The 133,739-nt window shown below is 38.6% G+C and overlaps 1 protein-coding gene, 2 non-coding genes and 1 pseudogene across 3 annotated transcripts; 2 read left to right on the forward strand and 2 right to left on the reverse strand.

Moving 5' to 3' along the window:
- Window positions 1–22,662: 22,662 nt before the first annotated feature.
- LOC122277899 lies at window positions 22,663–22,770 on the reverse strand. Its single transcript, XR_006229207.1, has one exon. It is a non-coding gene; the product is annotated as a small nucleolar RNA R71 (small nucleolar RNA).
- A 4,186-nt stretch (window positions 22,771–26,956) lies between these two features.
- LOC122276989 lies at window positions 26,957–27,642 on the forward strand (the record flags this gene model as incomplete). The annotated part of the gene is made up of 2 exons (XM_043086869.1): window positions 26,957–27,568; window positions 27,634–27,642. Coding segments are annotated over 2 exons (621 nt in total), but the record flags the coding sequence as incomplete, so codon positions are not given.
- A 199-nt stretch (window positions 27,643–27,841) lies between these two features.
- Window positions 27,842–71,465, forward strand: LOC122276992 (annotated as a pseudogene).
- LOC122277880 lies at window positions 67,920–68,029 on the reverse strand. Its single transcript, XR_006229189.1, has one exon. It is a non-coding gene; the product is annotated as a small nucleolar RNA R71 (small nucleolar RNA).
- Window positions 71,466–133,739: the final 62,274 nt, after the last annotated feature.

Here is a 133,739-nt window from a genome sequence, read left to right on the forward strand (position 1 = left end):
CTGAAGATCAAGAAAAGACCACTTTTACATGTCCATTTGGTACCTTTACATATCGAAGGATGCCATTCGGACTCTGTAATGCTCCTGCTACATTTCAACGATGCATGATGAGCATATTCAGTGACATGGTAGAGCGTTTCGTTGAAATATTCATGGGTGATTTTTCTATTTTTGGTGATTCATTTGATGAATGTTTGACTCATTTGGAAAGAGTGCTGATTAGATGCAAAGAAAAGAATTTGATTTTAAACTGGGAGAAGTGTCATTTTATGGTCACTCAAGGGATTGTTCTTGGTCACATTGTTTCTTCTCAAGGTTTTGAAGTGGACAAGGCCAAAATTGAATTAATTTCTAAATTGTCCATCCCAAAGAACATCAGGGATATAAGATCTTTTCTAGGTCATGCAGGTTTCTACAGGAGGTTCATCAAAGGTTTCAGCACAATTTCTAGACCTTTGTGCAATTTATTGTCAAAGGAAAATTCTTTTGTGTGGACTGATGATTGTGAGTTAGCTTTTACAAAGCTAAAAGGTATGTTGATTTTAGCCCCAATTATACGATCACCTGATTGGAATTTACCATTTGAGATTATGTGTGATGCTACTGATTATACTGTTGGAGCTGTGTTGGGCCAACGTAAGGACAAAAAGCCTTGTGTTATTTATTATGCAAGTTGAACTTTAAATAGTGCTCAAATGAATTATTCAACAACTGAAAAAGAGCTACTTGCAGTAATCTTTGCACTTGACAAATTTCGCTCTTATTTGATTGGATCTCAAATTGTCATCTTTACTGATCATGCTGCGTTAAAGTACCTTTTAGCGGAAAAAGATGCAAAGCCCAGGTTGCTTAGATGGATCCTTTTGCTGCAAGAATTTGATCTGATAATCAAAGATAAAAAAGGAGTTGAGAATGTTGTTGCTGATCATCTGTCTAGACTTGTTCTTTCAGATTCCATAGAGACAGTTCCTATTAAAGACAAATTTCCAGATGAGCAACTTTTTGGTATATCTCAAGTGCCATGGTACGCTGACATTGCTAATTTTCTTGCTACAGGTGAAATTCCTCACATTTGGACTCGACAAGATAAGAGGAAATTTTTTGTGGAGGTAAGAAAATTCTTTTGGGATGATCCATATCTGTTCAAATATTGCCCAGATCAGATAATTAGACGATGTGTTCCCAATAACGAATTTCAAAGTGTGATATCTTTTTGTCACTCTGGGGTATGTGGTGGCCATTTTTCTGAAAAGAAAACTGCTTTTAAAATTTTGCAATGTGGTTTCTATTGGCCTACCATTTTCAAGGACTCCCATGAATTTTGTAAAACTTGTGAGCGTTGTCAAAAGTTGGGAGGTATTACCTGCCAGAGTATGATGCCAATAAATCCAATTTTGGTTGTTGAAATATTTGATTGTTGGGGCTTCGACTTCATGGGACCCTTCCCAGTTTCTTTTGGCAATCTCTACATTTTGGTAGCTGTGGATTATGTGTCCAAATGTATTGAAGCTGTTCCATGCAAAAACAAGAGGCCCCAGTGACCCATGATGCTGGAGTGATTACAGGTATGGATCTAATTTAATTTAATGTTGGATTTGATTTTTGGTGTGCTTTGGTTTCTTATTTGTTTTTGGATTTCATGGGTTAATGTGTTTGGTTCAGGGAGAGTCCATTTATATAAACTTTATGCTTGCACTTTGTTTGATTCGGGTGCTTCACAGTCGTTTGTATCTTCCACTTTCGCTAGGATGTGTAATTTGGTTACGGAACCTTTGCCAAAGTCATTGGTAGTGGCTCTACCAAATGGTGAAGTGGTATGGTGTTCCAAGGTTGCTTTGGGTTGCCCTTTAAATTTTGATGGAAGGTTTTTAGATGCTGATTTGGTTGTGTTTAAGCTGTTGGGTTTTGATATCATCCTTGGGATGGATTGGCTATACCGATATTCTGCGAGTATTAATTGCAGAAGTCGGGTAATTAGCTTTTAGCTTCCAGATGGGGATTATTTGGAATTTGCGGGGAGTAAGCTAAAAGAAAAGCCGGTAGTTATATCGACAATTCAAGCAAGAAGAGAGATTGCATGGGGAGCGGATGCCTTCTTAGTCCAGATGGTGTCCTCACCGTCTGAGAAGAAGTCTTTGGTGGACATTCCCATTGTGGAGGAATTCCCCGACGTGTTTGTGGATGACTTACCTGGGCTACCCCCTATTCGTGAAATGGAGTTTGTTATTGACTTGGAACCTGGAGCAGCCCCTGTACATAAAGCTCCTTACCGCATGGCACCGACTGAATTAAAGGAGTTGAAGACTCAGTTGCAAGAGCTGGTAGATAAGGGGTTCATTCAACCAAGTACTTCGCCGTGGGGTGCGCTCGTGTTGTTTGTTAAAAAGAAAGATGGAACCCTCCGTATGTGCATAGATTATCGGGAATTAAATAAGGTGACCATCAAAAATAAATATCCTCTCCCGCGGATCGATGATTTGTTTGATCAGCTTCAAGGAGTAGCTGTGTTCTCGAAGATTGATCTGAGGTCAGGATACTACCAATTGAGAATAAGAGACAAGGATGTGCCAAAAACTGCTTTCAGGTCGAGATATGGGCATTTTGAATTTAAGGTGATGCCGTTTGGGTTAGCCAATGCCCCTGCTGCTTTTATGGATTTAATGAATCGGGTATTTTGACCTTATTTGGATTCCTTTGTGGTAGTGTTCATTGATGATATTCTGATTTATTCCCGAGATGTTGAAGAGCATGTTTATCATCTTCATCTAGTTCTTGGGAAATTGAGAGAACACCAGTTGTATGCCAAGCTCAGCAAGTGTGAATTCTGGTTGGAGGAAGTCAGATTTATTGGGCATGTGATTTCCCGAGATGGAGTGGCTGTTGATCCTAGTAAAGTGGAAGCCATTTTGTCATGGCAGCGTCTGACTATCGTGCGCGAGATCTGGAGTTTCTTGGGACTTGCCGGATATTACCGAAGATTTATGAAGAATGCAGATTTTGTTTGGTCAGACAATTGTGAGAGAAGCTTCCAAGAACTGAAGAACAGGTTGACAACTGCACCATGGTTGGCACTTCCAGAAGTGCATAAGCCATTTGTAGTCTTCAGTGATGCGTCTAAATTTGGATTGGGTTGTGTCCTTATGCAGGAAGGACGGGTGGTTGCTTATGCATCCCATCAGCTAAAGGATCATGAGAAGAATTATCCGACGCACGACTTAGAATTGGCTACGATTGTTTTTGCTCTCAAGATTTGGCGGCACTTTTTGTATGGGGAAGCTTGCGAAGTATACACCGATCAAAAGAGCTTGAAGCACTTGTTTTCCCAGAAGAATCTGAACATAAGGCAAAGGCGATGGCTAGAGCTGATCAGTGACTACCAGTGCGAGATCAAGTATCATCCGGGGAAGGCAAATTTAATTGCTGATGCTTTGAGTCGAAAATCACACTTGGAAGATGAGGCCGAGTCGTCAGGATTGGATTCTTTGCTTTGTGGGATGAGAAGACTCCTTATTGAAAGTTCACAGCAAGTGGAGGTATTATCTTCAATTCTTAATATTCGAGTGGCTGATTTTGAGGAATTGAAAACTCTTCAAAGGAAGGATCCAAAACTGTTGGATATCAGGAAAAGAATCAGAAAATCTCGAGGGCCGTTGCATTACAGTATATATAAAGATGGAATTCTTCGGTTCCAAGATGGTAGAGTGGTCCCTAAAGATTCAGAATTCAAGGAGCGGATCATGACAGAAGCTCATGCGGCCCCTTATTCAGTTCATCCCAGCAGTATGAAGATGTACCGGGACTTGAAGAAAAATTATTGGTGGGATGGAATGAAGAAGGATATTGCCTTGTATATCGAGAAATGTCACACATGCCATCAAGTCAAGGCCTAGCATCAAAGACCTGTCGGTATGCTCCAACCCCTCCCTATTCCTGAGTGGAAGTGGGATGGCATCACGATGGATTTTGTAGTGGGCTTGCCGAGGACTCCTGGTGGGAAGAATTCTGTTTGGGTGATTGTTGACCGGTTAACAAAGAGTGCTCATTTCTTGTGTGTCAATAACACTGATTCCTTGGGTAAGTTGACATGCTTGTACATGAAAGAGATAGTGTGGTTGCACGGCATACCGAAGAGTATTGTGTTGGATCGGGACCCAAGGTTCACGTCTCAGTTTTGGAAAAGTTTGCAGGTAGCATTGGGTACTAAGTTGAAGTTCAGTACTGCATATCACCCATAGACGGACGGCCAATCAGAGTGCACCATTCAGACCCTTGAAGATATGTTGTGAGCATGTGTCATGGAATTTCAAGGGAGTTGGGAAAATCACTTGCCGCTCATAGAATTTGCATATAATAATAGCTTCCATGCGACCATTCAGATGGCTCCTTATGAACCTCTTTATGGGAGGAAGTGTAGATCGCCTTTGTGTTGGGATGAAGTTGGGGAGAGTAAGATAATTGGGCCCGAAATAATTCAGGAGATGCAAAGCCAAGTTTGGATCATTAGGGATAAAATGGCGGCAGCTCAGAGTCGTCAGAAAAGCTACGCTGATACCAGGAGGAGAGAGTTATTTTTTGAAGAAGGTGATTGGGTTTATCTCAAAGTTTCTCCCATGAGAGGAGTTAAGCGTTTTGGTAAAAAGAGGGAACTGGATCCGAGGTATGTCGGCCATTTCTAGATTTTGGAGAAGGTAGGGTCCATCGCTTATAGAGTTGCTTTGCCAGATTATTTTGGGGATATTCATGATGCCTTCCATGTATCATCCTTGCATAAGAGTTTTGGTCAACAAGAGCTGTGCTTTGTCAACCCAGAGAGTATTCAGTTGCAACCGGACCTTACTTATGAGATTGTTTCCTCATAGATCATGGATTGGAAAGAGCAACAGTTGAGGTCCAAGACGATACCTCTGGTAAAGGTGGCATGGGGGGATCCGTTAGCTCAAGATTTCTCTTGGGAGCAAGTAGCTGACATGAGGGAGTAGTACCCCTACTTGTTTGAGTAAATGACGGTACGTTTCTTAAACTTGGTCTTAGTGGAATTATGTGGCTTGTTTCAAGTTGGTGTTTGATCTCACAAATTTCAAGGACAAAATTTGTTTTTAAGGGGGGGGAGGATGTGATGACCCGTTTTTACGTGTATTTTCACTAAAGGAGTCGTGTTTAATTTAATTATTATAGTAGTTGTTTTATTTTAAATTATTGTATTTTAAATTGGTTTTTATTTTATTTGATGTGGTGTTTAATTTATTTTAGTTGTTTTATGTTTTTAAAATCGTTTTCGGCGGATCAGTTTTTGGTTTCCGGAGTAAGGATTGGACCTCAGTTCTTTTTCCCTTTTTCCTTTTTTCTTTTTTCTTTTCTTTTTCTTTCCTTTTTCCTTCTTCTTTCTTTTCTTCTTCTTCTTTTCCTTTCTTCTTCCCGCGTACGCCGATTCTCTGTTTCTCCTTCCTGCCGCCGGCCGGCGTGGTCAACATTACCCCCACCATTTGAACCCCCTCCGGTCGGTGATCACCCCCACCAATTTTCAGGACCATCCGTCCAGCCGTTAGCCGCCACGCATGGCTGGAAGTCACGGCACCAACTCTCCCTTCTCTCTGTCGCCGGTTGCTTTCTCAGCCCAGAACCATCGCTTGCCGGCGACGTGGCCAACACCACCCACCCAGTTTTTTTCCCCTCCCACTGGTGAACATCCCCACCAAGTTTCACCTCCATCCGAGCCACCATTAGCCGCCACGAGCTCCTCCAAGCCACACGATTTTTGAGCTTTTCCGGCGCCGTCGTTCCACCTCCGGCCACCACCTCTTCACAGCTTCTTCCCCAACCTCGATCTGTTGCCGAAGCAGTTCCCACGAGCTCAACTCCGTTCAGCCCATTTTTGGCCTTTCACCGCCACCCACGGCCAAAGCTCACTTCCTTTAGATTCATAAACATCTCAAGGCCCATTACCTATCAATTTCGTATCTTGGTCTGTCCCCGTTCGAAAGTGGGTAATTTATTACTCACGGCCACAGTCGTAAATGGATTTTAGGGTGCGTGTGTCTCATGAGCCCAAGCTGGGATGGGTTATTATCTCGGTGGAGCTCCTCTAGTCACTCGGGAGTGGATAATATTGAGTGACATCCCCTGGGTAGTCGCAGGGCGACGACCGGATCGCACGATACGGTAATGCTGTCGTGTCAACTCCGTGGTCCCTAGAGTGGCGGGGACTAAAGAATGGCCTGGCCAGGGACGCGCTGGGCGCGAGTACTGGGCATCACTCGTTTAAGTGTCACACGTGTAGACGTTACCTGCGGTATGGCACAAAGCCAGAGTGTGTGGATGATCCCTAGGGCAGATCATGGTGGATGCATAATTGGATTGGTTTAAATGGTTTTGGTTACGAGCCATTTTCTGGTCCATTATCTAGGATAATGGCGAGGACTGGTTTTAAAGGTTATGTTTTTGGGCCAAATGGATTTTTGGCGTGCGTGGAAAAATATAGTTTTACGGGTTATGCGCATTGCATTCTTTCATGCATGTTGTTTGCGTTTCAATATGTTTTTATCTAGTGGTGTTTGGATCTTACTTACCTGTGACACCATTTTTGGTACCGTAGATTTTGGTGTAGAGTTTGAGGAGGAGGAGGAGGCTGAGCCCGAGGATGCGGCTCTGCCGGAGTTCTGAGTGGAGTTATGCTTTGTAGTTGGTTTTAAAACTATATCTGTAGTTTGTAATATTTTATTATGTATGTTTTGAATAGCTTTGTATTAAACTAAGAGAAATTCTGGTACTTAGTTATATGACTTTGCTATCCGCTACGTATTTCTTCGTGCAAATTTGTTGCTTATACACACACTTAGCACTCGTCGTTAGGGTGGTGACCCTTGTTGTCACCATTCGGACGTCTCGATTTCTCTGTGTCCATGCTTGGGGATTTGGGGGCGTCACATGTTTAGTCATAAGAACTTGAATATGAGACAGAGAAGGTGGATTGAGACAATAAGTGATTTCCAATGCGAGATGAAGTATCACCTTGTAAAGGCTAATGTAGCGATAGATGCCCTTTGTCATAAGACTTAGGCTGGCGTATCAACGATATTGGTGGGAATGAGGAATTTGTTGATTAGGGAGTCGCCAATTGATGTTGTGTTGACAATGGTGCAAGAAATCATACCGTTAACAGAAGAGGAAATCATAGAAGGATTAAACAAGGATGAAAAGTTAGAAAAGCTTCAGCAGAGGATTTTAAGATCTAAAGGATTGCCTAGTTTTACAATTGAAAAGAAGGGAATACTATGTTACAAAGGTAGAAAGGTAGTTCCTGATGTCCCAGAATTGAAAGAAAAGATCTTGAGGGAAGCACATTGTAACCCTTACACTACTTATCCCGAAAGTACAAAGATGTATAGGGGTCTGAAAGGTCAATTCTTGTGGGAAGGAATCAAGAAGGATGTAGCGGAATTCATTGCAAAATGTTTAGTATGCTTGTAATAGCACACTAGAAATTTAATAGTGAAATTTCTATAGATTTTAGGAATCTCGTGAAAACCTCGTAAGTTTTAGTAAATCGGCTAATTGCATATGTTTTGGTTTGTCACCATAGTCAGTGTTATCACTCACTATGGTGCCAGAAGTGTGATTTTATTTATTTGAGATAGTTAGAAGTGTCAGAATATGTTATTGTCTGTGCCATTAGACTCAGTTGATTATTTAAAATTTTATTAGGCAATAATCTCATTTTCAATTTTTGAACGATACGCTTGTTTGAAAATGTAGTTTGCTTTTTTTAAGGCACTTCAAGGTAGAACGTTAGTAAACAAATTGCACCTTAAGTTTGTATAAATATTTAGGATTTTTCAATGCAAAGTTTTTTTGTACCATCCCAGAGTGAATAGTAACCTCAATAGTAACACCTAACGTAGTATTTTTAAAATCACAGTGTGGAATGTCTAAATTGGTTAGGAAAGTTTTATTTGGATACTTGGAAAGATCTTATCTACACTTGGTGAATAGTTGTGGATACATGGCACAGAGAGGACGCATGAGATGGATTGTGAAGGAATCAAGGTGTGAGATCATGCCACCTAAGAAAACCCTATTCTTTCATTTGATCAACTAAATTGAGCTAGATCAAAGAATGTTTCAACCCTAGTAAAACCTTAAATGGTTGGAATCCAATTGAAATTCGAAAAGTTTGGTTGAAACTGAAACCCTAAACGGTTTCTCCAAACCCTAAAGTTGGCCTTCAAACCCTTTTTGATCCAATTTCTAGCATTTTGTTTAATCACTTGATTAAATCACTTCCACATGCTATTAATTCACCAAATTCTTGTTATGATACCATTATCCAACCTTTTAAACCTTGAAAAATTGATTGTACCATGAAAAATTGAATTTGGGCTAGCATCCTAAACCCCATTTAAATCCTAAGTTGAAGTCCACTTGGTTGAGACCCACCAAAGCTCACAAATTTGGCTACCTTGGAAAAGCTTCTTGAAGAAGCTTCCTCCCCCACATGGTTGAGGCCCACCAAGGTCCATGAATTTGGTCACCTTGGAAAAGCTTTTTGAAGAAGCTTCCTCCCCCACATGGCAAGCCATCCACTACCCTTGGCTACACTCAATATTATCTTGATGTAAAGGAGAAATCCACCTCATCACCCTTCATACCTCATAGCTGCAGGAGGCAGTCCTTGCCCCTCACTATTCTCCACTTTATGTAACATAGTCACCTTCAATCAACGGTCATTCAAGTCCATACCTCCCCATCCAGAAGTCTAAAGTCGTGCAAGACACATTTCACTCCCTTTAATCACTTCTTCACCCCATTCTTAGAGAGAAATCCAAAAGAGCTCTCTTAGGTAGATTTCTGGGTCTTTTTACGTGAAGACTTTTGACCTTTTGTATGTATTTTCGCGTGATTACTCATTCATAGAAGTTGTTCATGTTTGAGTGTAGTCTCTGTGGATATCTTATTCGTCTTATTTCATGGTCATTTGATTGGTCAAAAGTATTTTTAACTATAGAAAGGTCATTCTAGATGTGAAACTGGAGAATATGTTATGTTTTGAAATTTTTGATCAAGCTAATGGATATATCTTGATCTGAAAATTTTATGGAGTGTTATTAGCGTGTGTTTATGAGTCATTGAGGTTTTGTTACATGAATAAAGTTTTTGATGATAGATTTTCTTAGATAGAAATTTGAAAACTGGAAGTGGAAAAATAGTTTTTATTTTGAGGAAGTTTGAATATTTTGTGGTTTGATCTTACTTTAAAGGCTTTGATATTTTTATATGATGATCGTAAGTCTCTTATTTTCATGTGAAGATATTTTGATATGAACCTACGGAATTGGAATCCTTTCAACTCACAATCAATTTGAAAACTCACCCAAGAAAGCCAAATTCAAGTCAAAGGATGAAAGAATCTACACACGTTGAGAACTTGTTTCAAGAACCTAGATTATATCAAAATCTAGACCCATTGAAATACTTGTCTCAAGAACCCAAATTACAAAGGAGGAATGCCACAAAGGTTGTAATTTACCTTTGATAAGTTCAAAAGTTTAATAAAGAATAAGAGGAGATAAAACTCAACTCACAATGAATATTCACCAAATTGTCTGACCTTCTCAAATGAGGCTACAAGTGATTTAAATAAATCCCCAAAAACCCTCAGTGAATAGTGCTAGGGGTATTGGAGCATGAAAAGTGCCGCTACAATAACTTCTAAAACTCTAGTTCAAATAATATATTAACTTTCCAAATAAGCCATTGGCCAAAATACAAGGCCTTCCCAAAAGCCCTAGTTATTAAGAAATAAGACATATGTGGGCTAAGCATCCTAAAGCCCACTTATTCTAAACTAATAATACAAATCCTTTAAACAAATTGAAAGTTTTAACAACAACAGGCCCTATCTCTAAGTCGTGTCTTCCAAAGCTTGGACCAAGTGGATCAAAACTAGTTCTCCTTCTTTTAAGCCCATCTTAAGTGTTGGGCTCTTGCTAGCTTCATCTCAATTGGATTGCACCAATCCTTGCATTGCTTCCTTGATCTTCTTAGCTCATGATCTTGTAATTCATCTTAAGACTTGGTTTGCCTTAGGGCCCATCATTCCCCCTCTCCTTAAAAGGATTCAACCTCGAATCTCCACCTCGATCAAAGGGAAAAAGATCATAAACATTGAAAGTAGCAGAAATATGGTACTTACCTAGAAGATCCACTTGATATGAATTATCATTAATCTTCTCTAGAATGTGAAAAGGTCTATCCAAGCCACTCTTGTCATCAACAAGCAAAAACATCAATGCTAAAGGAGTAAGTGGATTAAAATCATATATAATTTCAAGATGGAATAAAAAATGGTAGTATGCATGGTCCTATTATATGCAAACTCTAACAAGGGCCAACGATACTCCCGCAAACATTCATGCAACAAGTCAATGAAAGACAAATGATACTCCCACAAACGTTCATGCAACACGTCTAAAGTCTGCCTTACACCAAAATGACCACTCCAATTATATGCAAACTCAGTGAATGGCAAATAATACTCCACCAATGGTCATGCAACACTTTTAAAGTCCTCTTTACTACAAAATGACCCATCAAACCACATCCATGTCTATCACACAAAAGAAACTCACTCATAAAACTAGTAGACATACAAAGTCTATTATCTCTAAACAAGTTCCAATCTAGTTTATAGAACTTACCAAACGATGTTTTCTCACGTACTCCATACACACTAGCCAAGCCATCATCATTAACATACAAACTCTTATCATATTCAAGTCTCAATAATTTTGTATATAAAAGGATGACAAGGACATACCTTCTTGCTAAAGCATCAAACACAAAATTTTTCTTACCATGTGTGTACTTGATTATATGATGAAAGGTCTCAATAAATTGAACACACTTGGCATGCATTCTATTCAACTTACCTTGTCCCATCAAGTATATCAAGGACTCATGTTCTTCAAAGAAATGTTGGGTAGGGATTGTCACACTTGTCACAAAGCAATGTAATGCTCTATCTCTCTGATAGGTGACAATCCCCTAAGAACATCGCTAGGCAACACGACCTCATATTCCTGCAATAAAGAGATAACAACACTAGGCAAAGATTCATTAAATTCATTAGTATTAAAAGTCACCTTAGCATAAAAACTCACTTCTCTCTTTGTTTTTCTCTCACTTTTTTCACTCTCGCTTTTCTTTTCACTCTTTTTTTTTTCACTCTCTTTTTCAACATCTTTTTTTGAACTCTCGACCTCACAATTGTTTCTCAACTCACTCTTTTTTCTAATGTTTCAGCCTCACGCACATATTTTCTCTCTCTCATTTCTCTCTCTCTCTCCCCCTCCCATTGGGTCTCACAATTTCTTTCTTCCTCAATTTCACTCACACTCTTTCTTTTTCACTCAACCTCACTTTTACTTTCTCCTTTTTATTTTTATCAATCTCACTTTCTCTCTTTCTTTTTTGATCAACCTCACTTTCACCCTTTACTTTTGGCTCACTTTCATGTTTCAGCATCAGTTGATCGTCATCGACCTATGTTGGAGTTAAAGGAGCAAGTTTGATTGTTTTTCCATCCTTTTCAAAACTGTACATGTTCCTTAACCCATCATGGATCACTTTCCTATCATACTGCCACTCAACCACTACGACTTGTATGGTCTAGGGTGTTTCAAGGTAGGTAAATTTAATTTCTCAATTAAAGTGGTGCTAATCAAATTTATACAATTCCCTTCATCAATGATCATACTACATACCTTGTTGTTGATGTGGCATCTAGTATGAAAAATATTCCTTCTCTGTTGCTCCAAATTATCGATTTTAATTTGTATATTGAGAGCACGTCTGGCAACAAGAGACTCACCATACTCTTTATACTCAAACCCATTCTCAATACTACTAGGCTCACGTCTCCTCCTATCTCTTCCACCTTGCAGATTTCTAATTACCGCACCTCGTTGATCCATCCTATCCCTCACTTCCTCCAATGCCAAGTTCAACTTTTCAAACGTTTGTTGCATGGACTGCAACACAAAGTCTGAATTGTCTGCCATCCCCTTCGGTGATGTGTGAGACATCATAATGTGCTGCACAAAAAAATGTTAGTGGTAAAAACCTCACATACTCCCTTACGTGTTTACGCTCGAATAATGACACTCCACTCCTGTATCACTCTTAATTGGCTTTTTCCCGATAATGATCTCTCACTCTCTTGCCTTTTACCTCAAGAGTTTTCCCACTCAAGTTCTTTAAGAACTAATTAAACTCAATCAAGACAATACAACCTTGTTTTATTCCAATTAGTAATTAGGTCTAATAAACAAGAACAGAGAAACACGAAAGGAAAAAAATGACACAAGATTGAAGGAATTGAAACAGTGGAAAGAGTAATTATAAAACAAGATACCAACTATAATGATATATTCAACCCCCTTTGATGATAAGGCTCAATCAATTTTATTTTATTTTTTCAAATTTATTTTTTTGAATTTTTCCTTTTCTTTTCTTTTCTTTTCTATTCCTTTCTTTTCTTTGTCTCTTCCTTTTTTTTTTCCACTAATTCAATCACAAAAAATTGATTCAATTGTGAAAATCAATCAATTGAATTCAAACACACGAAATTGATAGGAATAGAAGAAAATCAATGAAATAGCACTACAAGCAATTGACAAACTTAGAGATGCAAGAAACCCTAAAAATTTCAAATCCTAGATAGTGCAAATATTGGCAGCCCTCAAACAAGGAGTTTAGCCACCCTTTGACAATGAACACAAATCCCAAATGATAGAGTAATTTGGCAGCCCTAGGAAAAATGAATTTCTGCACTTTTTTTTTGTAACCCTAGAATAATGAAGCCCTAAAATTAAATTTAAAGATGCAAGAATTAAAAGATAGAATCAGACCTAATTGGAAACCTTGGTCTAAATACTAAATGATGTGAACCTGCGGAATTGGAATCCCTTGAACCCATAATCAATTTGAAAATTCACCCAAGAAAGCCAAATTCAAGTCAAAGGATGAAAGAAACTACACTCGTTGAGAACTCATTCCAAGAACCTAGATTATATCAAAATCTAGATCCGTTGAAGAACTCGTCTTAAGAATCCAAATTACAAAAAAGGAACTCCACAAAGGTTGTGATTTACCTTTGATAAGTTCAAAAGTTCAATAAAGAACAAGAGGAGATAAAATTCAACTCATAATGAATATTCACCAAATTATTTGACCTTCTCAAATGAGGCTACCATGTGATTTTATGTTTGATGGTTGGATCTTCTTTAGGACACATTTTTAATCTATGTGATGTTTTATTTTGAAGATCTCATCTTTTTAAGCCACGAATCAAGAGATTGATCAAAGCTAGTTAAGAAAAAAGTTTCTGTTTTTGAACTGAGTGTAAAACCAAAAACTCCAATGTTATTTTGTTATTTTTTGTAACAGCCCACTAGAAATTTAATGGTGAAATTTCTATAGACTTTAGGAACCTTGTGAGAACCCTGTAAGTTTTCACGAATCGACTAATTGCATAGGTTTTAGTCTATCAGCATAGTCAGCGTTATCACTCACTACGGTGATAGAAGTGTGATTTTATTTATTTGAGGTAGTTAGAAGTGTCAAAATACATTATGGTCTGCTCCAATTGACTCGGTTATTTAGGATTTTATGATTCAATAATCTCATTTTCAATTTTCAGACAATACGCTTGTTTGAAAACACCTTTTGCTTTTTTTGAGGCATTTCGAAGTTGAATTTTGATAAACAAATTGCACAGTTAGATTTGTATGAATATTTAGGATTTTACAGTAAAAGTTTATTTTTCACCTTCCCAGAGTGAATAAACCTCAATAGTAACACCTAATGTAGTGTTTTTAAAATCACAATGTGGAATGTCCAAATTAGGTTAGAGAAGTTTTATTTGAACACTTAGTAAGATCCTATCCACACTTGGTGAATAGTATTAGACACTTGGCACAAAGAGAAATCATTAGATGGATTTGTGAAGGAAATCAATGTGTGAGATCATGCCACCTAAGCAAAACCCTATCTTTCATCTGATCAACCAAATTAAGCCAGATCAAAGAGGGTTTCAACCTTAGTGAAACCCTAAATAGTTGGAATCCAATTGAAACCTCAAAAGCTTAGTTGAAACCAAACCCTCAAGGGTTTCCCCAAACCCTAAAGTTGGCCTTCCTCTCCCCCACATGGAAGACCATCCATTGCCCTTGGCTGCACCTAATAGTGCATTGATGTGAAGTTAAAATCCACCTCATCAACCTCCATACCTCACAGCTTCTTCACGCAGTCCTTTGCCCCTCACTGTTCTCCACTTTATATGACATAGCCACCTTTTCATTCAAGCCCATATCTCCCCCCTTCAGAAATCTAAAGTTGTGCAAGACACATTTATTTCCCTTTCATCACTTCTTCACTCCATTCTTAGAGAGAAACCCAAAAGAGCTCTCTTGGGTAAATTTCTGGGTCTTTCTGCATGGAGATTTTTAGACCCATTTTAAGCATTTTTGGCCAAGCTAATGGACATATGTTGGTCCGAAAATTTTATGGAGTGTTGCTAGCATGTGTTTATGAGTGTTCATTAAGATTTTGTTGCATGACTAGAGCTTTTGATGATAGATTTTCTTCGATCTTGAAACTTGAAAATTGAAAGTGGAAAAAATAGTTTTTATTTGGAGAAAGTTTGAATATTTCATGGTTTGATCTTACTGTAAAGGCTTTGATATTTTTATATGATGATCCTAAGTCTCTTATTTTCATGTTAGGATGTTAGTTTGAAGATATTTAGTATTATTTTCAAAGATATGATTTTTCTATGCAAGAGGATTTCGGTTAGGCCTAAGATTCGATGTTTTTGGGTTAGATCCATGTTTTATTGACTTTTAGTCATGTGATTTTAATTTGGTGGTTGTATCTTCTTTAGGACACATTTTTAAACCATGTGATGTTTTAGTTTGAAGATCTCATCTTTTTAAGCCATGGATCAAGAGATTCATCAAAGTTAGTTAAGAAAAAGTTTTTGTTTTTGGACTATGTGTAAAACCAAAAACTTCAAGTGTTATTTTGTGATTTTTAGTATTTTTGTTTGATGATTGAAAGAATGGTTGATCTTAAGATAATGTTATGAATATGTTAGAAGTAAGATTTCATTTTTGGAATTTTTGGAGATGTTTTGATTTAGTGTCAAAATTTGTGATTCAAGGGTTTGCTATTTGTTAAAAAGTTTGGACCTTTTTACAAAAGTTTGGTGTTGATGATTAGCTTTTTCTAAATGGATGCTTTAAGTATGGTTTTAAACTTAGGATAGGAAGATCTTTGTTGCAAAATTTTGGTTTAAGTACGGGTTTTGAAGTTGGAAGAAATTGTAACAAAAATCAAGAGGAATGACCTATGAATGTTTCAGCCATAGTGAGTTTCCCATAGTTGTGAATTGTTTTAAATTTTTCTGAGTTGATATTTGAGTTTAGGACAAAATTTACATGAGGAATGTAAATTTTAGAAATTTTTGGAGTTAGGATGTGAAATCCTTAAGTTAGGGATAAAATGGTCATTTTTCCACATTTAGAGGGTAAACTGATAATTTTACTATAAGTTAGCTTGTCTTCATGCTTCTCATTGTTAGTGATTAAATTCTTAATTTTTAGAATCACTATTTTCAGTTTCTCATGTTTTGCGTATTATTCTCATAGAACGCGATGATTGAGGTAAGTTAGCTCTTAACTTACTATTACTTTACTATATATGTGTGATGGGTAAGGGAACTACAATTTATATATGTATGTTACCATATATGTCATGCCATGCCATGCCATGCCATGTCATTACATATTAAGCTGTTACGTATAATTTATTCTATCACAAATATTTATTTTTTACACAATCAATTTTGTCACGTATTGCTATATGTTATAAGTATGTCATGTTAAATATGCTATATGTTACATGTATTTCATATCATGTAATATTCATTGTTGCAAGTATGCCATGTTAAGTATGTTGTTTGTTACATGTTTTGTCAAGTTATGAAATGTTGTTTGTTACATGTTATGTCATGCTACAAAATGTTTCTATCTCAAGTAAGTTATGTCTTTCAAGTTATATTTAAGTTATGTTGTGTTACGTCAGGACTTCTGTCATTTTGTATTCCAGTCACATTTTGTCTCCAATACAGTTTGTGCATCTCGAGAACAACCTTTCAAGTCATGTCAAGTTAGTTATGTTTAGGATATTTGCAATGTAATAATTGTGATTGTCCTAGCATCTCCATTCGTACTTCATGCGAGGTACTTCTGGTGAAATCATTTTGATTGTCAAAATTTAGTTCAAGTTCAATTATATAGATACTCCTAGCGTAATCATTCTGACTATTTGGGTATTTCATTTAAAATACTCATGATGTAATCATTCTGATTGTCAGAGTATTACTAGGTATTCTTGGTGTAATCATTTTGATTGTCAGAGTATTACTAGGTATTCTTGGTGTAATCATTTTAATTGCTAGGGTAGGTAATTTAAAATACTCGTGTTGTAATCATTCTGTTTGTCAGAGTATTACTAGGTATTCCTAGTGTAATCATTTTGATTGCTAGGGTACGTGATTTAAAATACTCATGATGGAATTATTTTGATTGTCTGAGTATATCCGATGGAATACGTTGGGCAGAATAATTCTAGTTGTTCATTATTCCTGACGAAACCACTTGTGAAATCATTTTAATTGTCAGAATTCAGATCAAGTTCATGTTATGTTCAAGTTCACGTTCATGTTACGTTTCAAGTTCACGTTTCAATTCACATTAAGTTCATGTTTAGTTTCAGTTCAAGTTCAGTTATGTTCATGTTCATGCTAAAGTTTAGTTTATTGAATAAGATTCCAAGTTCATGTATTTCACTTTCATGTTATGTTCAAGCTCACGTTCATGCTTTGTCACGTCAAGTCAAGTCTCAGTTTCAAGCCCATGTCATGTTAAGTTTCAAGTTTTGTTCATATTTTAGTTCAAGTTATGTCAGTTTATGCCATATTATATCAAGTTATGTTATGCTTATTATTGACTTTGATTGTGCATTTATGCCTTTACTGCCATGCATGCATAATTAACCTGTGTCAGAGTTTATTGTTAACTTGTTAAGATTTGTAATCAAATTTCATTGTGGTAGCCTCAACTACCATTATCCCTGAATGGTAGGTGATATGTCAAGACCAGAGTAGGGAGTGGACACTGGCAGATTGGAGGAGATTGACTAGATGCCACAAGCGCAATGCAGAGCTTAAAGCCTCCATAGTTAAGTTTTTCGATAGTATTGTAGCATTGTTAGTTGAGTTATTCAATTTACTCGACGAACAGGCTCAATAGTGTATTTTAGTAATGTAATTATGGAGCCCAATCTCCTTTGTTTTGAGATTACAATTTTCAAAAACTCGTATTGTAATCGTGGATATTTATTTTGTTAAGTATGCATAGATTATTGCATAATGCTAAAAAATTTGGGATATTATAAGTTTGGTGTATAGTATTGCTAAAAAAAAGTTACCCACTGCTAATATTGCATAATGCTAGATGCATGTTAGGAACATTGCATCTTATATGTCATGAACATGGGTAGGTAACCTTATGTTGCATGTCCCGACGCTTTGGATGCCCGTCCGATCCCAAGCGGAATTTGGGGGCGTCACATTTTTGGTGACTTTTGTTTGATGATTTAAAGAATGGTTGATCTTAGGATGATGTTATGAATATCTTAGAAGTAAAATTTGATTTTTTGAAATTCTTGGAGATGTTTTAATTTAGGGTCAAACCTTGTGATTCAAGGGTTTGCTATTTGTTAAAAAGTTTGGGTCTTTTTACAAAAATTTTGGTGTTGATGATTAGCTTTTTCTGAATGGATGTTTTAATTATGGTTTTAAATTTAGGATATGAAGATCCTTGTTGCAAAATTTTGGTTTAATCATGAGTTTTGAACTTGGAAGAAATTGCAACAAAAATAAGAGAAATGACCTATGGATGTTTCGGCCATAGTGAGTTTTCTATAGTTGTGAATTGTTTTAAAATTTTTGGACTTGATATTTGAGTTTAGGACAAAATTTACATGAGGTATGTCAATGATAATTTTTGGAGTTAGGAAATGAAATCTTTAAGTTATGGATAAAATAGTCATTTCCCACATATAGAGGGTAAAATGGTAATTTTATTTTAAGTTGTCTCTTTTGCATGTTTCTAATTGTTAGTAATTAAATTTTTAACTTTTAGAATACTTTTTTACAATTTATCATATTTCATACTTTATTCTCATAGAATGCGACAATCGAGGTAAGTTAGCTCTTAACTTACTATCAGTTTACTGTGTATATGTGATGGGTAAGGAAACTATAGTTTATGTTCATATGTTATTATATATGTCATGTCATGCCATGTCATCACATGTTTATCTGTTATATGAATTATTCTGTCATGAAATACTTATCTATTGCACAATATATTCTGTCACATGTTGCTATCTATTGCAAGTATGTCTCATTACATATGACATCTATTACATGTATGCCTTGTCACATAATATTCACTGTTACATGTTATGCCATGTTACAAAATATTATTTGTTACATATTATGTTGTGTTATAAAATGTTGTCTGTTACATGTATGCCATATTACAACATATTATCTGTCATTTGTTATGTCATGTTTTGAATATTGTCTGTCACATGTTATGTCATGTTACGAAATATTGTCTATCACATGTTATGTCATGTTTTGAAATATTTTCTGTTACATGTAATGTCATGTTACAAAATATTGTTAGTTACATGTACGCCATGTTGTGAAAGGTTGTCTATTATGTTAATGTCTCAAAGTACATCATGTATGTCGTCTTACGTTCATGTCAAGTTACGCTACGTCAAGACTTCTGTCCTTTCAAATTCATGCCACGTACCATCTCGAATACAATTTGTGTATATTGAGAACAATCTTGTTAAGTTATTCATGTCAATCACGACCCTAAGTGGTAGGATGAGGTAATATCCTAGTGGAACTCTTTCATTCACACTAGAGTGTCTAAATAGATGTGAAATTCCCTGAGTTGATGAAGTACAGTCCACAGGTTGCGAATGGGGCCTAACTAGCTGATCATTGGAGCGCATCAGGCACTAATACCGATGGAGCCATATTTTATTTTACGTGTGCTCATAGCAATTGTGGCACAAACAATTTATGGGACCACAACAACTATGGAGCATACACTACGTGAGACACAACAATTGTTACATGTAGAATATGTGGGGCCACAACAACTATAGGGTACATATTAACGCACTCACAACTGGTGTAGATACTTGTATTGTGATGTGGTAATCAGTAGGGACACACGGCTCAAGAGGACCTGTGTAGTACCTGTATGGTCACTTTATTAATAAATAAGTATATTGACCAAGATTCTAAGTTCATGTATTTCACGTTCAAGTTATGTTTCACATTACGTTATGTTCAAGTTTACATTCATGTCAATCTTCAAGTTCACGTCCATGTTATGTTTCAAGTTCACGTCCATGTTATGTTTCAAGTTCACATCCATGTTATGATTCAAGTTCATGTCACGTCAAGCTAAGTTTCTATTTCAGTTCAAGTTATGTCAGCTCATGCCATGTTATGTCAAGTCAAGTTATGCTTATTATTTCATGTCATGTTATGTCAAGATACGTTACGCTTATTATTTCATGCCATGTTATGTCAAGCTATGTTATGCTTACTTTTGACTTGATTGTGCATTCATGCCTTTACTGCCATGCATGCATCTTTAGCTTGTGTGGGAGTTTCCTGTTAACTTGTTGAGATTTATAATCAAATCTCACCTTAGTAGTCCTAGCTAACATTCCCCCAGAATGGTAGGCGATGTGTTAGGACCAGAGCAGGGAGCAGACACTGGCAAACTGAAGGAGGTTAACTAGACACTACAGACGTGATGTGAAGCTTATAGTCTCCATAGTTAGATTTTTGGACAGTATTCTGGCATCGTTAGTCGAGTTATGTGAGTTACTCGACAAACTAGCCCAATAGTATACTTTGGTAATGTAATTATGGAGCCCGGTCTCCGTTGTTTTGAGATTACAGTCTTTTAAGACCCATACTGTAATTGTAGATGTTTATTTTTAAGTGTGCATGGATTATATTTTAACAATTTAGGATATTATAAGTTTGGTTTATAGTATTGCTAAAAAAATAAATAAATAAATTATCCGCTGTGAATATTGCATATTGTTAGATGCATGTTAAGAACATTGAATCTTGTGTGTCATGATTGGAGGGCAGGTAACCTTGTGTTGCATATCCCGACACTTCAGATGTCCGTTCTATCCCAAGCAGAATCTAGGGGCGTCACAATGCCAATTGGTGAAAACCAAACATCAACATCTAGCTGGAGAATTGCAACCATTGCCCATCCCAAAGTGCAAGTGGGAAGATGTGTCAATGGATTTCGTGGTAGGTTTTCTGAAAACGTCCTCAAGGAAGAATTCGATCCAGGTTATAATCAACAGACTTACAAAGAGAGTGCATTTTCCACCAAAGTTTGCAAAAGATGTTGGGAACACATTTGAGGTTTAGTAGTGGATATCATCCGCAGACTAATTGAGTGGAAATAACATGAAAATTGAGCATGTAAACTAAGGGTTTTGGGCTGAAAAAGTTTTAGATACGCATATTTACATGTTTATAACAAAAGCACCACAAGTTCAAAATGGGAAAATACATGTGAAATAAATGCTATCAACCATTGAACTCACATATTCACTTGACACTTGGAGAAAAAAAAGAGAAGAAAGAACCCTTGCAAGCCCTAACCCTTGCTATCTTACCTTTCAGATTTCACAACTTAAAGAACTGCGTGGAATTGGAGAGAGCAACAACCTAGAGAGAGAGATCAGCAGGAGTGTTGGAGAGGATGAGGAAGGAGAGCTTAAAAGAGAAGAAGTGGTGTGCCAGAAGGGGACATTGGGATTTTTGGCAGAGTCCAAAAATTGCTTGGAAAATTCTGCTTCCAATTTAGTGTTTTTTCTTTTATGTGGATGATGGATCAGTATTTATCTTTGATTAAAAACTTGTTTTAATACTTAATGGGGGAGTAATTTCGTCACCTAGGTCAAGGGAAACCGTTGCACATTAGGGTTTAATTTGTGGGTTTTTGGTTCCTTTTTTTGTTTTAATGTGTATTCATAAGTTTCTATTATCTTCATAGAAATCGAGACTAGGGTTTCATCTGTATCCTCTTTAGTCCATCGTTGACTCAAGACACGGTGGATGCTTAAGGGATGCAGACCCTAATCTTGAATTGCATAATGATTGATGGTTTGATATGAAATCTGTTGAGGTTATTCAGGAAATATTTATTAGTGCTTAAATCATATACATCATCCAAATGCTTTAATCTTGATTGACATTGCATTCGATGGTAAATGTGAATGCAAATCTCCATTGAAATCCCTCGGTGAAAAGGGGACCCGTAGCCTAGGTGTTTGTTAATAGTCTTTTAGAACTTTGATCTTTAGTATCGCACTTGTTTTTCTTTATCCATGCATAGAGTTAAGTTTCTTAGCTGTTTTTTTTAATATAAATTTTAGTGTGCACCTAAACCCATCTTATTCTCATTTAGGATCTTCAGAGAGGCAACAAACATTGTTTTCAAATCCCTAAGTTTTCAGATGCTTGAATTTGACTAGTGTCTTTAAGTAATTTTGTACAGCTAACATTCCACCTTCTTAATCCTTATTATTCCAAAAAAAAAAAAAACTACTACACAAAACTGGATTTGCCTTAATCCCTGAGAAATCAACCTTGGGACTCTCATTATACTCAAGTTGGACACCTTCTGCACTTGGGAGGCAATTTAAAAGATGAGCCAAGTTTTTAGCTCCGTTGCCAGGGATTAAAAGGAAAATTGCAGAGCTATCAGAAAACTGTAGAGACAATGGGGGACTAAGTGTGAACCTCTTCACACTCTGGTGATCTCTAACCCTAACTTTCTATGTTTTTCTCTTTGTTTATTGTGAATAACATTTTCTATCAAAGCTTATTGTCATTTCTTTTTTACTGCTATTACTACACACCAAAACTTGGTGTTGGTCGTGTATTGTGGTAGAGCATTTGCATGTTTGTTTGGAAAAGAGACCATTCCTCTAGATTGGTTAGAACAGAATCTGTGACAGACTCAGATTGTGAGTTACTCTCATTTGAGTCATCCTTTGAAATTTTTAGTACCATGGCAGAAGAAGAACACGAGGGGAGAAGAGTGGTAAACCAAAACAGGACTCTTAAAGACTATTTGCAACCTGTTAGGGCTAGTTCACCCTTATGCATCATTCAACCCCTGAATGCAAATAACTAACTTTAAGCTTGGTATGATTCCTTTGATACCTCATTTTCATGGGATTGGAATAAGAGAACCCGTATATGCACATCAAAGAATTTGAGGAAGTTTGCTCAACTTTTATGGATCGAACTTGTACTAAAGAAGTGATCAAACTCAAGCTATTTCCCTTTTCGTTAAAAGGCAAAGCCAAGACCTGGCTAAATTCTTTGATGCCTATATCCATATGAACATGGCAAGAGATGCAGACTGAGTTTTTAAAAAATGTTTTCCTATGCACAAAACCAATGCACTTAAGAGGCAGATCATGAATTTTTCCCAAAAAGACACTGAAACCTTTCATCAGTGCTGGAGGAGGTTCAAGGATTTACTCAATGCTTGTCCTCATCATGGGCATGAAAACTGGAGGATAATAAGCTTTTTCTACGAGGGTTTACAACCTAAGATGAGACAATTCAAGGAGACAATGTGCAATGAAGAGTTCTTTAATAAAGAAGCAAAAGAGGCTTTCGAGTACTTTGATTACCTATCTGAAAATGCCTAGTCATGGGATGTTTCAGATGCATATGATAGAACTGAACTTTAAAAATAATTGTTTTTTTTGGGGGGGGAGGGGGGGGGGGGGGAATACAACTTGAGAGAGGTGGATGATTTGCTTGTTAGAGTATCTATACATTCTAAGAAATTGGAAACCATAGATATAAACAAAGTAAATGAAGTTCATGTTGTTCAAAAAATCCCAGAAAAATGCAAAATTTGTGCAGAAATAGGGCATGTCACTAGTGACTGCCCTACAATTCTACCTTTTAAGGAGGTTCTTCTAGACCAGTCTAACTCTGTTAATTTGATTTCTAAATCTTTTTCAGGTCCATTTTCCAACACATACAATCCCCCAATTGGAGGAATCACCCAAATCTCAACTGGAGGAATGAGTAATCAGCTTATCCCCCCATTCATGCACCTGGTTGATAAAGGGTTAGAATTGCATAATTAAGTTGTTTAAATGAGTGATTTATTTTATCAAATAAGAATTGAACACTTAATTATGCAACAAATTCCAATATTGAATGTCAAATTAATTGATGCCAATATTTTTGCACATCAAAGTCTCATATTTGCCCTTGAAATACTTAAACTATAATATCAATTCATTTATATATTGTAGGGCATTTATGGAAGGAAAGAAAGAATGGGACCTATGAAAAAAAAGAGAAGTTAACTATGGTTTTATGGAATCTCATCTAATAGAGATCAAAAGCATCATTCGGACACACATGCAGTGGACTCACAATGCACATGCACACATTCGGACCATGCAGTGGACTCACACAGCACACATGCAGAAAATGCAAACATGCAACAAACCAGCACATGCAGACATGCAGCGGGCAGCACTCATACAAACACAGCACATGCAGAAAAATGCACACATGCAGAAAAGCATCACCAGGACAGCACATAACCTGGACGTTGCAGACAAACATAGCAGCAAAGACACTCACACACGCTGGACAAACTCACACATACAGCAAAAGAAAGAAGACCCTTTGGACAGCACTCACACATGCATGCACACATGTACACATCAGTAAGCATACAGCACGTTACAGCAGACCAGCCTCATTCGGACAGCACATAGCTGGACCCACAGTAGCTCACACATGCAGGACAGAAAATTTGTTCTTCTTTTTAGAGTAGATGAACGTGCAGCAACAAGATCACTCGGACAGCAGAACACTCACACATGCAGACCTTTGGACAGAAAACTCACATATGCAGCACCAGTGCAGGAGATGAGTTATTTATTTTAGCTAGCAGCAGCAGAGAAGGGGCAGTTTGTTTACTTATTTTTTTTCATTTAGAAGCTAGAGGGAGTTATTGTTTCTGGGTTTTTCCATTCGGCTAGAGTTGAGCAACTTTTTTTTTGGAAGTTTTTCTTGCTTTCCGTTTGAGTTTTTCGTTCATAGCAGTAGGTAGTCTTGAAATTTTTTTTCTTCTTCTTCTCGTTTAGAGCGGCGGCTGGTATGGATATTATCTTGCACTCTGTTTTTTTTTGTTTGGACGGACATAGCAGCAGATTTTCATAACTTTCACTTTGCTTTTCGTTTAGATGCTAGCAGTAGAGCAGTCATTATTTTTATTTTCTTTCTTCTTCGTTTAAGACAGAAGCAGCTAGTTTTGTCTTTCTTTTCACTTAGCATTTATTTTCATTGAAGACGCTGGGCGGCTGGTTTATTGTCTTTCACACATTTTTTTCATTCTTGCTTTTTGTTTTGGACGGAGGCAGCAGCATTAGTTCAATTCTTCTTTTCTTTTCGTTTAGCAAGAGTCGACTGGTCTTGTTTTTAGCTTAGTTTATTTTTATTTTGGGTATTTTTCTCTCTTAGATTTTCGCATGGTTCAATTTAGATTAATTTTTATTGCTAAAAATATCATGTGTAGCTAATTTCTAAAACTTGGGTTGTGGAATAAGACTTAATTTATTTTGGGTTCTAGTTTGATGCAATATTTTGTTGTTGAATGTTGATTTCACTAAGTTACTAGTTGAATTTAAATTGAAAATTGATGCGGCTCTTGCTCTTGTTTTGTTGTTGACGTGAGGCACAACAAAAGCTTGAAAATTATCAAGGCTTCTCTCAATTGATTGTTACTGTGTGTTCGGCTAGTAAAATAGAAAATCCCTAAGAAAAATATTGCGAAATCTTGAGCTTAACTTTTTATCTTCCGATTAGCAATGCCTTGATTGGATTGTTAATCGAGAAAATTATCTAGAATCCGAAATAAAGAGTCTCATACCCAACCCAAGTGTTCGTTAATTTGTTTTGTTTTAGAAACTCTAATTTCAACTTCGATTATCTTTTTGCATTGCATTTGAATTTTATTTTCATCACTCATACTTGATTCATTTGTTACTCACAAATCTCCTATACGCTTTGATAACCCATTGTCCCTGTGGAATACGATTCTAGATTTATCCTTGATACAACTTGACACTTCTACACTTGGAAGCACATTCGAGACTGAGTCAAGTTTTTGGCGCCGTTGCCGGGGACAACTGGTGCTTATTAGAGCATTCCTCTACTGCTGAGAGGACGTTGTGGAGCTGTGAACCTTTTCACAGCCTGGGTGACATCTAATTTTTTTTTTCCTTCTCTTTGTTTATTTTTCATGGTCTTTGATTATCTGCTCTTGTTTGTATGACTAGTTGGGCTAGAGACCATACATCTCGACTGTTTAGGACACAATCATTGACATCTTTTAGCTCTGCATCATCTTCTGCAGAATCATCATCAAACACTAATAGCATCATGGCTGAAAATGAGCATCATGATAGGGAAGTGGAAAATCCAAACAGGACTCTTAGAGAGTATCTTCAGCCTGTTAGGACTAGCACACCTTCTTGCATCATTTTGCCTATTAATGCAAATGTTTTTAATTTCAAACCTGGGATGATTCCACTGTTACCACACTTTCATGGTATGGAATCTGAAAACCCCTATTTGCATATCAAAGAGTTTGAAGAAGTGTGTTCCACATTCATGGATAGAACATGCACTGATGAAGTCATAAGATTGAAACTGTTTCCATTTTCCTTAAAAGACAAGGCTAAGACATGGTTGAATTCCTTAAGACCAAGATCCATTGGGACTTGGCAAGAAATGCAAACTGAATTTTTTAAAAAAAAATTTCCCATGCATAGAACTAATGCTTTGAAGTGACAGATCATGAATTTTGGCCAAAAGGATGTGAAAACATTTTATCATTGTTGGGAACGATTCAAAGAGCTTTTAAATGCATGTCCCCATCATGGATATGAGAATTGGAGGGTCATTAGTTTTTTTTATGAGCGGTTGCAACCAAAAATGAGACAATTTGTGGAGACCATGTGTAATGGAGCATTTTTTAACAAAGAACCTGATGAAGCTTTTGAATATTTTGATTATCTAGCTGAAAATGCACAATCATGGGATACATCTGATGTTCATGATAGGTTGAAAAGTTCAAGGACAATTTCAGGGGGTGGGAAATATAATCTGAGAGAAGTAGATGATTTGAATGCTAGGTTGGCTATGATTTCTAAGAAATTAGAAACCATAGAAATGAAGAAAGTGAATGAAGTACAAGCTGTACCTTAGATTACCTTGAGCTGTAATATTTGTGAGGGCCAAGGGCATTCAACTAATGATTGCCCGACCATTCCTGCCTTCAAAGAAGTTCTCTTGGATCAATCTAATGCTGTTAATATGGTTGCTAAATCTTTTTCAGGTACTTATTCCAACACTTACAATTCGGGATGGAGAAATCACCCTAATTTCAGTTGGAGAGGTGAACAAGCTGCTTTACCTGCACCCAACATAGCTGGTCCTTCAGAAATTGTACCCTACACTACCCCAGGAGGTCCAGGACCATCTCAATATGCCAACCACATGGTGCCAGCCCAGAAAAAGAACCTTGAAGACAATTTCCAGCAATTATCCACCAACTTCCAGTAGCTGTCCACCAATTTTCAGCAATTCATGCAAAGCCAAGCTGCTATCAATAGTCAAAATTCACAAGCCATTGCTGAGATTCGAGGGTCAGTCACAAGGTTGACTACAACCATGAGTGCTCAAGAGAAAGGGAAGTTCCCTGCACAATCTCAGCCTAATCCCCAAGGCCAAAACCACCAATTTCAAAATGTGGCAGGAGATTCAAATGTCAAGCAAGTCAAGGCTATTACAACCTTGAGAAATGGTAAGGTGATTGGCATTCCAGCTCAAGAGGTAGAAAAGAATGGTAACACTTCTAAACCTCCTTCTGAAAATGAGGCACATGATCCTTTGAAATCTGAAAGTGTCCCAAGCACTACACTTGCACCTTTTCCTCAAAGGTTAGCCCCTTTGCACAAAGATAAGCATCACGCGGAAATTCTTGAAATTTTTAAGCAAGTTAGGATTAATATACCATTGTTAGATGCTATTCAACAGATTCCTACCTATGCTAAATTTTTAAAGGATTTATGTACCGTAAAAAGAAAATTGAATGTGCAAAAGAAAGCTTTTCTTACTGAGCAGGTTAGTGCTATTATCCAAACCAACACTCCTCCCAAATACAAGGATCCAAGATCTCCTACCATAGCTTGCATGATAGGAAGCTCAAAAATAGGCCAAGCATTATTAGACTTAGGTTCAAGTGTGAACTTATTGCCTTATAATGTTTATGTTCAGCTTGGATTGGGTGAGTTGAAATCTACTTCTATCACATTGTAGTTGGCTGACAGGTCTATTAAGATTCCAAGGGGAGTTGTGGAAGATGTTTTGCTTCAAGTAGACAAATTCTACTATCCAGTAGACTTTATCGTACTCGACATGCAATTGACTAATCATTCTACTTTCCAAGCACCTGTTATCTTAGGAAGACCCTTCTTGGCTACTTCTAATGCACTCATAAATTGTAGAAGTGGAGTTTTAAAGTTGAGTTTTTGAAATATGACCTTGGAGCTAAATATTTTTAATCTTTGCAGGCAACCGCAAGAAGTTGAAGAAGTTCATGAAGTGAATTTGCTGGAAAATTTCATTGATGAAAATTCTACACATTACTTTCAACTCATTGATTCTTTAGAAGAATTTGAAGAAGATTTGAAAATATTTGATAATGTTAATGACTCATCTTTTGTTTCCTCAATAGGTCAGCAAGTTACACCACCATGGAGGCCAAAATTTGAGCAACTTCCACCATTGACATCAACCCTCAAGCCTTCGGAGGAGCAATCCCCAACTTTGGACTTCAAACCTCTTCCATTGGAGTTGAAGTATGCTTTCTTAGGACCACAAAGCACCTTCCCTGTGGTAATTTCTTCTCACTTAACTAGTGAACAAGAAGATAAATTGCTAGATGTCCTTAAGAAGCATAAAAAGTCTATTGGGTGGATAATGGCTGATATAAAATGTATAAGTCCCTTGGAGTGTACCCATAGAATTTATTTAGAAGATGATGCAAAGCCTTCGAGGGAAATGCAAAGAAGGTTGAATCCCACAATGGAGGAAGTGGTTAAAGGTGAGGTGTTGAAATTGCTTGATGTGGGTATTATTTACCCCATCTTGGATAGCAAGTGGGTAAGTCCCATTCATGTAGTTCCAAAAAAATCCGGGCTTACCATTGTTAAAAATGAACAAAATGAATCGATTCCTACGAGGATTCCTACTGGTTGGCGCATGTGTATAGATTATAGGAAGTTGAATGCCGCCACTAGGAAAGATCATTTTCCTTTGCAGTTTCTTGATCAAGTGTTAGAAAAAGTTGCTGGACATGCCTTTTATTGTTTCTTAGATGGATTCTTCGGTTACTATCAATTAGAAATAGCACCAGAGGATCAAGAAAAGACCACCTTTACTTGTCCTTTTGGTACTTTTGCTTTTAAGAGAATGCCTTTTGGTTTATGCAATGCACCAGCAACTTTTCAAAGATGCATGCTTAGCATCTTTAGTGACATGATTGAGAACACTCTAGAAGTGTTTATGGATGATTTTTCTGTATTTGGTGATTCATTTGAGAGTTGTTTAACTAATTTACAAGCTGTTTTGGCCAGGTGTGAAGAGAAGCAATTGCTACTTAATTGGGAGAAGTGCCATTTCATGGTATAACATGGCATTGTTCTGGGACATATTGTTTCATCTAGAGGACTCGAAGTAGATAGAGCAAAAATTGAGTTGATTTCTAAACTTCCTACACCTAAGTCAATAAAAGACATTAGATCTTTTCTTGGGCATGCGGGTTTTTATAGGAGATTTATCAAAGACTTTAGCTCTATTTCTAAGCCTCTATGTAAGCTATTGATGAATGATGTAAAATTTGATTGGACACCTGAGTGTCAAGAAGCTTTTTGTCGGCTTAAAACTTTGCTAACCACTGCTCCTATTCTTCAACCTCCTGATTGGTTACTTTCTTTTGAAATCATGTGTGATGCAAGTGATTTTGCTGTAGGAGCTGTTCTTGGACAGCGTAGGAACAAACTTCCCTATGTCATTTACTATGCAAGTAAAACTTTGAATTTTGCTCAAAAAAATTATTCTACTACTGAAAAAGAATTACTTGTTGTGGTATTTGCTTTAGAGAAGTTTCGTGCGTATTTTCTTGGTTCTCCTATAGTCATCTTTACTGACCATGCAGCTCTCAAGTATTTATTGACAAAGAAAGATGCAAAACCAAGGTTGATTAGATGGATACTTTTACTCCAGGAGTTCGATATTATCATCAAGGACAAGAAAGGAGTAGAGAATGTGGTAGCCGACCATCTGTCTAGGCTCACAGTTGCTGAAACTGAACAATCGATACCTGTTCTTGATTCTTTTCCTGATGAACATCTTATGTTAGTTGAAAATTTGCCTTGGTTTGTTGATATAGTAAATTTCTTGGTGATAGGACAAACACCACCTCATTGGAGCGCTCAAGATACATGAAAATTCATGCATGAGGTGAGATCGTTCTTCTATGATGATCCTTACCTTTTCAAGTATTGTTTAGATCAAATCATTAGGAAGTGTGTGCCCAATGATGAAATTTCTGGTGTCTTAAATTTTTGCCTTACGAAAGCTTGTGGTGGGCATTTTTCAGCCCACAAAACAGTGGCCAAAATTCTTCAAAGCGGATTTTATTGGCCAACCATGTTCAAGGATGCCTTTAGTTTTTGTAAAACTTGTGAATCTTGTCAGAAATTAGGAGGAATCACTAGGAGAAATATGATGCCTATGCAACCCATACTAGTGATTGAAATTTTTGATTGTTGGGGGATAGATTTTATGGGACCATTTCCTTCTTCTTATGGCTATTTATACATTTTGCTTGCTGTTGACTATGTTTCTAAGTGGGTTGAGGCAGTCCCTTGCAAATCTAATGATCATCAAGTTGTTTTAAAATTTTTGAAAGAAAACATTTTTGCTAGGTTTGGCATGCCTAAAGCCATAATCAGTGATAATGGCACCCACTTTTGTAACAAGCATTTCTTGGCCTTAATGAAGAAGTATGGTATCCATCATAAAATCTCTACTCTCTATCATCCTCAAACCAATGGACAAGCTGAACTAGCAAATAGGGAGATTAAAAACATTCTTGAAAAAACAGTTAACCCAAACAGGAAGGATTGGTCTTTGAGATTGTCTGATGCCTTGTGGGCTTATAGAACAGCCTTTAAAACCATTTTGGGCATGTCTCCATATAGACTAGTGTATGGTAAGGCTTGCCATTTGCCTGTAGAGTTGGAACATAGAGCGTATTGGGCCATTAAGCAATGCAATTTTAACATTGATAAAGCTGGTTGTGTGAGAAAATTGCAGTTGTCTGAGTTGGATGAGTTGAGGAAGGATGCCTACAACAACTCTAAGTTGTCCAAAGAAAGAATGAAGAACTTCCATGATAAACACATCCAACGTAAGACTTTTGAGCCTAATCAAAAAGTGTTATTGTACAACTCTCGGTTACACTTGTTCCCTGGTAAGTTAAGGTCTCGATGGAGTGGGCCTTATGTGGTACAAACTGTTTTTCCTCATGGTGCTATAGAGATAATGAATCCTCTCAATGGTAACATTTTTAAGGTTAATGGTCAAAGGCTCAAGCCTTTTATTTCTAACTTTGCACCTGAGGAATCTACTCTACATTTGCTTCATCCTAATTGATGGTTCTTGATCTATCCATCTCTTTTCATTGTTTTCTTTTGTTCTTCAGTTTTTATTTTTATTTTTGCTGCATTCCTTTCAAAGCTATCTAGGTACTTCCTTTTCCTCTTTCCTTCAGTTTTTCTTTGAATTTTCGGTTCTTCTTTTAGTTGTTTTGCCCCTTAACTGCTCTTTTTGTGTAAATTCTTTCGTTTCTCTTGCATCATTGAGGACAATGCTACAATCTAGTTGGGGGGTGGAAGAGAATTTATTTCTCTGTTTGCATGCCTTAGACATATTTTGGTTCATTTAAAAAAAAAAAAAAAAAAAAAAAGGAGATCTGTTGAGGTCATGGAACATGTGGAATGTAGTGCAAATGAGAGTTTATGTCAAAAGAGGGATTTATCCATTTTTATTTAGTTGTTAAACCAAGGGAAAGATGTTAAAAGTTTTGCTAAAACATACACAACACATACCCGGAAGGCCTAGAAAGACTACATTGAGTCATTGTTGGTTGATTTACACTTCAATTGTTTGATACTCTAATTTTTTTTTTTTTGATAGAAAATGCTTCACTGCATATATTCATAGGCGAAGTTACAACTGTGACTTAACAAACTGGAAAACTAGACCATAAGCCAACTAATGCATCTGCTCAGGAGCTCCCCCGTCAACAAATTTCTTTGTGACGGACATTGTCTAAAAACTTCTACACCTCCTCTTTTGACAGCAGTCAAAAGAGAAAGTTCTCTGATGAACAGAGATAAACCACCTCTCTTCCGAAGAAGAGAGGTACACCACACTCTTTCCTCCCATGGAGGAAGAGTACCAAACCTACATTCCTCCAAAAGAGGAGTAGGACAAAACCCACATTCCTTTTAAGGAGTGGGACTCTAGGCAATATTTAAAATATAAAACTAAAACACATTAAAACAAATACAGAGCAACATAACAACATTAACGGGCTGTGCATAACAGAAGGCCCAGCCCAGGCCCATGACCCGACATCCCGGGGGCCCAACCCGCTAACAACAGGGCGCCTAAGGATCGGACTAGGGTTTCTTCGCTACGTCCGCCGCCCCCTCTTCCTTCTCTGTTCCTGTGCAGCGCTGCTGCTGCCGATCACCACAAGGCACGGGAAGACCCCCGATGCCTAGATAAGCCCCTGCAAAACAGTCGGCCAGAAACAGATACATTAAACCAGCAGCCCCATCGTACTAGACCCAAAACACTCTGTTACGAGAACAGAGAATCAAGCCTCTCGCCGTCGAGCCACCCCGCCGTATCCTCGCCCCACTAGAGCCCAAGCCGTCAGCCTTGCTTCAACACGAATAGGCTAGCTTCTCACCCGTCCAAATCCTCCCATCTGTTTCGTCCGCGCCGTACGCCTCCACTGCAAAGAGCCACCTCACAGGATTGCTCACGCCTCCTCTACTAAGCGGCACCTCGCTGGGTTGGTCGGGACCCTTACCGGTGATCCTCGCACCAGGAAAGACACTGAAAATAGGGGAGAAGAGCTAACCACCACAAACGCAAGAGCCGAATGAGAAAACCAAAAACGGGCCAAAAACAGCAGACGAAAAGAAAAAACAGAAAATAGAGGATAAAAAACTAAAACTAAAACTAAAGGGAGGAGGGAGGGGGGAGGGAGGGAGGAGCCGAGGCTCCCACCTCCCTCAACGGCGAAGAAACGGTCTGTTTGCTTTTTAGAGAGGGGGCAGAGCTTCTCTCTCTAAACTTGCTTGGGTTCTGATTGTTTGATACTCTAATGAACCATATCCTTATGGCTTAGGAAGAGATCTGAAATGAATTAAATGAGAAAAGAGACAAGCCAGGGATCAAAAAAAAAAAAAAATCCTTTAGGTACACTAGTGGTAAGGGCTGACTTGTGAAAGTGTGGATAGGCGCACATTCATAGGTCCGATTCCCCCACTAGGAAATCTAAAAATATAAAAAAACAAAAATTACATTTGTGTAGTGGAAAAGGCTGCCTATCACCGGGGCCCTTACAAAAAAAAATAGGCGCCTTTCAAAGTGTAATAGCGTGAAAGCCGCCACTACAATGGTTTTGAATTAGAGTAAGACCATGTGGTTTTCTCAGATTGGTTGTTGTGATTGAAACTGTTAATGTCTCTTTGTAGTCGATCTTGGAATTCTAACCCCATTTCTAGGCACTTGAAGAAAAGCAAGCTTTGTTACATGTAATTCCCTTGGTTGATTAACTAAATTGTGTATAAATCTCTTAGTTGATACAAAATTCAGATTAATCTATCTCCAGTGTTCTTAAACTCCAAGTCTATTTCATGGCATGTGATTCTCGAACTTCTTTTGAAATTGTAGTTGGAAATCTCACATTTGCATGAATTCATTCACTTTATTTGCTAGAGTCTAGCAAAAAGCTAGTTGGGGGGGTGTGATAAAGGGTTAGAATTGCATAATTAAGTTGTTTAAATGAGTGATTTATTTTATCAAATAAGAATTGAACACTTAATTATGCAACAAATTCCAATATTGAATGTCAAATTAATTGATGCCAATATTTTTGCACATCAAAGTCTCATATTTGCCCTTGAAATACATAAACTATAATATCAATTCATTTATATATTGTAGGGCATTTATGGAAGGAAAGAAAGAATGGGACCTATGAAAAAAAAGAGAAGTTAACTATGGTTTTATGGAATCTCATCTAATAGAGATCAAAAGCATCATTCGGACACACATATGCAGTGGACTCACAATGCACATGCACACATTCGGACCATGCAGTGGACTCACACAGCACACATGCAGAAAATGCAAACATGCAACAAACCAGCACATCCAGACATGCAGCGGACAGCACTCATACAAACACAGCACATGCAGAAAAATGCACACATGTAGAAAAGCATCACCAGGACAGCACATAACCTGGACGTTGCAGACAAACACAGCAGCAAAGACACTCACACATGCTGGACAAACTCACACATACAGCAAAAGAAAGAAGACCCTTCGGACAGCACTCACACATGCATGCACACATGTACACATCAGTAAGCATACAGCACATTACAGCAGACCAGCCTCATTCGGACAGCACACAGCTGGACCCACAGCAGCTCACACATGCAGGACAACAAATTTGTTCTTCTTTTCAAAGTAGATGAACGTGCAGCAACAAGATCACTCGGACAGCAGAACACTCACACATGCAGACCTTTGGACAGCTGAAGCAGAAAGCTCACATATGCAGCACCGGTGCAGGAGATGAGTTATTTATTTTAGCTGGCAGCAGCAGAGAAGGGGAAGTTTGTTTACTTATTTTTTTTCGTTTAGAAGCTAGAGGGAGTTATTGTTTCTGGGTTTTTCCATTCAGCTAGAGTTGAGCAACTTTTTTTTGGAAGTTTTTCTTGCTTTCCGTTTGAGTTTTTCGTTCATAGCAGTAGGTAGTCTTGAAATTTTTTTTCTTCGTCTTCTCGTTTAGAGCGGCGGCTGGTATGGATATTATCTTGCACTCTGTTTTTTTTTCGTTTGGACGGACATAGCAGCAGATTTTCATAACTTTCACTTTGCTTTTCGTTTAGATGCTAGCAGTAGAGCAGTCATTATTTTTATTTTCTTTCTTCCTCGTTTAAGACAGAAGCAGCTGGTTTTGTCTTTCTTTTCACTTAGCATTTATTTTCATTGAAGACGCTGGGCGGCTGGTTTATTGTCTTTCACACATTTTTTTCATTCTTGCTTTTTGTTTTGGACGGAGGTAGCAGCATTAGTTCTATTCTTATTTTCTTTTCGTTTAGCAAGAGTCGGTTGGTCTTGTTTTTAGCTTAGTTTATTTTTATTTTGGGTATTTTTCTCTCTTAGATTTTCGCATGGTTCAATTTAGATTAATTTTTATTGCTAAAAATATCATGTGTAGCTAATTTCTAAAACTTGGGTTGTGGAATAAGACTTAATTTATTTTGGGTTCTAGTTTGATGCAATATTTTGTTGTTGAATGTTGATTTCACTAAGTTACTATTTGAATTTAAATTGAAAATTGATGCGGCTCTTGCTCTTGTTTTGTTGTTGACGTGAGGCACAACAAAAGCTTGAAAATTATCAAGGCTTCTCTCAATTGATTGTTAATGTGTGTTCGGCTAGTAAAATAGAAAATCCCTTAGAAAAATATTGCAAAATCTTGAGCTTAACTTTTTATCTTTCAATTAGCAATGCCTTGATTGGATTGTTAATCGAGAAAATTATCTAGAATCCGAAATAAAGAGAGTCTCATACCCAACCCAAGTGTTCGTTAATTTGTTTTGTTTTAGAAACTCTAATTTCAACTTTCATTATCTTTTTGCGTTGCATTTGAATTTTATTTTCATCACTCATACTTGATTCATTTGTTACTCACAAATCTCCTATACGCTTTGATAACCCATTGTCCCTGTGGAATACGATTCTGGACTTATCCTTGATACAACTTGACACTTCTACACTTGGAAGCACATTCGAGACTGAGTCACTGGTCCTTCCCAATATGCAGTCAATCCAAATTCAGAACCATGGGGACCACCTCATTATCCTAATTCAGCACCTTTTGGTTAGAGGAGGAACCTCGAGGAAACTGTCCAGCAAACGGGAACAACCTTCTAGTAGTTCATGCAAGGGAAAGCAACAATAAATACACAAAATGCTCAAACCTTTAATGACATCAGAGGGACCTTGACCAAAATCTCTAACTTGAAGCAAGTAAAAGCTATCACCACCTTGAGGAGTGGTAAAACTTTTGAAAACCCTACTCCTGAGAGCACAAGTGGTAAGGTTTCTAACCCTATACCTATTCAAACTGAGGAAACAACTCTACTAGGCTAACAATTTCTCATAAAGAAAAAAATCAAGCTGAGATCTTAAAAGTGTTCAAACAAGTAAGGATCAATATACCCTTACTAGATGCCATTCAACAAATTCCCACTCATGCCAAGTTTTTTAAGGATCTCATTTAGCAAGTCAGTGCCATAATTCAACACAACACACCTCCTAAATTTGAAGACCCTGGATCCCCTACTATTGCTTGCATCATTGGGAATTCAAAAATTAGCCATGCCTTACTAGACTTAGGATCTAGTGTCAATTTGTTGCCTTACACTATATATGAGAAACTGGGATTGGGAGAATTCAAATCAACCTCCATAAATTGCAATTAGCTAATAGGTCAATTAAAGTACCAAGGGGAGTGGTAGAGGATGTTCTGGTTTAAGTTGATAAATTCTATTATCCAGTAGATTTTGTTGCCCTTGACATGAAGCTGTCTGTTAATTTAGTTTTTCAAGCTCCTGTAATTTTGGGAAGACTATTTTTGGCTACCTCTAATGCCTTAATAAATTGTAGAAGTGGGGTTCTGAAACTAGGTTTTGGCAACATGACTTTGGAACTTAACACTTTTAATATGTGCAGACAACCTTAAGAAGTGGAGGAGCCTCAAGAAGTAAATTTGTTGGGGGGCATCTTTGCAAAATCTTTCCCTCTAATTACTGAAAATTTTGAAGAAGTTTTTGAAATACTAGAATCTGCTGACCAATCACTGCTTGTGTTTCACTTAGGACAAGCAACAACATGGATGCCCAAGGTTGAGCAGCTAGGGCCAGCACAACTAACAGAGAAGATAGACAAGGAGCAGATCCAAGCTTTGGACCTTAAGCCCCTACCCACAAAACTCAAGTATGCTTTTCTAGGACCTAATAACACTTTACCTATGGTTATATCTTCTTGTCTAACTAATAGACAAGAAGAAGAGCTCTTAAAGGTCCTTATAAAACATGAAAATGCCATAGGCTGGACCTTGGCTGACATTAAGGGCATAAACCCCCTCATTTGCACTCATAATATTTACCTGGAGGAGGATTCCAGGCCTTCTAGAGAAATGAAAAGAAGGCTCAATCCTTCAATGAAAGAAGTAGTTAAAAAGGAGGTCCTTAAACTGTTGGATGTGGGCTTTATTTACCATATCTCTGATAGCAGGTGGGTCAGCCCCATACAAGTGGTTCCAAAAAAGTCTAGGCTCGTTGTAATAAAAAATGAAGAAAATAAGTTAGTCCCCACAAAGGTAACTACAGGCTGGAGAATATGTATTGACTATAGGAAGCTTAATACTTCCATTGAAAAAGACCATTTTCCCTTGCCATTTATTGACCAAGTCTTGGAAAAGGTAGTTGGACATGCATTTTACTATTTTCTAGGTGGGTTCTCAGGCTATTATCAAATTGAAATAGCACCTGAGGACCAAGAAAAAACTACTTTCACATACCCATTTGGAACCTTTGCATTTAGAAGAATGCCTTTTGGGTTGTGTAATGCCCTAGCAACTTTTCAAAGGTGCATGCTCAGTATATTCAATGATTTAATAGAAAATGGTTTAGAAGTCTTCATGGATGATTTCTCTATTTTTGGGGGACACTTTTGAGAAATGTTTGACTAATCTGCAAGATGTTTTGGCCAGGTGTGAGGAGAAAAACTTGCTGCTCAACTGGGAAAAGTGCCATTTTATGGCTCAAGCAGGGTATAGTATTAGGACACATAGTTTCCTCAAAGGGTATTAAAGTGGATAAATAAAAAATAGACCTAATTTCTAAGCTGCCCACACCTAGAACTATGAAGGACATTAGGTCATTTTTAGGACATGCTGGATTTTATAGAAGATCTATACAAGGGTTTAGCTCCATTTCTAAACCCATGTGTAAATTGCTTATGCATGACATTGAGTTTGAGTGGACAACAGAACATCAAAAAGCATTTGACCAGCTTAAACACATACTCACTACAACCCCTATCATGTAACCCCTAGATTGGTCCCTCCCCTTTGAAATCATGTGTGATGCCAATGACTTTGCCATAGGAGCTATCTTAGGCCAGGGTAGGGATAAACTACCCTATGCAATTTACTATTCCAGTAAGACATTAACTGGGGCTCAAAAGATCTACTCCATAAGAAAAAAGAACTACTGGCCATTGTATTTGCTCTAGAGAAATTTAGAACTTATATTATAGGGTCACCTGTAGTTGTCTTTATAGACCATGCAACTTTGAAATATTTGTTTACTAAAAAAGATGCTAAGCCAAGGCTGATTAGGTGGGCACTGCTCTTGCAGGAATCTAATATCAGGATTTAAAGACACCAAGGGAATGGAGAAAGTGGTGGCTGACCACCTATCTAGATTAACTGTCACTAAACCTAATTGTTCTTTGCCAATTTTTGGTATGCTAACATTGTTAATTGAGAATACATGTGGTATGCTGACATTGCTAATTTCTTGATAACAGTGAAAACGCCTCCACAGTGGACTCCTCAGGATCTAAAAAGGTTCAAAGTGGAGGTAAAGTACTGTTTTTTTATGACGACCATTAAATGTTCAAATACTATTCTAACCAAATAATCCGTAAGTGTGTCCCTGATAATGAGATATTTTCTGTCCTATCTGCTTGTCAAAATGGGGCCTGTAAGAAAACAGTGGCTAAAATCTTACAATTTGGTTTATATTGGCCTCATTTGTTTAAAGATGCTTGCCACCTCCCTGTGGAACTTGAGCACAAAGCTTACTGAGCAGTGAAGAAATTTAACTTTGATATGGAAACTTTTGGTTCTTTGAGAAGGCTACAATTGTCTGAGTTAGAGGAGCTTGGAGGGATGCATATGAGAATTCTAAGCTAGCCAAGGAACACATGAAGGTCTTACATGATAGAAGCATCCTTAGAAAAAGTCTGTTCCCTGGAAAACTAAGATCTTGGTGGAGTGGGCCCTATTTAGTAAAATCAGTTTCTCCTCATGGTACCATAGAAATAACAAACCCTCAAAATGGTAATACTTTCAAGGTGAATGGCTAGAGATTAAAACCATTCTTAGGAATTTATGCACCAGAAATTTCATCCATCCCATTACATGAACCAATTGTCAACTAACTAAGTTACTATGCAGACTGCAAGTTTCAACACTTTTATTTAGTTTTTTTTTCTTGTTGTTTTCTTCTTCTTTCTTTCTTTTCTTTGCTCATTCTCTTTTACTGAGTTCTTTCTTACATGCTATTGGCTTCATAATCCAACCAGATTGCACTACAAGCAATACTCATTTTTCTTGTTTTACATCTTCCCAATGTTAAGTTCTGCTACCCAGGTAACATCTTTTCTTTAGTCTTCATGCACACATTGAGGACAATGCTACAATTTAGTTGGGGGGAGGGGAGAAATTATTTTTCTGTTTTGCACACCTTGCTCATATGTTGGCCTAAAATTTCCTGTTTCTAATTTTCACATGCTAAAAAATGATTTGTTGAGGTCATGAAACATGTTCGATGTAGTGAAATTAGAATTTAGATCAAAAGGGGGGACTTATCCATTTCATTTAGTTGTTAAACCAAGGGAAAGATGTTAAATTTGTTTGCTAAAATACACACAACACAAACCCGGCATGCCTAGAAAGACTACATTGGGTCATTATTTGTTGACTTACACTTTAGTGGTTTGGGACTCTAATGAACTATATCCTAATGGCTTAGAAAGAAATCTAAAGTGAATTAAATGAGAAAAGGGACAAGCTAGAGAGCAAATATGAAAAAAAAAAAAAGAAACAGAAATTTTAAAAAAATAATAATTTCATATATGATTTACATTTGTGTATTGGAAAAGTCTGTCTATTACCGGTGCCCTTACTAAATAAGAAAGTTGATGGGCCTCAAGGTGGACCGAGCCTTAGAGATCATTTGCAAATTTCAGATGCGGCAATCACAGGATCGAGAGCTAGGAAGAGCAAGGAAACAATGCAAAGATTGATGCAATCCACTTGGGACTTGTCTAGTAAGAGTCCAACATTTAAGATGAGCTTAAAGAAAACCCAGTTTCATTCATGTGATACAACAAGCTATGAAAGACATGACTTGGGCCTATTGTTATTGAAGGGCCTTGGACTTATTTTATTTCATTAAAAGAGGTTATTTTATTAGTCATAGGAATTAATCTAGAATAATTGGGCTTGGGGAATGTCTAGCCCACACATATGTCTTATTTCTTATGAACTAGGATATTTTGAAAGGCCTTGTATTTTGGCCAAGGGTTTATTTGGAAAGTTATTATTTTATTTGAACTAGGGTTTTAGAAGTTACTGTAGTGCGACACTATTTATGCTACAGTATCTGTGACACTATTCACTAGAAGTTTTGGGGATGGTTTATTTAAACCACTTGTAGCCTCATTTGAGAATGTCAAACAATATTGAATTTTCATTGCGAATTGAGTTTACTCCACTTGTTCTTAATTAAACGTTTGAACTTATCAAAGGTAAATCACAACCCTTGTGGTGTTGTGTTCCTCCTTATAATCCGGGTTCTTAAGACGAGTTCTTCAATGGGTCTAGATTTTAATATAATCTAGGTTCTTGAAACGAGTTATCAACATGTTTAGATTCTTCCATCCAATTGACTTGATTTTGGCTTTCTTGGGTGAGTTTTCAAATTGATTGTGGGTTCAAGGGATTCCAATTCCGCTGGTTCACATCATTTGGTATTCAGAGATCAGATTCCTATCAGGTCTAAATCTATCTTTTATTTATTGCATCTTTAATTTTAGGGCTTCATTGTTCTAGGGTTGCAAAAACAAAAAAAAAAACAAAAACAAAAGTACAGAAATTCATTTTTCCTAGGGCTACCAAATTACTCTATCATTTTAGTTTCGTGTTCATTATCATAGGTTGGCTAAATTCCTTGTTTTAGGGCTCCCAAAATTTGTACCATCTAGGGTTTGAAATTTCTAGGATTTCTTGCATCTCTAAGTTTGTCAATTGTTTGGAGTGCCGTTTCATTGATTCTCTTCTATTCCTGTCAATTTCGTGTGTTTGAATTCAATTGTTTGATTTCAAAATGAGAATCAAAATGAAAATACCATCTTTCCAAGGTATAACTGACCCTAAAGCTTATTTAGAGTGTGAGAAGAAGATAGAGTTGATCTTTGATTGTCATAACTATTCAGAGGAGAAGAAAGTGAAGTTGGCAGTAATTGAGTTCACTGATTATGCTATTATTTGGTGGGATCAATTAGTGACCAATAGGAGGGGGAATTATGAGAGGCCTGTCGAGACATGGGGAGAGTTGAAAGCTCTCATGAGGCAGAGATTTATACCTAGTCACAACTATAGGGACCTCTACTAGAAATTACAAAATCTTACACAGGGGTCTAGGAGTGGGAGGACTACCATAAGGAGATGGAGGTGGCTATGATACGAGCGAATGCAGAGGAGGATAGGGAGGCCACTATGGCTAGATTTTTGTGTGGTTTAAATAGGGAGATAGCCAATGTGGTTGAGTTGCAACATTATGTAGAAATAGAAGACATGGTGCACATGGCTATAAAGGTGGAGAGGCAATTAAAGAGGAAAGGGACATCAAGGTACACTTTGGTTTCTAGCACTCCTTGGAAACCAAAGTGGGAGAAAGATGATCAAGCTGTAACAAAGGCACAGACCAAACCACCTAAGGGAAACGATGAAGGAACTAGCAACAAACCCAAGGTAGCATCCCAACCTTCTAGAAATAGAGATATTAAATGCTTTAAGTATTTGCATTTAGGGCAGATTGCTTCTCAATGTCCAAACAAACGTGTGATGACTATGCGTGATAATGGGGAGTTGATGACTGCAAGTGAGGATGATAGTGAGGAGATGGAGTATAATACCCTGTAAGAGGTGAGTCCCTTATTGCCAGGATGATTTGAAAATTCACCGAAGAAAGCCAAAATCAAGCCAATGGATGGAGAATCTAGACCCGTTGAGAACTCGTTTTAAGAATCTAGATTATACTAAAATCTAGACCCTTTGAAGAACCTGTCTCAAGAACCCGAATTACAAAGGAGGAACGCCATAAAGGTTGTGATTTACCTTTATTAAGTTCAAAAATTCAGTCAAGAACAGGAGGAGTAAACTCAACTCACAATGAAAATTCAATATTGTTTGACCTTCTCAAATGAGGCTACAATTGGTTTAAATAAACCATCCCCAAAAACCCTAGTGAATACTGTTACAGGTACTATAGCGTGAACAGTGTCGTGCTACGGTAACTTCTAAAACCCTAGCTAAAATAAAATAATAACTTTCCAAATAAGCCTTTGGCCAAAATACAAAGCCTTCCCAAAAATCTTAGTTCATAAGAAATCAGACATATGTGTGGGCTAGACATCCTACAAACCCAATTATTCTAGATTAATTCGTATGACTAATAAAATAAGCTCTTTTAATGAAATAAATAAGTCCAAGGCCTTCAATAACAATAGGCCCAAGTCATGTCTTCCATAGCTTGTTGTATCACATGAATGAAACTAGGTTTTCTTTAAGCCCATCTTGAATGTTGGGCTCTTGCTAGACACATCCGAAGTGGATTGCACCAATCTTTGCATTGCTTCATTGCTCTTCCTAGCTTTTGATCCTATGATTGCCCCATCTGAAATTTGCAAAGGTTCTTCAAAAGGATTCCACCTCGAATCTCCACCTGAATCAAAGTGAAAAAGCTTAGTAACATTGAAAATAATAGAAACATGATACTTACCAAGAAGATCCACTTGATATGAATTATCATTAATTTGGAAAAGTCTATCCAAGTTACTCCTATCATCAATAAGCAAATGCATCAAATCTAAAGAAGTAAATGGATTAAAACCATAAACAACTTCAAAATGACAACATGAAGTAGTAGTATGCATAGTCCTATTATATGCAAACTCTATAAATGGCAAACAATACTCCCATGTCTTTAAATTCTTATGAAAAACAGTGCGTAAGAGCTGAGTTAAAGTTTTATTAACTACTTCAGTCTGACTGTTAGTCTGTGGATGACAAGTAATAGAAAATTAAAGCTTAGTAGCCAATTTCTCCCACAAAGCCTTCCAAAAGTAGCTAAGGAATTTAACATCCCTATCAGAAACAATACTCCTAGGCACACCATGAGGTCGCACTATCTCCCTGAAGAACAAGTCAGCTATGTTTGTGGCATCATCAGTTTTATGATATGGAATGAAATATCTCATTTTGCTAATTATATCCACAACCACAAAAATAGAATCTCTACCATTTTTTTTCCTAGGTAGCCCCCAAACAAAGTCTATAGATATGTCTACCCATGACACATGAGGAACGGGTAAGGGTGTATACAACCCATGTGGCAAAATCTTAGGTTTGGCCCTTCTACATGTAATGTGCTTGCCACAAATGAGATTAATGTCTCTTTTCATCTTAGGCCAAAAGAAATGTTCATACAACAGTTCAATGAATGGTAAATGATAATCTCACAAATGCTCAGGTGACACGTCTAAAGTTCGCCTTACACTAAAATGATCCATCAAACTACTTCCATGTGCTTCAAGCACAATCAACTCATGCTATTAGGCACACAAAGTCTATTCTTTCTAAACAAGTACCAATCTAGTTTATAGTAATTACCAAATGATGCATTCTCATATACTCCACACGCACTAGCAAGGTCATCATCATTAGCATGCAATTTCTTATCATATTCAAATCTCAATGACTTTGCATCTAAAATGAAGATAAGAACATACCTTCTTCCTAATGCATTAACCAGAAAATTTTCCTTACCATGTGTGTACTTGATTAAATGAGGAAAAGTCTCAATACATTCGTCCCACTTGTCATGCATCCCAGTCAACTTACCTTGTCCCTTCAAGTGGATCAAGGACTTATGTTTTTTAAAGAAAGGTAGGGTAGGGATTGTCACACTGGCACAAAATCAATGTAATGCTCTATCTCTCTTATAGGTGGTAATCCACTAAACACACTGCTAGGAATCACGACCTTATATCCCTGCAACAAAGAGATAACAATACTAGGCAAAGATTCATTAAATTTGTTAGTATTAAAAATTCACCTTAGCATAAAACTCACTTCTCTCTTTGTTTTTCTCTCACTTTCTTCACTCTTGCTTTTCTTTTCACTTTCCCTTTTTCTTTTCACTCTCTTTTTCCTTTTCACTCTCTTTTTCAATATCTTTTTTTGAACTTTCGGCCTCACAATTGTTTTTCAACCCATTCTCTCTTTTTCCTGAGGTTTCACTATTTCTTTCTTCCTTAATCTCACTCCCACTCTTTCTTTTTTGTTCAACCTCACTTTTACTTTCACCATTTTGATCAATCTTACTTTCTCTTTTTCTTTTTTGATCCACCTCGCTTTCACTCTTTATTCAATTTCTCAATTAAAGTAGTGCTAGCCAAATTAATACAACTCTTCCCATCAATAATCATACTACATACCTTGTTGTTGAGGTGGCATCTAGTATGAAAAATATTCTCTCTTTGCAACTCCATATCATCTACTTTAAATTGTGTATTGAGAGCATGCCTGACAACTAGAGACTCACCATACTCTTCATTCTTATCATACATATTCTCAATACTAACCTCACATTTCCTCCTATCTCTCCCACATTGTAGATTTCTAATCACTGCATCTCGTTGATCCATCCTATCCCTCACTTCCTCCAACACCAAATTTAACCTTTCAAACTTTTGTTGCATGGCCTGCAACACAAAGAATGAATTGTCTGCCACCCCCTTCAGTGTTGAGTTACTATTATGAGACATCGTAATGTGCTGCACAAATAGAATATTAGTAGTAAAACCTCACACACTCCCTTACGTGTTTATGCTCAAATAATGACACTTCACTCGTGTTTCACTCTTAATTAGATTTTTCCCGATAATGATCTCACACTCTCTTGCCTTTTACCTCAAGAGCTTTCCCACTCAAGTTCTTTAAGAACTAATTGAACTCAATCAAGACAATACAACCTTGTTTTATCCCAACTAGTAATTAGGTCCAAGAAACAAGAACAAAAGCAAACACGGAAAGAATAAAATGACACGAGCCTTAAGGATACGATACGAGGGAAAGAGTAATCACAAGACAAGATACCAACTATAATAATATGTATTCATCCCCTTTGATGATAAGGCTCAATCCAAATTTTTTTTTCTCTACTATTTTTTTTTTTTAATTTTTCTTTTCCTTTCTTTTATTTTCTCACCAATTCAATCACAAACAATTGTTTCAATTGTGAAAATCAAACAATTGAATTCAACACACAAGATAAATTTATAGGAATTTGAAGGGAATAAATGAAACCCTAAAATGATCAAGAACACGGCAGCCCTAATAAGATGAAATATTGGCCAACCTATGATCATGAACATGAAACCCAAATGATAGAGTAATTTGGCAGCCCTATGAAAAATGAATTTCTACACTTTTTTTTTTGTAACCCTAGAACAATGAAACTCTAGAATTAAATTTGAATATGCAAGAATTAAAAGATAGAATCAGAGCTGATTGAAAGCCTTGCTCTAAATGCTAAATGATGTGAACCAGCGGAATTGGAATCCCTTGAACCCACAATCAATTTGAAAACTCACACATGAAAGCCAAAATCAAGCCAATGGATGGAGAATCTAGACCCATTGAGAACTCGTTTCAAGAACCTAGATTATATTAAAATCTAGACCCATTGAAGAACCCATCTCAAGAACCCAAATTATAAAGGAGGAATGCCATAAAGGTTATGATTTACCTTTGATAAGTTCAAAAGTTCAGTCAAGAACAAGAGGAGTAAACTCAACTCACAATGAAAATTCAATGTTGTCTGACCTTCTCAAATGAGGCTACAATTGGTTTAAATAAACCATCCCCAAAAGCCCTAGTGAATGCTGCTATAGGTACTATAGCATGAACATTGTCGCACTACAGTAACTTCTAAAACCCTATTTCAAATAAAATAATAACTTTTCAAATAAGCCCTTGGCCAAAATACAAGACCTTCCGAAAAACCCTAGTTTATAAGAAATAAGACTTATGTGTGGGCTGAACATCCCCCAAGCTCAATTATTCTAGATTAATTCCTATGACCAATAAAATAAGTCATTTTGATGAAATAAATAAGTCCAAGGCCTTCAATAACAATAGGCACAAGTCATGTCTTCCATAGCTTGTTGTATTACATGAATGAAACTGAGTTTTCTTTAAGCCCAACTTGAATGTTGGGCTCTTACTAGACACATCCAAAGTGGATTGCACCAATCATTGCATTGCTTCATTTCTCTTCCTAGCTTCCGATCCTATAATTACCCCATCTGAAATTTGCAAAGGATCTCTAATGCTCGGTCCACCTTGGGGCCCATCAAAAGTAGGTGTCTTCCAAAGTGTAATAACGTAAAAGCCACCATTACAATGGTTTTGAGCTAGAGGAAAACCATGCGGTTATCTTAGATTAGCTGTTGTGATTGAAACTTTTAATGCCACCTGGTAGTCAATCTTGGAATTCTAACCCTTTTCCTATGAACTTAAAAGAAAGCAAACTTTGTTACATTTAATTCCCTTGGTTGATTTACTAAATTGTGTATAAACCTCTCAATTGATACTCAATTTTAGATTAATTTACTCCTAAGTTCTTAGGAGTTTGAGAGCTTCATGGGGTTTGAGAGCAATTTGGATCAAGAAAAAAAAAAGAAAAAAAACCACAAAAGGAAACTGCAAGAAGTCCAAATCCGAAATTTGCTAGGAGACAGTCTGGACATACTTTAGTATTTTGATTGTAACGTTTTACTCACATATCGGATTGATGCTATTCTTGATGCATTAGAAATTTATCTTAAAGGGCTATAAATTTATCTCTAATAAGGATTTTCAAATTCGAACTCTTGAAGCATGTACGTGGCTACCAAGATGAGTCCTAAAATTTAGGCGATTTTTTTTATGCGGAAATTATGAAGACATTAGGGTTTCTTTGCTACTCTATATAAGCATATCATTAGCATGAAAGAGGAGGGGAGGTGAGGTACAAGAGGCAGATTTGAAGAGAGGAGAAAATCATTTCTATGGCCACCGTTCGCTTCAGTTTTCTCTAGAGATTTTTGTTGTCCATTATATTTATGGGTAACTAAATTCTAGAGTAGGGCTAGGGATGAACCTATACATTAGATGATATTTTAAATTCTAGAGTAGGGCTAGGGATGAACTTGTACATTAGATGATATTTTTAATTTATGTATTTGATTTTTAATTACTAAAATTCTTACGTTGGTGTTTGATATTGGTGCATATGGATTAATTGGTTAATGGTTTGAGTTGGATATGGACCAAATGTGATTTTTGGCTGGATATTTGGAAAGGTTATGTTCTTGGGCCAAATGAGATTTTTGGCGTGTGTGGAAAAATATGATTTCATGGGTTTTGAGAATTGGCATCCTTTCATGCATATTGTTTGAGTTTTATATGTTTTTATCTAGTGGTGTTTAGATTTTATTTACTTGCGGCACCATTTTTGGTACCGTAGATTTTGGTGCAGAGTTAGAGGAAGAGAAGGAGGCTGAGCTCGAGGATGCGACTCCGCCGAGGTGCTGAAGTTAAAGTCTATGCTTTATAGTTAGTTTTTAAATCAATATTTGTGATTTGTAATATTTTATTATGTATATTTTGAACAGCTTTGTATTAAACAAGAAAAATTCTGGTACTTAGTTTATGGTTTTGCTTTTCGCTGCGTGTTTCTCGTACGCATTTGTTGATTATACACACACTTGGCACTCGTCGATAGGGTGGTGACCCATGATGTCATCATCCAGACATCTCTATTTCCCCGTGTCCGTGCATGGGGATTTGGGGGCATCACATATTCGAAACTATGATTTTATGTTTAGGGTCACTTTGGGGCTGATTTTTTTATAAACGATTTTCACTTTAGTTTCAAAATCATAGTGTGGAATGTCCGAATTAAGTTAGAAAAGTTTTAATTGGACACATAGAAAGACCTTAGCCACCTCACTTTTCCAAGTCTACACTCCACCTTCAGAAAATATCTTGAGTTGATTTTTGTGAATATTATTGGGTAAAAATATCTTGAGCTGATTTTTGTGGATATTATTGGATAAAAATATCTTGAGCTGATATTTGTGGATATTTTTGGGTAAGAAAGGCCAATACTCAACCCTCACTTCAGCCGTATCCTCTTCCATATATTGTGCATAAATATCTCCAACCCACTCCCCACGAAATCATCTTCTTTTACACTTTTCATTGAAAGAATACCAAATACTCTCTCGAACAGCTTTTATGTGTTCTTTTGCATGCTCATTTTGAAGTTTTTGTAAGTATTTTATCATAAAGTTTCATTCATAAAAGTTTTTGCTTTTTTAGTCTAGTTTACGTGGATAGCTTATTTGTTCTATTTGAAGATCATTTTGTCAGTCAAATATTGTTTATACTCTAGAAAGGTCATTCTAGGAGATAAACTGAAGAATATGTTATATTTTGGAGTTTTTGACCAAGCTAATGGATAGATCTTGGTACGAAATTTTTTTGGAGTATTTTTAACATGTGTATATGATTATTGGTTGAAAATTTGTTGCATGATTAAAGGTTTTGATGAAATATTTTCTTAGATCTAGAAACTTAGAAACTGGAAGAGGAAAAACAGTTTCTATTTTGAGAAAGTTTAAATCTTTGGTGGTTTAAACCTATTCCAATGGATTTGATAATTTTATTGGAGGATCCTAAGTCTCTTATATACATGTTATAATATTATTTTGAATATATTTGATGTTAGTTTCAAAGATATGAAATTTTATGCAAAGAGATATTTGGATAGGCCAAAGTGTGGATGTTTTTGGCTAAATTTATGTTTTGGTTAATTTATAACCATGTGATCTTGAATTAGAAGCTTATATATATTTTAGGACATCTTTTTAAATCATGTGATGGTTTGGTTTGAAGATCACATCTTTATAAGTCATGGATCAAAAGGTTAATTAAAACAAGTTAGAAACAAAAATCAATGGAAATAGCATATGGGAATTTCGGCCCTATGGAGTTTTAATAGTTGTGATTAGTTTTAAATTTTTCTAAATTGATATTTGAGTTTAGGATAAAATTTACATGAGGCATGTAAATTTTGGTGGCTTTTGGAGTTAGCATGCAAAATCCTTAAGTTAGGGGTAAAACGATCATTTTTCTACATGTAGAGGGTAAAATGGAAATTTTACTCTTTAAGTTAGTATTTTTCTATATTTCAAATTATTAGTGATTTGGTTCTAACTTTTAGAATCACTAATTACAATTTCTCGTGATCGCGCTTGAGCTTTTATAAGAAACGCAGAGATCGAGGTTGTAAGTTAGCTTTTAGCTTACTAGTAGTTTATTGTGTATGTATACTAAGTAAAAGAACTACAATGTACCTATGTGTGTTATCATATATGCCATGCCACGCCAAGTTATCACATATTTTTTTGTTACACAGAATTTATTCTGTCACAAATTATTCATCAGTTACACAAGATATCCTGTCACGTATTGCTATACAGTGCAAGTATATCATCATAAGTATGGTATTTGTTACATGTAAGTCATGTAACATAAAGTACAGTATTGTAAGTATACTATGTTACAAATATTGTCTGTTGCATGCCATGTCAAGTTATGAAATGTTTCTGTCCCTTGTATATCCTAGTGTAGTTAAGTTATTGTTTAGTTTATGGTGAATACACATCATGGTAACCCCATGAGATAAGAATAAGCAATTATGGTAACCCTATGATAAGAATACACCATCATGGTAACCCCATGAGATAAGCATAAGCAATCATGGTAACCCCATGATATAATACACAATCATGGTAACCCCATGACATAAGAGCAAGCAATCATGGTGATCCCATGAGATAAGAGTAAGCAATCATGGTAACCCCATGAGAAAAGAATACACAATCATGGTAACCCCATGAGATAAGAACAAGCAATCATGGTGACCCTATGAGATAAGAATAAGTTTCAGATCAAGTTCATGTTAAGTCAAGTTTCTCATCAACTACATGTTAAGTCAAGTTTCAAATCAAGTTCATGTCAAGCAAGTCAAGTTTAGTTCATGTTTCAATTTAAGTTATGTTAGTTATGCTATGTCATATGTGAAGTTATGTTATGCTTTATGTCAAGTTTTATTATGTTATGCTATGTCAGATGTGCAGTTATGTTATGTCAGATGTGAAGTTATGCTACGTCAGATGGGATTATGTCATATGTGAAGTTATGCTATACTTTATGTCAAGTTATACTTTAATTACTTATGAATTTGATTATGCATTCATGCTTTTACTATCATTCATGCATCATTAGCCTGTGTGGAGGTTTTTTGTTAACTCTCTAGTCCAATAATGGCATTGACTAAGAAGAATGCTAAGTTTGTTTGGAGTGAGGAATATGAAAGGAGCTTCCAAGAGCTAAAAATGAGGTTAACTACAACACCAGTCTTGGCTTTGCCTGAACTGCACAAGCCTTATATAGTATACAGTGATGCTTCTAAGATGGGACTAGGATGTGTTTTGATGCAAGGAGAGCAAGTAGTCTTTTATGCTTCGTGACAACTTAAGGATCACGAGTAGAATTACCCTACGCACAACTTGGAATTGGCTACTGTAGTGTTTGCATTGAAAATTTGGAGACATTACTTGTTTGGAGAGAAGTGTGAGATATATACTGATCACAAGAGTCTGAAGTATCTATTTTGTGATGACCCGTTTTTACGTGTATTTTCACTGAAAGAGTTGTTTTTAATTTAATTATTATAGTAGTTCTTTTATTTTAAATTATTTTATTTTAAATAGGTTTTTATTTTATTTGATGTGGTGTTTAATTTATTTTAGTTGTTTTATGTTTTTAAAATCGTTTTCGGCAGATCAGTTTTTGGTTTCCGGAGTGAGGACTGGACCTCAGTTCTTTTCCTTCATCTTTTCTTTTTCCCTTTTTTCCTTTTTCTTTTTTCTTTTCTTTTTCTTTCCTTTTTCCTTCTTCTTTCTTTTCTTCTTCTTCTTTTCCTTTCTTCTTCCCGCATACGCCGATTCTCTCTTTCTCCTTCCCGTCACTGACCCTTTGACCCCCCAGACCTACTGCCGCCAACCGGCTTGGTCAACACCACCCCCACCATTTGAACCCCCTCCGGCCGGTGATCACCCCCACCAATTTTCAGGGCCATTCGTCCAGCCATTAGCCGCCACGCACAGATGGAAGTCACGGCACCAGCTCTCCCTTTTCTCTCTGTCGCCAGTTGCTTTCTCAACCCAGAACCGCCGCTCACTAGCGACATGGCCGACACCACCCACCCAGTTTTCTTCCCCTCCCACCGGTGAACATCCCCACCAAGTTTCACCTCCATCTGAGCCACGGTTAGCCGCCCCGAGCTCCTCCAAGCCACAGAGTTTTTGAGCTTTTTTGGCGCCGTCATTCCACCTCCAGCCAACACCTCTTCACAACTTCTTCCCCTACCTCTTGCCAACCTAACCCTCCCATTTCCGGCCTCGATCCGTTGCCGGAGCGGCTCCCACGAGCTCAACTCCGATCATCCCATTTTTGGCCTTTCACCGCCATTTTCACCGCCACCCACGGCCAAAGCTCACTTCCTTTATCTTCATAAACATCTCAAGGTCATTCCCTATCAATTTCATGTCTTGGTTTGTCCCCGTTCGAAAGTGGGTAATTTATTACTCACGGCCACAGTGTAAAATACACTGTTATGTTGCATTTCCTCCGCCGTTTGCAACGCCACGAGCTTTCAAAACATACCGTATATCGCTGTAAGTATTTTACAAACTCTACTTTTAGATTTAAATATATTTTTCTCTTACAATAAATTATCTGTTGGTTGATTGATTCCGGACTGAGTCCGAGGAGTTCGGGGGTCGGATGGATTGTGGACGGAGTTGCTTGATTTGTTGATTTGTGATTGGTTGGTTGTTTTGTGCCTTGAGGCGTACATTACATGAAGCATACATGTGCATTTTATTTAATTGAGAAAAATCTTGTTTTATTGGCGTAAATGGATTTTCGGGTGCATGTGTCTCACGAGCCGAAGCTGGTATGGGTTATTATCTCGGTGGATCTCCTCTGGTCACTTGGGAGTGGATAATACTGAGTGACATCCCCTGGGTAGTCGCAGGGCGACGACCGGATCGCACGATACGGTAACGCTGTCGTGTCGACTCCGTAGTCCGTAGAGTGGTGAGGACTAGAGGATGGCCTGGCCAGGGATGCGCTGGGTGCGAGTACTGGGCATCACTCATTTAGGTGTCACACGCGTAGACGTTACCTGCGGTGTGGCACAGAGCCAGAGTATGTGGATGATCCCTAGGGGAGATCATGGTGCATGCATAATTGGATTGGTTTTAATGGTTTTGGTTACGAGCCATTTTCTAGGAAAATGGTGAGGTTTGGTTTGAGGCTATGTGATCCATTTTTTGGGAAAATGGTGGTTTTGATTTGGGCCATTATCTGGGATAATGGCAAGGACTGGTTTTAAAGGTTATGTTTTTGGGCCAAATGGATTTTTGGCGTGCGTGGAAAAATATGGTTTTACGGGTTATGCGCATTGCATTCTTTCATGCATGTTGTTTGAGTTTCAATATGTTTTTATCTAGTGGTGTGTGGGTCTAACTTACCTGCGGCACCATTTTTGGTACCGTAGATTTTGGTACAATGTTCGAGGAGGAGGAGGAGGCTGAGCTCGAGGATGCGGCTCCGTCGGAGTTCTGAGTAGAGTTATGCTTTGTAGTTGGTTTTAAAACTATATTTGTAATTTGTAATATTTTATTATGTATATTTTGAATAGCTTTGTATTAAACTAAGAGAAATTCTGGTACTTAGTTATATGACTTTGCTATCCGCTGCGTGTTTTTTCGTGCACATCTATTGCTTATACACACACTTGGCACTCGTAGTTAGGGTGGTGACCCATGTTGTTACCATCCGGACGTCTCGATTTTTCCGTGTCCATGTGTGGGGATTTGGGGGTGTCACATATTTAGTCATAAGAACTTGAATATGAGACAGAGAAGGTGGATCGAGACAATAAGTGATTTCCAGTGCGAGATGAAGTATCACCTTGTAAAGGCTAATGTAGCGATAGATGCCCTTAGTCATAAGACTTAGGCTGGCACATCAGTGATATTGGTGGGAATGAGGAATTTGTTGATTAGGGAGTCGCCAATCGATGTTGTGTTGACAATGGTGCAAGAAATCATACCATTAACAGAAGAGGAAATCATAGAAGGATAAAACAAGGATGAAAAGTTAGAAAAGCTTCAGCAGAGGATTTTAAGATCTGAAGGATTGCCCCGTTTTACAATTGAAAAGAAGGGAATACTATGTTACAAAGGTAGAAAGGTAGTTCCTGATGTCCCAAAATTGAAAGAAAAGATCTTGAGGGAAGCACATTGTACCCCTTACACTACTTATCCCGAAAGTACAAAGATGTATGGGGATCTGAAAGGTCAATTCTTGTGGGAAGGAATCAAGAAGGATGTAGTGGAATTCATTGCAAAATGTTTAGTATGCTTGTAATAGCACACTAGAAATTCGATAGTAGAATTTCTATAGATTTTAGGAATCTCGTGAAAACCTCGTAAGTTTTAGTGAATCGGCTAATTGCATATGTTTTGGTCTGTCACCATAATCAGTGTTATCACTCACTATGGTGTCAGAAGTGTGATTTTATTTATTTGAGGTAGTTAGAAGTGTCAGAATATGTTATGGTCTGTGCCATTAGACTCAGTTGATTATTTAAAATTTTATTACGCAATAATCTCATTTTCAATTTTTGAATGATACGCTTGTTTGAAAATGTAGTTTACTTTTTTTGAGGCACTTCAAGGTAGAATTTTAGTAAAAAAATTGCACCTTAAGTTTGTATGAATATTTAGGATGTTTGAAAGCAAAGTTTTTTTTTCATCATCCCAGAGTGAATAGTAACCTCAATAGTAACACCTAACGCAGTGTTTTTAAAATCACGGTGTGGAATGTCTAAATTGCTTAGGGAAGTTTTATTTGGATACTTGGAAAGATCTTATCCACACTTGGTGAATAGTTGTCGATACTTGGCACAGAGAGGACGCATGAGATGGATTGTGAAGGAATCAAGGTGTGAGATCATGCCACCTAAGAAAACCCTATTCTTTCATTTGATCAACTAAATTGAGCCAGATCAAAGAAGGTTTCAACCCTAGTAAAATCCTAAATGGTTGGAATCTAATTGAAACTCCAAAAGTTTGGTTGAAACCGAAACCCTAAACGGTTTCTCCAAACCCTAAAGTTGGCCTTCAAACCCTTTTTGATCCAATTTCTAGCATTTTGTTTAATCACTTGATTAAATCACTTCCACATGCTATTAATTCACCAAATTCTTGTTATGATACCATTATCCAACCTTTTAAACCTGGAAAAATTGATTGTACCATGAAAAGGAGCTCTCTTAGGTAGATTTTTGGGTCTTTTTACATGAAGACTTTTGACCTTTTGTATGTATTTTCGCATCATTACTCATTCGTAAAAGTTGTTCATGTTTGAGTGTAGTCTCTATGGGTATCTTATTCGTCTTATTTCATGGTCATTTGATTGGTCAAAAGTATTTTTAACTATGGAAAGGTCATTCTAGACGTGAAACTGGAGAGTATGTTATGTTTTGGAATTTTTGATCAAGCTAATGGATATATCTTGGTATGAAAATTTTATGGAGTGTTATTAGCGTGTGTTTATGAGTCATTGAGGTTTTGTTACATGAATAAAGTTTTTGATGATAGATTTTCTTAGATCTAGAAATTTGAAAACTGGAAGTTGAAAAATAGTTTTTATTTTGAGGAAGTTTGAATATTTTGTGGTTTGATCTTACTTTAAAGGCTTTGATATTTTTATATGATGATCATAAGTCTCTTATTTTCATGTGAAGATATTTTGATATGAACCTACGGAATTGGAATCCCTTGAACTCACAATCAATTTGAAAACTCACCCAAGAAAGCCAAATTCAAGTCAAAGGATGAAAGAATCTACACTCGTTGAGAACTTGTTTCAAGAGCCTAGATTATATCAAAATCTAGACCTGTTGAAATACTTGTCTCAAGAACCCAAATTACAAAGGAGGAATGCCACAAAGGTTGTAATTTACCTTTTATAAGTTCAAAAGTTTAATAAAGAACAAGAGGAGATAAAACTCAACTCACAATGAATATTCACCAAATTGTCTGACCTTCTCAAATGAGGCTACAAGTGATTTAAATAAATCCCCAAAAACCCTCAGTGAATAGTGCTAGGGGTATTGTAGCATGAACAGTGTTGCTACAGTAACTTCTAAAACCCTAGTTCAAATAATATAATAACTTTCCAAATAAGCCCTTGGCCAAAATACAAGGCCTTGCCAAAAGCCCTAGTTCTTAAGAAATAAGACATATGTGGGTTAAGCATCCTAAAGCCCACTTATTCTAAACTAATAATAAAAATCTTTTAAACAAATTGAAAGTTTTAACAACAACAGGCCCTATCTCTAAGTCATGTCTTCCAAAGCTTGGACCAAGTGGATCAAAATTGGTTCTCCTTCTTTTAAGCCCATCTTGAGTGTTGGGCTCTTGCTAGCTTCATCTCAATTGGATTACACCAATCCTTGCATTGCTTCCTTAATCTTCTTGGATCATGATCTTGTAATTCATCTTAAGACTTGGTCTGCCTTAGGGCCCATCATTCCGCCTCTCCTTAAAAGGATTCAACCTCGAATCTCCACCTGGATCAAAGGAAAAAAGATCATAAACATTGAAAGTAGCAGAAATATGGTACTTACCTAGAAGATCCACTTGATATGAATTATCATTAATCTTCTCTAGAATGTGAAAAGGTCTATCCAAGCCACTCTTGTCATCAACAAGCAAAAACATCAATGCTAAAGGAGTAAGTGGATTAAAATCATATATAATTTCAAGATGGAATAAAAAATGGTAGTATGCATGGTCCTATTACATGCAAACTCTAACAAGGGCAAACGATACTCCCGCAAACGTTCATCCAACAAGTCAATGAAAAACAAATGATACTCCCACAAACGTTCATGCAACACGTCTAAAGTCTGCCTTACACCAAAATGACCACTTCAATTATATGCAAACTCAGTGAATGGCAAATAATACTCCACCAATGGTCATGCAACACTTTTAAAGTCCTCTTTACTACAAAATGACCCATCAAACCACATCCATATCTATCACACACAAGAAACTTACGCATAAAACTGGTAGACATACAAAGTCTATTATTTCTAAACAAGTTCCAATCTAGTTTATAGAACTTACCAAACGATGTTTTCTCACGTACTCCATACACACTAGCCAAGCCATCATTATTAACATTCAAACTCTTATCATATTCAAGTCTCAATAATTTTGTATATAAAATGATGACAAGTACATACCTTCTTGCTAAAACATCAAATACAAAATTTTTCTTACCATGTGTGTACTTGATTACATGATGAAAGATCTCAATAAATTGAACACACTTGGCATGCATTCTATTCAACTTACCTTGTCCCATCGAGTATATCAAGGACTCATGTTCTTCAAAGAAATGTTGGGTAGGGATTGTCACACTTGTCACAAAATCAATGTAATGCTCTATGTCTCTGATAGGTGACAATCCCCTAAGAACATCGCTAGGCAACACGACCTCATATTCCTGCAATAAAGAGATAACAACACTAGAAAAAGATTCATTAAATTCATTAGTATTAAAATTCACCTTAGCATAAAAACTCACTTCTCTCTTTGTTTGTCTCTCAATTTTTTCACTCTCGCTTTTCTTTTCACTCTTTTTTTTCACTCTCTTTTTCAACATCTTTTTTTGAACTCTCGGCCTCACAATTGTTTCTCAACTCACTCTTTTTTCTAAGGGTTCAGCCTCACGCACATATTTTTTCTCTCTCTCATTTCTCTCTCTCTCTCCCCCTCCCAATGGGTCTCACTATTTCTTTCCTCAATTTCACTCACACTCTTTCTTTTTTACTCAATCTCACTTTTACTTTCTCCTTTTTATTTTTATCAAACTCATTTTCTCTCTTTCTTTTTTGATCAACCTCACTTTCACCCTTTATTTTTGTCTCACTTTCATGTTTCAGCATCAGTTGATCGTCATCGACCTATGTTGGAGTTAAAGGAGCAAGTTTGATTGTTTTTCCATCCTTTTCAAAACTGTACATGTTCCTTAACCCATCATGGATCACTTTTCTATCATACTGCCACTCAACCACTGCAACTTGTATGGTCTAGGGTGTTTCAAGGTAGGTAAATTCAATTTCTCAATTAAAGTAGTGCTAACCAAATTAATACAACTCCCTTCATCAATGATCATACTACATACCTTGTTGTTGATGTGGCATCTAGTATGAAAAATATTCCTTCTCTATTGCTCCAAATTATCTATTTTAATTTGTATATTGAGAGCACGTCTGGCAACAAGAGACTCACCATACTCTTCATACTCATACCCATTCTCAATACTACTAGGCTCACGTCTCCTCCTATCTCTTCCACCTTGCAGATTTCTAATTATTGCACCTCGTTGATCCATCCTATCCCTCACTTCCCCCAATGCCAAGTTCAACTTTGCAAACTTTTGTTGCATGGACTGCAACACAAAGTCTGAATTGTCTGCCATCGCCTTCGGTGATGTGTGAGACATCATAATGCGCTGCAGAAAAAAATGTTAGTGGTAAAAACCTCACACACTCCCTTACGTGTTTACGCTTGAATAATGACACTCCACTTCTGTATCACTCTTAATTGGCTTTTTCCCGATAATGATCTCTCACTCTCTTGCCTTTTACCTCAAGAGTTTTCCCACTCAAGTTCTTTAAGAACTAATTGAACTCAATCAAGACAATACAACCTTGTTTTATTCCAATTAGTAATTAGGTCCAATAAATTACAAGAACAGAGAAACACGAAAGGAAAAAAATGACACAAGACTGAAGGAATTGAAACAGTGGAAAGAGTAATTGTAAAACAAGATACCAACTATAATGATATATTAAACCCCCTTTGATGATAAGGCTCAATCAATTTTATTTTATTTTTTCAAATTTCTTTTTTTGAATTTTTCTTTTTCTTTTCTTTTCTTTTTCTCTTCCTTTTTTTTTTCCACTAATTCAATCACAAAAAATTGATTCAATTGTGAAAATCAACGAATTGAATTCAAACACACGAAATTGATAGGAATAGAAGAAAATCAATGAAATGGCACTACAAGCAATTGACAAACTTAGAGATGTAAGAAACCCTAGAAATTTCAAATCCTAGATAGTGTAAATTTTGGCAGCCCTCAAACAAGGAATTTAGCCACCCTTTGACAATGAACACAAATCCCAAATGATAGAGTAATTTGGCAGCTCTAGGAAAAATGAATTTCTGCACTTTTTTTTTGTAACCCTAGAATAATGAAGCCCTAAAATTAAGTTTAAAGATGCAAGAATTAAAAGATAGAATCAGACCAAATTGGAAACCTTGCTCTAAATACTGAACGATGTGAACCTACGGAATTGGAATCCCTTGAACCTACAATCAATTTGAAAACTCACCCAAGAAAGCCAAATTCAAGTCAAAGGATGAAAGAAACTACACTCGTTGAGAACTCGTTCTATGAACCTAGATTATATCAAAATCTAGATCCGTTGAAGAACTTGTCTCAAGAATCTAAATTACAAAAGAGGAACGCCACAAAGGTTGTGATTTACCTTTGATAAATTCAAAAGTTCAATAAAGAACAAGAGGAGATAAAATTCAACTCATAATGAATATTCACCAAATTATCTGACCTTTTCAAATGAGGCTACCATGTGATTTTATGTTTGATGGTTGGATCTTCTTTAGGACATATTTTTAAACCATGTGATGTTTTATTTTGAAGATCTCATCTTTTTAAGCCACGGATCAAGAGATTGATCAAAGCTAGTTGAGAAAAAAGTTTCTGTTTTTGAACTGAGTGTAAAACCAAAAACTCCAATGTAATTTTGTTATTTTTTGTAACAGCCCACTAGAAATTCAATGGTGAAATTTCTATAGACTTTAGGAACCTTGTGAGAACCCTGTAAGTTTTCACGAATCGACTAATTGCATAGGTTTTAGTCTATCAGCATAGTCAACGTTATCACTCACTACGGTGATAGAAGTGTGATTTTATTTATTTGACGTAGTTAGAAGTGTCAAAATACATTATGGTCTGCTTCAATTGACTCGGTTATTTAGGATTTTATGATTCAATAATCTCATTTTCAATTTTCAGACAATATGCCTGTTTGAAAACAACTTTTGCTTTTTTTGAGGCATTTCAAAGTTGAATTTTGATAAACAAGTTGCACAGTTAGATTTGTATGAATATTTAGGATTTTACAGTAAAAGTTTATTTTTCACCTTCCCAGAGTGAATAAACCTCAATAGTAACACCTAATGTAGTGTTTTTAAAATCACACTGTGGAATGTCCAAATTAGGTTAGAGAAGTTTTATTTGAACACTTAGTAAGATCCTAGCCACACTTGGTGAATAGTATTAGACACTTGGCACAAAGAGGAATCATTAGATGGATTTGTGAAGGAAATCAATGTGTGAGATCATGCCACCTAAGCAAAACCCTATCTTTCATCTGATCAACCAAATTAAGCCAGATCAAAGAGGGTTTCAACCCTAGTGAAACTCTAAATGGTTGGAATCCAATTGAAACCTCAAAAGCTTAGTTGAAACCAAACCCTAAAGGGTTTCCCCAAACCCTAAAGTTGGTCTTCCTCTCCCCCATATGGCAGACCATCCATTGCCCTTGGCTACACCCAATAGTGCATTGATGTGAAGTTAAAATCCACCTCATCAACCTCCATACCTCACAGCTTCTTCACGCAGTCCTTTGCCCCTCACTGTTCTCCACTTTATATGACATAGCCAACTCCTCATTGAAGCCCATATCTCCCCCCTTTAGAAATCTAAAGTTGTGCAAGACACATTTATTTCCCTTTCATCACTTCTTCACTCCATTCTTAGAGAGAAACCCAAAAGAGCTATCTCGGGTAAATTTCTGGGTCTTTCTGCATGGAGATTTTAGACCCATTTTAAGCATTTTTGGCCAAGCTAATGGACATATGTTGGTCCGAAAATTTTATGGAGTGTTGCTAGCATGTGTTTATGAGTGTTCATTAAGATTTTGTTGCATGACTAAAGCTTTTGATGATAGATTTTCTTAGATCTAGAAACTTGAAAATTGGAAGTGGAAAAAATAGTTTTTATTTGGAGAAAGTTTGAATATTTCATGGTTTGATCTTACTGTAAAGGCTTTGATATTTTTATATGATGATTCTAAGTCTCTTATTTTCATGTTAGGATGTTAGTTTGAAGATATTTAGTATTATTTTCAAAGATATGATTTTTCTATACAAGAGGATTTCGGTTAGGCCTGAGATTCGATGTTTTTGGGTTAGATCCATGTTTTATTGACTTTTAGCCATGTGATTTTAATTTGGTGGTTGTATCTTCTTTAGGACACATTTTTAAACCATGTGATGTTTTAGTTTGAAGATCTCATCTTTTTAAGCCATGGATCAAGAGATTCATCAAAGTTAGTTGAGAAAAAGTTTTTGTTTTTGGACTATATGTAAAACCAAAAACTTCAAGTGTTATTTTGTGATTTTTGGTGATTTTTGTTTGATGATTGAAAGAATGGTTGATCTTAAGATAATGTTATGAATATGTTAGAAGTAAGATTTCATTTTTGGAACTTTTGGAGATGTTTTGATTTAGTGTCAAAATTTGTGATTCAAGGGTTTGCTATTTGTTAAAAAGTTTGGACCTTTTTACAAAAAGTTTGGTGTTGATGATTAGCTTTTTCTAAATGGATGATTTAAGTATGGTTTTAAACATAGGATAGGAAGATCTTTGTTGCAAAATTTTGGTTTAAGTACGGGTTTTGAAGTTGAAAGAAATTGCAACAAAAATCAAGAGGAATGACCTATGAATGTTTCAGCCATAGTGAGTTTCCCATAGTTGTGAATTATTTTAAATTTTTCTGAGTTGATATTTGAGTTTAGGACAAAATTTACATGAGGAATGTAAATTTTAGAAATTTTTGGAGTTAGGATATGAAATCCTTAAGTTAGGGATAAAATGGTCATTTTTCCACATTTAGAGGGTAAACTGATAATTTTACTATAAGTTAGCTTGTCTTCATGCTTCTCATTGTTAGTGATTAAATTCTTAATTTTTAGAATCACTATTTTCAGTTTCTCATGTTTTGCGCATTATTCTCATAGAACACGACGATTGAGGTAAGTTAGCTCTTAACTTACTACTATTAGTCTACTATATATGTGTGATGGGTAAGAGAACTACAATTTATATATGTATGTTACTATGCCATGCCATGCCATGTCATTACATATTAAGCTGTTATGTATAATTTATTCTGTCACAAATATTTATTTTTTACACAATCTATTTTGTCATGTATTGCTATATGTTATAAGTATGTCATGTTAAATATGCTATATGTTACATGTATTTCATATCATGTAATATTCATTGTTGCAAGTATGCTATGTTAAGTATGTTGTTTGTTACATGTTTTGTCAAGTTATGAAATGTTGTTTGTTACATGTTATGTCATGCTACAAAATGTTTCTATCTCAAGTAAGTTATGTCTTTCAAGTTATATTTAAGTCATGTTGTGTTACGTCAGGACTTATGTCATTTCATATTCCAGTCACATTTTGTCTCCAATACAGTTTGTGCATCTCGAGAACAACCTTTCAAGTCATGTCAAGTTAGTTATGTTTAGGATATTTGCAATGTAATAATTGTGATTTTCCTAGCATCTCCATTCGTACTTCACGCGAGGTACTTCTGGTGAAATCATTTTGATTGTCAAAATTTAGTTCAAATTCAATTATATAGATACTCCTAGCGTAATCATTCTAACTATTAGGGTATTTCATTTAAAATACTCATGATGTAATCATTCTGATTGTCAGAGTATTACTAGGTATTCTTGGTGTAATCATGTTGATTGTCAGAGTATTACTAGGTATTCTTGCTGTAATCATTTTAATTGCTAGGTTACGTGATTTAAAATACTCGTGATGTAATCATTCTGTTTGTCAGAGTATTACTAGGTATTCCTGGTATAATCATTTTGATTGCTAGGGTACGTGATTTAGAATGCTCATGATGGAATCATTTTGATTGTCTGAGTATCTCCGATGGAATACGTTGGGCAGAATCATTCTAGTTGTTCATTATTCCTGACGAAACCACTGGTGAAATTATTTTAATTGTCAGAATTCAGATCAAGTTCATGTTATGTTCAAGTTCACGTTCATGTTACGTTTCAAGTTCACGTTTCAATTCACATTAAGTTCATGTTTAGTTTCAGTTCAAGTTCAATTATGTTCACGTTCATGCTCAAGTTTAGTTTATTGAATAAGATTCCAAGTTCATGTATTTCACTTTCATGTTATGTTCAAGCTCACGTTCATGCTTTGTCACGTCAAGTCAAGTCTCAGTTTCAAGCCCATGTCAAGTTATGTTAGTTTATGCCATATTATATCAAGTTATGTTATGCTTATTATTGACTTTGATTGTGCATTTATGCCTTTACTGCCATGCATGCATAATTAACCTGTGTCAGAGTTTATTGTTAACTCGTTAAGATTTGTAATCAAATTTCATTGTGGTAGCCTCAACTACCATTATCCCTGAATGGTAGGTGATATGTCAGGACCAGAGTAGGGAGTGGACACTGGCAGATTGGAGGAGATTGACTAGACGCCACAAGCGCAATGCAGAGCTTAAAGCCTCCATAGTTAAGTTTTTCGATAGTATTGTAGCATTGTTAGTTGAGTTATTCGATTTATTTGAGGAACAGGCTCAATAGTGTATTTTAGTAATGTAATTATGGAGCCCAATCTCCTTTGTTTTGAGATTACAATTTTCTAAAACTCGTACTGTAATCGTGGATATTTATTTTGTTAAGTATGCATAGATTATTGCATAATGCTAAAAAATTTGGGATATTATTAAGTTAGGAACATTGCATCTTATATGTCATGAACATGGGCAGGTAACCTTGTGTTGCATGTCCCGACGCTTTGGATATCCATCCGATCCCAAGCGGAATTTGGGGGCGTCACATTTTTGGTGACTTTTGTTTGATGATTTAAAGAATGGTTGATCTTAGGATGATGTTATGAATATCTTAGAAGTAAAATTTGATTTTTTGAAATTCTTGGAGATGTTTTAATTTAGGGTCAAACCTTGTGATTCAAGGGTTTGCTATTTGTTAAAAAGTTTGGGTCCTTTTACAAAAATTTTGGTGTTGATGATTAGCTTTTCTTGAATGGATGTTTTAATTATGGTTTTAAATTTAGGATATAAAGATCCTTGTTGCAAAATTTTGGTTTAATCATGAGTTTTGAACTTGGAAGAAATTGCAACAAAAATAAGAGAAATGACCTATAGATGTTTCGGCCATAGTGAGTTTTCTATAGTTGTGAATTGTTTTAAAATTTTTGGAGTTGATATTTGAGTTTAGGACAAAATTTACATGAGGTATGTAAATGATAATTTTTGGAGTTAGGAAATGAAATCTTTAAGTTATGGATAAAATAGTCATTTCTCACATATAGAGGGTAAAATGGTAATTTTACTTTAAGTTGTCTCTTTTGCATGTTTCTAATTGTTAGTAATTAAATTTTTAACTTTTAGAATACTTTTTTACAATTTATCATATTTCATACTTTATTCTCGTAGAACGCGACAATCAAGGTAAGTTAGCTCTTAACTTACTATCAGTTTACTGTGTATATGTGATGGGTAAGGAAACTATAGTTTATGTTCATATGTTTATCTGTTATATGAATTATTCTATCATGAAATACTTATCTATTGCACAATATATTCTGTCACATGTTGCTATCTATTGCAAGTATGTCTCATTACATATGACATCTATTACATGTATGCCTTGTCACATAATATTCACTGTTACATGTTATGCCATGTTACAAAATATTATTTGTTACATATTATGCTGTGTTATAAAATGTTGTCTGTTACATGTATGCCATATTACAACATATTATTTGTCATTTGTTATGTCATGTTATGAATATTGTCTGTCACATGTTATGTCATGTTACGAAATATTGTCTATCACATGTTATGTCATGTTTTGAAATATTTTCTGTTACATGTAATGTCATGTTACAAAATATTGTTAGTTACATGTATGCCATGTTGTGAAAGGTTGTCTATTATGTTAATGTCTCAAAGTACATCATGTATGTCATCTTACGTTCATGTCATGTTACGCTACGTCAAGACTTCTGTCCTTTCATATTCATGCCACGTACCATCTCGAATACAATTTGTGTATATTGAGAACAATCTTATTAAGTTATTCATGTCAATCACGACCCTAAGTGGTAGGATGAGGTAATATCCTAGTGGAACTCTTTTGTTCACGTTGGAGTGTCTAAATATATGTGAAATTCCCTGAGTTGATGAAGTATAGTCAACAGGTTGCCAATGGGGCCTAACTAGCTAATCATTGGAGCGCATCAGGCACTAACATCGATGGAGCCATATTTTATTTTACGTGTGCTCATCGCAATTGTGGCACAAACAATTTATGGGACCACAACAACTGTGGAGCATATATTACGTGAGACAAAACAATTGTTACATGTAGAATATGTGGGACCACAACAACTATGGAGTAAATATTAACGCACTCACAACTGGTGTAGATACTTGTATTGTGATGTGGTAATCGGCAGGGATACACGGCTCAAGAGGACCTGTGTAGCACCTTTATGGTCAATTTATTAATAAATAAGTTTATTGACCAAGATTCTAAGTTTATGTATTTCACGTTCAAGTTATGTTTCACGTTACGTTATGTTCAAGTTTACATTCATGTCAATCTTCAAGTTCACGTCCATGTTATGTTTCAAGTTCACATCCATGTTATGATTCAAGTTCATGTCACGTCAAGCTAAGTTTCTATTTCGATTCATGTTATGTCAGCTCATGCCATGTTATGTCAAGTCAAGTTATGCTTATTATTTCATGTCATGTTATGTCAAGATACATTACGCTTATTATTTCATGCCATGTTATGTCAAGCCATGTTATGCTTACTTTTGACTTGATTGTGCATTCATGCCTTTACTGCCATGCACACATCTTTAACTTGTGTGGGAGTTTCCTGTTAACTTACTGAGATTTATAATCAAATCTCGCCTTAGTAGTCCTAGCTAGCATTCCCCTTGAATGGTAGGCGATGTGTTAGGACCGGAGCACGAAGTAGACACTGGCAAACTAAAGGAGGTTAACTAGACACTACAGACGTGATGCGAAGCTTATTGTCTCCATAGTTAGATTTTTGGACAGTATTCTGGCAGCGTTAGTCGAGTTATGTGAGTTACTCGACAAACTAGCCCAATAGTATATTTTGGTAATGTAATTATGGAGCCCGATCTCTGTTGTTTTGAGATTACAGTCTTTTAAGACCCATATTGTAATTGTAGATGTTGATTTTTAAGTGTGCATGGATTATATTTTAACTATTTAGGATATTATAAGTTTGGTTTATAGTATTGCTAAAAAAATAAAAAAATAAATTATCCGCTGCAAATATTGCATATTGCTAGACGCATGTTAAGAACATTGAATCTTGTATGTCATGATTGGAGGGCAGGTAACCTTGTGTTGCATATCCCGACACTTCAGATGTCCATCCTATCCCAAGCAGAATCTAGTGGCATCACAATGCCAATTGGTGAAAACCAAACATCAACGTCTAGCTGGAGAATTGCAACCATTGCCCATCCCAAAGTGGAAGTGGGAAGATGTGTCAATGGATTTCGTGGTAGGTTTTCTGAAAACGTCCTCAAGGAAGAATTCGATCTAGGTTATAATCGACAGACTTACAAAGAGAGTGCATTTTCCACCAAAGTTTGCAAAAGATGTTGGGAACACATTTGAGGTTTAGTAGTGGATATCATCCACAGACTAATTGAGTGGAAATAACATGAAAATTGAGCATGTAAACTAAGGGTTTTGGGCTGAAAAAGTTTTAGATATGCGTATTTACGTGTTTATAACAAAAGCACCACAAGTTCAAAATGGGAAAATACATGTGAAATAAATGCTATCAACCACTGAACTCACATATTCACTTGACACTTGGAGAAAAAAGAGAGAAGAAAGAACCCTTGCAAGCCCTAACCCTTGCTGTCTTACCTTTCAGATTTCACACCTTAAAGAACTGCGTGGAATTGGAGAGAGCAACAACCTGGAGAGAGAGAGATTAGCAGGAGTGTTAGAGAGGATGAGGAAGAAGAGCTTAAAAGAGAAGAAGTGGTGTGCCAGAAGGGGACATTGGGATTTTTGGCAGAGTCCAAAAATTGCTTGGAAAATTCTGCTTCCAATTTAGTGTTTTTTCTTTTCTGTGGATGATGGATCAGTATTTATCTTTGATTAAAAACTTGTTTTAATACTTAATGGGGGAGTACTTTCGTAACCTAGGTCAAGGGAAACCTTTGCACATTAGGGTTTAATTTGTGGGTTTTTGGTTCCTTTTCTGTTTTAATGTGTACTCTCCATGAGTTTCTATTATCTTCCTAGAAATTGAGACTAGGGTTTCATCTGTATCCTCTTTAGTCCATCGTTGACTCAAGACACAGTGGATGCTTAAGGGATGCAGACCCTAATCTCGAATTGCATAATGATTGATGGTTTGATATGAAATCTGTTCAGGTTATTCAGGAAATATTTATTAGTGCTTAAATCATATACATCATCCAAATGCTTTAATCTTGACTGAAATTGCATTCGATGGTAAATGTGAATGCAAATCTCCATTGAAATCCCTCGGTGAAAAGGGGACCCGTAGCCTAGGTGTTTGTTAATAGTCTTTTAGAACTTTGATCTTAAGTATCGCACTTGTTTTTCTTTATCCATGCATAGAGTTCAGTTTCTTAGCTGTTTTTTCTTTTAATATAAATTTTAGTGTGCACCTAAACCCATCTTATTCTCATTTAGGATCTTCAGAGAGGCAACAAACATTGTTTTCAAATCCCTAAGTTTTCAGATGCTTGAATTTGACCAGTGTCTTTAAGTAATTTTGTACAGCTAACATTCCACCTTCTTAATCCTTATTATTCCAAAAAAAAAATTACTACACAAAACTGGATTTGCCTTAATCCCTGAGAAATCAACCTTGGGACTCTCCTTATACTCAAGTTGGACACCTTCTGCACTTGGGAGGCAATTTAAAAGATGAGCCAAGTTTTTAGCTCCATTGCTGGGGATTAAAGGAAAATTGCAGAGCTATCAGAAAACTGTAGAGACAATGGGGGACTAAGTGTGAACCTCTTCACACTCTAGTGATCTCTAACCCTAAATTTCTATGTTTTTCTCTTTGTTTATTGTGAATAACATTTTCTATCAAAGCTTATTGTCATTTTGTTTTTACTACTATTACTACACACCAAAACTTGGTGTTGGTCGTGTATTGTGGTAGAGCATTTGCATGTTTGTTTGGAAAAGAGACCATTCCTCTAGATTGGTTAGAACAGAATCTGTGACAGACTCAGATTGTGAGTTACTCTCATTTGAGTCATCCTTTGAAATTTTTAGTACCATGGCGGAAGAAGAACACGAGAGGAGAAGAGTGGTAAACCAAAACAGGACTCTTAAAGACTATTTGCAACCTGTTAGGGCTAGTTCACCCTCATGCATCATTCAACCCCTGAATGCAAATAACTTTAACTTTAAGCTTGGTATGATTCCTTTGATACCTCATTTTCATGGGATTGGAATAAGAGAACCCGTACATGCAAATCAAAGAATTTGAGGAAGTTTGTTCAACTTTTATGGATCGAACTTGTACTGAAGAAGTGATCAGACTCGTTAAAAGGCAAAGCCAAGACCTGGCTAAATTCTTTGATGCCTATATCCATAGGAACATGGCAAGAGATGCAGAATGAGTTTTTAAAAAATGTTTTCCTATGCACAAAACCAATGCACTGAAGAGGCAGATCATGAATTTTTCCCAAAAAGACACTGAAACCTTTTATCAGTGCTGGGGGAGGTTCAAGGATTTACTCAATGCTTGTCCTCATCATGGGCATGAAAACTGGAGGATAATAAGCTTTTTCTATGAGGGTTTACAACCTAAGATGAGACAATTCAAGGAGACAATGTGCAATGAAGAGTTCTTTAATAAAGAAGCAAAAGAGGCTTTCAAGTACTTTGATTACCTGTCTGAAAATGCCTAGTCATGAGATGTTTCAGATGCATATGATAGAACTGAACTTTAAAAATAATTATTTTTTTTTGGGGGAGGGGGGGGGGGGGGGAATACAACTTGAGAGAAGTGGATGATTTGCTTGTTAGAGTATCTATACTTTCTAAGAAATTGGAAACCATAGATATAAACAAAGTAAATGAAGTTCATGTTGCTCAAAAAATCCCAGAAAAATGCAAAATTTGTGCAGAAATAGGGCATGTCACTATTGACTGCCCTACAATTCTAGCTTTTAAGGAGGTACTTCTAGACCAGTCTAACTCTGTTAATTTGATTTCTAAATCTTTTTCAAGTCCATTTTCCAACACATACAATCCCCCAATTGGAGGAACCACCCAAATCTCAACTGAAGGAATGAGCAATCAGCTTATCCCCCCATTCATGCACTTGGTCCTTCCCAATATGCAGTCAATCCAAATTCAGCACCATGGGGACCACCTCATTATCCTAATTCAGAACCTTTTGGTTAGAGGAGGAACCTCGAAGAAACTGTCCAGCAAATGGGAACAACCTTCTAGTAGTTCATGCAAGGGCAAGCAACAATAAATACACAAAATGCTCAAACCTTTAATGACATCAAAGGGACCTTGACCAAAATCTCTGCAACCTTGAGCATCCAAGAGAAAGGGAAATTTCCTGCCCAACCCCAACCCAATCCTCAAGGCCAAATCCATCAAGTGTTAGAAATGGGGGAGGACTCTAACTTGAAGCAAGTAAAAGCTGTCACCACCATGAGGAGAAGTAAAACTTTTGAAAACCCTACTCCTGAGAGCACAAGTGGTAAGGTTTCTAACCCTATACCTATTCAAACTGAGGAAACAACTCTACTAGGCTAACAATTTCTCATAAAGAAAAAATCAAGCTGAGATCTTAGAAGTGTTCAAACAAGTAAGGATCAATATACCCTTACTAGATGCCATTCAACAAATTCCCACTCATGCCAAGTTCTTTAAGGATCTCATTTAGCAAGTCAGTGCCATAATTCAACACAACACACCTCCTAAATTTGAAGACCCTGGATCCCTTACTATTTCTTGCATCATTGGGAATTCAAAAATTTGCCATGCCTTACTAGACTTAGGATCTAGTGTCAATTTGTTACCTTACACTATATATGAGAAACTGGGAGTGGGAGAATTCAAATCAACCTCCATAAATTGCAATTAGCTAATAGGTCAATTAAAAAACCAAGGGGAGTGGTAGAGGATGTTCTGGTTTAAGTTGATAAATTCTATTATCTAGTAGATTTTGTTGTCCTTGACATGAAGCTGTCTGTTAATTTAGTTTTTCAAGCTCCTGTAATTTTGGGAAGACTATTTTTGGCTACCTCTAATGCCTTAATAAATTGTAGAAGTGGGGTTCTGAAACTAGGTTTTGGCAACATGACTTAGGAACTTAACACTTTTAATATGTGCAGACAACCTCAAGAAGTGGAGGAGCCTCAAGAAGTAAATTTGTTGGGGGGCATCTTTGTAGAATCTTTCCCTTTAATTACTGAAAATTTTGAAGAAGTTTTTGAAATACTAGAATCTGCTCACCAATCACTGCTTGTGTTTCACGCAGGACAAGCAACAACATGGATGCCCAAGGTTGAGCAGCTAGGCCCAGCACAACTAACAGAGAAGGTAGACAAGGAGCAGATCCAAGCTTTGGACCTTAAGCCCCTACCCACAAAACTCAAGTATGCTTTTCTAGGACCTAATAACACTTTACCTATGGTTATATCTTCTTGTTTAACTAATACACAAGAAGAAGAGCTCTTAAAGGTCCTTATAAAACATGAAAATGCCATAGGCTGGACCTTGGCTGACATTAAGGGCATAAACCCCCTCATTTGCACTCATAATATTTACCTGGAGGAGGATTCTAGGCCTTCTAGAGAAATGAAAAGAAGGCTCAATCCTTCAATGAAAGAAGTAGTTAAAAAGGAGGTCCTTAAACTGTTGGATGTGGGCTTTATTTATCTTATCTCTGATAGTAGGTGGGTCAGCCCCATACAAGTGGTTCCAAAAAAGTCTAGGCTCATTGTAATAAAAAATGAAGAAAATAAGTTAGTCCCCACAAAGATAACTACAGGCTGGAGAATGTGTATTGACTATAGGAAGCTTAATGTTTCCGCTAAAAAAGACCATTTTCCCATGCCATTTCTTGACCAAGTCTTGGAAAAGGTAGTTGGACATGCATTTTACTATTTTCTAGATGGGTTCTCAGGCTATTATCAAATTGAAATAGCACCTGAGGACCAAGAAAAAACTACTTTCACATACCCATTTGGAACCTTTGCATTTAGAAGAATGCCTTTTGGGTTGTGTAATGCCCTAGCAACTTTTTAAAGGTGCATGCTCAGTATATTCAATGATTTAATAGAAAATGGTTTAGAAGTCTTCATGGATGATTTCTCTATTTTTGGGGGACACTTTTGAGAAATGTTTGACTAATCTGCAAGATGTTTTGGCCAGGTGTGAGGAGAAAAACTTGCTGCTCAATTGGAAAAAGTGCCATTTTATGGCTCAAGCAGGGTATAGTATTAGGACACATAGTGTCCTCAAAGGGTATTAAAGTGGATAAATAAAAAATAGACCTAATTTCTAAGCTGCCCACACCTAGAACTATGAAGGACATTAGGTCATTTTTAGGACATGCTGGATTTTATAGAAGATCTATACAAGGGTTAGCTCCATTTCTAAACCCTTGTGTAAATTGCTTATGCATGACATTGAGTTTGAGTGGACAACAGAACATCAAAAAGCATTTGACCAGCTTAATCACATACTCACTACAACCCCTATCATGTAACCCCCAGACTGGTCCCTCCCCTTTGAAATCATGTGTGATGCCAATGACTTTGCCATAGGAGCTATCTTAGGCCAGGGTAGGGATAAACTACCCTATGCAATTTACTATTCCAGTAAGACATTAACTGGGGCTCGAAAGATGTACTCCACAAGAAAAAAGAACTACTGGCCATTGTATTTGCTCTAGAGAAATTTAGAACTTATATTATAGGGTCACCTGTAGTTGTCTTTATAGACCATGCAGCTTTGAAATATTTGTTTACAAAAAAAGATGCTAAGCCAAGGCTGATTAGGTGGGCATTGCTCTTGCAGGAATCTAATATCAAGATTTAAAGACACCAAGGGAATGGAGAATGTGGTGGCTAACCACCTATCTAGATTAACTGTCACTAAACTTAATTGTTCTTTGCCAATTTTTGGTATGCTGACATTGTTAATTTCTTAGTAACAGAGAAAACGCCTCCACAGTGGACTCCTCAGGGTTTAAAAAGGTTCAAAGTGGAGGTAAAGTAGTTTTTTTATGACGACCATTACATGTTCAAATACTATTCTAACCAAATAATCCGTAAGTGTGTCCCTGATAATGAGATATTTTCTGTCCTATCTGCTTGTCAAAATGGGGCCTGTAAGAAAATAGTGGCTAAAATCTTACAATTTGGTTTATATTGGCCTCATTTGTTTAAAGATGCTTGCCACCTCCTTGTGGAACTTGAGCACAAAGCTTACTGAGCAGTGAAGAAATTTAACTTTGATATGGAAAATTTTGGTTCTTTGAGAAGGCTACAATTGTTTGAGTTAGAGGAGCTTGGAGGGATGCATACGAGAATTCTAAGCTAGCCAAGGAACACACGAAGGTCTTACATGATAGAAGCATCCTTAGAAAAAGTCTGTTCCCTGGAAAACTAAGATCTCGGTGGAGTGGGCCGTATTTAGTAAAATCTGTTTCTCCTCATGGTACCATAGAAATAACAAACCCTCAAAATGGTAATAGTTTCAAGGTGAATGGCTAGAGATTAAAACCATTCTTAGGAATTTATGCACCAGAAATTTCATCCATCCCATTACATGAACCAATTGTCAACTGACTAAGTTCCTATGTAGACTGCAAGTTTCACCACTTTTATTTAGTTTTTTTGTTTCTTGTTGTTTTCTTCTTCTTTCTTTCTTTTCTTTGCTCATTGTCTTTTACTGAGTTCTTTCTTACATGCTATTGGCTTCATAATCCAACCAGATTGCACTGCAAGCAATACTCATTTTTCTTGTTTTACATCTTCCCAATGTTAAGTTCTGCTGCCCAGGTAACATCTTTTCTTTAGTCATCATGCACACATTGAGGACAATGCTACAATTTAGTTGGGGGGAGGGGAGAAATTATTTTTCTGTTTTGCACACCTTGCTCATATGTTGGCCTAAAATTTCCTGTTTCTAATTTTCACATGCTAAAAGATGATTTGTTGAGGTCATGAAACATGTTCGATGTAGTGAAATCAGAATTTAGATCAAAAGGGGGACTTATCCATTTCATTTAGTTGTTAAACCAAGGGAAAGATGTTAAATGTTTTTGCTAAAATACACACAACACAAACCTGGCATGCCTAGAAAGACTACATTGGGTCATTGTTTGTTGACTTACACTTTAGTGGTTTAGGACTCTAATGAACTATATCCTAATGGCTTAGAAAGAAATCTAAAGTGAATTAAATGAGAAAAGGGACAAGCTAGGAATCAAATATGGAAAAAAAAAAAAAACAGAAATTTTAAAAAAACAATAATTTCATAAATGATTTACATTTGTGTATTGGAAAAGGCAGTCTATTACCGGTGCCCTTACTAAATAAGAAAGTTGATGTGCCTCAAGGTGGACCGAGTCTTAGAGATCCTTTGCAAATTTCAGATGGGGCAATCACAGGATCGAGAGCTAGGAAGAGCAAGGAAGCAATGGAAAGATTGGTGCAATCCACTTGGGACTTGTCTAGCAAGAGTCCAACATTCAAGATGGGCTTAAAGAAAACCCAATTTCATTCATGTGATACAACAAGCTATGGAAGACATGACTTGGGCCTATTGTTATTGAAGGACCTTAGACTTATTTATTTCATTAAAAGGGGTTATTTTATTAGTCATAGGAATTAATCTAGAATAATTGGGCTTGGGGAATGTCCAGCCCACACATATGTCTTATTTCTTATGAACTAGGATATTTTGAAAGGCCTTGTATTTTGGCCAAGGGCTTATTTGGAAAGTTATTATTTTATTTGAAAGAGGGTTTTAGAAGTTACTATAGTGCAGCACTATTTATGCTACAGTACCTACGACACTATTCACTAGAATTTTTGGGGATGGTTTATTTAAACCACTTGTAGCCTCATTTGAGAATGTCAAACAATATTGAATTTTCATTACGAGTTGAGTTTACTCCTCTTGTTCTTAATTAAACGTTTGAACTTATCAAAAGTAATTCACAACCTTCGTGGTGTTGTGTTCCTCCTTGTAATCCGGGTTCTTGAGACAAGTTCTTCAACGGGTCTAGATTTTAATATAATCTAGGTTCTTGAAATGAGTTATCAACATGTTTAGATTCTTCCATCCAATTGACTTGATTTTGGCTTTCTTGGGTGAGTTTTCAAATTGATTGTGGGTTCAAGGGATTCCAATTCCACGGGTTCACATCATTTGGTATTCAGAGCTCAGATTCCTATCAGGTCTAAATCTATCTTTTATTTATTGCATCTTTAATTCTAGGGCTTCACTGTTCTAGGGTTGCAAAAAACAAAAAAAAAAACAAAAGTACAGAAATTCGTTTTTCCTAGGGCTACCAAATTACTCTATCATTTTAGTTTCGTGTTCATCATCATAGGGTGGCTAAATTCCTTGTTTTAGGGCTCCCAAAATTTGCACTATCTAGGGTTTGAAATTTCTAGGATTTCTTGCATCTCTGAGTTTGTCAATTGTTTGGAGTGCCGTTTCATTGATCCTGTTCTATTCCTATCAATTTCGTGTGTTTGAATTCAATTGTTTGATTTTCACCATTGAATATTGCTATTTGTGATTGAATTGGTGAGAAAAGAAAAGAAAATAAAAGAAAGCAAAAGAAAAAAAAAATCCAAATTTTTATTTTATTTTATTGAGCCTTATCATCAAAGGGGCTGCATGCATCATTATAGTAGGTATCTTGTCTTATAGTTACCATTCCATTCCTATAATTCTCTTGATTCTCTTGTTGTTTTATTCCTTCCGTGTTTCTCTTCTTCTTGTTTCTTGGACCTAATTACTAGTTGGGATAAAACAAGGTTGTATTGTCTTGATTGAGTTCAATTAGTTCTTAAAGAACTTGAGTGGGAAAACAGTTAAGGTAAAAGGCAAGAGAGTGTGAGATCATTATTGAGAAAAAAAAGTCAATTAAGAGTGAAACAAGAGTGGAGTGTCATTATTCAAGTGTAAACACGTAAGGGAGCATGTGAGGTCTTTTCTACTAACATTTTTTTTGTGCAGCGTATATGATGTTTCATAAAAGTGACTCATCACCAAAGGGGATGGCAAATAACTCCTTTATGTTGCAAGCCATGCAACAACAGTTTGAGCGGTTGAACATGATGTTGGGGGGAGCAAGGGATAAGATGGATCAACAAGATGAAGTAATTAGAAATTTGCATGGTGGGAGTGATAGGAGGAGACATGTACCTAGAAGAGAACATGAGTATGAAGATGAAGGAGATGGTGAGGATGAGGAAGACCTAACGTTTGAAGTTGGGATGGGTAGGCATAGAGGAGTTAGGTGTGAAAGAGGATTTGGGGGAAACCCATGGGGTCGTGATGGAGTAGATAGGGACCATGAAAGCATCAAAATGAAAATACCATATTTCCAAGGTATAACTGACCCTGAAGCTTATTTAGAGTGTGAGAAGAAGATAGAGTTGATATTTGATTGTCATAACTATTCAGAGGAGAAGAAAATGAAGTTGGCAGTAATTGAGTTCACTGATTATGCTATTATTTGGTGGGATCAATTAGTGACCAATAGGAGGGGGAATTATGAGAGGCCTGTCGAGACATGGGGAGAGTTGAAAGCTCTCATGAGGCAGAGATTTGTACCTAGTCACAACTATAGGGACCTCTACTAGAAATTACAAAATCTTACACAGGGGTCTAGGAGTGGGAGGACTACCATAAAAAGATGGAGGTGGCTATGATACGAGTGAATGTAGAAGAGGATAGGGAGGCCACTATGGCTAGATTTTTGTGTGGTTTGAATAGGGTGATAGCCAATGTGGTTGAGTTGCAACATGACACGTTCGGAAATGTGTACTTCCAAGTGCAGAAGCGTCAAGTTGTATCAAGGATAAGTCCAGGATCGTATTCCACAGGGACAATGGGTTATCAGAGCATATATGAAGTATTTGGGTAACAGTTGTCACTATTTTGAAAGATGAAAATAAAATGTGATTTTTGATTTTTGGTAACAAGATGTTGATTATAAGTGATGAAAATAAAATTCAAAACAACGCAACAAGATAATCGAAATTGAAATTGGGAAAACAAACAAATTAACGAAAACTTGGGTTGGGTTTGAGACTCTCTTTATTTCGGATTCTAGATAATTTTCTCGATTAACAATCCAGTCAAGGCATTGATAAACGGAAGATAAAAAGATTAAGCTCAAGTTTTTGTTGCAATATTTTCCTAAGGGATTTTCTATTTTACTAGCCGAACACACATTAACAAACAATCGAGAGAAGCCTTGATAATTTTCAAGCTTTTGATGTGCCTTACGTCAACAACAAAACAAGAGCAAGAGCTTCAATCTATTGTTTTTGAATCCTAAACAAATCACGTTCCGTTCAAGCTTTTGCTGTGCCTTACGTCAACAACAAAACAAGAGCAAGAGCCGTAATCTATTTTTAATTTAAATCCGACTAGTAATATAGTGAAATCATCAATCAATCACAAAATATTGCAACGATCTAGAATCTAAAATAAATTAAATCTCATTCCACAACCCAAGGAAAATGCGTAAAAGTTGAAATTGGAAAAACAATAGAACAAATACTCGGGATGCAATTTTCGCTCATTTCTAATTTGAAATTGGCTTTACCTCGAAGGTGCTCGACAGATTTTATATCAAGTGTAAAAATGCAAGAAAGCTATCAAAATCTTGTTACAAGTTCAAGCATCAATCGTGCCTTCACGTCTACGACTGATCAAGTTCAAGCACATAGAATTTTAATCCTTCCCAAATGTAAAATGAAATATAATCTATCAAGTTAATCATTTTAAAGTTCCATAATCTTGAAGAAAATCCAACCCCAAACAGTTATGAGCTACTCATTGAATCCCAAGCTAAAAATTAATTACACATGATGCTTCTAGCGATAAAAATAAAACGAAGAGCAAACAGAAAATAGAACGAAAATCAACCATGAAAAATAAAGTGAATAAATAGCCGAATAATAAAAACTGAAACGTAAATTGCAGAAATTAGAATAAAGAGTAAGCATGAAAAATAAAGCGAATAAATAGCCGAATAATAAAAACTGAAACGTAAATTGCAGAAAATAGAATAAAGAGTAAGCATGAAAAATAAAGCGAATAAATAGCCGAACAAAAATAAAGATACTTTCTGAAACGAAAATGAAATAAAAATAAAACTGTTGCAATTAAACCACACAATAACATAAAACGAAAGAAAATAAAATAAAACTTAAACACTCTAAACTTAAACACTCTAAGAAAATAAAATTCAAAACCAAACACTCTAAGCTTAAACAAATAAAAGAAAACAAATGAAAGAAAAATAAAAAAACTAAACTACACTACTCTACAAAAGGAAAAAAAAAATAAAAACAAAAACTTCAAACTAAAACTTGCTGCCCGGTTCTCCCCTTCTCCTTCCTTTTATAGTCATGCTTATGTGCAAGTTGCTGAGTGAATGAAGTGTGTTTGCTGTGATGCATGTGCTTGTGTTTCTTGAGTGATGATTGCTGCTGTGTTGTAAAGCTGAGTGACTTGAATTGCCGAGTGATGATTGCTGTGTTGAGTGATCTGATTTGCTGCCATGTGCTCTTCAACTCATTTGTGCCTCCGTATGAAAGCAAGGCAAGCCCCCACTCGGTCTCCACTTCATTCCACCAACCTTTGAACTATTTTTTTTCTTTTCTTTTCTGTTTTATTTTCTTCCGTAAGCTCCCACTCTCACTATATTCATGCATTCAGCCGAACCGACCCCACTCTCTCATCGACCCACTCTCTCAATTCTTTTTTTTCTTTCTATTCTAATCAATCAGTCGGTGCCTTCGTCTAGCAATATATATAAATATGCACGTACAGCTGCCTCTTTAAGCACAATAAAATCCAGCTACACGGCTCAAATTCCAATTTAATTTCTTCCACGAGTTGAACGGAAAAGAAATGCTGCTGCTCGTGTCCCCTGCTGTTACGATTACCATCCATTTTCTTTAATTATGAGCCGTAATCATCAGCACATATCACTTACTCCACTCACTCATTTCTCCCTCTCTACCACTTTCCGTATAGTGCTTCTCCCACTTGCCTCTCCACTAGCATCGCACTCCTTTTTCTATTCTATTGACTGGAAACTTGGCCCCACAGCTCACTCATTACAGCTAACACTCATTATGCTGCTCAATGTAATCAATAGCATCCTGTCGGCAGCATTTACACTTCTCCACACACTTCTCTTATTCAATTTCTCTATCTCTTTCAATTTCAGATATCTTTCCGTCCTTTCCGGCTATAGTCTTCTCCAAAGTCTCAACAACCGAAGCCTTCTTTGCAACTTCTTCCCTCAACCCATTCATCGTTGCTTCAAGCTGAGAAACCTCAATGACAATCTCATAATTCCTCTGCTCCATCTATTTGATGCGGAGTAAACTCTAGCTCAAAATCAACATCATTATCTTCATCTTCATCATCAAAATTTTCGTTCTCTTGATTTGGCTGATCATCACCATCTCCACCATGTAGAACAGAAGCAAGAAATTGTCAACAGTTCCAATTGGATTTATTTGAACTGAAAATAAAAATAACACTCAAAAAAAATAAATTAAAAGAAAAATAGATTATCACAAATAAACTATATATGTGAGGAAATATTGTCCCATTAAATTATAGTTATAAAATTAAGCATAAACTCATGCTTTTAATCAATTTAAATCATAACTCGTATTTATGCTTATTAACTATTTTTCCATCTAAAACCAATAATAATGTCATGATGAATTTAAAAAACATTGGTTTTAAATAGCTAAAATATGCAATATTCTAGCTCAATCACAACATTATGTAGAAATAGAAGACATCGTGCACATGACTATGAAGGTGGAGAGGCAATTAAAGACGAAAGGGACATCAAGGTACACTTTGGTTTCTAGCACTCCTTGGAAACCAAAGTGGGAGAAAGATGATCGAGCTGTAACAAAGGCAAAGACCAAACCACCTAAGGGAAACGATGAAGGAACTAGCAACAAACCCAAGGTAGCATCCCAACCTTTTAGAAATAGAGATATTAAATGCTTTAAGTATTTGCGTTTAGGGCAGATTGCTTCTCAATGTCCAAACAAACGTGTGATGACTATGCGTGACAATGGGGAGTTGATGACTGCAAGTGGGGATGATAGTGAGGAGATGCCCAAGTTGGAGGATGCTAGTGATGATGATGGAGTATAATACCCTGTAAGAGGTGAGGTGAGTCCCTTATTGTCAGGCATGCTCTCAACACACAAATTAAGATGGATGATGCAGAGCAATAGAGGGAGAACGTTTTCCATACTAGATGCCACATCAATAGCAAGGTATGTAGTATGATCATTGATGAGGGGAGTTGTACTAATGTTGCTAGCACTACTTTAGTTGAGAAATTGAATTTACCTACCTTGAAACACTCTCGACCATATAAGTTGTAGTGGTTGAATGATTGTGGGGAGGTTAGGGTGGATAGACAAGTGTTAGTTACTTTTTCCATTGGAAAGTATCAGGATGAAGTGCTTTGTGATGTTGTGCCTATGCATGCTGGCCATATTTTGTTGGGGAGGCCGTGGCAGTATAATAGGAGAGTGATACATGATGGATTAAAAAACATGTACAACTTGTAAAGGAGGGCAAAACAATAAAGCTTGCTCCTTTAACTCCAAGACAGGTTTATGAGGGCTAATTGAAATTGAAAAGTGAGGTTGCTTAAAAAAGAAAGAGTGAAAATGAGAGTGATCAAAAAAGAAAGAGTGAAAAATAAATTGAGCAAAAAAACAAAAAAAAAGAGAGAGAGAGAGAGAGAGAGTGAAAAAGAGATTGAGAAAAATAGAAAGAGTGAGAGTGAAAATGAGCACAAAAAAAATAAAAAATAAAAAGAGTGAAAAAGAAAGAGAGTCTGCGGAGAGAAAATGAAAGACAAAAGTGAGTTTCTATGCAAGAGAGAAGGAGGTTAAAAGGGCTTTCTTAGTAGATTGTCCTATGAATTTTGTTGTCTATAAAGAGTCTTATCTTAATATTGATGAAACTAACCAGTCTCTTCCTAGTTCGGTTGTTTCTTTGTTGCAGGAGTTCGAGAATGTATTCCTAGAGGAGATACCAAATGAGTTGCCACCCATTAGAGGCATTGAGCATCGGATTGATTTTGTGCCTGGAGTAAGGGGTATGTGAGGGAGAGCATGAGCTCATGTGCAATGCCAGTGCTACTAGTGCCAAAGAAGGATGGGATGTGGAGAATGTGCGTTGATTTCAGGGTGCTCAACAATATTACGGTAAAGTATCATCATCACATTCCTAGATTAGATGATATGCTCGATGAATTACATGGCCCATGTATTTTCAGTAAAATTGATTTTAAAAGTGGGTACTATCAAATTAGAATGAAAGAGGGTGATGAATGGAAAGCTGCTTTTAAGACTAAGTATGGGCTTTATGAATTGTTGGTTATGACATTTGGACTTACAAATGCACCTAGTACTTTCATGAGATTAATGAACCATGTCCTACGTGTGTTCATAGGCAAGTTTGTGGTTGTGTACTTTGATGATATCCTAGTGTACAGGAAGGACTTAAATGAACATATTGAGCATTTGAGATATGTGTTTGATGTGTTGAGATGTGAAAAGTTATATGCTAATTTCAAGAAATGTACCTTTTGCATGGAGAAAGTTGTTTTTCTTGGTTATGTTGTTAGTACAAAAGGTATTGAAGTGGATGAAGAGAAAGTCAAGGCCATCAAGGAGTGGCTAACGCCAAAGATGATCACTAAGAAGCTTTCATGGTTTAGCTAGCTTTTATCGACGTTTTGTTAAAGACTTTAGCACCATTGCTGCACCACTCACTGAAGTCATTAAAAAGAATATTGGGTTTCATTGAGGGGCTAATCAAGAGAATGCTTTTGCCACTACTAAAGAAAGGTTGTGCTTTGCACCCATGTTAGCATTACCTGATTTTAACAAAACTTTTGAGATTGAATGTGATGCCTCAGGAATAGGGTTTGGAGCCGCTTTGATGCAGGTTAGGCGGCCCATCGCCTTCTTCAGTGAGAAGCTAAGTGGGGCATCCCTGAAGTACCCTACTTATGAAAAAGAGCTTTTTGCTCTTGTTCATGCATTAGAGACTTGGCAGCACTACCTGTGGCCTAGGGAATTTGTGATTCACATGGATCATGAATCATTGAAGCATCTCAAGGGTAGGTAAGTTGAATAAAAGATATGCTAGATGGATGGAGTACATTGAGACCTTTTCCTATGTCACCCATTACAAGCAAGGTAAGGATAACATTGTTGTTGACACTTTATCCTGGAGGTATGTATTTCTTACTTCTATGAGTGCTAAAATGTTTTGGGTTTGAATATGTGAAAGACATGTATGCCGATAACGCTGACTTTTCTGATGTGTATATGGCATGTGATAAGGCGGCATTTGGTAAGTTTTACAAGCATGATAGTTATTTGTTTAAAGAAAACAAACTGTGTGTGCCTAGTTGTTCTATGTGTGAGTTATTGGTGTGTGAGGCACATGGTGGGGGATTAATGGGACACTTTGGTGTTAAGAAAACCTTAGACATATTGCATGAACATTTCTTTTGGCCTAAGATGAAAAGCAACATTATTGAATTTTAATTGTGAGTTGAGTTTACTCCTTTTGTTCTTGATTGAATTTTTGAACTTATCAAAGGTAAATCACAACCTTTGTGGCATTCCTCCGTAATTTGGATTCTTGAGACGGGTTCTTCAACGAGTCTAGATTTTAATATAATCTAGGTTTTTAAAATGAGTTCTCAGCGGGTTTAGATTCTCCATCCATAGACTTGAGTTTAGCTTTCTTGGGTTTGTTTTTCCAATATTGTTGTTGGGTCTCAAAGCGAGTCGATTAGGGTTCACATCATTTGGTATCAGAGTAATTTGACAGCCATAGGAAAAAAAAATTTCTACACTTTTTTATTTATTATTATTACTATATTTTTGCAATCCAAGAACAATGAAACCCTAGAATTAAATTTGAATATGCAAGAATTAAAAGATAGAATCAGATCTAATTGGAAACCTTCCTCTAAATACTAAATAATGTGAATCCGCGGAATTGGAATCCCTTGAACCCACAATCAATTTGAAAATTCACCCAAGAAAGCCAAAATCAAGCCAATGGATGGAGAATCTAGACCCGTTGAGAACTCGTTTCAAGAATCTAGATTATACTAAAATCTAGACCCTTTGAAGAACCCGTCTCAAGAACCCGAATTACAAAGGAGGAACGCCATAAAGGTTGTGATTTACCTTTGTTAAGTTTAAAAATTGAGTCAAGAATAGGAGGAGTAAACTCAACTCACAATGAAAATTCAATATTGTTTGACCTTCTCAAATGAGGCTACAATTGGTTTAAATAAACCATCCCCAAAAATCCTAGTGAATAGTGCTACAGGTACTGTAGCGTGAACAGTGTCGTGCTACGGTAACTTCTAAAACCCTAGCTCAAATAAAATAATAACTTTCCAAATAAGCACTTGGCCAAAATACAAGGCCTTCCCAAAAATCCTAGTTCATAAGAAATCAGACATACGTGTGGGCTAGACATCCCCCAAACCCAATTATTCTAGATTAATTCTTATGACTAATAAAATAAGCCCTTTTAATGAAATAAATAAGTCCAAGGCCTTCAATAACAATAGGCCCAAGTCATGTCTTCCATAGCTTGTTGTATCACATGAATGAAACTAGGTTTTCTTTAAGCCCATCTTGAATGTTGGGCTCTTGCTAGACACATCCGAAGTGGATTGCACCAATCTTTGCATTACTTCATTGCTCTTCCTAGCTCTTGATCCTATGATTGCCCCATCTGAAATTTGCAAAGGTTCTTCAAAAGGATTCCACCTCGAATCTCCACCTGAATCAAAGTGAAAAAGCTTAGTAACATTGAAAATAATAGAAACATGATACTTACCAAGAAGATCCACTTGATATGAATTATCATTAATTTGGAAAAGTCTATCCAAGTTACTCCTGTCATCAATAAGCAAAAGCATCAAATCTAAAGGAGTAAATGGATTAAAACCATAAACAACTTCAAAATGACAACATGAAGTAGTAGTATGCATAGTCCTATTGTGACGCCCCCAAATCCCCACGCATGGACACGGGAAAATCGAGACGTCCGGATGATGACAACACAAGTCACCACCCTATCGACGAGTGACAAGTGTGTGTAAAAGCAACAAATGTGCAAAAGAAAACGCAGTGGATAAAGAAAGTCATATAGCTAAGCACCAGAATTTTTCTTGTTTAAATATAAAGCTGTTCAAACATACAAAATAAAATATTACATAATACAAATATTGTTTTAAAACCAACTACAAAGCATAGACTTTAACTCAGCACTCCGGCAGAGCCGCATCCTCGGGCTCAGCCTCCTCCTCTTCCTCGAACTCTGCACCAAAATTTACGGTACCAAAAATGGTGCCGCAGGTAAGTAAAATCCAAACACTACTAGATAAAAAATATATAAAACTCAAACAATATGCATGAAAGGATGCCAATGCACAAAACCCATAAAACCATATTTTTCCACGCACGCCAAAAATCCCATTTGGCCCAAGAACATAACCTTTCCAAAGACCATGCCAAAAGTCACATTTGACCCATATCCAACTCAAACCATTAATCAATTAATCCGTATGCACCATGACCTCCCCTAGGGGTCATCCGCACACCCTGGCTCCTGTGCCACACTGCAGGTAACGACCACGCGTGTGACACCTAAACGAGCGATGCCCAGTTCTGTGCCCCGCACGTTCGTAACCAAGCATCCTCTAGCCCTTGCCAGCAAAGGGCCACGAAGTCGGTGCGTAGAGTGATGCCCAGTTCCACGCCTGGCGCGTTCGTAGCCAAGCATCCCCTAGCCCCCGCTCCCGTCGTCTCCCAGCGACAACTCAGGGAACGTCACTCAGTATATTACGCTCCTGAGTGACCAGAGGAGCTCCACCAAGATAATAACCCATCCCGGCTTGGGCTCGTGAAACACACGCACCCGAAAACCATTTACGCCAACAAAACATGATTTTCTCACTCAAAATAAAATGCACATGTATGCAATATGTAAAACATGCCTCATGGCACAAATAACCAAGCAATCACAAACAACCAAAACCAAGCACTCCGTCCTCAATCCATCCAACCCCCGAACTCCTCGGACTTAGTCCGGAATCAGCCAACCAACAACAAATATTTATTGTATGAGCAAAATATATTTAAATCTAAAAGTAGAGTTTGGAAAATACTTACAGCGCTATATGATATTTTTCGAAAGCTTGCGGCGTTGCAAACGACGGAAGAAAAGCAACGTAACAGTGTAATTTACACTGTGGTCATGGGTAATAAATTACCCACTTTCGAACGGGGACAAACCAAAGCTCAGGATTGATAGGAAATGGCCTAGGGATGTTTATGAAGCTAAGGAAAGTGGAGTTTGGCTGTGGGTGGTGGCGAAAATGGCGATAGGAGGCCAAAATACCCAAATCGGAGTGTTAGCTCGTGGGGACTGTTCCGGCGACAGGTTGAGGCCGAAAATGGGTGGGTTAGGATGGCAAGGAGTCGGTGATAAAGTGATGAAGAGGTGGTGGCCGGAGGTGGAGCGGCAGCGGCAAATCGGGGCTAAAACCGTGCGGCTTGATGGTGACTTTCCAGCTAAACGGCGGCACGGTTGGGGATGAAAGTTGGTGGGGTGGTTCACCGGAGGGAGGGGAAGAGATTGGTGGTGGTGGTGTGGCTCACGGCATCGGCGAGCGGCAGGTCTGGGTGGCTGGATGAACGGGCGAGAGAGAGGAGAGAGAGAGAATTCGCACGGGGGGTCGACGCATGGGAAGAAAGGGAGAGAAAAAGAAAGAAAAAGAAAAAAAAGAAAAAGAAAGAAAAGAGAAAAAGAGAAAAGGGAAAAGAGAAAAGAAAAGATAGGGAAAAGAAATGAGGTACAGTCCTCACTTTGGAACCAAAACTTATCCGCCGAAAACGATTTTAAAAACCGTAAAACGACTAAATAAATTAAACACAACATCAAATAAATGAAAACCAATTTTAGAACACAATAATTTAAAATAAATAAACCAATATATTAATTAAATTAAAAGCAACCCTTCAGTGAAAATACACGTAAAAGCGGGTCATCACATCCTCCACCCTTAAAAACAAATTTCGTCCTTGAAATTTGCAAGATCAAACACTAACTTAAAACAAGCCACATAATTCCACATAAAACCACTTGTGACCAAGATTAAGAAACGTACTGTCATTACTCAAACAAGTAGGGGTACTGCTCCCTCATGTCCGCTACTCGCTCCCAAGAGAAATCTTGAGCCAACGGATCTCCCAATGCCACCTTTACCAGAGGTATCGTCTTGGACCTCAACTGTTGCTCTTTCCAATCCATGATCTGCGACGGAACAACCTCATAAGTAAGGTCCAGTTGCAACTGAATACTCTCTGGGTCAACAAAGCGCGGCTCTTATTGTCGAAAGCTCTTCTTCAAGGATGATACGTGGAAAACATCATGAATATCCCCAAAATATTTTGGCAAAGTAACTCTATAGGCGACGGACCCTACCTTCTCCAAAATCTGAAAAGGGCCGACATACCTCGGATCCAGTTTCCTCTTCTTACCAAAATGCTTAACTCCTTTCATGGGAGAGACTTTGAGATAAACCCAATCACCTTCTTCAAAAGATAACTCTCTCCTCCTGGTATCAGCGTAGCTTTTCTGGCGACTCTGAGCTGCCACCATTTTATCCCTGATGATCCGAACTTGACTTTGCATCTCTTGAATTATTTCAGGTCCCATTATCTTACTCTCCCCGACTTCATCCCAACACAAAGGCGATCTGCACTTCCTCCCATAAAGAGCTTCATAAGGAGCCATCTGAATGGTCGCATGAAAGCTGTTATTATACGCAAACTCTATGAGCGGCAAGTGCTTTTCCCAACTCCCTTGAAATTCCATGACACATGACCGCAACATATCTTCAAGGGTCTGAATGGTGCGCTCTGATTGGCCGTCTGTCTGTGGGTGATATGTTGTACTGAACTTCAACTTAGTACCCAATGCCGCCTGCAAACTCTTCCAGAACTGAGATGTGAACCTTGGGTCTCGATTTGACACTATACTCTTCGGTATGCTGTGCAACCGTACTATCTCCTTGACGTACAAGCGGGTCAACTTACCCAAGGAATCGGTGTTATTAACAGGCAAGAAATGAGCACTCTTCGTTAACTGGTCAACAATCACCTAAACAAAATTTTTCCCACTAGGCATCCTCGGCAAGCCCACTACAAAGTCCATCGTGATGTCATCCCACTTCCACTCAGGAATAGGGAGGGGTTGGAGCATACCTGCGGGTCTTTGATGCTCGGCCTTGACTTGACGGCATGTGTGGCATTTCTCAACATACAAGGCAATATCCCTCTTCATTCCATCCCACCAAAAAATTTTCTTCAAGTCCCGGTACATCTTCGTACTGTCGGGATGAACTGAATAAGGGGCCACATGAGTTTCTGCCATGATCTGCTCCTTGAATTCTGAATCTTTGGGGACCACCCTACGATCTCGAAACCAAAGAATCCCATCTTTATCCATACTATAGTACAACGGCCTGCGAGATTTTCTGACTCTTTTTCTGATATCCAACAGCTTCGGATCCTTCCTCTGAAGAGTCTTCAATTCCTCAAAATCAGTTACCCAAATATCAAGAACTGAAGATAAAATCTCTTCTTACTGTGAACTTTCAATAAGGAGCCTTCTCATCCCACAAAGCAAAGAATCCAATTCTGATGGCTCGGCTTCATCTTCCAAGTGCGATTTTCGGCTCAAAGCATCAGTAACTATATTTGCCGTCCCCGGATGATACTTGATCTTGCACTGGTAATCACTGATTAACTCCAGCCATCGCCTTTGTCTCATGCTCAGATTCTTCTAGGAAAACAAGTGCTTCAAGCTCTTGTGATCGGTGTATACTTCGTAAGCTTCCCCATACAAAAAGTGCTGCCAGATCTTAAGAGCAAAAACAATCATAACCAATTCCAATCGTGCGTCGGATAATTCTTCTCATGGTCCTTTAGCTGACGGGATGCATAAGCAACAACCCGTCCTTCCTGCATAAGGACATATCCCAATCCAAATTTAGACGCATCGCTGAAGACTACGAATGGCTTATGCGGTTCTGGGAGCACTAACATTGGTGAAGTCGTCAATCTGTTTTTCAATTCTTGGAAGCTTCTCTCACACTTATCTGACCAAACAAATTCTGCATTCTTTCTAGTCAACGTTGTGAAAGGTCCGGATAGGCGAGCAAATCCCTCCACAAATCTTCGGTCATATTCGGCAAGTCCCAAGAAACTCTGAATCTTGCACATGGTAGTCGGACGCTGCCATGACAAAATGGCTTCCACCTTACTAGGATCAACAGCCACTCCGTCTCGGGAAATCACATGCCCAAGAAATCTGACTTCCTCCAACCATAATTCACATTTGCTGAGCTTGGCATACAACTGGTGTTCTCTCAATTTCCCAAGAACTAGACGAAGATGATACACATGCTCTTCAACATCTCGGGAATAAATTAGAATATCATCAATGAATACTACCACAAAGGTATCCAAGTAAGACCTAAATACCCGATTCATTAAATCCATGAAAGCAGCAGGGGCATTGGCTAATCCAAACGGCATCACCTTGAATTCATAATGCCCATATCTCGACCTGAAAGCAGTTTTGGGCACATCCTTGTCTCTGATCCTCAACTGGTAGTATCTCGACCTCAAATCAATCTTCGAGAACACAGTTGCTCCTTGAAGTTGATCCAATAAATCATCGATCCGTGGGAGAGGATATTTATTTTTGATGGTCACCTTATTTAATTCCCGATAATCAATGCACATATGGAGGGTTCCATTTTTCTTTTTAACAAACAGAACTGGCGCACCCCACGGCGAAGTACTTGGTAGAATGAACCCCTTATCTACCAGCTCTTGCAATTGAGTCTTCAACTCTTTTAATTCAGCCGATGCCATGCGGTAAGGAGTTTTATGTACAGGAGCCGCTCCAGGTTCCAAGTCTATAACAAACTCCATTTCACGAACAGGGGGTAGTCCAGGCAAGTCATCCACAAACACATCAGGGAATTCTTCCACAACTGGAATGTCTACCAAAGATTTCTTCTCAAACAGCGTGGCCACCATCTGGACTAAGAATGCATCCGCTCCCCATGTAATCTCTCTTTTTGCTTGAATTGCCGATATAATTACCGGATTTTCTTTTAGCTTACTCCCCGCAAATTCCAGACAATCACCATCTGGAAGCTGAAAGCTAATTACCCGACTTCTGCAATTAATACTCGCAGAATATTGGTATGGCCAATCCATCCCGAGAATGATATCAAAACCCAACAGCTTGAACACCACCAAATCAGCATCCAAGAACCTTCCATCAAAATTTAATGGGCATCTCAAAGCAACCTTAGAACGCCACACCATTTCACCATTGGTACCAATGACTTCGGCAAAGGTTCCGTGACCAAATTACACATTCGAGCAAACGTGGAAGATACAAATAACTGTGATGCACCCGAATCAAACAAAGTGCAAGCATAAAACTCATATAAACGGACTCTCCTTGAACCAAACACATTAACCCATGAAATCCAAATACACAAGGAAATCAAAGCACACCAAAAATCAAATCCAACATAAAATTAAATTAAATCCATACCTGTAATTACTCCAGCATCATGGGTCGCTGGTGCTTCATCATCAATATCTCCAGGCGTGACAACATAAACCCGGGCTTGCACTGCTTGTCTTGGATTTTTGCTTCCACCGCATCTACCTCCACAGCTTCCTTGAACTCTGACAGGGCACTCACAAGCAATATGTCCCACTTGCCCGCATCAGTAACACCGGGGTCCACCACTCAGTCGACACTCGCCCTCATGAGCTCTATTACAAATTCCACAAATTGGCACCCGTCCTCCCATAAGGACACCCGAGGCCGCTTACGGTCGAGTTCCGGTCCGTTGAACAAATTTTTGAGGCGAACTCGAGCTATTTCCTTCACCAGAAAAACTCTGCCTCTTATGTCTTGGAGGGGAGCCCATACTCAAGTTATGCTCTCGCTCCATAATAGTGGCCACATCCACCAAATCCTAAAAAGTGGATATCTGGTGGCTGACCACCATACGGCGTATATCAGGACATAGTCCCTCCTGGAAATGCTCGGCTTGCATTTCCTCTGTGGCGATGAGGTGGTGAGCAAATCGCCCAAGTTCTATAAATCTCCAGGCGTACTGTTCCACGGTCATGCTCCCTTGGACCAAGCTTGAGAATTCTCTTGCCTTTTGCCGCCTCACGGAAGGGGGAAAGAAGCGATCATTAAACTCTTTCTTGAAGCGATGCCAGGTCACAGCGGCGAAAGATCCCAGTTCTGATTCCAGCATTACTCTCTTGGTATCCCACCAATCAGAAGCGGTGCCTTGCAACAGATAGCTGGCATAGAGTACTTGTTGTGCCTCAGTGCAACCACACACCTCAAAAGTTCTTTCCAAGTCTCTGACCCACTTTCCAGCTTGAAGTGGATCCTCTTCTCCAGTGAAGTGTGGAGTTCTATGTGCCACAAAGCGCTCATAAGTGCATCCAGCTTGCACCATGCCACTAGGCCCTCCTGGGTATAGCCAAGGCCCTCCCTGATATGGCCAAGGACCTCCTTGTTGTGGCCAAAGCCCTCCTTGTTGCAGCCAAGGCCCTTCTTGTTGTGGCCAAGGACCCCCTTGTTATGGCCAAGGCCCTTCTTATTGGGGCCTAAAATTTTGCTACATGAACTCCGTCATCTGCCGTATTGCTTGAGCAATGGAATCATTCCTCGGCGTATCGTCCCGAGGCCCTTAAGTAGATTTCCTTGATCTCACCATTTTCCTGCCACCACAACCTTTGACCCGCTTTTTAGAAAACAAATAAAACCAACATAAAACCAAAAACCAAAACCAACACCACATAACAAGAAAACAAAAAGAACCCATCATGCAATAACATAACTAAATAAATAAAAACAAGCTCAAACAAATAAAACAAATCAAATAACAACTTTACTTCAAATAAATTTTTAAAACACAACTTTAAAAACATTCTGGTACTCCCTACGGGACATGTGGTTTTACCCAGAGCCAAACCGCTCTAATACCACTTATGACGCCCCCAAATCCCCACGCATGGACACAGGGAAATTGAGACATCCAGATGATGACAACATGGGTCACCACCCTATCGACGAGTGACAAGTGTATGTAAAAGCAACAAATGTGCAAAAGAAAACACAGCGGATAAAGAAAGTCATATAGCTAAGTACCTGAATTTTTCTTGTTTAAATATAAAGCTGTTCAAACATACAAAATAAAATATTAAATAATACAAATATTGTTTTAAAACCAACTACAAAAGCATAGACTTTAACTCAGCACTCCGGCGGAGTCGCATCCTCGGGCTCAGCCTCCCCTCTTCCTCGAACTCTGCACCAAAATCTACAGTACCAAAAATGGTGCCGCAGGTAAGTAAAATCCAAACACCACTAGATAAAAAACATATAAAACTCAAACAATATGCATGAAAGGATGCCAATGCACAAAACCCATAAAACCATATTTTTCCACGCATGCCAAAAATCCCATTTGGCCCAAAAACATTACCCTTCCAAATATCACCCCAAAAGTCACATTTGGCCCATATCCAACTCAAACCATTAACCAATTAATCCGTATGCACCATGACCTCCCCTAGGGGTCATCCGCACACCCTGGCTCTTGTGCCACACCGCAGGTAACGACCACGTGTGTGACACCTAAACGAGCGATGCCCAGTTCCGCGCCCCACGCATTCGTAGCCAAGCATCCTCTAGCCCTCGCCAGCGAAGGGCCATGGAGTCGGTGCATAGAGCGATGCCTAGTTCCATGCCTGGCGCATTCGTAGCCATGCATCCCCTGGCCCCCGCTCCCGTCATCGCTCAGCGACAACTCAGGGGACGTCACTCAGTATATTACACTTCTGAGTGACCAGAGGAGCTCCACCGAGATAATAACCCATCTCGGCTTGGGCTCGTTGTGACGCCCCCAAATCCCTACACACGGATACGGGGAAATCGAGATGTCCGGATGGTGACATCGCGGGTCACCACCCTATCGACGAGTGCCAAGTGTGTGTATAAACAACAAATGTGCACGAGAAACATGCAGTTCATAACAAAAGTCATAACTAAGTACCAGAATTTGTCATAGTTTAATACAAAGCTGTTTAAAATATACATAATAAAATATTTCAAAATGCAAATATAGATTCAAACCAAAGTACAAGCTTAAACTTCAACTCAAAACTCCGGCGGAGCCGCATCCTCGAGCTTAGTCTCCTCCTCTTCCTCGAACTCTGCACCAAAATCTACGAAACCAAAAATGGTGCCGCAGGTAAGTAAAATCCAAACACCACTAGATAAAAACATATAAAACTCAAACAATATGTATGAAAGAAAAGCCAATGCGCATGTCCCATAAAACCATATTTTTCCACGCACGCCAAAAATCCCATTTGGCCCCAAAAACATATTACTTTCCAAACTCGCCAAAAGTCACATTTGGCCCAAAAACATAACCTTTCCAAATATCACACCAAAAGTCACATTTGGCCATTATCCAACCCAAACCATTAACCAATTAATCCGTATGCACCATGACCGACCCTAGGGGTCATCCGCACACCCTGGCTCTTGTGCCACACTGCAAGTAACGACCACGCGTGTGACACCTAAACAAGCGATGCCCAGTTCCGCGCTCCACGTGTTCATAGCCAAGCATGCTCTAGCCCTCGCCAGCGAAGGACCACGGAGTCGGTGCGTAGAGCGATGCCCAGTTCCGTGCCCGGTGCATTCGTAGCCAAGCATCCTCTAGCCTCGCTCCCGTCGTCGTCCAGTGACAACTCAGGGACATCACTCAGTATATTACGCTCCCAAGTGACTAGAGGAGCTCCACCAAGATAATAACCCATCCCGGCTTGAGCTCGTGAGACACATGCACTCGAAAATCCATTTACGCCAATAAAACAGGATTTTCTCAATTTAAAATAAAATGCACATGTATGCAATATGTAACGCACGCCTCATGGCACAAATAACCAATCACAACTCAACAAACCAAGCAACTCCGTCCTCAATCCATCCGACCCCCGAACTCCTCGGACTCAGTCCGGAATCAACTAACCAGCAGATAAATATTTATTGTAAGAGCGAAATATATTTAAATCTAAAAGTAGAGTTTGGAAAATACTTACAGCACTATATGATAATTTTTGAAAGCTCGCGGCATTGTATACGGCGGAGGAAAAGCAACGTAACAATGTAATTTACATTGTGGCCGTGGATAATAAATTACCTACTTTCGAACGGAGACAAACCAAGGCACGAAATTGATAGGGAATGGTCTTGAAATGTTTATGAAACTAATGGGTGTCAGCTTTGGCCGTGGGTGGTGGTGAAAATGGCGGAGGAAGTAGAAAAAGCCCAAATCGGAGTTGAGCTCGTGGGAGCTGCTCCGGCACGGATCAAGGTCGGAAATGAGTGGGTTAGGATAGCAAGAGGTAGGGAAAGAAGTTGTGAAGAGATGGTGGCCGGAGGTGGTGCGACAGAGCCGGAATTGGTGAAAAATCGTGTGGCTTGGAGGAGCTCGTGGTGGCTAACAGTGGCTCGGATGGAGGTGAAACTTGGTGGGGATGTTCACCGGTGAGAGGGGAAGAAAACTGGGTGGGTGGTGTAGGCCACGCCATCGGCGAGTGGCGGTTCTGGCCCGCAAAAGCAACCGGCGACAGGGGAGAAAAACAGGGCTAGTGTCGTGACTTCCAGTCTTGCGTGGCGGCTAACGGCTGGTCTGATGACTTTGAAAATTTGTGGGGATGATCTTTGGTGGGAGGGGAAGATAATGGTGGGGGTGGTGCACTACACGGTGGCCGGATGGCGGCACATCGGGCTGTCAAAGGGACAGCAACGGTAAGGAGAAAAGAGAACGAGCAGCGCGCAGGGAGAGAGGAATGGGGGAAAAAGAAGAAGAAAAAGAAAGAAAGGAAAGAAAAGAAGGAAAAGAAAAAGGAAAAAGGGAAAAGTAGAAAGAGAAAAGAGAAGAAATGAGGTCCAATCCTCACTCCAGAAACCAAAAACCGATCCGCCGAAAACGATATTAAAAACTGTAAAACGACTAAAATAAATTAAACACCGCATCAAATAAATTAAAACCAATTTAAAATACAATAATATAAAATAAATAAACCAATATTTTAATTAAATTAAAAACAATCATTCAGTGAAAATACACGTAAAAGCGGGTCATCACACTCGTGAAACACATGCACCCGAAAACCATTTACGCCAACAAAACATGATTTTCTCACTCAAAATAAAATGCACATGTATGCAATATGTAACGCACACGTCATGGCACAAGTAACCAAGCAATCACAAACAACCAAAACCAAGCACTCCGTCCTCAATCCATTCGACCCCCGAACTCCTCGGACTCAATCCGGAATCAGCCAACCAATAGCAAATATTTATTGTATGAGAAAAATCTATTTAAATCTAAAAGTAGAGTTTGAAAAATACTTACAGCGCTATATGGTATTTTTTGAAAGCTCGCAGCATTGCAAACGGCGGAAGAAAAGCAATGTAACAGTGTAATTTACACTGTGGCTGTGGGTAATAAATTACCCACTTTCGAACGGGGACAAATCAAAGCTCGAGATTGATAGGGAATGGCCTAGGGATGTTTATGAAGCTAAGGGAAGTGGAGTTTGGCCATGGGTGGCGGTGAAAACGGCGGTAGGAGGCCAAAATACCCAAATCGGAGAGTTAGCTCATGGGGACTGTTATGGCAATAGGTTGAGGCGGGAAATGGCTGGGTTAGGATGGAAAGGAGTCTGTGATGAAGTGGTGAAGAGGTGGTGGCCGGAGGTGGAGCGACAGCGGCAAATCGGGGCTAAAACCGTGCAGCTTGATGGTGACTTTCCGGCTAAACGGCGGCACGGTTGGGGATGAAAGTTTGTGGGGTGGTTCACCGGAGGGAGGGGAAGAGATTGGTGGTGGTGGTGTGGCTCACGGCGCCGGCGAGCGGCAGGTCTGGGTGGCTGGACAGACGCGCGAGAGAGAGGAGAGAGAGAATTCGCACGGGGGGGTCGATGCATGGGAAGAAAGGGAGGGAAAAAGAAAGAAAAAGAAAAAAAAGAAAAGAAAAAGAAAGAACAGAGAAAAAGAGAAAAGGGAAAAGAGAAAAGAAAATATGGAGAAAAGAAATGAGGTCCAGTCCTCACTCCGGAACCAAAACTGATTCGCCGAAAACGATTTTAAAAACCGTAAAATGACTAAATAAATTAAACACAACATCAAATAAATTAAAACCAATTTTAGAACACAATAATTTAAAATAAATAAACCAATATATTAATTAAATTAAAAACAACCCTTCAGTGAAAATACAAAAGCGGGTCATCACACCTATTGTATGCAAACTCTATAAATGGCAAACAATACTCCCATGTTTTTAAATTCTTATGAAAAACAGTAAGCTGAGTTAAAGTCTTATTAACTACTTCAGTTTGGCCATGAGTCTGTGGATGACAAGTAATAGAAAATAAAAGCTTTGTAGCCAATTTTTCCCACAAAACCTTCCAAAAGTAGCTAAGCAATTTAACATCCCTATCAGAAACAATACTCCTAGGCACACCATGAAGTCGCACTATCTTCCTGAAGAACAAGTCAGCTATATTTGTGGCATCATCAGTTTTATGATATGGAATGAAATATCTCATTTTGCTAAATCTATCCACAACCACAAAAATAGAATCTCTACCATTTTTTGTCCTAGGTAGCCCCCAAACAAAGTCTATAGATATGTCTACCCATGGCACATGAGGAACGAGTAAGGGTGTATACAACCCATGTGGCAAAATCTTAGGTTTGGCCCTTCTACATGTAATGTGCTTGCCACAAATGAGATTAATGTCTCTTCTCATCTTAGGCCAAAAGAAATGTTCATACAATAATTCAATGAATGGTAAATGATAATCCCACAAATGCTCAGGTGACACGTCTAAAGTCCGCCTTACACTAAAATGATCCATCAAACTACATCCATGTGCTTCAAGCACAATCAACTCACGCATAGAGCTATTAGGCACACAAAGTCTATTCTTTCTAAACAAGTACCAATCTAGTTTATAGTAATTACCAAATGATGCATTCTCATATACTCCACACACACTAGCAAGGTCATCATTATTAGCATGCAATTTCTTATCATATTCAAATCTCAATAACTTTGCATCTAAAATGAAGATAAGAACATACCTTCTTCCTAATGCATTAACCACAAACTTTTCCTTACCATGTGTGTACTTGATTAAATGAGGAAAAGTCTCAATACATTCGTCCCACTTGTCATGCATCCTAGTCAACTTATCTTGTCCCTTCAAGTGCATCAAGGACTTATGTTCTTCAAAGAAAGGTAGGGTAGGGATTGTCACAACTGGCACAAAATCAATGTAATGCTCTATCTCTCTTATAGGTGGTAATCCACTAAACACACCACTAGGAATCACGACCTTATATTCCTGCAACAAAGAGATAACAATACTAGGCAAAGATTCGTTAAATTTGTTAGTATTAAAAATTCACCTTAGCATAACACTCACTTCTCTCTTTGTTTTTCTCTCACTTTCTTCACTCTTGCTTTTCTTTTCACTTTTCCTTTTTCTTTTCACTCTCTTTTTTTCTTTCACACTCTTTTTCCTTTTCACTCTCTTTTTCAATATCTTTTTTTGAACTTTCGGCCTCACAATTGTTTTTCAACCCATTCTCTCTTTTTCTTGAGGTTTCACTATTTCTTTCTTCCTCAATCTCACTCTCAATCTTTCTTTTTTGTTCAACCTCACTTTTACTTTCACCATTTTGATCAATCTTACTTTCTCTTTTTCTTTTTTGATCAACTTCACTTTCACTCTTTATTCAATTTCTCAATTAAAGTAGTGCTAGCCAAATTAATACAACTCCTCCCATCAATAATCATACTACATACCTTGTTGTTGATGTGGCATCTAGTATGAAAAATATTCCCTCTCTACAGCTCCATATCATCTACTTTAAATTGTGTATTGAGAGCATGCCTGACAACTAGAGACTCACCATACTGTTCATTCTTATCATACATATTCTCAATACTAGCCTCACGTTTCCTCCTATGTCTCCCACATTGTAGATTTCTAATCACTGCACCTCATTGATCCATCCTATCCCTCACTTCCCCCAACACCAAATTTAACCTTTCAAACTTTTGTTGCATGGCCTGCAACACAAAGAATGAATTGTCTGCCACCCCCTTCAGTGTTGAGTTACTATTATGAGATATCGTAATGTGCTGCACAAATAGAATATTAGTAGTAAAACCTCACACACTCTCTTACGTATTTATGCTCAAATAATGACACTCCACTCGTGTTTCACTCTTAATTGGCTTTTTCCCGATAATGATCTCACACTCTCTTGCCTTTTACCTCAAGAGTTTTCCCACTCAAGTTCTTTAAGAACTAATTGAACTCAATCAAGACAATACAATCTTGTTTTATCCCAACTAGTAATTAGGTCCAAGAAACAAGAACAAAAGCAAACACAGAAAGAATAAAATGACACGAGACTTAAGGATACGATACGAGGGAAAGAGTAATCACAAGACAAGATACCAACTATAATAATATGTATTCATCCCCTTTGATGATAAGGCTCAATCCAAATTTTTTTTTCTCTATTTTTTTTATTTTTTTAATTTTTCTTTTCCTTTCTTTTATTTTCTCACCAATTCAATCACAAACAATTGTTTCAATTGTTAAAATCAAATAATTGAATTCAACACACAAGATGAATTTATAGGAATTTGAAGGGAATAAATGAAACCCTAAAATGATCAAGAACACGGCAGCCCTAATAAGATGAAACCTTGGTCAACCTATGATCATGAACATGAAATCCAAATGATAGAGTAATTTGGCAGCCCTATGAAAAATAAATTTCTGCACTTTTTTTTTTTTTTGTAACCCTAGAACAATGAAGCTCTAGAATTAAATTTGAAGATGCAAGAATTAAAAGATAGAATCAGACCTGATTGAAAACCTTGCTCTAAATGCTAAATAATGTGAACCCGCGGAATTGGAATCCCTTGAACCCACAATCAATTTGAAAACTCACACATGAAAGCCAAAATCAAGCCAATGGATGGAGAATCTAGACCCATTGAGAACTCATTTCAAGAACCTAGATTATATTAAAATCTAGACCCATTGAAGAACCCATCTCAAAAACCCAAATTATAAAGGAGGAATGCCATAAAGGTTGTGATTTACCTTTGATAAGTTCAAAAGTTCAGTCAAGAACAAGAGGAGTAAACTCAACTCACAATGAAAATTCAATATTGTCTGAGCTTCTCAAATGAGGTTACAATTGGTTTAAATAAACCATCCCCAAAAACCCTAGTGAATGCTGCTACAGGTACTGTAGCATGAACAATGGGTAGAAGTGTGCTTCCAAGTGTAGAAGTGTCAAGTTGTATCAAGGATAAGTCCAGAATCGTATTCCACAGGGACAATGGGTTACCAAAGCGTATAAGAGATTTGTGAGTAACAAATGAATCAAGTATGAGTGATGAAAATAAAATTCAAATGCAATGCAAAAAGATAATCGAAGTTGAAATTAGAGTTTCTTAAAAAAAACAAATTAATGAACACTTGGGTTGGGTATGAGACTCTCTTTATTTCGGATTCTAGATAATTTTCTCGATTAACAATCCAGTCAAGGCATTGATAAACGGAAGATAAAAAGTTAAGCTCAAGTTTTTGCAATATTTTCCTAAGGGATTCTCTACTTTACTAGTCAAACAGACATTAACAAACAACTGAGAGAGGCCTTGATAGTTTTCAAGCTTTTGTTGTGCCTTACGTCAACAAGAAAACAAGAGCAAGAGCCACAATCTATTTTCAATTCAAATCCGACTAGTAATCTAGAGTGATCATCATTTATCGACAAAATATTGCACTATACTAGAATCCAAAATAAATCACGTCCCATTCCATAACCCAAGCTTAAGAAATTAGCTACGCATAATATTTCTAGCAATAAAAATAAATCTAAGTTAAGTCATGACAAAATCTGAGAAAATATCCAAATGAGATAAATCATAGAGATGCTGCCACTACCCGCAGGAAAACAAACACTAAAATGAAAACTAAAATGTAAATTGCAGAAAATAAAATGAAGAACAACCCAGAAGAGAAATGAAGAAGCAGCTCAATGAACCAAAAAAAAAAATGTAAAAACTTTGCCCACCGAACAAATAAACTAAAGAGCTGAAAGAAAAAAATAAAACTCTACTCTGCTGCCTCAGTCTGGACGAAAGTGAGGTAAGAAAATGACATGGAAAGAAAACTACCAAACGAAAAGAAAGGAAGAAAAACTAACAACTAATCTACTGCTACTGCTGCTGCTAATGAAAAACAAAGAGCAAAATAGACTAAATACAAGCTGCCTCTCTAAATGAGAAGGAAAGAAATAAAATTCAAGATTGCCCTACTGCTATTCTAGTGCTGAAACCGAAAAGAAAAGAGTAAGAAATAGCCAAAACCAGCCACCTATGCTACTAAACGAAAAGTAAGAAAATAAATGCTCCACTACTCTATTCCAGGTCTGAACGAAAAGCCAGAAAAAAAAACTTCAAAACTAAGCTACTGCTGTAGCCGAATGAAAATGAAAGAAACAATAAAAACAAGCTAAGCTACTACACTATCCTAAAAACAAAACAAGAATACTCCCCAAAAACTCCCCTCTTCTACTCCTCTTCTCCCCTTCTTCTACTCTGTAGCAAACAAGATGTAAAGAAAAGCCATCCAAAAAAGAAAGAAGAATGATTCTGCTGCTCAACGTGATATGCTCCCTGTTTTGTCAAAGTTGAAGCTGCTTTTTTTTTCCCTTCTGCTGACCTGCTACACGTCCGAATGTTCCATGTGATCTCCTGCTGCTCCAGCTGCTTTTCGTCCATGTGAGTTTCTTTCTGCATGTGTATTGCATGTGTGAGTTGGTTGCTGTCCTGCATGTGTGAGTTGGTCTGCATGTTTATTGCATGTGTGAGTCCGACTGTGTGCTGTCCATGTGATGCTGCTTGTGTGAGTGTTCTTCATGTGTGAGTTGGTGTCACTTTTCTGCATGTGTGAGCTAGTGTGAGTGCAGTCCGAGTGAGTGCTTTTTTTTTCTGCTGCGGTACAGCGTCTGCAACTTCCAGGTTGGTGTTGTCCAAATGAGTGCTTTGCTGCTGTGTTTGTTCTGCTGGTCTGCATGTGTGAGAGTTCTGCTGGTCTGCATGTGTGAGCTGGTCCCATGTTTTCTGCATGTGTGCATTTCGAATGAGTGCTGTCCGAGTGGGTTTGTTGCTGCATGTGTAAGTTCTGTTCTGTAACGTGTAGGTTGTGTGCTGTCCGGCTGTATGTTGTCCGAATGAGGCTGGTCTGCTCGTGTGCATGTGTGAGCTGCTTTGGTCCATGTGATGTTGTTTTTCTTCTAGCTCGTGTAGTACTGAATCAGGTTGAGTTTTACAAGTACCTGTGCCAATAGTTTTGATAGTACGAGTAGTCAAAGTCTGTCCGTGATTGAAGAAACCTGCAAAGTGTATGGAATTGTGAAGCAACTCTTTTAGGGACAGAGACCTGCAATTGGAGGTTACATGGCTGTCATGTGGCAAGTTATATCATTTTGTAATAAGTTGATTTTATGGGTCTAAAAGTAATGCTACAGTCAATGTTAGAATTTGATGCATAATTAAGTGTTGAATCCTTATTTGATAAAATAAATCACTCATTTAAATAACTTAATTATGCAATTCTAACCCTTTATCACACCCCCCAACTAGCTTTTTGCTAGACTCTAGCAAATAAAGTGAATGAATTCATGCAAAGGTGAAATTACCAACTTGAGAAAATCTGAGAATCACATGCCATGAAATAGACTTGTTCAGTTTAAGAACACTGGAGATAGATTAATATGAATTTTGTATCAACTGAGAGATTTATACACCATTTAGTTAATCAACCAAGGGAATTACATGTAACAAAGCTTGCTTTCTTTCAAGTGCATGAAAATGGGGTTAGAATTCCAAGATCGACTACCAAAAGACATTAACAGTTTCAATCACAACAACCAATCTGCGAAAACCATATGGTCTTACTCTAATTCAAAACCATTGTAATGGCGGCTTTCACGCTATTACACTTTGAAAGGTGCCTACTTCTGTTTTTTTTTTTTTTTTTTTTGTAAGCACCCCGGTAGTAGGCAGCCTTTTCCACTACACAGATGTAATTTATGTTTTTAGATTTCCTAGTGGGGGAATCGGACCTATGAATGTGCGCCTATCCACACTTTCACAAGTCAACCCTTACCACTAGTCTACCTAAAGGATTTTTTTTTTTGGATCCTTGGCTTGTCCCTTTTCTCATTTAATTCATTTCAGATTTCTTCCTAAGCCATTAGGATATGGTTCATTGGAGTCTCAAACAATTGAAGTGTAAATCAACCAACAATGACTCAATGTAGTCTTTCTAGGCCTTCCAGGTATGTGTTGTGTGTGTTTTAGCAAAACTTTTAACATCTTTCCCTTGGTTTAACAACTAAATAAAATGGATAAATCTCTCTTTTGACATATACACTTATTTGCACTACATTCCACATGTTCCATGACCTCAACAAATCTTGTTTTTTTTTTTTGAATCACTTTCTAGCGTGTCAACTTCAAGAATGAGGGATTTAATCTGCTTTCAACTCATTACTAACACTTCCCCAAAGTGGACCAAAATATGTCTAAGGCATGCAAACAGAGAAATAAATTCTCTTCCACCGCCCAACTAGATTGTAGCATTGTCCTCAATGATGCAAGAGAAACGAAAGAATTTACACAAAGAGAGCAGTTAAGGGGCAAAACAACTAAAAGAAGAACCGAAAATTCAAAGAAAAACTGAAGGAAAGAGGAAAAGGAAGTACCTGGATAGCTTTGAAAGAAATGCAGCCAAAATAAAAAAATAAAAACTAAAGAACAAAAGAAAAAAATGAAAAGAAATGGATAGATCAAGAACCATCAATTAGGATCAAGCAAATGTAGAGTAGATTCCTCAGGTGCAAAGTTAGAAATAAAAGGCTTGAGCCTTTGACCATTAACCTTAAAAATGTTACCATTGAGAGGATTCATTATCTCTATAGCACCATGAGGAAAAACAGTTTGTACCACATAAGGCCCACTCCATCGAGACCTTAACTTACCAGAGAACAAGTGTAACGGAGAGTTGTACAATAACACTTTTTGATTAGGCTCAAAAGTCTTACGTTGGATGTGTTTGTCATGGAAGTTCTTCATTCTTTCTTTGGACAACTTAGAGTTGTTGTAGGCGTCCTTCCTCAACTCATCCAACTCAGACAACTGCAATTTTCTCACACAACCAGCTTTATCAATGTTAAAATTGCATTGCTTAATGGCCCAATACGCTCTATGTTCCAACTCTACAGGCAAATGGCAAGCCTTACCATACACTAGTCTATGTGGAGACATGCCCAAAATGGTTTTAAAGGCTGTTCTATAAGCCCACAAGGCATCAGACAATCTCAAAGACCAATCCTTCCTATTTGGGTTAACTGTTTTTTCAAGAATGTTTTTAATCTCCCTATTTGCTAGTTTAGCTTGTCCATTGGTTTGAGGATGATAGGGAGTAGAGATTTTGTGATGGATACCATACTTCTTCATTAAGGCCGAGAAATGCTTGTTACAAAAGTGGGTGCCATTATCACTGATTATGGCTTTAGGCATGCCAAACCTAGCAAAAATGTTTTCTTTCAAAAATTTTAAAACAACTTGATGATCATTAGATTTGCAAGGGACTGCCTCAACCCACTTAGAAACATAGTCAACAGCAAGCAAAATGTATAAATAGCCACAAGAAGAAGGAAATGGTTCCATAAAATCTATCCCCCAACAATCAAAAATTTCAATCACTAGTATGGGTTGCATAGGCATCATATTTCTCCTAGTGATTCCTCCTAATTTCTGATAGGGTTCACAAGTTTTACAAAAACTAAAGGCATCCTTGAACATGGTTGGCCAATAAAATCCGCTTTGAAGAATTTTGGCCACTGTTTTGTGCGTTGAAAAATGCCCACCACAAGCTTCCGTATGGCAAGAATTTAAGACACCAGAAATTTCATCATTGGGCACACATTTCCTAATGATTTGATCCGAACAATATTTGAAAAGGTAAGGATCATCATAGAAGAACGATCTCACCTCATGCATGAATTTTCGTATATCTTGAGCACTCCAATGAGGTGGTGTTTGTCCTGTCACCAAGAAATTTACTATATCAGCAAACCAAGGCAAATTTTCAACTAACATAAGATGTTCATCAGGAAAAGAATCAAGAACAAGTGTCGGTTTTTCAGTTTCAGCAACTGTGAGCCTAGACAAATGGTCGGCTACCACATTCTCTACTCCTTTCTTGTCCTTGATGATAATATTGAACTCCTGGAGTAAAAGTATCCATCTAATCAACCTTGGTTTTGCATCTTTCTTTGTCAATAAATACTTGAGAGCTGCATGGTCAGTAAAGATGACTATAGGAGAACCAAGAATATATGCACGAAACTTCTCTAAAGCAAATACCATAGCAAGTAATTCTTTTTCAGTAGTAGAATAATTTTTTTGAGCAAAATTCAAAGTTTTACTTGCATAGTAAATGACATAAGGAAGTTTGTTCCTACGCTGTCCAAGAACAGCTCCTATAGCAAAATCACTTGCATCACACTTGATTTCAAAAGAAAGTGACTGACTCGTGGTCGAATGTGCTTCCAAGTGTAGAAGTGTCAAGTTGTATCAAGGATAAGTTCAGGATCGTATTCCACAGGGACAATGGGTTATCAAAGCGTATAAGAGATTTGTGAGTAACAAATGAATCAAGTATGAGAGATGAAAAGAAAATTCAAATGCAATGCAAGAAGATAATTGAAGTTGAAATTAGAGTTTCTAAAATAAACAAATTAACGAACACTTGGGTTGGGTATGAGACTCTCTTTATTTCAGATTCTAGATAATTTTCTCGATTAACAATCCAATGAAGGCATTGCTAATCGGAAGATACAAATTTAAGCTCAAGTTTTGCAATATTTTCCTAATAGATTCTCTACTTTACTAGTCAAACACACATTAACAAACAACTGAGAGAGGCCTTGATAGTTTTCAAGCTTTTGTTGTGCCTTACGTCAACAACAAAACAAGAGCAAGAGCCGCAATCTATTTTCAATTTAAATCCGACTAGTAATATAGTGAAATCAACAATCAATCACAGAATATTGCATTAAACTAGAATCCAAAACAAATCACGTCCCATTCCACAACCCAAGCTTAAGAAATTAGCTATGCATAATATTTCTAGCAATAAAAAGTAATCTAAGTAAACTCATATTAAAAATTAAAGAAAATACTAACATAGAATAAATCTTAAAATGCAAAATAGATGATCTTTAAAATGCCCAGCAGTTCAAACGGTCAAAGCTCAAAGAAATAAAACAAATCAAAACTAAATAAATGAATAAAACTTAAGAAAATTAAATGAAGCTTAACGCTGCCCAAAGGAAATGAAAAGAACAACAAGCCAACTCCGCTAACAGACCAAATTCGTAAATAAAAGTCTAATCCAAAGAGAATGGGAAGTAGAGGTTGAAACGGTCGCCACAAGAAATGAAATAAAAACAAATAAAAAAACAAGAGAGAGTTCTCCAGAGTCTGTAAACCTCAGCCTGAAAAATAAAAACAGAAAAAGAAAACAAATAACCAGCCAAAACAAAAAATGAAGCAAAAAAAAAAAAAAAGAGTTCCGTCTTGAGGTCTAGCTAGCGTAAACGAAAAGAACAAAAAAAAAAAAAAGAACAAGAAGAAAAAAACTAAAACTGCCTTCCGTACAAATGAAAAAGAAGAGAAAATGAATAAACTTTTTTACTAGTCTACTCTGCTGCTAAACGAAAACTAGGTGAAGTCTAAAGAAATGAATGAAAATGAAAGAAACAATAAAAACCAAGCTAAGCTACTGCTGTAGCCGAATGAAAATGAAAGAAACAATAAAAACCAAGCTTAGCTACTAAATCAAAGGAAAAGAAAATAAAATAAAACTCAAAGCTAAAAACAAGCTGCTGCTGCTGCCGCTAGCTTCTAAACTCCAAGAAAATAAGTAAAAAACTCTTCCATATGTTGCTGCCTCCAGCTAAATAAATACTGATCTCCTGCTGCTGCTGCACGTTTGAGTGTTCCCCAGGTGTAGAACCAAAAGGCACTCCAGCATGTTCCTCTTTGAGTGAAGTCCAGCTCTGTCAAAGTTGAGGGCCAACAGCTTTATTCTTCTGCTGATCTGCTGCACGTCCGAGTGCTTCCATGTGATCTCCTGCAACGTGCCTAGTGCTAGGTCTGTAACGCAATTCACATGCCAAAAGCTGAAACCAAATAATCCTCTGCTGCCTCCCATCCGAAAAAGAAAGAAAGAATTAAATCTGCTACTGCTTTCCAACGAAATCTAGCATGATGCATGAGCTACGTTTCCTTGTTGCATGTGTGAGTCCGAATGAGTGTTCTGGTTGTGTGAGTGTTCTGCAACGTGCAGGTTGTGTGCTGTCCGAATGAGTTTGTTGCTGCATGTGCATTGCATGTGTGAGTGGCTGCTGTCCTGCATGTGTGAGCTGGTCTGCATGTGCATTGGTCTGCATGTGTACATGTGTGCATGCATGTGTGAACTGGTCCACGTTTTCTGCATGTGTTATTTTCTCTTCTCCTACTGTAGCAGCTGTGGTCTACATGTGTGAGTCCACTGCATGGTGTCCATGTGGTGCTGCTTGTGTAAATGGTCTGCATGTTTGCATGTGTGAGTCCGCTGCATGGTGTCCGAATGAGTGGTTGCTGTAAATGTGATTTTGCTTGTGTAAATGGTCTGCATGTTTGATTGGGTGAGTCCGCTGCATGGTGTGAATGGTCTGCATGTTTGCTGTCCATGTGTGAATGGTCTGCATGTTTGCTGTCCATGTGGTGAATGGTTTGCATGTTTGCTGTCCATGTGGTGCTCGAGTGAGTGGTTGATGTGTGACGCCCCCAAATCTCCACGCCCGAACACGGGGAAATTGAGACGTCCGGATGGTGACAACCCGGGTCACCATCCTATCGACGGGTGCCAAGTGTGTGCAAAGGTAACATATGTGCACAAGAAGCACGCAGCGGATAACGAAAGTCATAACTAAGTACCAGAATTTTTCTTGACGTAATACAAGCCGTTTAAAACGTACATAGATAAAATATTGCAAAAAAAAACACAAATACAGTTTTAAACAAATATAAAACATAGCATCAGCAACTCGGCGGAGCCGCATCCTCGGGCTCAGCCTCCTCCTCTTCGTCCTCTAACTCTGCACCAAAAGCTACGGAACCAAAAATGGTACCGCAGGTAAGTAAAACCCAAACACTACTAGATAAAAACACATAAAAGTCAAACAAGATGCATGAAACATGCCCAATGCACAAAGCCCATAAAACACAAGTTTTCCACACACACCAAAAACCCATTTGGCCCAAAAACACACAACCTTTCTAACTAACACGCCAAAAGTCACATTTGGCCCAATATCTCGCCAAAAGTCCATTTGGCCCAATACCATGCCAAAAGTCCCATTTGGCCTCTCAAACCATTATCCAATTTTAACCGTATGCACCATGACCTCCCCTAGGGGTCATCCGCACACCCTGGCTCCAGTGCCACACCGCAGAGTACCACCACGCGTGTGACACCTAACAAGCGATGCCCAGTTCCGCGCCCCGCGCGTGCGTAGCCAAGCATCCTCTAGCCCTCGCCAGCGAAGGGCCACGGAGACTGTGAGTAGGGTGATGCCCGGTTCCACGCCCGGCGCGTTCGTAGCCAAGCATCCCCCAGTCCCGCTCCCGTCGTCTAGCGACAACTCAGGGGACATCACTCAGTTTATTCCGCTCCCGTAGTACACTCACGCCAATACACAGGCTTTTCACACAATTCCACAAACACACGTGCATGCACCATGCAATGCCATAACAATGCATAATAAAATAATCAAACAACATAAAACAATTAAACAGGCAACTCCGTCCTCCATCCAACCGACCCCCGAAACTCCTCGGACTCAGTCCGGAATCAACAACCAACAACAACAAATAAATTGAATGAGCGATATATATTTAAATCTGAAAATAGGGTTTGGAAAATACTTACAGCGCTATATGGCAATTTTAGAAAACAAGCGGCGTTGCAAACGGCGGCGAAAAAGCAACGTCACAGTTAAAATTCACTGTGGCCGTGGGTTTGAAAAACCCACTTTTGAACGGGGGCAAACTAGGATACGAAATTGATAGGGAATGATCTAGGGATGGTTGTGAAGCTACTGGAAGTGATGAACGGCCGTGGGTGGCGGCGGAATCGTCGAAAATGGCCGGAAAATGAAAATCGGAGACTAAGCTCGGAGGAGCTGTTCCGATGGTCGTTGGAGGCCGGAAATGGGTGGGTTAGGACGGCAAGGGACCGGTGATGAATTGGTGAAGAAATGGTGGCCGGAGGTGGAGCGACGGCGGCGGATCGGAGCAAAATCCGTGGAGGCTTTGGAGGGCTATTCCGGCCAAACCGCCGGCCGGTTGGGGCTGAGCTTCGGAGGGGTGGTGCGCCGGAGGGAGACGAAGAGAATGGGACCGGTGGCGAGCCAAATGGTGGTCGGACGGCGGTGGGCCGACAGAGAGAAGGTTTCGGCCGTGAGGGAGAGAGAAGAGAGAGAGAGAGCTCGGGGGGGGACGACGTGGGAAGCAGGAAAAAGAAAAAGAAAAAAAAGAAAAAGAAGAAAAAGAAAAAGAAAAGAAAAAGAAAAGAAGGAAAAAGAGAAAAAGGAAAAAGAAAAAGAAAGGAAAAAGGAAAAGAGATGTAGGGAAAAGAGGAGATCTAATCCTCATTCCGGGAAGCAAAACTAAACTGCCAAAAAGAGATTAAAAACCACAAAACAACTAAAAGAAATAAAACACAACATCAAATAAATTAAAAACTAATTTTAAAATGCAAATAAATTAAAATAAATAACTAATATATTAATTAAAATGAAAACAACCATATCAGTGAAAATACAATCAAAATCGGGTCATCACATCCTCCCTTCCTTAAAAACAATTTCGTCCTCGAAATTGCAAATCAACCACCAACTTAAAGCAAACCACAAGAAAGCACATAAACCAACTGTGATCAAGATTAAGATACATACCTTCTTTAATCGAACAAGTACGGGTACTGCTCCCTCATGTCCGCTGCTTGTTCCCAAGAGAAATCTTGAGCTAACGGATCTCCCCAAGCCACTTTAACCAAAGGTATCGTCTTGGACCTCAACCGTTGCTCCTTCCAATCCAAAATCTGCGACGGAACAATTTCATAAGTGAGATTCGGTTGCAACTAAATACCCGCTGGGTCGACGAAGCGTGGCTCTTGCTGTCCAAAGCTCTTCTTCAGGGATGATACGTGGAAGACATCATGAACATCCCCAAAATAATCTGGCAAAGCAACTCTGTAGGCGACGGACCCTACTCTTTCCAAAATCTGAAAAGGGCCGACATACCTCGGATCTAGCTTCCTCTTCTTACCAAAACGCTTAACACCTCTCATGGGAGAGACTTTAAGATAAACCCAATCACCAACTTCAAATGACAATTCTCTCCTCCTGGTATTAGCGTAGCTTTTCTGGCGACTCTGAGCTGCTGGCATTTTATCTCTGATGATCCGGACTTGGCTTTGCATCTCTTGAATTATTTCGGGTCCAATTATCCTACTCTCCCCAACTTCATCCCAACACAAGGGCGACCTGCACTTTCTCCCATAAAGAGCTTCATAGAGAGCCATCTGAATGGTCGCATGGAAGCTGTTATTGTATGCAAACTCGATGAGCGGCAAATGGTTTTCCCAACTTCCTTGGAATTCCATGACACATGCTCGCAACATGTCTTCCAGGGTCTGAATGGTGCGCTCTGACTAGCCATCTGTCTGCGGGTGATAAGCAGTACTGAACTTCAACTTAGTACCCAAAGCTGCCTGCAAACTCTTCCAGAACTGCGACGTAAACCTCGGGTCTCAATCCGACACTATACTCTTTGGTACGCCGTGTAGCCGCACTATCTCTTTGACATACAGACGGGTCAACTTACCCAAAGAGTTGTTATTAACAGGCAGAAAATGAGCACTCTTCGTTAACCGGTCCACAATCACCCAAACAGAATTCTTCCCACTAGGCGTTCTCGGCAAACCCACTACGAAGTCCATCGTGATGTCATCCCACTTCCACTCAGGAATAGGGAGGGGTTGGAGCATACCTGCAAGTCTCTGATGCTCGGCCTTCACCTGACGGCATGTGTGGCATTTCTCCACATATAAGGCAACGTCCTTCTTCATTCCATCCCACCAGTAATTTTTCTTCAAGTCCCGATACATCTTTGTACTGCCGGGATGAACTGAATAAGGGGCCGCATGAGCTTCCGCCATGATCCGCTCTTTGAATTCAGAGTCCTTGGGGACCACTCTGTGATCTCGGAACCGAAGTATCCCATCGTTATCCATGCTATAATGCAACGGCCCTCGAGATTTTCTGACTCTATTCCTGATGTTCAGCAGCTTCGGATCCTTTCTCTGGAGAGTCTTCAATTCTTCAAAATCAGTTACCCGAATATCAAGAACTGAAGATAAGATCTCTACTTGCTGCGAACTCTCTATAAGGAGCCTTCTCATCCCACAAAGCAACGAATCCACTTCCGACGGCTCGGCTTCATCTTCCAAATGAGACTTCCGGCTCAAAGCATCAGCAACTATATTAGCCTTCCCCGGGTGGTACTTGATCTCACACTGATAGTCACTGATTAGCTCCAGCCATCGCCTCTGCCTCATGTTCAGATTTTTCTGGGAAAACAAATGCTTCAAGCTCTTGTGATCGGTAAATACCTCGCAAGCTTCCCCATACAAGAAGTGCCACCAGATCTTAAGGGCAAAAACAATCGTAGCCAATTCTAGATCGTGGGTCGGATAATTCTTTTCATGGTCCTTTAGCTGACGAGATGCATAGGCTACAACCCGTCCTTCCTGCATAAGGACACAACCCAAACCGAACTTAGACGCATCACTGAAGACTACGAATGGCTTATGCGGTTCTGGGAGTGCTAACACTGGTGCCGTTGTCAACCTGTTCTTTAATTCCTGGAAGCTTCTCTCACATTTCTCTGACCAAACAAATTCTGTATTCTTCCGAGTCAAAGCTGTGAGAGGTCCGGATAGGCGAGCAAAACCCTCTACAAATCTTCTGTAGTATCCGGCGAGCCCCAAGAAACTCCTAACCTCGCGCACTGTAGTCGGGCGCTGCCATGACAAAATGGCTTCTACCTTACTAGGATCAACTGCCACTCCGCCCCGGGAAATTACATGCCCAAGAAATTTAACTTCTTCTAACCAGAATTCACACTTGCTGAGCTTGGCGTAAAGCTGGTGTTCTCTCAATCTCTCAAGTACCAGACTAAGATGATACACATGCTCTTCAACATCTCGGGAATAGATCAGTATATCATCAATAAATACTACCACAAAGGAATCCAGGTAAGGTTGAAACACTCTATTCATTAAATCCATGAAAGCAGCAGGGGCATTAGCTAACCCAAACGGCATCACCTTAAATTCATAGTGTCCATACCTCGACCTGAAGGCAGTTTTAGGCACATCCTGGTCTCTGATTCTCAGCTGGTAGTATCCCGACCTCAGATCAATCTTAGAGAACACGGCTGCTCCTTGAAGCTGATCAAACAAATCATCAATCCGTGGGAGAGGATATTTATTTTTGATGGTCACCTTGTTCAATTCCCGATAGTCAATGCACATACGGAGGGTTCCATCTTTCTTTTTAACAAATAAAACTGGTGCACCCCACGGCGACGTACTAGGCTGAATAAATCCCTTCTCTACCAGTTCTTGCAACTGAGTCTTCAACTCTTTCAATTCAGCCGGTGCCATGCGATAAGGAGCTTTATGCACAGGAGCCGCTCCAGGTTCCAAGTCTATGACAAACTCCATCTCCCGAACAGGGGGTAGTCCGGGCAAGTCATCCACAAACACATCGGGGAATTCTTCCACAACTGGAATGTCTGCCAAAGACTTCTTCTCAGACGGCGTGGACACCATCTGCACCAAGAATGCATCCGCTCCCCAAGCAATCTCTCGTCTTGCCTGAATCGCCGATATAATCATCGGCTTTTCTTTTAATCTACTCCCCGCAAATTCCAGACAATTACCATCTAGAAGCTGAAAGCTAATTATCCGACTTCTGCAATTAATACTCACAGAATATCGGTATAGCCAATCCATCCCGAGGATGATATCAAAACCCAACAGCTTGAACACCACCAAATCAGCATCCAAGAATCTTCCCTCAAAATTTAACGGGCATCCCAAAGCAACCTTGGAACACCACACCATCTCACCATCGGGTAGAGCCACTACCATAGCCTTCAGCAACGGTTCCGTGACCAAGTTACACACCCGAGCAAACGTGGAAGACACAAACGATTGTGAAGCACCGGAATCAAACAAAGTACAAGCATAAAACTCATACAAACGGACTCTTCCTGAACCAAACACACAACCCATGAAATCCAAAAAAACAACGAAGAAACCAAATGCACCAAAAATTAAATCCAACTTAAAAATTAAATTAATCCATACCTGTGATTACTCCAGCATCATGGGTCGCTGGTGCCTCATCATCCACCTCTCCGGGTGTGACAGCATAAACCCGGGCTTGCACTGCTTGTCTCGGGTTGGTTCTTCCACCGTGTCTACCTCCACGGCTTCCTTGAACTCTGACGGGGCAATCCCGAGCAATATGTCCCACTTGGCCGCACCGGTAACACTAGGGTCCGCTACTCGCCCGACACTCGCCCTCATGAGCTCTATTACAAGCTCCACAAACAGGCACACGTCCTCCCATGCGAACACTTGAGGATGCTTGAGGTCGAGTTTCGATCCGCTAAACAAATTTCTGGGGCGAACCCGAGCTGCTTCCTTCACCAGAGAAACTCCGCCTCTTATGCCCTGGAGGGGAGCCCATACTCAGATTATTTTCCCGCTCTACAAGGGTGGCCACATCCACTAACTCCTGAAAAGTGGATATCCGATGGCTGACCACCATACGGCGTATGTCATGACGCAGCCCCTCCTGGAAACGATCTGCTCGCATCTCCTCAGTGGCGACAAGGTGAGGAGCAAACCGCTCAAGTTCTATGAACCTCCGGGCGTACTGTTCCACTGTCGCGCCCCCTTGGACCAGATTGGAGAACTCTCTTGCCTTTTGCTTCCTTACCGATGCGGGAAAGAAGCGGTCATTGAACTCCTTCTTGAAACGCTGCCAGGTCACCGCAGCGAAAGATCCCAGTTCAGATTCCAACAGCACCCTCTTGGTATCCCACCAATCAGAAGCGGTACCTTGCAAGAGATAGCTGGCGTAGAGTACTTGCTGTGCCTCAGTGCATCCACACACCTCAAAAGTTTTCTCCAGATCTTTGATCCATTTTCCAGCCTGAAGTGGATCCTCATTTCCGGTGAAGTGTGGAGTCCGATGCGCTAGGAAGCGCTCATAGGTGCATCCGGCTTGCACCATGCTACTGGACCCTCCTGGATACATCCAAGGCCCTCCCTGATATGGCCAAGGACCTCCTGGTTGTGGCCAATACCCTCCTTGTTGCAGACAAGGCTCTCCTGACGGTGGATAAGGCTCTCCTGACGGTGGATAAGGCCCTCCTGATGGTGGACAAGGCCCTCCTGATGGTGGCCAAGGACCCCCTTGTGGTGGCCAAGGTCCTTGTGGTGGCCAAGGCCCTGCTTGTTGAGACCTCGCACTCTGTTGCATGAACTCCGTCATCTGCCGAATTGCTTCGGCTATGGAGTCATCCCTGGAGGTATTGTCCCGTGGCTCCTGAGTATTTTTCCTTGGTCTCCCCATATTCCTACCACAACACCACTCTTGACCCTCCTTTAAGAAAACAAATAAAACCATCATAAAACCAACAAAACAAAAACAACACTACACAGCAAGAAACAAAAGAAACCAACATGCAAAAACATAGCTAAATAAATAAAAACAAGCAAACAAGCTCACACAAATAAAACAAATAAAACAACTATACTTAACATAAATTTTAAAACACAACTTTAAAAAACATTCTGGTACTACCTACGGGACACGTGGTTTTACCCAGAGCCAAACCGCTCTGATACCACCTGTGACGCCCCCAAATCTCCATGCCCGAACACGGGGAAATCGAGACGTCCGGATGGTGACAACCCGGGTCACCATCCTATCGACGGGTGCCAAGTGTGTGCAAAGGTAACATATGTGCACAAGAAGCACGCAGCGGATAACGAAAGTCATAACTAAGTACCAGAATTTTTCTTGACGTAATACAAGCCGTTTAAAACGTACATAGATAAAATATTACAAAAAAAACACAAATACAGTTTTAAACAAATATAAAACATAGCATCAGCAACCCGGCGGAGCCGCATCCTCGGGCTCAGCCTCCTCCTCTTCGTCCTCTAACTCTGCACCAAAAGCTACGGAACCAAAAATGGTACCGCAGGTAAGTAAAACCCAAACACTACCAGATAAAAACACATAAAACTCAAACAAGATGCATGAAACATGCCCAATGCACAAAGCCCATAAAACACAAGTTTTCCACACACGCCAAAAACCCATTTGGCCCAAAAACACACAACCTTTCTAACTAACACGCCAAAAGTCACATTTGGCCCAATATCTCGTCAAAAATCCATTTGGCCCAATACCACGCCAAAAGTCCCATTTCGCCTCTCAAACCATTATCCAATTTTAACCATATGCACCATGACCTCCCCTGGGGGTCATCCGCACACCCTGGCTCCAGTGCCACACCGCAGAGTACCACCACGCGTGTGACACCTAACAAGCGATGCCCAGTTCCGCGCCCCGCGCATGCCTAGCCAAGCATCCTCTAGCCCTCGCCAGCGAAGGGCCACGGAGTCGGTGAGTAGGGCGATGCCCGGTTCCACGCCCGGCGCGTTCGTAGTCAAGCATCCCCCAGTCCCGCTCCCATCGTCTAGCGACAACTCAGGGGACATCACTCAGTTTATTCCGCTCCCGTAGTACACTCACGCCAATACACAGGCTTTTCACACAATTCCACAAACACACGTGCATGCACCATGCAATGCCATAACAATGCATAATAAAATAATCAAACAACATAAAACAATTAAACAGGCAACTCCGTCCTCCATCCAACCGACCCCCGAAACTCCTCGGACTCAGTCCGGAATCAACAACCAACAACAACAAATAAATTGAATGAGCGATATATATTTAAATCTGAAAATAGGGTTTGGAAAATACTTACAGCGCTATATGGCAATTTTAGAAAACAAGCGGCGTTGCAAACGGCGGCGAAAAAGCAACGTCACAGTTAAAATTCACTGTGGCCGTGGGTTTGAAAAACCCACTTTTGAACGGGGGCAAACTAGGATACGAAATTGATAGGGAATGATCTAGGGATGGTTGTGAAGCTACTGGAAGTGATGAACGGCCGTGGGTGGCGGCGGAATCGTCGAAAATGGCCGGAAAATGAAAATCGGAGACTAAGCTCGGAGGAGCTGTTCCGATGGTCGTTGGAGGCCGGAAATGGGTGGGTTAGGACGGCAAGGGACCGGTGATGAATTGGTGAAGAAATGGTGGCCGGAGGTGGAGCGACGGCGGCGGATCGGAGCAAAATCCGTGGAGGCTTTGGAGGGCTATTCCGGCCAAACCGCCGGCCGGTTGGGGCTGAGCTTCGGAGGGGTGGTGCGCCGGAGGGAGACGAAGAGAATGGGACCGGTGGCGAGCCAAATGGTGGTCGGACGGCGGTGGGCCGACAGAGAGAAGGTTTCGGCCGTGAGGGAGAGAGAAGAGAGAGAGAGAGCTCGGGGGGGGACGACGTGGGAAGCAGGAAAAAGAAAAAGAAAAAAAAGAAAAAGAAGAAAAAGAAAAAGAAAAGAAAAAGAAAAGAAGGAAAAAGAGAAAAAGGAAAAAGAAAAAGAAAGGAAAAAGGAAAAGAGATGTAGGGAAAAGAGGAGATCTAATCCTCATTCCGGGAAGCAAAACTAAACTGCCAAAAAGAGATTAAAAACCACAAAACAACTAAAAGAAATAAAACACAACATCAAATAAATTAAAAACTAATTTTAAAATGCAAATAAATTAAAATAAATAACTAATATATTAATTAAAATGAAAACAACCATATCAGTGAAAATACAATCAAAATCGGGTCATCACATCCTCCCTTCCTTAAAAACAATTTCGTCCTCGAAATTGCAAATCAACCACCAACTTAAAGCAAACCACAAGAAAGCACATAAACCAACTGTGATCAAGATTAAGATACATACCTTCTTTAATCGAACAAGTACGGGTACTGCTCCCTCATGTCCGCTGCTTGTTCCCAAGAGAAATCTTGAGCTAACGGATCTCCCCAAGCCACTTTAACCAAAGGTATCGTCTTGGACCTCAACCGTTGCTCCTTCCAATCCAAAATCTGCGACGGAACAATTTCATAAGTGAGATTCGGTTGCAACTAAATACCCGCTGGGTCGACGAAGCGTGGCTCTTGCTGTCCAAAGCTCTTCTTCAGGGATGATACGTGGAAGACATCATGAACATCCCCAAAATAATCTGGCAAAGCAACTCTGTAGGCGACGGACCCTACTCTTTCCAAAATCTGAAAAGGGCCGACATACCTCGGATCTAGCTTCCTCTTCTTACCAAAACGCTTAACACCTCTCATGGGAGAGACTTTAAGATAAACCCAATCACCAACTTCAAATGACAATTCTCTCCTCCTGGTATTAGCGTAGCTTTTCTGGCGACTCTGAGCTGCTGGCATTTTATCTCTGATGATCCGGACTTGGCTTTGCATCTCTTGAATTATTTCGGGTCCAATTATCCTACTCTCCCCAACTTCATCCCAACACAAGGGCGACCTGCACTTTCTCCCATAAAGAGCTTCATAGAGAGCCATCTGAATGGTCGCATGGAAGCTGTTATTGTATGCAAACTCGATGAGCGGCAAATGGTTTTCCCAACTTCCTTGGAATTCCATGACACATGCTCGCAACATGTCTTCCAGGGTCTGAATGGTGCGCTCTGACTAGCCATCTGTCTGCGGGTGATAAGCAGTACTGAACTTCAACTTAGTACCCAAAGCTGCCTGCAAACTCTTCCAGAACTGCGACGTAAACCTCGGGTCTCAATCCGACACTATACTCTTTGGTACGCCGTGTAGCCGCACTATCTCTTTGACATACAGACGGGTCAACTTACCCAAAGAGTTGTTATTAACAGGCAGAAAATGAGCACTCTTCGTTAACCGGTCCACAATCACCCAAACAGAATTCTTCCCACTAGGCGTTCTCGGCAAACCCACTACGAAGTCCATCGTGATGTCATCCCACTTCCACTCAGGAATAGGGAGGGGTTGGAGCATACCTGCAAGTCTCTGATGCTCGGCCTTCACCTGACGGCATGTGTGGCATTTCTCCACATATAAGGCAACGTCCTTCTTCATTCCATCCCACCAGTAATTTTTCTTCAAGTCCCGATACATCTTTGTACTGCCGGGATGAACTGAATAAGGGGCCGCATGAGCTTCCGCCATGATCCGCTCTTTGAATTCAGAGTCCTTGGGGACCACTCTGTGATCTCGGAACCGAAGTATCCCATCGTTATCCATGCTATAATGCAACGGCCCTCGAGATTTTCTGACTCTATTCCTGATGTTCAGCAGCTTCGGATCCTTTCTCTGGAGAGTCTTCAATTCTTCAAAATCAGTTACCCGAATATCAAGAACTGAAGATAAGATCTCTACTTGCTGCGAACTCTCTATAAGGAGCCTTCTCATCCCACAAAGCAACGAATCCACTTCCGACGGCTCGGCTTCATCTTCCAAATGAGACTTCCGGCTCAAAGCATCAGCAACTATATTAGCCTTCCCCGGGTGGTACTTGATCTCACACTGATAGTCACTGATTAGCTCCAGCCATCGCCTCTGCCTCATGTTCAGATTTTTCTGGGAAAACAAATGCTTCAAGCTCTTGTGATCGGTAAATACCTCGCAAGCTTCCCCATACAAGAAGTGCCACCAGATCTTAAGGGCAAAAACAATCGTAGCCAATTCTAGATCGTGGGTCGGATAATTCTTTTCATGGTCCTTTAGCTGACGAGATGCATAGGCTACAACCCGTCCTTCCTGCATAAGGACACAACCCAAACCGAACTTAGACGCATCACTGAAGACTACGAATGGCTTATGCGGTTCTGGGAGTGCTAACACTGGTGCCGTTGTCAACCTGTTCTTTAATTCCTGGAAGCTTCTCTCACATTTCTCTGACCAAACAAATTCTGTATTCTTCCGAGTCAAAGCTGTGAGAGGTCCGGATAGGCGAGCAAAACCCTCTACAAATCTTCTGTAGTATCCGGCGAGCCCCAAGAAACTCCTAACCTCGCGCACTGTAGTCGGGCGCTGCCATGACAAAATGGCTTCTACCTTACTAGGATCAACTGCCACTCCGCCCCGGGAAATTACATGCCCAAGAAATTTAACTTCTTCTAACCAGAATTCACACTTGCTGAGCTTGGCGTAAAGCTGGTGTTCTCTCAATCTCTCAAGTACCAGACTAAGATGATACACATGCTCTTCAACATCTCGGGAATAGATCAGTATATCATCAATAAATACTACCACAAAGGAATCCAGGTAAGGTTGAAACACTCTATTCATTAAATCCATGAAAGCAGCAGGGGCATTAGCTAACCCAAACGGCATCACCTTAAATTCATAGTGTCCATACCTCGACCTGAAGGCAGTTTTAGGCACATCCTGGTCTCTGATTCTCAGCTGGTAGTATCCCGACCTCAGATCAATCTTAGAGAACACGGCTGCTCCTTGAAGCTGATCAAACAAATCATCAATCCGTGGGAGAGGATATTTATTTTTGATGGTCACCTTGTTCAATTCCCGATAGTCAATGCACATACGGAGGGTTCCATCTTTCTTTTTAACAAATAAAACTGGTGCACCCCACGGCGACGTACTAGGCTGAATAAATCCCTTCTCTACCAGTTCTTGCAACTGAGTCTTCAACTCTTTCAATTCAGCCGGTGCCATGCGATAAGGAGCTTTATGCACAGGAGCCGCTCCAGGTTCCAAGTCTATGACAAACTCCATCTCCCGAACAGGGGGTAGTCCGGGCAAGTCATCCACAAACACATCGGGGAATTCTTCCACAACTGGAATGTCTGCCAAAGACTTCTTCTCAGACGGCGTGGACACCATCTGCACCAAGAATGCATCCGCTCCCCAAGCAATCTCTCGTCTTGCCTGAATCGCCGATATAATCATCGGCTTTTCTTTTAATCTACTCCCCGCAAATTCCAGACAATTACCATCTAGAAGCTGAAAGCTAATTATCCGACTTCTGCAATTAATACTCACAGAATATCGGTATAGCCAATCCATCCCGAGGATGATATCAAAACCCAACAGCTTGAACACCACCAAATCAGCATCCAAGAATCTTCCCTCAAAATTTAACGGGCATCCCAAAGCAACCTTGGAACACCACACCATCTCACCATCGGGTAGAGCCACTACCATAGCCTTCAGCAACGGTTCCGTGACCAAGTTACACACCCGAGCAAACGTGGAAGACACAAACGATTGTGAAGCACCGGAATCAAACAAAGTACAAGCATAAAACTCATACAAACGGACTCTTCCTGAACCAAACACACAACCCATGAAATCCAAAAAAACAACGAAGAAACCAAATGCACCAAAAATTAAATCCAACTTAAAAATTAAATTAATCCATACCTGTGATTACTCCAGCATCATGGGTCGCTGGTGCCTCATCATCCACCTCTCCGGGTGTGACAGCATAAACCCGGGCTTGCACTGCTTGTCTCGGGTTGGTTCTTCCACCGTGTCTACCTCCACGGCTTCCTTGAACTCTGACGGGGCAATCCCGAGCAATATGTCCCACTTGGCCGCACCGGTAACACTGGGGTCCGCTACTCGCCCGACACTCGCCCTCATGAGCTCTATTACAAGCTCCACAAACAGGCACACGTCCTCCATGCGAACACTTGAGGATGCTTGAGGTCGAGTTTCGATCCGCTAAACAAATTTCTGGGGCGAACCCGAGCTGCTTCCTTCACCAGAGAAACTCCGCCTCTTATGCCCTGGAGGGGAGCCCATACTCAGATTATTTTCCCGCTCTACAAGGGTGGCCACATCCACTAACTCCTGAAAAGTGGATATCCGATGGCTGACCACCATACGGCGTATGTCATGACGCAGCCCCTCCTGGAAACGATCTGCTCGCATCTCCTCAGTGGCGACAAGGTGAGGAGCAAACCGCTCAAGTTCTATGAACCTCCGGGCGTACTGTTCCACTGTCGCGCCCCCTTGGACCAGATTGGAGAACTCTCTTGCCTTTTGCTTCCTTACCGATGCGGGAAAGAAGCGGTCATTGAACTCCTTCTTGAAACGCTGCCAGGTCACCGCAGCGAAAGATCCCAGTTCAGATTCCAACAGCACCCTCTTGGTATCCCACCAATCAGAAGCGGTACCTTGCAAGAGATAGCTGGCGTAGAGTACTTGCTGTGCCTCAGTGCATCCACACACCTCAAAAGTTTTCTCCAGATCTTTGATCCATTTTCCAGCCTGAAGTGGATCCTCATTTCCGGTGAAGTGTGGAGTCCGATGCGCTAGGAAGCGCTCATAGGTGCATCCGGCTTGCACCATGCTACTGGACCCTCCTGGATACATCCAAGGCCCTCCCTGATATGGCCAAGGACCTCCTGGTTGTGGCCAATACCCTCCTTGTTGCAGACAAGGCTCTCCTGACGGTGGATAAGGCTCTCCTGACGGTGGATAAGGCCCTCCTGATGGTGGACAAGGCCCTCCTGATGGTGGCCAAGGACCCCCTTGTGGTGGCCAAGGTCCTTGTGGTGGCCAAGGCCCTGCTTGTTGAGACCTCGCACTCTGTTGCATGAACTCCGTCATCTGCCGAATTGCTTCGGCTATGGAGTCATCCCTGGAGGTATTGTCCCGTGGCTCCTGAGTATTTTTCCTTGGTCTCCCCATATTCCTACCACAATACCACTCTTGACCCTCCTTTAAGAAAACAAATAAAACCATCATAAAACCAACAAAACAAAAACAACACTACACAGCAAGAAACAAAAGAAACCAACATGCAAAAACATAGCTAAATAAATAAAAACAAGCAAACAAGCTCACACAAATAAAACAAATAAAACAACTATACTTAACATAAATTTTAAAACACAACTTTAAAAAACATTCTGGTACTACCTACGGGACACGTGGTTTTACCCAGAGCCAAACCGCTCTGATACCACCTGTGACGCCCCCAAATCTCCATGCCCGAACACGGGGGAAATCGAGACGTCCGGATGGTGACAACCCGGGTCACCATCCTATCGACGGGTGCCAAGTGTGTGCAAAGGTAACATATGTGCACAAGAAGCACGCAGCGGATAACGAAAGTCATAACTAAGTACCAGAATTTTTCTTGACGTAATACAAGCCGTTTAAAACGTACATAGATAAAATATTACAAAAAAAACACAAATACAGTTTTAAACAAATATAAAACATAGCATCAGCAACCCGGCGGAGCCGCATCCTCGGGCTCAGCCTCCTCCTCTTCGTCCTCTAACTCTGCACCAAAAGCTACGGAACCAAAAATGGTACCGCAGGTAAGTAAAACCCAAACACTACCAGATAAAAACACATAAAACTCAAACAAGATGCATGAAACATGCCCAATGCACAAAGCCCATAAAACACAAGTTTTCCACACACGCCAAAAACCCATTTGGCCCAAAAACACACAACCTTTCTAACTAACACGCCAAAAGTCACATTTGGCCCAATATCTCGTCAAAAATCCATTTGGCCCAATACCACGCCAAAAGTCCCATTTCGCCTCTCAAACCATTATCCAATTTTAACCATATGCACCATGACCTCCCCTGGGGGTCATCCGCACACCCTGGCTCCAGTGCCACACCGCAGAGTACCACCACGCGTGTGACACCTAACAAGCGATGCCCAGTTCCGCGCCCCGCGCATGCCTAGCCAAGCATCCTCTAGCCCTCGCCAGCGAAGGGCCACGGAGTCGGTGAGTAGGGCGATGCCCGGTTCCACGCCCGGCGCGTTCGTAGTCAAGCATCCCCCAGTCCCGCTCCCATCGTCTAGCGACAACTCAGGGGACATCACTCAGTTTATTCCGCTCCCGAGTGACCAGAGGAGCTCCACCGAGATAATAACCCATCCCGGCTTGGGCTCGTGATACACACGCACCCGTAATACACTCACGCCAATACACAGGCTTTTCACACAATTCCACAAACACACGTGCATGCACCATGCAATGCCATAACAATGCATAATAAAATAATCAAACAACATAAAACAATTAAACAGGCAACTCCGTCCTCCATCCAACCGACCCCCGAAACTCCTCGGACTCAGTCCGGAATCAACAACCAACAACAATAAATAAATTGAATGAGCGATATATATTTAAATCTGAAAATAGGGTTTGGAAAATACTTACAGCGCTATATGGCAATTTTAGAAAACAAGCGGCGTTGCAAACGGCGGCGAAAAAGCAACGTCACAGTGAAAATTCACTGTGGCCGTGGGTTTGAAAAACCCACTTTTGAACGGGGGCAAAGTAGGACACGAAATTGATAGGGAATGGTCTAGGGATGGTTGTGAAGCTACTGGAAGTGATGAACGGCCGTGGGTGGCGGCGGAATCGCCGGAAATGGCTGGAAAATGAAAATCGGAGACTAAGCTCGGAGGAGCTGTTCCGGTGGTCGTTGGAGGCCGGAAATGGGTGGGTTAGGACGGCAAGGAACCGGTGATGAAGTGGTGAAGAAATGGTGGCCAGAGATGGAGCGACGGCGGCGGATCGGAGCAAAATCCGTGGAGGCTTTGGAGGGCTATTCCGGCCAAACGGCCGGCCGGTTGGGGCTGAGCTTCGGAGGGGTGGTGCGCCGGAGGGAGACGAAGAGAATGGGACTGGTGGCGAGCCAAATGGTGGCCGGACGGTGGTGGGCCGGCAGAGAGAAGGTTTCGGCCGTGAGGGAGAGAGAAGAGAGAGAGAGAGCTCGGGGGGGGGGGATGACGCAGGAAGCAGGAAAAAGAAAAAGAAAAAGAAGAAAAAGAAGAAAAAGAAAATGAAAAGAAAAAGAAAAGAAGGAAAAAGAGAAAAAGGAAAAAGAAAAAGAAAGGAGAAAGGAAAAGAGATGTAGGGAAAAGAGGAGATCTAATCCTCATTCCGGGAAGCAAAACTAAACCGCCAAAAAGAGATTAAAAACCACAAAACAACTAAAAGAAATAAAACACAACATCAAATAAATTAAAAACTAATTTTAAAATGCAAATAAATTAAAATAAATAACTAATATATTAATTAAAATGAAAACAACCATATCAGCGAAAATACAATCAAAATCGGGTCATCACATGATGTCCATGTGATTTTCTTTCTTCATGTGTGAGTTGGTGTGATCTGAATGATGTTGCATTTGATCTCTATTAGATGAGATTCCATAAAACCATAATTAACTTCTCTATTTTCTCATAGGTCCCATTCTTTCTTTCTTTCCATAAATGCCCTACAATATATAAATGAAATGATATTATAGTTTAAGTATTTCAAGGGCAAATATGAGACTTTGATGTGCAAAAATATTGGCATCAATTAATTTGACATTCAATATTAGAATTTGATGCAGAATTAAGTGTTCGATTCTTATTTGATAAAATAAATCACTCATTTAAACAATTTAATTATGAAATTCTAACCCTTTATCAGTGACCAATCAGGAGGTTGAAGAATAGGAGCAGTGGTTAGCAAAGTTTTAAGCCGACAAAAAGCTTCTTGACACTCGGGTGTCCAATCAAATTTTACATCATTCATCAATAGCTTACATAGAGGCTTAGAAGTAGAGCTAAAGTCTTTGATAAATCTCCTATAAAAACCCGCATGCCCAATAAAAGATCTAATGTCTTTTATTGACTTAGGTATAGGAAGTTTAGAAATCAACTCAATTTTTGCTCTATCTACTTCAAGTCCTCTAGATGAAACAATATGTCCCAGAACAATGCCCTGTTGTACCATGAAATGGCACTTTTCCCAATTATGTAGCAATTGCTTCTTCACACCTGGCCAAAACAGCTTGTAAATTGGTTAAACAACTCTCAGATGAATCACCAAATACAGAAAAATCATCCATAAACACTTCTAGGGTGTTCTCAATCATGTCACTAAAAATGCTAAGCATGCATCTTTGAAAAGTTGCTGGTGCATTGCATAAACCAAAAGGCATTCTCCTAAAAGCAAAAGTACCAAAAGGACAAGTAAAGGTGGTCTTTTCTTGATCCTCTGGTGCTATTTCTAATTGATAGTAACCGGAGAATCTATCTAAGAAACAATAAAAGGCATGTCCAGCAACTTTTTCTAACACTTGATCAAGAAAAGGCAAAGGAAAATGATCTTTCCTAGTGGCGGCATTCAACTTCCTATAATCTATACACATGTGCCAACCAGTAGGAATTCTGGTGGGAATCGATTCATTTTGCTCATTTTTAACAATGGTAAGCCCAGAGTTTTTTGGAACTACATGAATAGGACTTACCCATTTGCTATCCGAGATGGGGTAAATGATACCCACATCAAGCAATTTCAACACCTTACCTTTAACCACTTCCTTCATTGTGGGATTCAACCTTCTTTGCATTTCCCTAGAAGGCTTTGCATCATCTTCTAAATAAATCCTATGGGTACACTCCAAGGGACTTATACCTTTTATATCAGCTATTGTCCACCCAATAGATTTTTTATGCTTCTTAAGGACCTCTAGCAATTTATCTTCTTGTTCACTAGTTAAGTGAGAAGAAATTACCACAGGGAAGGTGCTTTGTGGTCCTAAGAAAGCATACTTCAACTCCAATGGAAGAGGTTTGAAGTCCAAAGTTGGGGATTGCTCCTCCGAAGGCTTGAGGGTTGACGTCAATGGTGGAAGTTGCTCAAATTTTGGCCTCCATGGTGGTGTAATTTGCTGACCTATTGAGGAAACAAGAGATGAGTTATTAACATTATCAAATATTTTCAAATCTTCTTCAAATTCCTCTAAAGAATCAATAAGTTGAAAGTAATGTGTAGAGTTTTCATCAATGAAATTTTCCAGCAAATTCACTTCATGAACTTCTTCAACTTCTTGCGGTTGCCTGCAAAGATTAAAAATTTTTAGCTCCAAGGTCATATTTCCAAAACTCAACTTTAAAACTCTACTTCTACAATTTATGAGTGCATTAGAAGTAGCCAAGAAGGGTCTTCCTAAGATAATAGGTGCTTGGAAAGTAGAATGATTAGTCAATTGCATGTCGAGTATGACAAAGTCTACTGGATAGTAGAATTTGTCTACTTGAACCAAAACATCTTCCACAACACCCCTAGGAATCTTAATAGACCTATCAGCCAACTGCAATGTGATAGAAGTAGATTTCAACTCACCCAATACAAGCTGAACATAAACATTATAAGGCAATAAGTTCACACTTGAACCTAAGTCTAATAATGCTTGGCCTATTTTTGAGCTCCCTATCATGCAAGCTATGGTAGGGGATCCTAGATCCTTGTATTTGGGAGGAGTGTTGGTTTGGATAATAGCACTAACCTGCTCAGTAAGAAAAGCCTTCTTTTGCACATTCAATTTTCTTTTTACGGTACATAAATCCTTTAAAAATTTAGCATAGGTAGGAATTTTTTGAATAGCATCTAACAATGGTATATTAATCCTAACTTGCTTAAAAATTTCAAGAATTTCCGCGTGATGCTTATCTTTGTGCAAAGGAGCTAACCTTTGAGGAAAAGGTGCAAGTGTAGTGCTTGGGACACTTTCAGATTTCAAAGGATCATGTTCCTTATTTTCAGAATGAGGTTTAGAAGTGTTACCATTCTTTTCTACCTCTTGAGCTGGAATGCCAATCACCTTACCACTTCTCAAGGTTGTAATAGCCTTGACTTGCTTGACATTTGAATCTCCTGCCATACTTTGAAATTGCTGGTTTTGGCCTTGGGGTTAGGCTGAGATTGTGCAGGAAACTTCCTGTTCTCTTGAGCACTCATGGTTGTAGTCAACCTTGTGACTGACCCATGAATCTCAGCAATGGCTTGTGAATTTTGACTATTGATAGCAGCTTGGCTTTGCATGAATTGCTGAAAATTGGTGGACAGCTGTTGGAAGTTGGTGGATAATTGCTGGAAATTGTCTTCAAGGTTCTTTTTCTGGGCTGGGACCATGTGGTTGGCATATTGAGATGGTTCTGGACCTCCTGGGGTAGTGTAGGGTACAATTTGTGAAGGACCAGCTATGTTGGGTGCAGGTAAAGCAGCTTGATCACCTCTCTAGCTGAAATTAGGGTGATTTCTCCATCCCGAATTGTAGGTGTTGGAATAAGGACCTGAAAAAGATTTAACAACCATATTAATAGCATTAGATTGATCCAAAAGAACTTCTTTAAAAGCTGGAATGGTTGGGCAATCATTAGTTGAATGCCCTTGGCCTTCACAAATATTACAACTCAAGGTAATCTGAGGTACAGTTTGTACTTCATTTACTTTCTTCAGTTCTACGGTTTCTAATTTCTTAGAAATCATAGCCAACCTAGCATTCAAATCATCTACTTCTCTCAGATTATATTTCCCACCCCCTGAAATTGTCCTTGAACTTTCCGACCTATCATGAACATCAGATGTATCCCATGATTGTGCATTTTCAGCTAGATAATCAAAATATTCAAAAGCTTCCTCAGGTTCTTTGTTAAAAAATGCTCCATTACACATGGTCTCCACAAGTTGTCTCATTTTTTGTTGCAACCCCTCATAAAAAAAACTAATGACCCTCCAATTCTCATATCCATGATGAGGACATGCATTTAAAAGGTCTTTGAATTGTTCCCAACAACGATAAAATGTTTCCACATCCTTTTGGCCAAAATTCATGATCTGTCTTTTCAAGGCATTGGTACTATGCATGGGAAAAAATTCTTTAAAAATTCAGTTTGTATTTCTTGCCAAGTCCCAATAGATCTTGGTCTTAAGGAATTCAACCATGTCTTAGCCTTGTCCTTTAAGGAAAATGGAAACAGTTTTAATCTTATGACCTCATCAGTGCATGTTCTATCCACGAATGTGGAACATACTTCTTCAAACTCTTTGATATGCAAATAGGGGTTTTCAGATTCCATACCATGAAAGTGTGGTAACAATGGAATCATCCTAGGTTTGAAATTAAAAGCATTTGCATTAATAGGTAAAATGATGCAAGAAGGTGTGCTAGTCCTAACACGCTGAAGATATTCTCTAAGAGTCCTATTTGGATTCTCCACTTCCCAATCATGATGCTTATTTTCAGCCATGATGCTATCAGTGTCTGATGATGATTCTACAGAAGATGATGCAGAGCTAAAAGATGTCAATGATTCTGTCCTAAACAGTCGAGATGTATGGTCTCTAGTCCAACTAGTCATACAAACAAGAGCAGATAATCAAAGACCATGAAAAATAAACAAAGAGAAGGCAAAAAGATTAGATGTCACCCAGGCTGTGCAAAGGTTCACAGCTCCACAACGTCCTCTCAGCAGTAGAGGAATGCTCTAATAAGCACCAGTTGTCCCCGGCAACGGCGCCAAAAACTTGACTTGTGGTCGAATGTGCTTCCAAGTGTAGAAGTGTCAAGTTGTATCAAGGATAAGTCCAGAATCGTATTCCATAGGGACAATGGGTTAACAAAGCGTATAAGAGATTTGTGAGTAACAAATGAATCAAGTATGAGTGATGAAAATAAAATTCAAATGCAATGCAAAAAGATAATCGAAGTTGAAATTAGAGTTTCTTAAAAAAAAACAAATTAACGAACACTTGGGTTGGGTATGAGACTCTCTTTATTTTGGATTCTAGATAATTTTCTCGATTAACAATCCAGTCAAGGCATTGATAAACGGAAGATAAAAAGTTAAGCTCAAGTTTTTGCAATATTTTCCTAAGGGATTCTCTACTTTACTAGTCAAACACACATTAACAAACAACTGAGAGAGGCCTTGATAGTTTTCAAGCTTTTGTTGTGCCTTACGTCAACAACAAAACAAGCGCAAGAGCCACAATCTATTTTCAATTCAAATCTGACTAGTAATCTAGAGTGATCATCATTTATCGACAAAATATTGCACTATACTAGAATCCAAAATAAATCACGTCCCATTCCACAACCCAAGCTTAAGAAATTAGCTACACATAATATTTCTAGCAATAAAAATAAATCTAAGTTGAGTCATGACAAAATCTGAGAAAATATCCGAATGAGATAAATCCTAGAGATGCTGCCACTGCCCGCAGGAAAACAAACACTAAAATGAAAACTAAAATGTAAATTGCAGAAAATAAAATGAAGAACAACCCAGAAGAGAAATGAAGAAGCAGCTCAACGAACCAAAAAAAAAATGTAAAAACTTTGCCCACCGAACAAATAAACTAAAAAGCTGAAAGAAAAAAAATAAAACTCTACTCTGCTGCCTCAGTCTGGATGAAAGTGAGGTAAGAAAATGACATGGAAAGAAAACTACCAAACGAAAAGAAAGGAAGAAAAACTAACAACTAATCTACTGCTGCTGCTGCTGCTAACGAAAAACAAAGAGCAAAATAGACTAAATACCAGCTGCCTCTCTAAACGAGAAGGAAAGAAATAAAATTCAAGATTGCCCTACTGCTATTCTAGTGCTGAAACCGAAAAGAAAAGAGTAAGAAACAACCAAAACTAGCCGCCTATGCTACTAAACGAAAAGAAAATAAATGCTCCACTACTCTACTCCAGGTCTGAACAAAAAGCCAGAAAAAAACCTTCAAAACTAAGCTACTGCTGTAACCGAATGAAAATGAAAGAAATAATAAAAACAAGCTAAGCTACTACACTGTCCTGAAAACAAAACAAGAATACTCCCCAAAAACTCCCCTCTTCTACTCCTCTTCTCCCCTTCTTCTACTCTACAGCAAACAAGATGTAAAGAAAAGCCATCCGAAAAAGAAAGAAGAACGATTCTGCTGCTCAACGTGATATGCTCCTGTTCTGTCAAAGTTGAAGCTGCTTTTTTTTTTCTTCTACTGACCTACTGCACGTCCGAATGTTCCATGTGATCTCCTGCTGCTCCAGCTGCTTTTCATCCATGTGAGTTTCTTTCTGCATGTGTATTGCATGTGTGAGTTGGTTGCTGTCCTGCATGTGTGAGTTGGTCTGCATGTTTATTGCATGTGTGAGTCCGGCTGTGTGCTGTCCATGTGATGCTGCTTGTGTGAGTGTTCTTCATGTGTGAGTTGGTGTCACTTTTCTGCATGTGTGAGCTGGTGTGAGTGCAGTCCGAGTGAGTGCTTTTTTTTTCTGCTGCTGTACAGCGTCTGCAACTTCCAGGTTGGTGCTGTCCGAATGAGTGCTTTGCTGCTATGTTTGTTCTGCTGGTCTGCATGTGTGAGAGTTCTGCTGGTCTGCATGTGTGAGCTGGTCCCATGTTTTCTGCATGTGTGCATTTCGAATGAGTGCTGTCCGAGTGGGTTTGTTCCTGCATGTGTAAGTTCTGTTCTATAACATGCAGGTTGTGTGCTGTCCCGCTATGTGTTGTCCGAATGAGGCTGGTCTGCATGTGTGCATGTGTGAGCTGCTTTGGTCCATGTGATGCTGTTTTTCTTCCAGCTCGTGCAGTTCTGAATCAGGTTGAGTTTTACAAGTACCTGTGCCAATAGTTTTGATAGTACGAGTAGTCAAAGTCTGTCCGTGATTGAAGAAACCTGCAAAGTGTATGGAATTGTGAAGCAACTCTTTTAGGGACAGAGAGCCTGCAATTGGAGGTTACATGGCTGTCATGTGGCAGGTTATATCATTTTGTAATAAGTTGATTTTATGGGTCTAAAAGTAATGTTGCAGTCAATATTAGAATTTGATGCATAATTAAGTGTTGAATCCTTATTTGATAAAATAAATCACTCATTTAAACAACTTAATTATGCAATTCTAACCCTTTATCACTTCTGAAAAACCCTAGTTCATAAGAAATAAGACTTATGTGTGGGTTGAACATCCCCCAAGCTCAATTATTCTAGATTAATTCCTATGACCAATAAAATAAGTCATTTTGATGAAATAAATAAGTCCAAGGCTTTCAATAACAATAGGCACAAGTCATGTCTTCCATAGCTTGTTGTATTATATGAATGAAACTGAGTTTTCTTTAAGCCCATTTTGAATGTTGGGATCTTACTAGACACATCCAAAGTGGATTGCACCAATCATTGTATTGCTTCATTGCTCTTCCTAGCGTCCGATCCTATGATTGCCCCATCTGAAATTTGCAAAGGATCTCTAATGCTCGGTCCACCTTGGGGCCCATCAAAAGTAGGCGCCTTCCGAAGTGTAATAGCGTAAAAGCCACCATTACAACGGTTTTGAGCTAGAGTAAAACCATGCGGTTATCTCAAATTAGCTGTTGTGATTAAAACTTTTAATGCCTCCTGGTAGTCAATCTTGGAATTCTAACCCTTTTCCTATGAACTTAAAAGAAAGCAAACTTTGTTACATTTAATTCCCTTGGTTGATTTACTAAATTGTGTATAAACCTCTCAATTGATACTCGATTTCAGATTAATTTACTCCTAAGTTCTTAAACTCAACAAGTGTATTTCATGGCAAGTGATTTTCAGATTTATTGGAATGCCAGTTGGTAACTTCCTTTTGTATGATTCCATTCACTTTGTTTGCTAGAAACTAGCAAAAAGCTAGTTGGGGGGGTGATTGAGTGGAAATAATATGAAAATTGAGCTTGTAAACTAAGGGTTTTGGGCTGAAAAAGAGTTACATATGCGTATTTACATCATATGTTTATAACAAAAGCACCACAAGGTCAAAATGGGATAATACATGTGAAATAAACACAATCAACCACTTAACTCACAATTCACTTGATACTTAGAGAAAAAAAAAGAGAAGAAAGAACCTTGCAAGCCCTAATCCTTGTTGTCTTACCTTTCAGATTTCGCACCTTAGCGAACCGCATTGAATTGGAGAGAGCAACAACCTAGAGAGAGAGATTAATGAGTGCATGAAAGTGCACTCTAAATACCCTATTAATGGTTTAAAATGCTAAAATGTGAATAAAAATCATAGAAATTAATGTGTATTCTTGAATTGAGTTTCTATTTAGGTTGGAATACTCCTAAGTAGTTTTTTATGTTTAATTTCAGAGTTTATAAAAGAGCAAGTCAAAGCCTAGTCAAATTCAAAGAAGGAGCTTCATGGGGTTTGAGAGCAATTTGGATCGAGAAAAAAAAAAGAAAAAAAACCACAAAAGGAAACTACAAGAAGTCCAAATTCGAAATTTGCTAGGAGGCAGTCTGGACATACTTTAGTATTTTGATTGTAACGTTTTACTCACATATCGGATTGATGCTATTTTTGATGCATTAGAAATTTATCTTAAAGGGCTATAAATTTGTCTCTAATAAGGATTTTCAAATTCAAACTCTTGAAACATGTACGTGGCTACCAAGATGAGTCCTAAAATTTAGGCGATTTTTTTATGTGGAAATTATGAAGACATTAGGGTTTCTTTCCTACTCTATATAAGCATATCATTAGCACGAAATAGGAGGGGAGGTGAGGTACAAGAGGCAGATTTGAAGAGATGAGAAAATCATTTCCATGGCCACCGTTCGCTTCAATTTTCTCTAGAGATTTTTGTTGTCCATTATATTTATGGGTAACTAAATTTTAGAGTAGGGCTAGGGATGAACTTGCACATTAGATGATATTTTTAATTTATGTATTTGATTTTTAATTACTAAAATTCTTTCGTTTTATCATTCTCAATTCATTGTTGATGTTTTCTTCTCCGAATAATGAATTTATTCTATTTTTGGATTCAGCCATGCTTTTTCTATTGAATCGATTAGTTCTTTGATTATGTTTGGATCAATTATTTATCTATATTGATTTAGTTCTTTGCTACAATATCACTCCTTGAGTATATTTTCAAATGGTTATATTTGATTTAATTTTGGTTTATAAATCTATACCTTTAGATTGAGAATTTTGAGAGGAAATAGTGGGTAAAGCCTTTATAGAGAGAGAGGCTCTCACTTCTCTCTAGAACCCAAAACAGAAAAGCCAACTCGAGGGAGGTGGGAGGCTTGGCTCCTCCCTCCCTCCCACCTTCCCTATTTTTCCTTGTTCTTTACCGGTTTTTCTCCAGTTTTTATTTTGTTTTTGCTTTGGTTAGGTGCTTGAGAATAAGGGTTTCGGTGGTTGTAGTTATGGAGGCTCAAGGGACCTGTTTGCATGGCTGTTGCACTGTGGCTCACGTCCACTTCTCCAAAGGCTTTATTTTAAAGATAACTCTGTTGCTGTGCCACCAAAATGGTGGCTTGGTGGCAGCGTTGATGGAGCTGGAGATCCTCGAAGTGAGTGGCGTGGTCCATCTATGATGCTCTGCTTCCGCTTAGGAAAACAGAGGTTGCTGGGCTGCAATCGAGGGTGTTTTTTACGGTTTAAAATGCTTCTTGTTGTCGGTGGTGGCGGCGTTTTAGAGCTAGAGGTTTCTCGGCTATAGTCGAGGGTGATGTTTTACGGTTGAAAATGCTTCCTACTGTCGGTGGTGGCAGCATTTCAGAGCTAGAGTTTCTCAGCGTGCAGGGGTGGGCTTGCGACTCAACCTAAGGTGGTGGATATAGTTCGCTTGTGGTGGGCGATGGTGTGCAGAGAAACGGGATGGAGCTAGGGCGTAGGCAGCAGCAAACGGAAGAAAAAAGGAAAAAGAGGAAGGGGGCGGCGAGATTGATAGAGATGAAACCCTAAGGGGCCGGGCCTTCCCACTTGTAAATAGCTGAACCTTTGTTTGGGCTGGGCCCAAGGTGTCCTTTTATCAGTCCATGTTTTTTAGGTTTTTGAATGTTTTTCATGTACTTTCGTTTATCTAGTCTGTTTTAGGTAGATTTAGAAAACATAGTCTCTAGGGCCTAGGGTCCGTAGAGTTTTGTACTCCACTCCTTGGGAGGGGGAGTTGTGTGGGCTGTCTTAGACAATGGTCTAAGACAGAGGTTTGTCTCTCAGACTGCTTGTCTGGAGGGCTGTCTCTTAGACGATTTAGTATGGAGGAGTTGGACAAAACCATGCCAACTACAAAGAAATTTGTGGGTTGGGGAGCGAGTAAATGTTATAATTTGGCTTGTATTTTTCAAGTCAGAAGTTGTAATTGTCCGTTATATGAATGAATGAAACACTGTTTCACTATCAAAAAAAAAAGATTGAGAATTTTGAGAGTTGAGTTCTCAATTAAGTTATTCTATGTATTAAGAATAATTAAAATACCGGATTTGTACAAGGGATTCCCGACGCTCTACTGTTCATTAATTTGATTACTTTTTCTGTTAGTAACTTTGCTTCACTTTAATTTACATTTAAAATTAATCTTTGTTCTCCATTAATCATTTAATATTTTTTTTAGTTTCTTTGTTCCTTCTACTATTCTTTTAATTTGTCTTCCTGTGGAATTGACACCCCAAAGTTGTGCTACAACTACCGCGTTATTCTTTGGGTGTAATCAAATTTTGGGGCCGTTGCTGGGAGATGCTAAAAGAATTGTTAGATAGTTTTTCTTTTCAGCAGTTTGTAAAGGTGGTAACTTCATTCCCTCTTTTAGCTTGCTGCATCTTTATTTTATTTTATTATTCTTTTTATAGTTTTTTTTTTTTTTTTTTGTGTTGCATTTTTCTCTACCTTGTATGCACAGGTATAGAGACCCATTGGGTCGGTTTTCTTGTAGACATTTGTTAGAGTCAGAATCAGAGTCTAATTTTTCTAATCATTTGTTTGATAATTCTTCTAGTTCTGAGAAAATGAGTGAACATGGAGATTAGCCCACTAGGACCCTTTAGGATTACCTCCACCCTACACGCACAACCACACCATCATGCATCATGTTTCCAGATAATACTCACTAACTAGATTTTAAAATAGGGATGATACAGTTACTCCCTACTTTTCATGGCTTGGAAAATGAAAATTCATATGTGTACATTAGGGAGTTTGAGGAAGTAGTTGCGACTTTTCATAGTCAAAATGCAATTGATGACATTGTGAAACTTAAGTTATTTCCTTTCTCTTTGAAGGATAGAGCTAAGAGTTGACTATACTTGTTGAGACCACGATCTATTGGATCATGGAATGAGATGACTCAGGTTTTTTTAATAAGTACTTTCCCCAACATAAGACCAATGCTTTAAAAAGGAAACTCTCCACCTTTGCATAAAAGCACAATGAGACTTTGTATCAGTTTTGGGAGAGATTTAAGGAGTTGTTGAGTATGTGTCCTCACCATGGGTATGAGAATTGGCACTTAGTGAACTATTTTTATGAGGGACTTACACCTAGAGAGTGCTAATTTGTGGAGATGATGTGTAATGGTGAGTTCTTACAAAAAGATCCTGATGAGGCCATAAAATACCTCAATGAGCTTGTTGAAAAAGCTCACACTTGGACTGGGCCTAGTGCTACTGAGAGTACAAATAGGTCACGACCTATAGGAAACCTAAATGGTGGTGGAATTTACCATCTTAGGGAAGAAGATAATCTAAAGGCTAAGGTTGAGATGCGCACTAGGGAGTTAGAGGTTTTAAAGACTAAGGACTTAAAGTCAACACACGTGGCTAATCATGCAGAGTTTTTTAGACCATGTTTTGTGTGTAGTAGGGTATATCACCTCCCACAAGAGTGTCCCACATTTGCTTAGATGAGAGGGATGTATGTACATAAAGCCTGTTGTACCTTTCTCGGATACCTATAATCTTGGGTGGCGTAATCACCCCAATTTTAGCTAGAAGTCTGAAAACTAGCCGCCTGCAGAATCCCCTAGATCATATCCTGCACCATATCATACACCTTCATCTTCTAGGAACTCCGTAGAAGATACTTTACATGCTTTTATTGAAGCACAGCATAAAACTAATCAAAAATTTGAATCTTTGATTATGCAGGTTGTTGAAGAAAACAAAGAGATCAAAAGTCATATATCCAAGATGATGAGCTCCTTGAGTGTGAATGAGTGTGGCAAGTTCCATTCTCAACCTCAATCTACACCCCAATGTCAGCATATGGTGCAAGGAAATTTGAAAGAGGTCAATGCCATTGTGACAAGTGGTAAGTCCTTATACATCCCAATAACTGATAAGCCAGAGGATGTTGAAGAGGAACAAAGCAATGATAGTACGGAGTTCCCCAAGGAAGTCGAGGTAATTAAGAGCTCAATTAAGGTACCATTTCCTCAAACTTTAAAATCTGGTATGCGAACTTTGGATTCTAGTAGTGAAATATTAGAAAAAGCTCAGGCAAGTAAAGATTAACCTTCCTCTTTTGCATGTTATTAAACAAGTTCCTACTTATGCAAAAGTTATCAAAGATTTGTGTACAGTTAAGAGGAAGCACCATGTTAAGAAGACAACATTTCTAATAGAGCAAGTGTGTTTTAATTGAACAACGAATTCCTCCTAAGTACAAGGATCCTGGTTGTCCAACAATTGCATGTAATATTGGGAATCATGAGTTTGGGCAAGCCTTTCTAGATTTAGGAGCTAATATTAATTTGATGCCTTATTCCATTTATTTGCAGCTTGGTTTGGGTGAAATTAAGCCTACTTCTGTTGTGCTTCAATTGGCTGACCATTCAGTTAAGCAATTGAGAGGGATAGTTGAGGATGTTTTGATCCAAATTGACAAATTTTATTATCCTATTGATTTCTTAATCCTTAACACTAATTCTATTGTTAACTCTAATTCTAAAGTTCCCTTAATTTTAGGTAG

This window comes from Carya illinoinensis, chromosome 9 (genome assembly GCF_018687715.1).
Source record: "Carya illinoinensis cultivar Pawnee chromosome 9, C.illinoinensisPawnee_v1, whole genome shotgun sequence".
In the NCBI taxonomy this organism is placed as follows: Eukaryota; Viridiplantae; Streptophyta; class Magnoliopsida; order Fagales; family Juglandaceae; genus Carya; species Carya illinoinensis.